Raw genomic sequence first — 144,179 nt, 5'->3', positions numbered from 1 at the left:
GCTCAATTGTGCTTGCAAACAAGCCAAATGACCCCAACAATACGCTCCCTATGGTACAAAAGTTTCAGTGCGGGCAATTGGGCGGCAGTGGACTGGCTGCATTGCAAACACCATTTCAAAGAAGAAGAACAAAGAAATGTACAGCACAGGAACAGGCCCTTCGGCCCTCCGAGCCCGCGCCGACCATGCTGCCCGACTAAACTACAATCTTCTACTCTTCCTGGGTCCGTATCCTTCTATTCCCATCCTATTCATGTATTTGTCAAGATGCCCCTTAAATGTCCCTATCGTCCCTGATTCCACCACCCCCTCCGGTAGCGAGTTCCAGGCCCCCACTACACTCTGCGTAAAAAACTTTCCTCCTACATCTACTCTAAACCTTGGCCTTCTCACCTTAAACCTATGCTCCCTAGTAATTGACCCCTCTACCCTGGGGAAAAGCCTCTGACTATCCACTCTGTCTATGCCCCTCATAATTTTGTATACCTCTATCAGGTCTCCCCTCAACCTCCTTCATAGAATCATAGAATCATAGAAGTTTACAGCATGGAAACAGGCCCTTCGGCCCAACCAGTCCATGCCGCCCAGTTTTTTACCATTAAGCTAGTCCCAGTTGCCCGCACTTGGCCCATAACCCTCTATACCCATCTTACCCATGTAACCATCTAAATGCTTTTTGAAAGACACAATTGTACCCGCTTCTACTACTACCTCTGGCAGCCCATTCCAGACACTCACTACCCTCTGAGTGAAGAAATTGCCCCTCTGGGCCCTTCTGAATCTCTCCCCTCTCACCTTAAACCTATGCCCTCTAGTTTTAGACTCCCCTACCTTCGTTCCAGTGAGAACAAACCGAGTTTATTCAACCACTCCTCATATCTAATGCCCTCCATACCAGGCAACATTCTGGTAAATCTCTTCTGCACCCTCTCTAAAGCCTCCACATCCTTCTGGTAGTGTGGCGACCAGAATTGAACACTATACTCCAAGTGTGGCCTAACTAAAGTTCTATATAGCTGCAACATGACTTGCCAATTCTTATACTCAATGCCCCGGCCAATGAAGGCAAGCATCCTTCTTGACTACCTTCTCTACCTGTGTTGCCCCTTTCAATGACCTGTGGACCTGTACTCCTAGATCTCTTTGACTTTCAATACTCTTGAGGGTTCTACCATTCACTGAATATTCCCTACCTGTGTTAGACCTTCCAAAATGCATTACCTCACATTTGTCCGGATTAAACTCCATCTGCCATCTCTCCGCCCAAGTCTCCAAACAATCTAAATCCTGCTGTATCCTCCGACAGTCCTCATCGCTATCCGCAATTCCACCAACCTTTGTGTCGTCTGCAAACTTACTAATCAGACCAGTTACATTTTCCTCCAAATCATTTATATATACTACAAAGAGCAAGGGTCCCAGCACTGATCCCTGTGGAACACCACTGGTCACAGCCCTCCAATTAGAAAAGCATCCCTCCATTGCTACCCTCTGCCTTCTATGGCCTAGCCAGTTCTGTATCCACCTTGCCAGCTCACCCCTGATCCCGTGTGACTTCACCTTTTGTACTAGTCTACCATGAGGGACCTTGTCAAAGGCCTTACTGAAGTCCATATAGACAACATCCACTGCCCTGCCTGCATCAATCATCTTAGTGACCTCCTCGAAACACTCTATCAAGTTAGTGAGACACGACCTCCCCTTCACAAAACTGTGCTGCTTCTCACTAATACGTCCATTTGCTTCCAAATGGGAGTAGATCCTGTCTCGAAGAATTCTCTCCAGTAATTTCCCTACCACTGAAGTAAGGCTCACCGGCCTGTAGTTCCCGGGATTATCCTTGCTACCCTTCTTAAACAGAGGAACAACATTGGCTATTCTCCAGTCCTCCGGGACATCCCCTGAAGACAGCGAGGATCCAAAGATTTCTGTCAAGGCCTCAGCAATTTCCTCTCCAGCCTCCTTCAGTATTCTGGGGTAGATCCCATCAGGCCCTGGGGACTTATCTACCTTAATATTTTTTAAGACACCCAACACCTCGTCTTTTTGGATCACAATGTGACCCAGACTATCTACACCCCCTTCTCCAGACTCAACATCTACCAATTCCTTCTCTTTGGTGAATACCGATGCAAAGTATTCATTTAGTACCTCGCCCATTTCCTCTGGCTCCACACATAGATTCCCTTGCCTATCCTTCAGTGGGCCAACCCTTTCCCTGGCTACCCTCTTGCTTTTTACGTACGTGTAAAAAGCCTTGGGATTTTCCTTAACCCTATTTGCCAATGACTTTTCATGACCCCTTCTAGCCCTATAGAAGCCCTATATCAAGATTGGAGTGCGGAGGTGGCGAGAAGGAGGGCAAGCTTTAATCGGGCCAAGGCAGTGCTGCACAAAAGGAAGGTTAAATTTGGAATGCTGCAGCCGGCAAGACTGTGGGTCACACATCAAGGGAAACACCACTACCTTGAAACGGCAGAAGAGGCGTGGACATTTATTGTCGAGGAGAAACTGGAATAAGCGGGCTAGAAAAAGAACGTTTGGGACAAAGTGGTGGGGCGAATATGTGGGGTGAAGAGGGGGAAAAGGGGGAAGAGATGATTTCCCAAGTTGTTAATCCTGCGACCCTGTAACTTTTCTCTCTTCCCCATGTCGTGGGGGAGGGAGGATGAGGAGCTGGGGGCGCCGGCCATTGCGGGCGGGGCCAAATGGGAAGCGCGGGCTTTGTTCCCGCGCTATGGTCATCATGGCGGGAACAGGGAAGCAGGAAGGAGGGGGCCTCGCGCAGTGGGAGCCGAGGTCACGGGGGGAAGCCAAGGTCGGCCAGAGTTTGCTGACTTCTGGGAGCAACATGGGGGGTGCAATTACGCTAGTGAGGGATCTAGCGGGGGTGGGTGGGTGGGGGGGTTAACTGGGTTGCTGCTGCTGGGGAGAAGGGGGAGCTGGTATGGGGTGGGGTGGTCGAGGCGGGAGGGCACCGTTGGGGGGAGATACGGCTACGTGGGAACCGGGTGAGGAGCTGGATTGAAAAAGGAGATGGCTAGTCGACAAGGGGGGTGGGTTAAAGAGCCCCCCAACCCGGCTGATCACGTGGAATGTGAGAGGGCTGAACGGGCCGATAAAGAGGGCACGGGTACTTGCACACCTAAAGAAACTTAAGGCAGATGTGGTTATGCTGCAGGAGACGCATCTGAAACTGATAGACCAGGTCAGACTACGCAAAGGATGGGTGGGGCAGGTGTTTCATTCGGGGCTAGACGCAAAAAACAGGGGGAATGGGAACCGGATTAGGGGAATGGGAACCGGATTAGGGGAATGGGAACCGGATTAGGGGAATGGGAACCGGATTTGTAGTCCAGCAACGAAGGTAGCCGATATTCAGGACGCCAAAGCGTGTAATGAGGCAGTGGGGAAGGGAACACTGACAAAGGAGAGTATTTGCAGGCACGGAGATGGGTTGAAGTGTGTATACTTCAACGCAAGAAGCATCAGGAATAAGGTGGGTGAACTTAAGGCATGGATCGGTACTTGGGACTACGATGTGGTGGCCATCACGGAAACTTGGATAGAAGAGGGGCAGAAATGGTTGTTGGAGGTCCCTGGTTACAGATGTTTCAATAAGATTAGGGAGGGTGGTAAAAGAGGTGGGGGGTGGCATTATTAATTAGAGATAGTATAACAGCTGCAGAAAGGAAGTTCGAGGAGTATCACCCTATTGAGGTAGTATGGGTTGAAGTCAGAAATAGGAAAGGAGCAGTCACCTTGTTAGGAGTTTTCTATAGGCCCCCCAATAGTAGCAGAGATGTGGAGGAACAGATTGGGAAACAGATTTTGGAAAGGTGCAGAAGTCACAGGGTAGTAGTCATGGGTGACTTTAACTTCCCAAATATTGAGTGGAAACTCTTTAGATCAAATAGTTTGGATGGGGTGGTGTTTGTGCAGTGTGTCCAGGAAGCTTTTCTAACACAGTATGTAGATTGTCCGACCAGAGGAGGGGCAATATTGGATTTAGTACTTGGTAATGAACCAGGGCAAGTGATAGATTTGTTAGTGGGGGAGCATTTTGGAGATAGTGACCACAATTCTGTGACTTTCACTTTAGTAATGGAGAGGGATAGGTACGTGCAACAGGGCAAGGTTTACAATTGGGGGAAGGGTAAATACGATGTTGTCAGACAAGAATTGAAGTGCATAAGTTGGGAACATAGGCTGGCAGGGAAGGACACAAGTGAAATGTGGAACTTGTTCAAGGAACAGGTGCTACGTGTCCTTGATATGTATGTCCCTGTCAGGCAGGGAAGAGATGGTCGAGTGAGGGAACCATGGTTGACAAGAGAGGTTGAATGTCTTGTTAAGAGGAAAAAGGTGACTTATGTAAGGCTGAGGAAACAAGGTTCAGACAGGGCATTGGAGGGATACAAGATAGCCAGGAGGGAACTGAAGAAAGGGATTAGGAGAGCTAAGAGAGGGCATGAACAATCTTTGGCGGGTAGGATCAAGGAAAACCCCAAGGCCTTTTACACATATGTGAGAAATATGAGAATGACTAGAGCGAGGGTATGTCCAATCAAGGACAGTAGCGGGAGATTGTGTATTGAGTCTGAAGAGATAGGAGAGGTCTTGAATGAGTACTTTTCTTCTGTATTTACAAATGAGAGGGGCGATATTGTTGGAGAGGACAGTGTGAAACAGATTGGTAAGCTCGAGGAAATACTTGTTAGGAAGGAAGATGTGTTGGGCATTTTGAAAAACTTGAGGATAGACAAGTCCCCCGGGCCTGACGGGATATATCCAAGGATTCTATGGGAAGCAAGAGATGAAATTGCAGAGCCGTTGGCAATTATCTTTTCATCCTCACTGTCAACAGGGGTGGTACCAGGGGATTGGAGAGTGGCGAATGTCGTGCCCCTGTTCAAAAAAGGAACTAGGGATAACCCTGGGAATTACAGGCCAGTTAGTCTTACTTCGGTGGTAGGCAAAGTAATGGAAAGGGTACTGAAGGATAGGATTTCTGAGCATCTGGAAAGACACTGCTTGATTAGGGATAGTCAGCACGGATTTGTGAGGGGTAGGTCTTGCCTAACAAATCTCATTGAATTCTTTGAGGAGGTGACCAAGCATGTGGATGAAGGTAAAGCAGTGGATGTAGTGTACATGGATTTTAGTAAGGCATTTGATAAAGTTCCCCATGGTAGGCTTATGCAGAAAGTAAGGAGGCATGGGATAGTGGGAAATTTGGCCAGTTGGATAACAAACTGGCTAACCGATAGAAGTCAGAGAGTGGTGGTGGATGGCAAATATTCAGCCTGGATCCCAGTTACCAGTGGCGTACCGCAGGGATCAGTTCTGGGTCCTCTGCTGTTTGTGATTTTCATTAATGACTTGGATGAGGGAGTTGAAGGGTGGGTCAGTAAATTTGCAGACGATACAAAGATTGGTGGAGTTGTGGATAGTAAGGAGGGCTGTTGTCGGCTGCAAAGAGACATAGATAGGATGCAGAGCTGGGCTGAGAAGTGGCAGATGGAGTTTAACCCTGAAAAGTGTGAGGTTGTCCATTTTGGAAGGACAAATATGAATGCGGAATACAGGGTTAACGGTAGAGTTCTTGGCAATGTGGAGGAGCAGAGAGATCTTGGGGTCTATGTTCATACATCTTTGAAAGTTGCCACTCAAGTGGATAGAGCTGTGAAGAAGGCCTATGGTGTGCTCGCGTTCATTAACAGAGGGATTGAATTTAAGAGCCGTGAGGTTATGATGCAGCTGTACAAAACTTTGGTAAGGCCACATTTGGAGTACTGTGTACAGTTCTGGTCGCCTCATTTTAGGAAGGATGTGGAAGCTCTGGAAAAGGTGCAAAGAAGATTTACCAGGATGTTGCCTGGAATGGAGAGTAGGTCTTACGAGGAAAGGTTGAGGGTGCTAGGCCTTTTCTCATTAGAGCGGAGAAGGATGAGGGGCGACTTGATAGAGGTTTATAAGATGATCAGGGGAATAGATAGAGTAGACAGTCAGAGACTTTTTCCCCGGGTGGAACACACCATTACAAGGGGACATAAATTTAAGGTGAAAGGTGGAAGATATAGGAGGGATATCAGAGGTAGGTTCTTTACCCAGAGAGTAGTGGGGGCATGGAATGCACTGCCTGTGGAAGTAGTTGAGTCGGAAACATTAGGGACCTTCAAGCAGCTATTGGATAGGTACATGGATTACGGTAAAATGATATAGTGTAGATTTATTTGTTCTTAAGGGCAGCACGGTAGCATTGTGCATAGCACAATTGCTTCACAGCTCCATGGTCCCAGGTTCGATTCCGGATTGGGTCATTGTCTGTGCGGAGTCTGCACGTCCTCCCCGTGTCTGCGTGGGTTTCCTCCGGGTGCTCCGGTTTCCTCCCACAGTCCAAAGATGTGCGGGTTAGGTGAATTGGCCAATGATAAATTGCCCTTAATGTCCAAATTGCCCTTGGTGTTGGGTGGAGGTGTTGAGTTTGGGTAGGGTGCTCTTTCCAAGAGCCGGTGCAGACTCAAAGGGCCGAATGGCCTCCTTCTGCACTGTAAATTCAATGATAATCTATGATTAATCTAGGACAAAGGTTCGGCACAACATCGTGGGCCGAAGGGCCTGTTCTGTGCTGTATTTTCTATGTTCTATGTTCTATGTACTAGTGGGGAAGCGGGTAATGTTTGAGGCAAAGGCCATAGTGGCGGATAGTGGGGGCAGATACGTGATGGTGAGTGGCAAATTGCAAGGGGAGGCGGTGGTCTGAGTGAACGTATATGCCCCGAACTGGGATGATGCCAACTTTATGAGGCGTATGTTAGGACGTAGCCCGGACCTAGAGGTGGGGAAGTTGGTAATGGGCGGAGATTTTAATACGGTGCTGGACCCAGGGCTGGACAGATCGAGGTCCAGGACCGGAAGGAGGCCGTTTGCAGCTAGGGTGCTTAAGAACTTTATGGAGCAGATGGGAGGAGTAGACCCCTGGAGATTTAGTAGACCTAGGAGTAAGGAGTTTTCGTTTTTCTCCTATGTCCACAAAGTTTATTCACGGATAGACTTTTATCTTTTGGGAAGGGCACTGATCCCGAAGGTGACGGGGATGGAGTACACGGCTATAGCTATTTCGGATCACGCTCTACATTGGGTGGACCTGGAGATAGGGGAGGAAAAAGAACAGCGTCCACCCTGGAGAATGGACATGGGATTATTGGCAGATGAGGGGGTGTGTTTAAGGGTGAGGGGGTGTAGTGAAAGGTACTTGGAACTCAATGATAATGGAGAGGTCCAGGTGGGAGTGGTCTGGGAGGCGCTGAAGGCAGTGGTTAGAGGGGAGCTGATATCTATTAGGGCACATAAAGGAAAGCAAGAGGGTAGGGAAAGGGAGCGGTTGTTGAAAGAACTTCTGCGGGTGAACAGACAATATGCGGAGGCACCGGAGGAGGGACTGTACAGGGAAAGGCAAAGGCTACATGTAGAATTTGACTTGTTGACTACGGGTAATGCAGAGGCACAATGGAGGAAGGCACAGGGTGTACAGTACGAATATGGGGAGAAGGCGAGCAGGTTGCTGGCCCACCAACTGAGGAAAAGGGGAGCAGCGAGGGAGATAGGGGGGGTGAGAGATGAGGAGGGAGAGATGGAGCGGGGAGCGGAGAGAGTGAATGGAGTGTTCAAGACATTTTATGAAAGTTTATATGGAGCTCGGCCCCCGGATGGGAAGGAGAGAATGATGTGCTTTCTGGATCAGCTGGAATTTCCTAAGGTGGAGGAGCAGGAGAGGGCGGGACTGGGAGCACAGATTGAGACGGAGGAAGTAGTGAAAGGGGTTGGGAGCATGCAGGCGGGGAAGGCCCCGGGACCAGACGGATTCCCAGTTGAATTCTATAGGAAATATATGGACTTGCTGGCCCCGCTACTGATGAGAACCTTTAATGAGGCGAGGGAAAGGGGGCAGCTGCCCCCGACTATGTCAGAGGCAACGATATCGCTCCTCCTAAAGAAGGAAAAAGACCCGCTGCAATGCGGGTCCTATAGGCCTATTTCCCTCCTGAATGTGGACGCTAAGATTCTGGCCAAGGTAATGGCAACGAGGATAGAGGATTGTGTCCCGGGGGTGGTTCATGAGGACCAAACTGGGTTTGTGAAGGGGAGACAGCTGAATCCAAATATACGGAGGCTGCTAGGGGTAATGATGATGCCCCCACCAGAGGGGGAAGCGGAGATAGTGGTGGCGATGGATGCCGAGAAAGCATTTGATAGAGTGGAGTGGGATTATTTGTGGGAGGTGCTGAGGAGATTTGGCTTTGGAGATGGGTATATCAGATGGGTACAGTTGCTGTATAGGGCCCCGATGGCGAGCGTGGTCACGACTGGACGGGGGTCTGATTATTTTCGGCTCCATAGAGGGACGAGGCAGGGATGTCCTCTGTCCCCGTTATTGTTTGCACTGGCGATTGAGCCCCTGGCCATAGCATTGAGGGGTTCCAGGAAGTGGAGGGGAGTACTCAGGGGAGGAGAAGAACACCGGGTATCTCTGTATGCGGATGATTTGTTGCTATATGTGGCGGACCCGGCGGAGGGGATGCCAGAGATAATGCGGATACTTGGGGAGTTTGGGGATTTTTCAGGGTATAAATTGAACATGGGGAAAAGTGAGTTGTTTGTGGTGCATCCAGGGGAGCAGAGCAGAGAAATAGAGGATTTACCTTTGAGGAACGTAACAAGGGACTTTTGGTACTTGGGGATCCAGATAGCCAAGAATTGGGGTACATTACATAGGCTTAATTTAGCGCGGGTGGTGGAACAGATGGAGGAAGACTTTAAGAGATGGGACATGGTGTCCCTGTCACTGGCAGGTAGGGTGCAGGCGGTTAAAATGGTGGTCCTCCCAAGATTCCTTTTTGTGTTTCAGTGCCTCCCTGAGTTGGTCACGAAGGCTTTTTTCAAAAGAATCGAGAAGAGTATTATGAGTTTTGTGTGGGCCGGGAAGACCCCGAGAGTGAGGAGGGGATTTTTGCAGCGTAGTAGGGACAGGGGGGGGCTGGCACTACCGAGCCTAAGTGAGTACTACTGGGCCGCCAATGGTTCAATGGTGTGTAAGTGGATGGGAGAAGAGGAGGGAGCGGCGTGGAAGAGATTGGAGAGGGCGTCCTGCAGGGGGACTAGCCTACAAGCTATGGTGACGGCACCGTTGCTGTTCTCACCGAAGAAATACACCACAAGCCCGGTGGTGGTGGCTACATTGAAAATTTGGGAGCAGTGGAGACGGCATAGGGGAAAGGCGGGAGCCTCGGTGCGGTCCCCGATAAGAAATAACCATAGGTTTGTTCCGGGGAGAATGGATGGGGGGTTTGGAGCATGGCAAAGAGCTGGGGTAGCACAATTGAGAGATCTGTTCGTAGATGGGACGTTTGCGAGTCTGGGAGCGCTGACGGAAAAATATGGGTTGCCCCAAGGGAATGCATTTCGGCATATGCAACTGAGGGCTTTTGCGAGGCAACAGGTGAGGGAATTCCCGCAGCTCCCGACGCAGGAGGTGCAGGATAGAGTGATCTCAGAGACATGGGTGGGGGATGGTAAGGTGTCGGACATATATAGGGAAATGAGGGACAAGGGGGAGATCATGGTAGATGAGCTGAAAGGGAAATGGGAAGAAGAGCTGGGGGAGGAGATTGAGGAGGGGCTGTGGGCTGATGCCCTACGTAGGGTAAACTCATCATCCTCGTGTGCCAGGCTAAGCCTGATACAATTTAAGGTGTTACACAGGGCGCATATGACTGGAGCACGGCTCAGTAAATTTTTTGGGATAGAGGATAGGTGTGCGAGATGCTCGAGAAGCCCAGCGAATCACACCCACATGTTCTGGTCATGCCCGGCACTACAGGGGTTTTGGGTGGGGGTGGCAAAGGTGCTTTCGAAGGTGGTGGGGGTCCAGGTCGAACCAAGCTGGGGGTTGGCTATATTTGGGGTTGTAGAAGAGCCGGGAGTGCAGGAGGCGAGAGAGGCTGATGTTTTGGCCTTTGCGTCCCTAGTAGCCCGGCGCAGGATATTGTTAATGTGGAAGGAAGCCAAACCCCCGGGTATGGAGACCTGGATAAACGACATGGCAGGGTTTATAAAGTTAGAACGGATTAAGTTCGTACTAAGGGGTTTGGCTCAAGGGTTTACCAGGCGGTGGCAACCGTTCGTCGACTACCTCACAGAAAGATAGAGGGAATGGAAAAGAAGAAGACAACAGCAGCAACCCAGGGGGAGGGGGGGATGGGGGGGGGGGGGGGGGGGGGACAGGAATCGGACGGAATCTCAGGGATGTTATTGTATATGTATAGGCACTTGTTTTAGGTCATGTATATTGGACTGTTGGATTGTATCTTTGGAGAGTATTTATTTTTGACAAGGCAGTTGCCATTTAGTTTGTTTTTTGTTTCTGTTCATATATTATTTATTTATTTGTTTAAAACTGGCCACTGTTATTTATATTGCTTTATTGTTGATTAAAAGAAACACTACGTACTGTTATATTTGGCCAAAAAATCTTGAATAAAATATATATATTTTTAAAAACAAGACATTCAACCTCTCTTGTCAACCATGGTTCCCTCACTCGACCATCTCTTCCCTGCCTGACAGGGACATAAATATCAAGGACACGGAGTATCTGTTCCTTGAACAAGTTCCACATTTCAATTGTGTCCTTCCCTGGCAGCCTATGTTCCCAACCTATGCACTTCAGTTCTTGTCTGACAGCATCGTATTTACCCTTCCCCCAATTGTAAACCTTGCCCTGTTGCACGCACCTATCCCTCTCCATTACTAAAGTGAAAGTCACAGAATTGTGGTCACTATCTCCAAAATGCTCCCCCACTAAAAAATCTATCATTTGCCCTGGTTCATTACCAAGTACCAAATCCAATATGGCCTCCCCTCTGGTCGGACAATCTACATACTGTGTTGAAAAGCTTCCTGGACACACTGCACAAACACCATCCCATCCAAACTATTTGATCTAAAGAGTTTCCACTCAATATTTGGGAAGTTGAAGTCACCCATGACTACTGCCCTGTGACTTCTGCACCTTTCCAAAATCTGTTTCCCAAATTGTTCCTCCACATCTCTGCTGCTATTGGGGGGCCTATAGAAAACTCCCAACAGGGTGACTGCTCCTTTCCTATTTCTGACTTCAACCCATACTACCTCAGTAGGCAGATCCTCCTCAAACTGCCTTTCTGCAGCTGTTATACTATCTCTAATTAAAAATGCAACCCCCCCCCCCCCCCCCCCTCCACCTCTTTTACCACCCTCCCTAATCTTATTGAAACATCTATAACCAGGAACCGCCAACAACCATTTCTGCCCCTCTTCTATCCAAGTCTCCGTGATGGCCACCACATCGTAGTCCCAAGTACCGATCCATGCCTTAGGTTCACCCACCATATTCCTGATGCTTCTTGTGTTGAAATATACACACTTCAACCCATCTCCGTGCCTGCAAGTATTCTCCTTTGGCAGTGTTCCCTTCCCCACTGCCTCACTAAACACTTTGACATCCTGAACATCGACTACCTTAGTTGCTGGACTACAAATCCAGTTCCCATTCCCCTGCCAAATTAGTTTAAACAAAATTACCTGGGAAACGGTACTGACAGGCATCTAGTGGCATTCTGCCTGTGCATATTTTTCATTCAATAGTGAGGACTCCTATTTATGAAGTTGAAGTTTTGAGTTTAATTTCCTATCCGAGTTCATGCTAGGTTTTGAACATGTAAACATGACGTTGTTCAAACTGTGCAATACTGAACCCATTAATCTTTCCAGCGCTTGCAAGCAATATGCTAACAAGGGGTGTGAAGAAATAAAATAATCAAATAAGTCTGAGTTACAGCCTTCAGCAAGGTGGCAGGGTGGAACTTTTGTTCAACATGAAACAGCAACTCAATTTACAAATTTACATTTAATTATACAGAAGTGCCAACAATGAGTGAGTCTTGTTAAAAGTAATTTAGGAGAATCTTTTGTGAACGTGGCGTGGGTCGCGATAGGCGGCCATTCTGTAAGCTTGTGGAGGGGGCAAATCGGGACAGTCATCCAAAATGGTTCCCCTGAGCTCGACAGCAGGAAAGCTCTCTAAGTGCGGCCTTGGCGGAGAGAAACTCCCCGAGGCCAAATGTAATAGCAAAGTGCCATTGGACAGCTGGGTGGTTCTCAGCACAGCAGCCACAGAGAAACAGCCCGTTAAACGGGTCGTTCAGCAGACGTGAATTGACGCGAGCAATATCTGTGGTCCATTTAGAGCCTAAACCTAGAAATTCCCTTTTCTCTATCGGAATTTTATTACAGTTTTATGATCGTTTACAAATTACGCAACAAAACTTTCAAAGTACAACGGGTGCAGTATAGAGTAAATATTTCTGCAAACATATGAACATGCAGGGCAGGATAAATTCAGAATAACGGTCCAAAGAACCAGAGCCTCTATTTTTACATTAGAACAATCAGAAATACGGGAGAAAGAGGATAAAGCCATATAACCATGATAGAGTAACATATCAAGGTGCGCACCCTAATGTATAGCGAGATGATGGTCCTGAAGAATGTTCCCAATGAAAGTCAGCCCCTTGGGCTCAGGAGGGTTGTTATGACACTTCTTCCATCTCTTCATGAAGTCAAGGGCCAGGGCAAACACAGTGAAGAACACGGTCAGCACAGTGAATCTGTCAAATACAGTGACCAGGAACCCGGGAAAGCTGAGAGCTCCATCTTTGCCGCAGAGACAAATACACTTGTCCAGCAGCCAACCAGAAGAGGATAAACTACGGGCAGTCTGTCAGCGGACTGTCAGTGAGCTCTGCTGAAGAGTTTTACTGGGATCTGCCGCCCAATCTAATGTAACACTGTAACTTCTGCACTGTAAATTCTATGAAATCTAATGTAACACACAACACCACGGGACTTGTTTATCTGTACAGAAATGTATAGACATATATATAAATATAGAAGCTATATCAATAAAAGCCATACCAGAGATCGATGACTACACCCTGCTCACCATGTATAAATATATAACTCAGGCTCAATTGTGCTTGCAAACAAGCCAAATGACCCCAACAATACGCTCCCTATGGTACAAAAGTGTCAGTGCGGGCAATTGGGTGGCAGTGGACTGGCTGCATTGCAAACACCATTTCAACTGGCAGGATATGGAAGTGGGGTGTGGGGGTTACTAAATTCAGGGACTGCCACTCACACACTGCGTGAACAGCCCCTCAGGATAGACCCCACCCCTTTCTTCCTTCCCTCCTGCTCTTCCAAACCCACCACTGCCACTCTCCCCATCATTCCCAAACTACCCAAAACACTCCCTGACCAAGATCCTAGACCAGTGATGTTCAAAATGGGGGGTTGCAACCCGTGGATAGGTTGCCAGATGGTGCAGCATGGGTCGCCAAAAGGTCTCAAAATAATCTTCAAATATCGCCTGACCATGTGTCCCGGTTTCGCTCGAGGTAAATTCTCACTGCGGTACAGTGTATGACCGCACGAGGCTGATGTATAAGCCGGTGTTGTAGGCCTCCTTGCCTCTCCAGGCAGAGTGTAGTTGGGCAATTTGCAATCAGAGTCCTGTAAAATTCTCTTTGCTTGGTATAATCTGCTACTGTGTTCAGCTTCAAGATCTGTATAATTCCTTGAGTTCAGTGTGGTATTATTTCTTGAGTTCAGTGTGTCACTAACAAAGCATGAGCGCTTTTTATCATTCTCTCAGTTGAGTTAGACACACAGCCTCCTACACCCTAGATGCCCTTATGTCCATTCCTTCCACTTCCGAATTGTCGCTCCACACCTAGGCTCTTGTCCTTCAAGGAGTTTTCTGTTTTTCATCACGTACCCGCCGCTATTCACCCCCACTTCCCAGGTACTTGTCCCCAAGCATCTCTCTCTGCCATGTGGCTACATGGACTCCATCAGCTGGATCGGTTCCGCTACAGCAAAGATTTTTGCATCTACCTTTATAGGGGCTTGAATTGTTCGACAAAGATGGCATTAGCTGGCAAACAAACTACACTCGTGTATCCAGGAGCTGGTAAAATGTTGCAGATGTATGGAATGGAATGTGTCTGCACATTGTGCATATTGGTCAGCTGAGCTGTGCCCAGCATTGTTTTTTTTTGCATGCTTTCAGTCTAATTACCGAGGAAACGGTACTGACAGGCATCCCGTGACATTCTGCCTGAGCGCATTTTTCGTTCAACAGTGAGGGCTCCTGTTTCTGAAGTTGAAGTTTTTAGTTTAATTTCCTATCCGAGTTCATGCTAGGTTTTGAACGCGTGAACATGACGTTGTTCAAACTGTGCAATACTGAACCCGTTAATCTTTCCAGCGCTTGCAAGCAATATGCTAACAAGGGGTGTGAAGAAATAAAATAATCAAATAAGTCTGAGTTACAGCCTTAAGCAAGGTGGCAGGGTGGAGCTTTTGTTCAACATGAAACAGCAACTCAATTTACAAATTTACATTTAATTATACAGAAGTGCCAACAATGAGTGAGTCTTGTTAAAAGTAATTTAGGAGAATCTTTTGTGAATGTGGCGTGGGTCGCGATAGGCGGCCATTCTGTAAGCTTGTGGAGGGGGGAGATCGGGACAGTCATCCAAAATGGTTCCCCGATCGGTGAGGAGTCTTTTCTGCTGAGCTCGCCAGCAGGAAAGCCCTCTAAGTGCGGCCTTGGCGGAGAGAAACTCCCCGAGGCCAAATGTAATAGCAAAGTGCCATTGGACAGCTGGGTGGTTCTCAGCACTGCAGCCACAGAGAAACAGCCCGTTAAACGGGTCATTCAGCAGACGTGAATTGACGCGAGCAATATCTGTGGTCCATTTCGAGCCTAAACCTAGAAATTCCCTTTTCTCTATCGGAATTTTATTACAGTTTTATGATCGTTTACAAATTACGCAACAAAACTTTCAAAGTACAACGGGTGCAGTATAGAGTAAATATTTCTGCAAACGTATGAACATGCAGGGCAGGATAAATTCAGAATAACGGTCCAAAGAACCAGAGCCTCTATTTTTACATTAGAACAATCAGAAATACGGGAGAAAGAGGATAAAGCCATATAACCATGATAGAGTAACATATCAAGGTGCGCACCCTAATGTATAGCGAGATGATGGTCCTGAAGAATGTTCCAATGAAAGTCAGCCCCTTGGGCCCAGGAGGGTTGTTGTTACACTCCTTCCATCTCTTCATGAAGTCAAGGGCCAGGGCAAACACAGTGAAGAACATGGTCAGCACAGTGAATCTGTCAAATACAGTGACCAGGAAACGGGAAAGCTGAGAGCTCCATCTTTGCCGCAGAGACAAATACACTTGTCCAGCAGCCAACCAGAAGAGGATAAACTCCGTGCAGTCTTTCAGCAGACTGTCAGTGAGCTCTGCTGAAGAGTTTTACTGGGATCTGCCGCCCAATCTAATGTAACACACAACACCACGGGACTTGTTTATCTGTACAGAAATGTATAGACATATATATAAATATAGAAGCTATATCAATAAAAGCCATACCAGAGATCGATGACTACACCCTGCTCACCATGTATAAATATATAACTCAGGCTCAATTGTGCTTGCAAACAAGCCAAATGACCCCAACAATACGCTCCCTATGGTACAAAAGTGTCAGTGCGGGCAATTGGGCGGCAGTGGACTGGCTGCATTGCAAACACCATTTCAACTGGCAGGATATGGAAGTGGGGTGTGGGGGTTACTAAATTCAGGGACTGCCACTCACACACTGCGTGAACAGCCCCTCAGGATAGACCCCACCCCTTTCTTCCTTCCCTCCTGCTCTTCCAAACCCACCACTGCCACTCTCCCCATCATTCCCAAACTACCCAAAACACTCCCTGACCAAGATCCTAGACCAGTGATGTTCAAAATGGGGGGTTGCAACCCGTGGATAGGTTGCCAGATGGTGCAGCATGGGTCGCCAAAAGGTCTCAAAATAATCTTCAAATATCGCCTGACCATGTGTCCCGGTTTCGCTCGAGGTAAATTCTCACTGCGGTACAGTGTATGACCGCACGAGGCTGATGTATAAGCCGGTGTTGTAGGCCTCCTTGCCTCTCCAGGCAGAGTGTAGTTGGGCAATTTGCAATCAGAGTCCTGTAAAATTCTCTTTGCTTGGTATAATCTGCTACTGTGTTCAGCTTCAAGATCTGTATAATTCCTTGAGTTCAGTGTGGTATTATTTCTTGAGTTCAGTGTGTCACTAACAAAGCATGAGCGCTTTTTATCATTCTCTCAGTTGAGTTAGACACACAGCCTCCTACACCCTAGATGCCCTTATGTCCATTCCTTCCACTTCCGAATTGTCGCTCCACACCTAGGCTCTTGTCCTTCAAGGAGTTTTCTGTTTTTCATCACGTACCCGCCGCTATTCACCCCCACTTCCCAGGTACTTGTCCCCAAGCATCTCTCTCTGCCATGTGGCTACATGGACTCCATCAGCTGGATCGGTTCCGCTACAGCAAAGATTTTTGCATCTACCTTTATAGGGGCTTGAATTGTTCGACAAAGATGGCATTAGCTGGCAAACAAACTACACTCGTGTATCCAGGAGCTGGTAAAATGTTGCAGATGTATGGAATGGAATGTGTCTGCACATTGTGCATATTGGTCAGCTGAGCTGTGCCCAGCATTGTTTTTTTTTGCATGCTTTCAGTCTAATTACCGAGGAAACGGTACTGACAGGCATCCCGTGACATTCTGCCTGAGCGCATTTTTCGTTCAACAGTGAGGGCTCCTGTTTCTGAAGTTGAAGTTTTTAGTTTAATTTCCTATCCGAGTTCATGCTAGGTTTTGAACGCGTGAACATGACGTTGTTCAAACTGTGCAATACTGAACCCGTTAATCTTTCCAGCGCTTGCAAGCAATATGCTAACAAGGGGTGTGAAGAAATAAAATAATCAAATAAGTCTGAGTTACAGCCTTAAGCAAGGTGGCAGGGTGGAGCTTTTGTTCAACATGAAACAGCAACTCAATTTACAAATTTACATTTAATTATACAGAAGTGCCAACAATGAGTGAGTCTTGTTAAAAGTAATTTAGGAGAATCTTTTGTGAATGTGGCGTGGGTCGCGATAGGCGGCCATTCTGTAAGCTTGTGGAGGGGGGAGATCGGGACAGTCATCCAAAATGGTTCCCCGATCGGTGAGGAGTCTTTTCTGCTGAGCTCGCCAGCAGGAAAGCCCTCTAAGTGCGGCCTTGGCGGAGAGAAACTCCCCGAGGCCAAATGTAATAGCAAAGTGCCATTGGACAGCTGGGTGGTTCTCAGCACTGCAGCCACAGAGAAACAGCCCGTTAAACGGGTCATTCAGCAGACGTGAATTGACGCGAGCAATATCTGTGGTCCATTTCGAGCCTAAACCTAGAAATTCCCTTTTCTCTATCGGAATTTTATTACAGTTTTATGATCGTTTACAAATTACGCAACAAAACTTTCAAAGTACAACGGGTGCAGTATAGAGTAAATATTTCTGCAAACGTATGAACATGCAGGGCAGGATAAATTCAGAATAACGGTCCAAAGAACCAGAGCCTCTATTTTTACATTAGAACAATCAGAAATACGGGAGAAAGAGGATAAAGCCATATAACCATGATAGAGTAACATATCAAGGTGCGCACCCTAATGTATAGCGAGATGATGGTCCTGAAGAATGTTCCAATGAAAGTCAGCCCCTTGGGCCCAGGAGGGTTGTTATGACACTCCTTCCATCTCTTCATGAAGTCAAGGGCCAGGGCAAACACAGTGAAGAACATGGTCAGCACAGTGAATCTGTCAAATACAGTGACCAGGAAACGGGAAAGCTGAGAGCTCCATCTTTGCCGCAGAGACAAATACACTTGTCCAGCAGCCAACCAGAAGAGGATAAACTCCGTGCAGTCTTTCAGCAGACTGTCAGTGAGCTCTGCTGAAGAGTTTTACTGGGATCTGCCGCCCAATCTAATGTAACACACAACACCACGGGACTTGTTTATCTGTACAGAAATGTATAGACATATATATAAATATAGAAGCTATATCAATAAAAGCCATACCAGAGATCGATGACTACACCCTGCTCACCATGTATAAATATATAACTCAGGCTCAATTGTGCTTGCAAACAAGCCAAATTACCCCAACAATACGCTCCCTATGGTACAAAAGTGTCAGTGCGGGCAATTGGGCGGCAGTGGACTGGCTGCATTGCAAACACCATTTCAAATGGCAGGATATGGAAGTGGGGTGTGGGGGTTACTAAATTCAGGGACTGCCACTCACACACTGCGTGAACAGCCCCTCAGGATAGACCCCACCCCTTTCTTCCTTCCCTCCTGCTCTTCCAAACCCACCACTGCCACTCTCACCATCATTCCTAAACTACCCAAAACACTCCCTGACCAAGATCCTAGACCAGTGATGTTCAAAATGGGGGGTTGCAACCCGTGGATAGGTTGCCAGATGGTGCAGCATGGGTCGCCAAAAGGTCTCAAAATAATCTTCAAATATCGCCTGACCATGTGTCCCGGTTTCGCTCGAGGTAAATTCTCACTGCGGTACAGTGTATGACCGCACGAGGCTGATGTGTAAGCCGGTGTTGTAGGCCTCCTTGCCTCTCCAGGCAGAGTGTAGTTGGGCAATTTGCAATCAGAGTCCTGTAAAATTCTCTTTGCTTGGTATAATCTGCTACTGTGTTCAGCTTCAAGATCTGTATAATTCCTTGAGTTCAGTGTGGTATTATTTCTTGAGTTCAGTGTGTCACTAACAAAGCATGAGCGCTTTTTATCATTCTCTCAGTTGAGTTAGACACACAGCCTCCTACACCCTAGATGCCCTTATGTCCATTCCTTCCACTTCCGAATTGTCGCTCCACACCTAGGCTCTTGTCCTTCAAGGAGTTTTCTGTTTTTCATCACGTACCCGCCGCTATTCACCCCCACTTCCCAGGTACTTGTCCCCAAGCATCTCTCTCTGCCATGTGGCTACATGGACTCCATCAGCTGAATCGGTTCCGCTACAGCAAAGATTTTTGCATCTACCTTTATAGGGGCTTGAATTGTTCGACAAAGATGGCATTAGCTGGCGAATAAACTACACTCGTGTATCCAGGAGCTGGTAAAATGTTGCAGATATATGGAATGGAATGTGTCTGCACATTGTGCATATTGGCCAGCTGAGCTGTGCCGAGCATTGTGTTTTTTTGCATGCTTTCAGTCTAATTACCGAGGAAACGGTACTGACAGGCATCCCGTGACATTCTGCCTGAGCGCATTTTTCGTTCAACAGTGAGGGCTCCTGTTTCTGAAGTTGAAGTTTTTAGTTTAATTTCCTATCCGAGTTCATGTTAGGTTTTGAACGCGTGAACATGACGTTGTTCAAACTGTGCAATACTGAACCCGTTAATCTTTCCAGCGCCTGCAAGCAATATGCTAACAAGGGGTGTGAAGAAATAAAATAATCAAATAAGTCTGAGTTACAGCCTTAAGCAAGGTGGCAGGGTGGAGCTTTTGTTCAACATGAAACAGCAACTCAATTTACAAATTTACATTTAATTATACAGAAGTGCCAACAATGAGTGAGTCTTGTTAAAAGTAATTTAGGAGAATCTTTTGTGAATGTGGCGTGGGTCGCGATAGTCGGCCATTCTGTAAGCTTGGGGAGGGGGGGGAAATCGGGACAGTCATCCAAAATGGTTCCCCGATCGGTGAGGAGTCTTTTCTGCTGACCTCGCCAGCAGGAAAGCCCTCTAAGTGCAGCCTTGGCGGAGAGAAACTCCCCGAGGCCAAATGTAATAGCAAAGTGCCATTGGATAGCTGGGTGGTTCTTGTGGTGGTATGTATTAGGGGTAATACGGTACACCACGTGTCGACAGGCTATTGGTGGAGGGATGCCAGGTCCTGATAGGATCTGCCACCTACTGGACTCCACCCAGAAATGCCCGTATAAGAACCCAGTTTTTCCCTCCATTTCCCTCAGCAGCTGCATTCTGTAACCACGCTGCTGGGGATAAAGTTCTGCTTAATAAAGCCTTCAATTGACATTACCTCAACCTGCCTCGCGTCATATTGACGGTGCTACAATTTATGAAGCAGAATTTAAATTGAAGAAAACGACGTGGGAACATGGAGCTCCGAATCACCCCGGAGTGCCTGCGCATCGCACCCCAAGCAGCTAACTCGGCCTCTATCTTCAAGCACTGAATGGCATGCTTTGAGGGCTACCTCCGAACGGCCCCTGGCACACCGACAGACGAACAAAAGATGCAGGTCCTCTATTCCAGGGTGAGTCCTGACGTCTACTCCCTTATCGAGGACGAGGACGGTTTCACCGGTGCCATCGCCGCGCTGAAGGATATCTACATCAGGCCCGCCAACCAGGTTTTTGCTCGCTACCAGCTCGCCACACGATGGCAATTTCCGGGGGAATCGCTGGACGAGTTTTATAACGCCCTGCAGATCCTGGGTCGAAACTGCAACTGCCCGGCGGTAACAGCGAGTGAACACACAGAGCTCCTGGTCCGCGATGCGTATGTGGCAGGTTTGGCCTCTTCCCAGATCCGCCAGAGGCTTCTGGAGAAAGAATCTCTGGGACTTACAGAAGCTCGGGCCCTGGCGGCATCCCTCGACGTGGCCTCGCGTAACGCCCGCGCCTACGCCCCCGACCGCACTACGGCCCCTTGGGCTCCGTGGACCCCCGCTGCGGTCGACTCTCCGACACCCCCCCACCCCGCAAACCTGCGCGGCCAAAACACCAGACCAACCGGGGGGTCCCGCTGCTATTTTTGTGGCCAGCCGAAACACCCTCGGCATCGATGCCCGGCCCGCGCGGCTACCTGCAAAAGCTGCGGGAAGAAGGGCCACTACGCGAAGGTGTGCAAGTCCCGCGGGGTCGACGCTATCTCCGGGGAAGAAACGGGACCACAGAACCAGCGCCCCCAGCGATCCACGTGTGACCAACGGATGCCGCCATTTTGGACCCTGGACGCCACGAGGGAGAGATGGGCGCCGCCATTTTGTCCACCACCGACCGCGCTCGATCCGTGGACGCCGCCATCTTGGCTGAAGGACCCCGATACAGACGGCCACATACTGCCTGATTACGATGCTCAACTTCAACAACCACCCCTGGTTTCGACGACCCTCGACCAGTCGCAACCCCGGACGCTCCAGACTGCAACCACTACAGTCCTAGTGAATGGCTACTAGACGCCGTGTCTTATCGACTCTGGGAGCACGGAGAGCTTCATTCATCCGGACACGGTAAGGCGCTGATCCCTCGTAATTCGGCCAAGCACCCAAAAATTTTCCTGGCGGCGGGATCCCACTCCATTCAGATCACGGGGTTCTGCATTGCTAACCTAACGGTGCAGGGGAGGGAGTTCCGAAATTACCGGCTGTATGTCCTCCCCTATCTCTGTGCGCCCACACTCCTAGGGTTGGACTTCCAATGCAACCTCCAGAGTTTAACATTTAAAATTGGCGGCCCTATACCCCCACTGACTGTCTGCGGCCTCGCGGCCCTCAAGGTTGAACCGCCTTCCTTGTTTGCGAACCTCACCCCGGATTGCAAACTCGTCGCCACAAGGAGCAGACGGTACAGCGCCCAGGACCGAGCATTTATCCGGTCCGAAGTCCAGAGGCTGCTGAAGGAAGGCATCATCCAGGCTAGCAACAGTCCCTGGAGAGTCCAGGTGGTAGTTGTTAAGACCGGGGAGAAACAGAGGATGGTCATCGACTATAGTCAGACCATCAACAGGTACACTCAGCTAGATGCGTACCCTCTCCCCCGCATATCCGACATGGTCAATCGGATAGCACAGTACAAGGTCTTTTCCACCGTGGACCTCAAGTCCGCCTACCACCAGCTCCCCATCCGTCCTGGTGACCGCAACTATACTGCCTTCAAAGCAGACGGGCGGTTATACCACTTTTTAAGGGTTCCATTCGGCGTCACGAACGGAGTCTCGGTCTTCCAACGAGAGATGGACCGAATGGTTGACCAGCACGGTTTACGGGCCACGTTCCCGTATCTTGACAACGTCACCATCTGCGGCCACGACCAGCAGGACCACAATGCCAATCTCCAAAAATTCCTCCAGACCGCTCACGCCCTGAACCTCACTTACAACAAAGAAAAATGCGTGTTCCGCACCGATCGTCTCGCCATCCTGGGCTGCGTAGTGCGTAATGGAGTGATAGGCCCCGACCCTGAACGCATGCGCCACCTCATGGAGTTCCCTCTCCCCCACTGTGCCAAAGCCCTGAAACGTTGCCTGGGCTTCTTTTCTTATTACGCCCAGTGGGACCCCCAGTACGCAGACAAGGCCCGTGCACTAATCCAGTCCACTACTTTTCCCCTGACGACAGAGGCATGCCAGGCCTTTAGCCGCATCAAAACGGATATCGCAAAGGCCACGATGCGTGCCATCGACTAGTCCCTCCCCTTCCAGGTCGAGAGCGACGCATCGGATGTAGCTCTGGCGGCCACCCTCAACCAAGCAGGCAGACCCGTAGCCTTCTTCTCCCGAACCCTCCACGCTTCAGAAATCCACCACTCCTCAGTGGAAAAGGAGGCACAAGCAATAGTGGAAGTTGTGCGACACTGGAGGCATTACCTGGCCGGTAGGAGATTCACTCTCCTCACTGACCAACGGTCGGTTGCCTTCATGTTCGATAATGCACAGAGGGGCAAGATCAAGAACGACAAGATCTTGCGGTGGAGGATCAAACTCTCCACCTTCAATTATGAGATCTTGTATCGTCCCGGAAAGCTGAACGAGCCATCCGATGCCCTATCTCGCGGCACATGTGCCAATGTACAAGTGGACCGTCTACAAGCCCTCCACGAGGACCTCTGCCACCCGGGGGTCACTCATTTCTACCACTTCCTTAAGGCCCGCAATCTCCCTTACTCCGTCGAGGACGTCCGAACAGTCACCAGAAACTGCCAGATCTGCGCTGAGTGCAAACCATACTTTTTCAGGCCAGACAGAGCGCATCTGGTTAAGGCCTCTTGACCCTTTGAACGCCTCAGTTTGGATTTCAAAGGCCCCCTCCCCTCCACCGATCGCAACGCGTACTTCCTGAACGTCGTTGACGAATACTCCCGTTTCCCTTTCGCCATCCCCTGCCCCGACATGACAGCGTCCACGGTCATTAAAGCCCTCGGTACCATTTTTACACTGTTCGGTTTCCCCGACTATATCCATAGCGACAGGGGGTCCTCCTTTATGAGTGACGAACTGCGTCAACTCCTGCTCAGCAGGGGCATAGCCTCGAGCAGGACGACCAGTTACAACCCCCGGGGGAACGGGCAGGTAGAAAGGGCGAATGGAACGGTCTGGAAGGCCGTCCTGCTGGCCCTCCGGTCTAGGAGCCTCCCAATTTCCCGCTGGCAGGAAGTCCTCCCGGATGCCCTTCACTCTATCCGGTCCCGGCTGTGCACCACCACGAATCAAACGCCTCACGAGCGCTTCCTCCTCTTTCCTAGGAAGTCCTCCTCTGGAACGCCACTTCCGACCTGGCTAGCAGCTCCGGGACCCATTCTGCTCTGGAAACATGTGCGGGTGCACAAGTCAGATCCGTTGGTGGAACGGGTGCATCTCATTCACGCCAACCCGCAATACGCCTATGTGGAGTACCCCGATGGCCGACAAGACACGGTCTCCCTGCGACACCCCCCCCCAATGCCAATCACCACCTCCTCACTCCCGCCGGTTCATCCCGCAGCCACCCCCTTCCCGGGGGGTTCGGTTCTCCTCCCAGACCCGCCCAGGAGTAAGGACACAGGGGACAGCGCTACGCTCCCAGAGTCGACGGGACTTGAGCCAGCGCCATCACCACCACGCCCGAGATGATCGGAAAGGACGACCAGGGCGCCCATCCGGCTCACCGAATCACTTTAACTCTCAACGTTTTCAGTTATTGTGTCTTGTTATAGTTATGGCATCATACCGACCCTGTTTGGCCCGTTGGCCCAGTTGAAGCAATAATTTTGTGTTTTGGTCAAAGTTACGGCACAGGACCGACTCTGTAAACCCCTACCACCATGCGAACCACCATCCCGCCGGGTTTTTTTTCAACAAGGGGTGAATGTGGTGGTATGGATTAGGGGTAATACGGTACACCACGTGTCGACAGTCTATTGGTGGAGGGATGCTAGGTCCTGATAGGATCTGCCACCTACTGGACTCCACCCAGAAATGCCAGTATAAGAACCCAGTTTTTCCCTCCATTTCCCTCAGCAGCTGCATTCTGTAACCACGCTGCTGGGGATAAAGTTCTGCTTAATAAAGCCTTCAATTGACATTACCTCAACCTGCCTCGCGTCATATTGACGGTGCTACAGTTCTCAGCACTGCAGCCACAGAGAAACAGCCCGTTAAACGGGTCGGTCAGCAGACGTGAATTAAAGCGAGCAATATCTCTGGTCCATTTAGGGCCGAATCCAGGCACTCTCTGCCTGTGTGAGTTGAAAACCCAGGAACACAGAATTCAAGCCAATTTCTGGTACTCTAGAAATTCCCTTTTCTATATCGGAATTTTGTTGGAGTTTTATGATCTTTTACAAATTATGCAACAAAACTTTCTAAGTACAACGGGTACAATATAGAGCAAATATTTCTGCAAACATATGAACAAGCAGATCAGCATAAATTCAGAACAACTGTCCAAAGAACCAGAGCCTCTATTGTAACATCAGATCAATCAGAAATACGGGAGAAAAGGGGTAAAGCCATATAAACACGATAGGATAACATATCAAGATGCACACCCTAATGTATAGCGAGATTATAGCTCTGGGAAAACTTGCAGGGGCAGGTCAGCAAAGCGGAGCCTAGAAATCTGAGATGGGTTCCCACAATTTACAAAATGTACAGTACGGATCAGAGGCATCGAGAATTAGGAAGAAAGGATCAAATTCTAAGGCCCTGTCAAATATCCTATCCAGCTCCTGAACGCCTACGGATCAGTAGGATTAAATCAAATTCAATTTTGACACAGGTACATGCACAGTGTATATAATCACCCTTAACTACCAGGCACTTCAGGCATATTGGGGATATAGCAGGATCAAGCTTGTGTGTAAGACTCGGTGTGATATGCAAGCAGTGCAGTATCGTGAACTGAGTTTTCTTCATTCTATTGATGCACGATCAATAACTACTAAAACGAGGTTGTAGCACAACTGAAGGCTTTAATAGACTAGAACTGTTCCCCAGCAGCTCAGGTACAGAATTAGGGCTGCTGGGACCGCACTGATTCTTAACCGTGCCTATCAGGGCGGAGCTACATACTATACAGCCAATGGTAAACCCCAGGTGTTTAGAGGATATTTACAGTCATGGCAGATATATACAGTCAGTGTTTATTATTTACAGTTACAGATCGGTTAAAATGAAGCAATCAGTTGGTCGGGTGCCCTGGTCGTCCTCTGGGATCGTCTGAGCATCGGTGGTGATTTCGGTGGGGGTCCGGGCGTCTGCGACTCCGGGAGCGTGGCTTCGGCCTCCATGGCAGCTTCGTCACGCCTAGACGGCGCTGGTGGGGAAAGCGGTTGACCTGGGAGGGGGGCGCCTGTAGGTGGCGTCGGTGGGTGGGGGGACCCATGCTGGGGCGGCGGGAGGACTGACCCTCCTGTGAGGTGCTGTGGAGGGGGGGTGGGGGTGGTGGTTGGGGTGCGCGTGGGGTTCCGGCGGGCGCCAGGTCCCGTAGGGAGACCGTATCTTGTCGGCCGGCAGGGTACGCCACGTAGGCATACTGGGGGTTAGCGTGCAGCAGATAGACCCTCTCGACCAATGGGTCCGACTTGTGCGCCTGCACATGTTTTCGGAGCAGGATGGGTCCGGGTGTTGCTAGCCAGGTCGGGAGCGATGTCCCGGAGGGGGACTTCCTGGGGAAGACAAGGAGACGTTTCGTGAGGTGTCTGATTGGTGGTCGTACAGAGCAGTGACCGGATGGAGTGGAGGGCATCCGGGAGGACTTCCTGCCAGCGGGAGACTGGGAGGTTTCTGGACCGTAGGGCCAGTAGGACGGTCTTCCAAGCCGTTCCGTTCTCCCTCTCTACCTGTCTGTTTCCCCGGGGGTTGTAACTGGTCGTCCTGCTCAAGGCAATGCCCTTGCTGAGCAGGAATTGATGCAGTTCGTTGCTCATAAAGGAGGACCCCCTATCACTGTGTATGTAAGCGGGGAAACCGAACAGTGCAAAGATACTATGGAGGGCCTTGATGACGGTGGTTGCAGTCATGTTTCGGCAGGGGGTGGTGAATGGGAACCGGGAGTACTCATCAACCACGTTCAGGAAATACGTGTTGCGGTCGGTGGAGGGGAGGGGGCCTTTGAAGTCCATGCTGAGGCGTTCAAAGGGACGGGAAGACTTTATCAGGTGCGCCCTCTCTGGCCGGTAGAAGTGCGGTTTGCACTCCGCGCAGATTTGGCAGTCCCTGGTGGCTGTCCTGACCTCCTCGATGGAACCCCCAGCCGGGGGTTCCGACTCATGTAGCTTGCTGTAAAACTCCTTAAACACCCCATTCACCCCTACTGGGTCCAAGACCGCGTTCCCTGTTCTGTCCTTTACTCTCCTTCTCTCCCTGGCCACCTCCCTTTTCCTCAGCTAGCACCCTACTGGCCTTCTCCCCATACTCATATACCACTTCCCTCGCCTTCCTCAATTGCTCCACCGCCTTCCCTGTAGATAACAGCCCAAACTCCACCTGTAGCCTCCGCTGCTCCTTTAGTAACCCCGCCTCCGGGGCCTCCGAATATCTCCCATCCACCTGGAGTATCTCCCCAACAAGCCTATCCATCTCTGCTCATTCTATCTTTTCTCTATAGGCCCGTCTTGAGATTAACTCGACCCTAACCACTGCCTTCAGAGCTTCCCACACAGTTGCTGCCGAGACTTCCCCCGTATCATTTATTTCCAAATAGTTCTGGATGGACTTGCTCATCCGCCCGCACAACCCCACATCTGCTAATAGTCCCACATCCAACCTCCATAGCGGGCGCTGCCCTCTTTCCTTACTCACGCAATGCAGGGCATGGTCTGACACAGCGATCAGTGAATACTCGGTATCAACCACCCCTGCCAGTAACGCCCAGCTCAGGATAAAAAAGTCTATCTAAGAATATACTTTGTGTACATGGGAGAAAAAAAAAGTCCTTCACTCTTGGCGTCCAAACCTCCATGGATCTACCCCCCCCCCCCCCCCCCCCATCTGCTCCATGAACCCCTTTAGTTCCTTTGTGTGGCTGGCACCCTCCCTGTCCTAGATTTTGACCAGTCCAACCCTGGGTTAATGACCGTATTAAATTCCCCCCCTCCCGCCAATCTTCCATCACCCTTCTTAGGCCAGCGTCCAGCTCACGTCCCTCACCATCTCGGGCCCGCCCTCGGGCATCCGCCGTCCTCGACCTCCATTTTGTCCCCTAGCAACAGTTCCTCCCCTGTCAGCAGAGCAGCTCCCCTCCCCCCCCCCCCCCTCATCAGCAGCACCGCAATCCCAACCCCCCAGACCAAGCTTATCACCTGCTCACTCCCCCACTGCGCTTCACTGAACTAGTTCACCGAGGTAGCCTGGTAGCTCCCGCCCATGGCGCCAGACACCCTATCTCCCTATTGTTCTCCCTCCTCTCCCCTGCTCGGACATACATATTCAGAGCATCACAGTCCCCAGTAAACAAACAGTAGGAAAAGAAAACCTCCACCCATCACCCATCAGAACAGAGTTAAATTACATTTCTGAGCAACCGCTCGACCATCTTAACAAAACAAAAACCAAAGAAAAAGGAAGGGGCAAAAAAACAAGAATAATCCCTTATTGCAGAGAGCACTACATATCCAGAACCTCACATAAATAATTTGAGCCAAAATGACCCCACAGTGCCCTCCCCCAAGGTTCAGTGTCCTTAGACCCCTGCCAGCCTTTTGTCCTTGATAAAGTTCATTGCTTCGTCCGGCGATTCAAAGTAAAGTTCCTGGCCCTCAAAAGTGACCCACAGTTGCGCTGGATATAACATTCCGAACTTCAACCCCTTCTTGAAGAGGGCCGATTTTGCCCTGTTAAATCCAGCTCGCCTTTTGGTTTTCCTCCTTATCAGGGACGCTGCCTCGTATGAGGAGGCGATAATGCTGCTGAAGGGGCAGTATGTAAAGGCAGTAAATGAGGTGTACGCTAGGCATCTCCTTGCCACGAGCCATCAACGCCTCGGAGAATCGCAGGCCGAATTCCTGCGCGCCTTGCGGGTACTCGACCGAAACTGTAGTTGTCAGGTAGTATCGGCTGTCCAGCACACGGAGCTGCTGATCAGGGACGCCGATGTCGCTGGCATAAAATCTAACTACATCCACCAGCGCCTGCTAGAAGGGGGTACACTCGGCCTCCAAGAGAGAGTGCAGCTCTCGAATTCGCTGGATGTGACCTTCCATAACATGGATGCCTTCACCTCCGACCACACGGCACCCTCGAGGACGTCGTGGGTGCCGCCATCACCCGACCTGGGTGCATCACAAGCCTGTGCCGCACATCAATCCGCCAACTCCGGAGGCCTGAGATGCTACTTCTGTGGCCACGGAGGGCGATCTGTAATGGGTGCGGAAAGAAGGGCCACTTCACCAAAGTCTGCCAGGCCCGACCTGTTCATAAAGTTTCCAGACCCAGCAGCAGCAGCGCTGCCTGTTGCCTGTCGGGACTGCCCCCATCTGCCACGACATCCGCCACGTGCGACCTGTGGGGCCGCCATCTTCGACGCCACCCGCCATGTGCGACCCGTGAGGGCCGCCATCTTCGACGCCACCCACCACGTGCGACCCGTGGGGACCGCCATCTTCGACGCTACCCGCCACGTGCGACCCGTGGAGACCGCCATCTTCAACGCCACGTGCCCCGTGCGACTCGTGGAGACCGCCATCTTTGAATCACCCTGCCGCATCCTGGAACCCCAGCCCACCCAGTCGTACGCTGGCCTCCGCTACTCTCGACCAGCCCACCCACCTTCCGAAGCTCGCCTCCATCACCCTCGACCAGTCTCGACCTCATCGCCTCACTGAATCCATGATGGCCGTCCGGATCAACGGGCACGTGACGACCTGCCTCTTCGACTCCGGGAGCACTGACAGCTCCATCCACCCAGATACGGTAAGGCGCTGCTCCCTCCCAATTTTACCCGTGACCCAGAAAATCTCCCTGGCTTCCGGATCACATTCCATGGAGATCCAGGGGTACTGTGTCGCAACCCTTTCGGTACAGGGCGCAGAGTACGCTAATTTCAAGCTCTACGTCCTCCCTCATCTCTGCGCTGCCCTATTACTGGGTCTTGATTTTCAGTGCCACCTCCGAAGCCTTCCCTTGAAGTTCGGTGGACAACTGCCCCCCCTCACTGTCTGTAGCTTCGCGACCCTTAAGGTCGCTCCACCCTCGTTCTTCGCTAACCTCACCCCGGACTGTAAGCCCGTCGCCACTAGGGGCAGACGATACAGTGCCCGGGACAAGACCATTATGAAAAAAGAAAATCGCTTATTGTCACAAGCAGGCTTCAATGAAGTTACTGTGAAAAGCCCCTCGTCGCCACATTCCGGCGCCTGTTCGGGGAGGCTGGTACGGGAATTGAACCGTGCTGCTGGCCTGCCTTGGTCTGCTTTAAAAGCCAGCTCTTTAGCCCTGTGCTAAACCAGCCCCAGGTCAGAGGTCCAGCGACTCCTGCAGTAAGGAATCATAGAGGCCAGTACCAGCCTCTGGAGAGCCCAAGTGGTGGTCGTCAAGACTGGGGAGAAGCACCGGATGGTCATCGACTACAGTCAGACGATCAACCGGGACACACAGCTCGATGCGTACCTCCTTTCCCGCATATCTGATATGGTCAATCAGATTGCGCAGTATCGAGTCTTCTCCACTGTTGACTTGAGGTCCGCGTACCACCAGCTCCCTATCCGCCCGGAGGATCGCCAATACACTGCCTTCGAGGCAGAAGGCCGCCTCTACCACTTCTTCAGGGTCCCCTTCGGCGTCACCAATGGGGCCTCGGTCTTCCAACAGGAGATGGACCGAATGGTTGACTAGTAATGGCTGCATGCCATGTTCCCGTATTTGGATAATGTCACCATCTGCGGCCATGACCAGCAGGACCATGACGCTAACTTCCGACACTTCCTCCACACCGCTAAGCTCCTTAACCTCACATATAATAAGGAGAAATGCATTTTCCGCACAACACGCCTAGCCATCCTTGGCTACGTGGTGGTAAACCACGCCCCCTCCTGGAACTTCCCCTCCCCCACTGTCCCAAGGCCCTGAAGAGGTGCCTGGGGTTCTTCTCCTATTATGCCCAGTGGGTCCCCAATTATGAAGACAAGGCAGCCCACTCATTAAATCTACCATTTTTCCCCTGACGGCTGAGGCCCGCCTGGCCTTCAACCGCATCAAGGCTGATATTGCCAAAGCTGCGATGCACGCAGTAGACGAGTCCATCCCGTTCCAGGTGGAGAGCGATGCGTCTGACTTTGCCCTGGCCGCTACCCTCGACCAGGCGGGCAGGCCCGTGGCTTTCTTATCCCGTACCCTTCAGGCCTCCGAAATTCGACACTCCTCCGTCGGAAAGGAAGCCCAGGCCATTGTGGAAGCTGTGCGACATTGGAGGCATTACCTGGCCGGCAGGCGATTCACTCTCCTCACTGACCAACGGTCGGTTGCCTTCATTTTTAATAACACGCAGTGGGGCAAGATCAAGAATGACATGATCCTGAGCTGGAGGATCGAACTCTCCACCTACAAATACGATATCTTGTACCGACCGGGGAAGCTCAATGAGCCCCCAGATGCCCTGTCCCGCGGTACATGTGCCAGCGCACAAGTAGACCGACTTCGGGCCCTCCACAATGACCTCTGTCACCTGGGGGTCACCCGTTTTTTTCATTTCGTCAAGACCTGCAACCTGTCTTATTCCATCGAGGAGGTCAGGACCATGACCAGGAACTGCCAAATCTGCGTGGAGTGCAAACCACACTTCTATCGGCCAGACAGAGCGCACCCGGTGAAGGCTTCACGCCCCTTTGAGCGCCTTAGCATCGACTTCAAAGGGCCCCTCCCCTCCACTGACCGTAACGTGTACTTCCTCAACATTATTGACGTGTACTCACATTTCCCTTTCACCATCCCATGCCCTGACATGACCTCGGCCACTGTCATCAAGGCCCGGCACAGTCTCTTCACCTTGTTCAGTTTCCCCACCTGCATCCATACCGATCGGGGTTCCTCCTTCATGAGTGATGAGTTGCGTCAGTTCCTGCTTAGCAAGGGCATCGCCTCCAGCAGGACGACCAGCTACAACCCCTGGGGAAACGGACAGGTGGAGAGGGAGAACGTGACGGTCTGGAAGGCCGTCCTTCTTGCCCTACGGTCTAGAGGTCTCCCAGTCTCCCGCTGGCTGGAGGTCCTTCCCGATGCGCTCCACTCCATCCGGTCGCTCCTGTGCACTGCCAGCAATGAGACCCCTCACGAACGAATGTTTGTCTTCCCCAGGACGTCCACCTCAGGGGTCTCGCTCCCATCCTGGCTGACAGTCCCAGGGCCCGTCCTCCTCCGGAAGCATGCGAGGAGTCATAAATCGGATCCGCTGATCGAAAGGGTTCTTCTCCTCCATGCCAGCCTACGTGGCACACCATAACAGACAGCAGGACACAGTCTCCCTTCGGGATTTGGCACCCGCAGGTTCCCCAGTGACCATCACCTCCACACCCGGCCCTACACCGTCTTCCTCCACCGCTACTCGGCTACTTCGGAACTTGGCACCCGTAGGCCCCCCAGCGACCATCACCACCACCCCCGCCCCTACACCATCTCTCTCTCCACCGACTCAACTACTGGATGAAGAAGAAGACGACACGCAGGTCTCGACACCAGTGCCCACACCACAGCCAGGACTGAGACGTTCACGGCGGCTGGTCAAAGCCCCCGACAGACTTGATCTTTAAGTACACTTCACCCCCGCCAGACTCTTTTTTATCACAGAGGGCGAATGTGGTTGATGCACGATCAATGACCACTAAAGTGAGGTTGTAGTCCAACTGAAGGCTTTAATAAGCTAGATGTTTCCCCCAGCAGCTCAGGTACAGAATGAGGGCTGCTGGGGTGGCACGGGTTCTTATACCCTGCCTATCAGGGCGGAGCTATCATACACGGTAACCAATAGAAAGCATACAGTTTCCACCGATGGTGCTTTAGCCTATCAGGTAACGTAATACCGATAATACCACATTCACCCCCTGTTCAAAAAAGAGTCTGGCGGGGATGGTGGCCAGAAACTACAAAACATCACAACATGGTATAATTAGTTATGGAGGTACCGTAATACCTACGTACAGTGTTTAGTAACTATTTACAAGTCTGGTAGCGATGTACATTTGATGGTTTATATTTACAGATTACAGTTAAAATGAAGCAATCAGTCGATCAGGGGCCCTGGACATCCTCTGTGATCGTCGGAGCTTCGGTGGTAACTCCGGTGGAGGCTCGGGCGTTTGTGAGTCCGGGAGCGTGGCTTCGATCTCCATGGCAGCTTCGTCACCCCTAAATGGCGCTGGTGGGGAAAACGGCTGACCTGCGAAGGGAGCGCCTGCGGGGGGCGTCGGTGGGTGGGGGTGGGGCCTAGATGGGGGCGGCAGGACCGATCCTCCTGTAAGGTGCTGCGGTGGATGGGTCCGACTTGTGTGCCCGCGTGTGTTTTCGGAGCAGGATGGGTCCGGGTGCTGCCAGCCAGGTCGGGAACGAGGTCCCAGAGGAGGACTTCCTAGGGAAGACAAGGAGGCGTTCGTGAGGTGTCTGACTGGTGGTCATAAAAAGCAGTGACCAGATGGAGTGGAGGGCATCCGGGAGGACTTCCTGCCAGCGGGAGACTGGGAGGTTCCTGGCCCGTAGGGACAGTAGGACGGTCTTCCAGACCGTTCCGTTCTCCCTCTCTACCTGTCCGTTACCCCGGGGGTTGTAACTGGTCGTCCTGCTCGAGGCGATGCCCTTGCTGAGCAGGAATTGACGCAGTTCGTTGCTCATAAAGGAGGACCCCCTATCACTTTGTATGTAAGCGGGGAACCCAAACTGTGCAAAGATACCCTGGAGGGCCTTGATGACGGTGGTTGCGGTCATTTCGGGGCTGGGGATGGCTAATGGGAACCGGGAGTACTCGTTAATCACATTCAGGAAGTACGCTTTGTGGTCGGTGGAGGGGAGGGGGCCTTTGAAGTCCGTGCTGAGGTGTTCAAAGGGACGGGAAGCTTTTATCAGGTGCGCTTTCTCTGGCCGGTAGAAGTGCAGTTTGCACTCCGCGCAGATTTGGCAGTCCCTGGTGGCTGCCCTGACTTCCTCGATGGAGTAGGGCAGGTTGCAGGTCTTGACAAAATGGAAAAAGCGAGTGACCCCCCGGGTGGCAGAGGTCCTCGTGGAGAGCTCGGAGGCGGTCCACTTGTGCGGTGGCACATGTGCCGTGGGATAGGGCATCAGGAGGCTCGTTTAGCTTCCCGGGACGATACAAGATCTCGTAGTTGTAGGTGGAGAGTTCGATCCTCTACTGCATGACCTTGTCGTTTTTTATCTTGCCCCGCTGTGCATTATCGAACATGAAAGCAAGCAACCATTGGTCAGTGAGGAGAGTGAATCTCCTGCCGGCCAGGTAATGCCTCCAATGTCGCACAGCTTCTACTATGGCCTGGGCCTCCTTTTCGTCTGAGGAGTGGCGGATTTCGGAAGCATGCCGGGTACGGGAGAAGAAGGCCACTGGTCTGCCCGCTTGGTTGAGGGTGGCCGCCAGAGCTACGTTGATGGCGTGCATCGTGGCCTTTGCAATGTCTGCTTTGATGCGGCTGAAGGCCTCGCGGGCCTCTATCACCAGGGGAAAAACTGTGGATTGGATCAGGGGAGGGGCCTTGCCCACGTAGTTGGGGACCCACTGAGCGTAGTAGCTAAAAAACCCTAGGCAGCGTTTCAGGGCCTTGGAGCAGTGAGGGAGGGGAACTCCATAAGGGGGCGCATGCGTTCAGGGTCGGGGCCTATAACTCCATTTCGCACTACGGAGCCGAGGATGGCTAGACGGTCGGTGCTAAACACGCATTTATCCTTGTTGCATGTAAGGTTAAGGATTTTTGCGGTCTGGAGGAATTTTCGGAGGTTTGTGACGTGGTCCTGCTGGTCGTGGCCACAGATGGTGACATTATCGAGATACGGGAATGTTGCCCGTAATCCGTACCGGTCAACCATTCGGTCCATCTCGCGCTGAAAGACCGAAACCCCGTTGGTGACACCGAAGGGAACCCTTAAGGAGTGATAGAGCCGCCATCTGCCTCGAAGGCAGTGTCCTTTTCTAGCAGGCGCCGGTGGATTTGTGAGGATAGCATACCTGCCACGAAAACATCCCGGACTAAGAGTTCCATGTGTTCGCTCGCCGAAACTTGCGGGCAGTCGCAGCTTCTGCCCAACACCAGGAGTGCCCGGTAAAATTCCTCCAGCGATTCCCCAGGGGTTTGTCGCCTTGTTGCAAGCAGGTGCCGGGCGTAGACCTGGTTTACCGGGCGAATATAGTGCCCTTTAGCAGCTCTATTGCTGCATCAAAGTCTTCCGCTTCCTTGATGAGGGTGTAAATCTCCGGGCTCACCCTTGAGTGCAGGACGTGCAGTTTCTGCTCTCCCGTGGGTGTATTTTCGGCCGTCTCGAGATACCCTTTAAAGCACGCCAGCCAGTGCTTAAAGATTGCCGCTGAGTTTGCCGCGTGGGGGCTAAGTTGCAGACACTCCGGCTTGATTCGGAGCTCCATCCTTTCTTCTTAAAAAAACTAGCTTATTAAATTGATGCACGATCAATGACCACTAAAGTGAGGTTGTAGTCCAACTGAAGGCTTTAATAAGCTAGGTGTTCCCCCAGCAGCTCAGGTACAGAATGAGTTCTTAAACGGCATGCGTTCTTAAACCCCACCTATGTGGGCGGAGCTATCATGCACTCTAACCAATAGAACGCATACAGTTTCCACCAATGGTGCTTTAGCCTAACCCGGTACAGTAATACCTATAGCAGTGGTAAACCACTGTTACTGTGTAGCGCACAATGACTTACGAGAGAGACGAGAAGTGATGAAGTCGATTGAGGCTTTATTAAGCGAGACTTGTCCCCAGCAGTTCAGCAACAGAATGAAGCGGCGGGGAGAAGCTCGGGTTCTTATACTCCGCCTTCAGGGCGGAGCCAGGAGTCAGCAGCCAACCAGGACCCGGGATCTGTCAGCCAATAGCATCACGGCTTCACAGTCCCACATGACCCCTAATACATACCAGCACATACTGTATTATATATATTGTGGTAAACCACTGTTACTATATTGTATATATTGTGGCAAACCACTGTTACTGTATTGTATATATTGTTTGTTGTCTCTGCTGGCTCCGCCTGTGGCTCCTCCCCTCAGGCTCTGTATAAATGTGGCCGACCTCTGGCCCTGCCCCAGTTCGGGATCAGTTGCCAGCAGGTTCTCGTTTAGTTTCTTAAAGCCACAGTTTTGTTCCACAACTTGTCTTTGTATAATTAATGGCACATCAAAATTGTCACAAAATAATCTTCAAATATCGCCTGACCATGTTTCCTCGTTTCGCTTGGGATAAATTCCCACTGCGTTACAGTGTATGACCGCACGAGGCAGATGTCTAAGCCGGTGTTATGGGCTTCCTTGCCTCTCCGGGCTGAGTGTAGTTGGGCAATTTACAGTCAGAGACCTGTAAAATTCTCGTTGGGTGGTATATTCTGCTACTGTGTTCAGCTTCAAGATCTGTATAATTTCTTGAGTTCAGTGTGTCACCAACAAACCATGTGCGTCTTTTATCATTCCCTCAGTTGAATTAGACACACAGCCTCTTACAGCCCTTGATGCCCTTATGTCCACTCCTTCCACTTCCGAATTGTCTCTCCACACCTAGACTCTTGTCCTTCAAGGACGTTTCTTTTTTCATCACGTACCCACCGCTGTTCACCCCCTCTTCCCAGGTACTCGTCCCCAAGCATCTCTCTCTGCCGTGTGGCTACATTGACTCTGTGGTGAATGTATTACTTCTACCATTCACCATTGTATTACATTACATTGTATTATCTTGGTGCCCTTGTGGACTCCGCCTATGGCTCCGCCCCCTCGGGGGAGGTATATAGATCTGCAGCCTGTAAGCGGCACTCAGTACAGGGCAGTCCCAGGCAGGCACAGTTTTAGCTGATTAAAATCACTGTTCACTTCAACTCTCCGTCTCGTGTGAATTAATGGTCGCATCAGACTCCATCAGCTGAATCGGTTCCTCCACAGCAAGGACTTTTGCAACAACCTTTAAGGGGGCTTGAATTGTTTGCCAAAGATGGCATTAGCTGGCCATCTTTATACAGGAGCTGGTAAAATGTTGCAGATGTATGGAATGGAATGTGTCTGCACGTTTTGCATATTGGTCAGCTGAGCTGTGCCCAGCATTGTTTTTTTTTGCATGCTTTCAGTCTAATTACCTGGGAAACGGTACTGACAGGCATCCAGTGACATTCTGCCTGAGCGCATTTTTCGTTCAACAGTGAGGGCTCCTGTTTCTGAAGTTGAAGTTTTTAGTTTAATTTCCTATCCGAGTTCATGTTAGGTTATGAATGCGTGAACATGGCGTTATTTAAACTGAGCCTGTTAATCTTACCAGCGCTTGCAAGCAATATGCTAACAAGGGGTGTGAAGAAATAAAATAATCAAATAAGCCTGAGTTACAGCCTTAAGCAAGGTGGCAGGGTGGAACTTTTGTTCAACGTGAAACAGCAACTCAATTTACAGATTTACATTTAATTATACAGAAGTGCCAACAATGAGTGCGACTTTTTAAAAGTAATTTAGGAGAGTCTTTTGTGAATGTGGCGTGGGTCACAATAGTCGGCCATTCTGTAAGCTTGTGGAGGAGGGGAGGTCGGGACAGTCATCCAAAATGGTTCCCCGATCGGTGAGGAGTCTTTTCTGCTGAGCTCGCCAGCAGGAAAGCCCTCTAAGTGCGGCTTTGGCGGAGAGAAACTCCCCGAGGCCAAATGTAATAGCAAAGTGCCATTGGACAGCTGGGTGGTTCTCAGCACTGCAGCCACAGAGAAACAGCCCGTTAAATGGGTCGTTCAGCAGACGTGAATTGACGTGCCCAAAATCGCTTATTGTCACAAGCAGGCTTCAATGAAGTTACTGTGAAAAGCCCCTCGTCGCCACATTCCGGCGCCTGTTCGGGGAGGCTGGTACGGGAATTGAACCGTGCTGCTGGCCTGCCTTGCTCTGCTTTAAAAGCCAGCTCTTTAGCCCTGTGCTAAACCAGCCCCAGATCAGAGGTCCAGTGGCTCCTGCAGTAAGGAATCATAGAGGCCAGTACCAGCCTCTGGAGAGACCAAGTGGTGGTCGTCAAGACTGGGGAGAAGCACCGGATGGTCATCGACTACAGTCAGACGATCAACCGGTACACACAGCTCGATGCGTACCTCCTTCCCTGCATATCTGATATGGTCAATCAGATTGCGCAGTATCGAGTCTTCTCCACTGTTGACTTGAAGTCCGCGTACCACCAGCTCCCTATCCGCCCGGAGGATCGCCAATACACTGCCTTCGAGGCAGAAGGCCGCCTCTACCACTTCTTCAGGGTCCCCTTCGGCGTCACCAATGGGGCCTCGGTCTTCCAACAGGAGATGGACCGAATGGTTGACTAGTAATGGCTGCATGCCATGTTCCCGTATTTGGATAATGTCACCATCTGCGGCCATGACCAGCAGGACCATGACGCTAACTTCCGACACTTCCTCCACACCGCTAAGCTCCTTAACCTCACATATAATAAGGAGAAATGCATTTTCCGCACAACCCGCCTAGCCATCCTTGGCTACATGGTGGTAAACCACGCCCCCACCTGGAACTTCCCCTCCCCCACTGTCCCAAGGCCCTGAAGAGGTGCCTGGGGTTCTTCTCCTATTATGCCCAGTGGGTCCCCAATTATGAAGACAAGGCAGCCCACTCATTAAATCTACCATTTTTCCCCTGACGGCTGAGGCCCACCTGGCCTTCAACCGCATCAAGGCTGATATTGCCAAAGCTGCGATGCACGCAGTAGACGAGTCCATCCCGTTCCAGGTGGAGAGCGATGCGTCTGACTTTGCCCTGGCCGCTACCCTCAACCAGGCGGGCAGGCCCGTGGCTTTCTTATCCCGTACCCTTCAGGCCTCCGAAATTCGACACTCCTCCGTCGGAAAGGAAGCCCAGGCCATTGTGGAAGCTGTGCGACATTGGAGGCATTACCTGACCGGCAGGCGATTCACTCTCCTCACTGACCAACGGTCGGTTGCCTTCATTTTTAATAACACGCAGTGGGGCAAGATCAAGAATGACATGATCCTGAGCTGGAGGATCGAACTCTCCACCTACAAATACGATATCTTGTCTCGCCCTGGGAAGCTCAATGAGCCCCCAGATGCCCTGTCCCGCGGTACATGTACCAGCGCACAAGTAGACCGACTTTGGGCCCTCCACAATGACCTCTGTCACCTGGGGGTCACCCGTTTTTTTCATTTCGTCAAGACCTGCAACCTGTCTTACTCCATCGAGGAGGTCAGGACTGTGACCAGGGACTGCCAGGTCTGCGCGGAGTGCAAACCGCACTTCTATCGGCCAGACAGAGCGCACCTGCTAAAGGCCTCCCTCCCTTTTGAGCGCCTCAGCATCGACTTCAAAGGGCCCCTCCCCTCCACTGACCGTAATGTGTACTTCCTCAACATTATTGACGTGTACTCACATTTCCCTTTCACCATCCCATGCCCTGACATGACCTCGGCCACTGTCATCAAGGCCCTGCACAGTCTCTTCACCTTATTCAGTTTCTCCACCTACATCCATACCGATCGGGGTTCCTCCTTCATGAGTGACGAGTTGCGTCAGTTCCTGCTTAGCAAGGGCATCGCCTCCAGCAGGACTACCAGCTGCAACCCCCAGGGAAACGGACAGGTGGAGAGGGAGAACGTGATGGTCTGGAAGGCCGTCCTTCTTGCCCTACGGTCTAGAGGTCTCCCAGTCTCCCGCTGGCTGGAGGTCCTTCCCAATGCGCTCCACTCCATCCGGTCGCTCCTGTGCACTGCCAGCAATGAGACCCCTCACGAACGAATGTTTGTCTTCCCCAGGACGTCCACCTCAGGAGTCTCGCTCCCATCCTGGCTGACAGTCCCAGGGCGCGTCCTCCTCCGGAAGCATGCGAGGAGTCATAAATCGGATCCGCTGATCGAAAGGGTTCTTCTCCTCCATGCCAGCCTACGTGGCACACCATAACAGACAGCAGGACACAGTCTCCCTTCGGGATTTGGCACCCGCAGGTTCCCCAGTGACCATCACCTCCACACCCGGCCCTACACCGTCTTCCTCCACCGCTACTCGGCTACTTCGGAACTTGGCACCCGTAGGCCCCCCAGCGACCATCACCACCACCCCCGCCCCTACACCATCTCTCTCTCCACCGACTCAACTACTGGATGAAGAAGAAGACGACACGCAGGTCTCGACACCAGTGCCCACACCACAGCCAGGACTGAGACGTTCACGGCGGCTGGTCAAAGCCCCCGACAGACTTGATCTTTAAGTACACTTCACCCCCGCCAGACTCTTTTTTTTCACAGAGGGCGAATGTGGTTGATGCACGATCAATGACCACTAAAGTGAGGTTGTAGTCCAACTGAAGGCTTTAATAAGCTAGATGTTTCCCCCAGCAGCTCAGGTACAGAATGAGGGCTGCTGGGGTGGCACGGGTTCTTATACCCTGCCTATCAGGGCGGAGCTATCATACACGGTAACCAATAGAAAGCATACAGTTTCCACCGATGGTGCTTTAGCCTATCAGGTAACGTAATACCGATAATACCACATTCACCCCCTGTTCAAAAAAGAGTCTGGCGGGGATGGTGGCCAGAAACTACAAAACATCACAACATGGTATAATTAGTTATGGAGGTACCGTAATACCTACGTACAGTGTTTAGTAACTATTTACAAGTCTGGTAGCTATGTACATTTGATGGTTTATATTTACAGATTACAGTTAAAATTAAGCAATCAGTCGATCAGGGGCCCTGGACATCCTCTGTGATCGTCGGAGCTTCGGTGGTAACTCCGGTGGAGGCTCGGGCGTTTGTGAGTCCGGGAGCGTGGCTTCGATCTCCATGGCAGCTTCGTCACACCTAAATGGCGCTGGTGGGGAAAACGGCTGACCTGCGAAGGGAGCGCCTGCGGGGGGCATCGGTGGGTGGGGGTGGGGCCTAGATGGGGGCGGCAGGACCGATCCTCCTGTAAGGTGCTGCGGTGGATGGGTCCGACTTGTGTGCCCGCGTGTGTTTTCGGAGCAGGATGGGTCCGGGTGCTGCCAGCCAGGTCGGGAGCGAGGTCCCAGAGGACTTCCCAGGGAAGACAAGGAGGCGTTCGTGAGGTGTCTGATTGGTGGTCATAAAAAGCAGTGACCAGATGGAGTGGAGGGCATCCGGGAGGACTTCCTGCCAGCGTGAGACTGGGAGGTTCCTGGACCGTAAGGGACAGTAGGACGGTCTTCCAGACCGTTCCGTTCTCCCTCTCTACCTGTCCGTTACCCCGGGGGTTGTAACTGGTCGTCCTGCTCGAGGCGATGCCCTTGCTGAGCAGGAATTGACGCAGTTCGTTGCTCATAAAGGAGGACCCCCTATCACTTTGTATGTAAGCGGGGAACCCAAACTGTGCAAAGATACCCTGGAGGGCCTTGATGACGGTGGTTGCGGTCATTTCGGGGCTGGGGATGGCTAATGGGAACCGGGAGTACTCGTTAATCACATTCAGGAAGTACGCTTTGTGGTCGGTGGAGGGGAGGGGGCCTTTGAAGTCCATGCTGAGGTGTTCAAAGGGACGGGAAGCTTTTATCAGGTGCGCTTTCTCTGGCCGGTAGAAGTGCAGTTTGCACTCCGCGCAGATTTGGCAGTCCCTGGTGGCTGCCCTGACTTCCTCGATGGAGTAGGGCAGGTTGCAGGTCTTGACAAAATGGAAAAAGCGAGTGACCCCCCGGGTGGCAGAGGTCCTCGTGGAGAGCTCGGAGGCGGTCCACTTGTGCGGTGGCACATGTGCCGCGGGATAGGGCATCAGGAGGCTCGTTTAGCTTCCCGGGACGATACAAGATCTCGTGGTTGTAGGTGGAGAGTTCGATCCTCTACTGCATGACCTTGTCGTTTTTTATCTTGCCCCGCTGTGCATTATCGAACATGAAAGCAAGCAACCATTGGTCAGTGAGGAGAGTGAATCTCCTGCCGGCCAGGTAGTGCCTCCAATGTCGCACAGCTTCTACTATGGCCTGGGCCTCCTTTTCGTCTGAGGAGTGGCGGATTTCGGAAGCATGCCGGGTACGGGAGAAGAAGGCCACTGGTCTGCCCGCTTGGTTGAGGGTGGCCGCCAGAGCTACGTTGATGGCGTGCATCGTGGCCTTTGCAATGTCTGCTTTGATGCGGCTGAAGGCCTCGCGGGCCTCTATCACCAGGGGAAAAACTGTGGATTGGATCAGGGGAGGGGCCTTGCCCACGTAGTTGGGGACCCACTGAGCGTAGTAGCTAAAAAACCCTAGGCAGCGTTTCAGGGCCTTGGAGCAGTGAGGGAGGGGAACTCCATAAGGGGGCGCATGCGTTCAGGGTCGGGGCCTATAACTCCATTTCGCACTACGGAGCCGAGGATGGCTAGACGGTCGGTGCTAAACACGCATTTATCCTTGTTGCATGTAAGGTTAAGGATTTTTGCGGTCTGGAGGAATTTTCGGAGGTTTGTGACGTGGTCCTGCTGGTCGTGGCCACAGATGGTGACATTATCGAGATACGGGAATGTTGCCCGTAATCCGTACCGGTCAACCATTCGGTCCATCTCGCGCTGAAAGACCGAAACCCCGTTGGTGACACCGAAGGGAACCCTTAAGGAGTGATAGAGCCGCCATCTGCCTCGAAGGCAGTGTCCTTTTCTAGCAGGCGCCGGTGGATTTGTGAGGATAGCATACCTGCCACGAAAACATCCCGGACTAAGAGTTCCATGTGTTCGCTCGCCGAAACTTGCGGGCAGTCGCAGCTTCTGCCCAACACCAGGAGTGCCCGGTAAAATTCCTCCAGCGATTCCCCAGGGGTTTGTCGCCTTGTTGCAAGCAGGTGCCGGGCGTAGACCTGGTTTACCGGGCGAATATAGTGCCCTTTAGCAGCTCTATTGCTGCATCAAAGTCTTCCGCTTCCTTGATGAGGGTGTAAATCTCCGGGCTCACCCTTGAGTGCAGGACGTGCAGTTTCTGCTCTCCCGTGGGTGTATTTTCGGCCGTCTCGAGATACCCTTTAAAGCACGCCAGCCAGTGCTTAAAGATTGCCGCTGAGTTTGCCGCGTGGGGGCTAAGTTGCAGACACTCCGGCTTGATTCGGAGCTCCATCCTTTCTTCTTAAAAAAACTAGCTTATTAAATTGATGCACGATCAATGACCACTAAAGTGAGGTTGTAGTCCAACTGAAGGCTTTAATAAGCTAGGTGTTCCCCCAGCAGCTCAGGTACAGAATGAGTTCTTAAACGGCATGCGTTCTTAAACCCCACCTATGTGGGCGGAGCTATCATGCACTCTAACCAATAGAACGCATACAGTTTCCACCAATGGTGCTTTAGCCTAACCCGGTACAGTAATACCTATAGCAGTGGTAAACCACTGTTACTGTGTAGCGCACAATGACTTACGAGAGAGACGAGAAGTGATGAAGTCGATTGAGGCTTTATTAAGCGAGACTTGTCCCCAGCAGTTCAGCAACAGAATGAAGCGGCGGGGAGAAGCTCGGGTTCTTATACTCCGCCTTCAGGGCGGAGCCAGGAGTCAGCAGCCAACCAGGACCCGGGATCTGTCAGCCAATAGCATCACGGCTTCACAGTCCCACATGACCCCTAATACATACCAGCACATACTGTATTATATATATTGTGGTAAACCACTGTTACTATATTGTATATATTGTGGCAAACCACTGTTACTGTATTGTATATATTGTTTGTTGTCTCTGCTGGCTCCGCCTGTGGCTCCTCCCCTCAGGCTCTGTATAAATGTGGCCGACCTCTGGCCCTGCCCCAGTTCGGGATCAGTTGCCAGCAGGTTCTCGTTTAGTTTCTTAAAGCCACAGTTTTGTTCCACAACTTGTCTTTGTATAATTAATGGCACATCAAAATTGTCACAAAATAATCTTCAAATATCGCCTGACCATGTTTCCTCGTTTCGCTTGGGATAAATTCCCACTGCGTTACAGTGTATGACCGCACGAGGCAGATGTCTAAGCCGGTGTTATGGGCTTCCTTGCCTCTCCGGGCTGAGTGTAGTTGGGCAATTTACAGTCAGAGACCTGTAAAATTCTCGTTGGGTGGTATATTCTGCTACTGTGTTCAGCTTCAAGATCTGTATAATTTCTTGAGTTCAGTGTGTCACCAACAAACCATGTGCGTCTTTTATCATTCCCTCAGTTGAATTAGACACACAGCCTCTTACAGCCCTTGATGCCCTTATGTCCACTCCTTCCACTTCCGAATTGTCTCTCCACACCTAGACTCTTGTCCTTCAAGGACGTTTCTTTTTTCATCACGTACCCACCGCTGTTCACCCCCTCTTCCCAGGTACTCGTCCCCAAGCATCTCTCTCTGCCGTGTGGCTACATTGACTCTGTGGTGAATGTATTACTTCTACCATTCACCATTGTATTACATTACATTGTATTATCTTGGTGCCCTTGTGGACTCCGCCTATGGCTCCGCCCCCTCGGGGGAGGTATATAGATCTGCAGCCTGTAAGCGGCACTCAGTACAGGGCAGTCCCAGGCAGGCACAGTTTTAGCTGATTAAAATCACTGTTCACTTCAACTCTCCGTCTCGTGTGAATTAATGGTCGCATCAGACTCCATCAGCTGAATCGGTTCCTCCACAGCAAGGACTTTTGCAACAACCTTTAAGGGGGCTTGAATTGTTTGCCAAAGATGGCATTAGCTGGCCATCTTTATACAGGAGCTGGTAAAATGTTGCAGATGTATGGAATGGAATGTGTCTGCACGTTTTGCATATTGGTCAGCTGAGCTGTGCCCAGCATTGGTTTTTTTTGCATGCTTTCAGTCTAATTACCTGGGAAACGGTACTGACAGGCATCCAGTGACATTCTGCCTGAGCGCATTTTTCGTTCAACAGTGAGGGCTCCTGTTTCTGAAGTTGAAGTTTTTAGTTTAATTTCCTATCCGAGTTCATGTTAGGTTATGAATGCGTGAACATGGCGTTATTTAAACTGAGCCTGTTAATCTTTCCAGCGCTTGCAAGCAATATGCTAACAAGGGGTGTGAAGAAATAAAATAATCAAATAAGCCTGAGTTACAGCCTTAAGCAAGGTGGCAGGGTGGAACTTTTGTTCAACGTGAAACAGCAACTCAATTTACAGATTTACATTTAATTATACAGAAGTGCCAACAATGAGTGCGACTTTTTAAAAGTAATTTAGGAGAGTCTTTTGTGAATGTGGCGTGGGTCACAATAGTCGGCCATTCTGTAAGCTTGTGGAGGAGGGGAGGTCGGGACAGTCATCCAAAATGGTTCCCCGATCGGTGAGGAGTCTTTTCTGCTGAGCTCGCCAGCAGGAAAGCCCTCTAAGTGCGGCTTTGGCGGAGAGAAACTCCCCGAGGCCAAATGTAATAGCAAAGTGCCATTGGACAGCTGGGTGGTTCTCAGCACTGCAGCCACAGAGAAACAGCCCGTTAAATGGGTCGTTCAGCAGACGTGAATTGACGTGCCCAAAATCGCTTATTGTCACAAGCAGGCTTCAATGAAGTTACTGTGAAAAGCCCCTCGTCGCCACATTCCGGCGCCTGTTCGGGGAGGCTGGTACGGGAATTGAACCGTGCTGCTGGCCTGCCTTGCTCTGCTTTAAAAGCCAGCTCTTTAGCCCTGTGCTAAACCAGCCCCAGATCAGAGGTCCAGTGGCTCCTGCAGTAAGGAATCATAGAGGCCAGTACCAGCCTCTGGAGAGACCAAGTGGTGGTCGTCAAGACTGGGGAGAAGCACCGGATGGTCACCGACTACAGTCAGACGATCAACCGGTACACACAGCTCGATGCGTACCTCCTTCCCTGCATATCTGATATGGTCAATCAGATTGCGCAGTATCGAGTCTTCTCCACTGTTGACTTGAAGTCCGCGTACCACCAGCTCCCTATCCGCCCGGAGGATCGCCAATACACTGCCTTCGAGGCAGAAGGCCGCCTCTACCACTTCTTCAGGGTCCCCTTCGGCGTCACCAATGGGGCCTCGGTCTTCCAACAGGAGATGGACCGAATGGTTGACTAGTAATGGCTGCATGCCATGTTCCCGTATTTGGATAATGTCACCATCTGCGGCCATGACCAGCAGGACCATGACGCTAACTTCCGACACTTCCTCCACACCGCTAAGCTCCTTAACCTCACATATAATAAGGAGAAATGCATTTTCCGCACAACCCGCCTAGCCATCCTTGGCTACATGGTGGTAAACCACGCCCCCACCTGGAACTTCCCCTCCCCCACTGTCCCAAGGCCCTGAAGAGGTGCCTGGGGTTCTTCTCCTATTATGCCCAGTGGGTCCCCAATTATGAAGACAAGGCAGCCCACTCATTAAATCTACCATTTTTCCCCTGACGGCTGAGGCCCACCTGGCCTTCAACCGCATCAAGGCTGATATTGCCAAAGCTGCGATGCACGCAGTAGACGAGTCCATCCCGTTCCAGGTGGAGAGCGATGCGTCTGACTTTGCCCTGGCCGCTACCCTCAACCAGGCGGGCAGGCCCGTGGCTTTCTTATCCCGTACCCTTCAGGCCTCCGAAATTCGACACTCCTCCGTCGGAAAGGAAGCCCAGGCCATTGTGGAAGCTGTGCGACATTGGAGGCATTACCTGACCGGCAGGCGATTCACTCTCCTCACTGACCAACGGTCGGTTGCCTTCATTTTTAATAACACGCAGTGGGGCAAGATCAAGAATGACATGATCCTGAGCTGGAGGATCGAACTCTCCACCTACAAATACGATATCTTGTCTCGCCCTGGGAAGCTCAATGAGCCCCCAGATGCCCTGTCCCGCGGTACATGTACCAGCGCACAAGTAGACCGACTTTGGGCCCTCCACAATGACCTCTGTCACCTGGGGGTCACCCGTTTTTTTCATTTCGTCAAGACCTGCAACCTGTCTTACTCCATCGAGGAGGTCAGGACTGTGACCAGGGACTGCCAGGTCTGCGCGGAGTGCAAACCGCACTTCTATCGGCCAGACAGAGCGCACCTGCTAAAGGCCTCCCTCCCTTTTGAGCGCCTCAGCATCGACTTCAAAGGGCCCCTCCCCTCCACTGACCGTAATATGTACTTCCTCAACATTATTGACGTGTACTCACATTTCCCTTTCACCATCCCATGCCCTGACATGACCTCGGCCACTGTCATCAAGGCCCTGCACAGTCTCTTCACCTTATTCAGTTTCTCCACCTACATCCATACCGATCGGGGTTCCTCCTTCATGAGTGACGAGTTGCGTCAGTTCCTGCTTAGCAAGGGCATCGCCTCCAGCAGGACTACCAGCTGCAACCCCCAGGGAAACGGACAGGTGGAGAGGGAGAACGTGATGGTCTGGAAGGCCGTCCTTCTTGCCCTACGGTCTAGAGGTCTCCCAGTCTCCCGCTGGCTGGAGGTCCTTCCCAATGCGCGCCACTCCATCCGGTCGCTCCTGTGCACTGCCAGCAATGAGACCCCTCACGAACGAATGTTTGTCTTCCCCAGGACGTCCACCTCAGGGGTCTCGCTCCCATCCTGGCTGACAGTCCCAGGGCGCGTCCTCCTCCGGAAGCATGCGAGGAGTCATAAATCGGATCCGCTGATCGAAAGGGTTCTTCTCCTCCATGCCAGCCTACGTGGCACACCATAACAGACAGCAGGACACAGTCTCCCTTCGGGATTTGGCACCCGCAGGTTCCCCAGTGACCATCACCTCCACACCCGGCCCTACACCGTCTTCCTCCACCGCTACTCGGCTACTTCGGAACTTGGCACCCGTAGGCCCCCCAGCGACCATCACCACCACCCCCGCCCCTACACCATCTCTCTCTCCACCGACTCAACTACTGGATGAAGAAGAAGACGACACGCAGGTCTCGACACCAGTGCCCACACCACAGCCAGGACTGAGACGTTCACGGCGGCTGGTCAAAGCCCCCGACAGACTTGATCTTTAAGTACACTTCACCCCCGCCAGACTCTTTTTTTTCACAGAGGGCGAATGTGGTTGATGCACGATCAATGACCACTAAAGTGAGGTTGTAGTCCAACTGAAGGCTTTAATAAGCTAGATGTTTCCCCCAGCAGCTCAGGTACAGAATGAGGGCTGCTGGGGTGGCACGGGTTCTTATACCCTGCCTATCAGGGCGGAGCTATCATACACGGTAACCAATAGAAAGCATACAGTTTCCACCGATGGTGCTTTAGCCTATCAGGTAACGTAATACCGATAATACCACATTCACCCCCTGTTCAAAAAAGAGTCTGGCGGGGATGGTGGCCAGAAACTACAAAACATCACAACATGGTATAATTAGTTATGGAGGTACCGTAATACCTACGTACAGTGTTTAGTAACTATTTACAAGTCTGGTAGCTATGTACATTTGATGGTTTATATTTACAGATTACAGTTAAAATTAAGCAATCAGTCGATCAGGGGCCCTGGACATCCTCTGTGATCGTCGGAGCTTCGGTGGTAACTCCGGTGGAGGCTCGGGCGTTTGTGAGTCCGGGAGCGTGGCTTCGATCTCCATGGCAGCTTCGTCACACCTAAATGGCGCTGGTGGGGAAAACGGCTGACCTGCGAAGGGAGCGCCTGCGGGGGGCATCGGTGGGTGGGGGTGGGGCCTAGATGGGGGCGGCAGGACCGATCCTCCTGTAAGGTGCTGCGGTGGATGGGTCCGACTTGTGTGCCCGCGTGTGTTTTCGGAGCAGGATGGGTCCGGGTGCTGCCAGCCAGGTCGGGAGCGAGGTCCCAGAGGACTTCCCAGGGAAGACAAGGAGGCGTTCGTGAGGTGTCTGATTGGTGGTCATAAAAAGCAGTGACCAGATGGAGTGGAGGGCATCCGGGAGGACTTCCTGCCAGCGTGAGACTGGGAGGTTCCTGGACCGTAAGGGACAGTAGGACGGTCTTCTAGACCGTTCCGTTCTCCCTCTCTACCTGTCCGTTACCCCGGGGGTTGTAACTGGTCGTCCTGCTCGAGGCGATGCCCTTGCTGAGCAGGAATTGACGCAGTTCGTTGCTCATAAAGGAGGACCCCCTATCACTTTGTATGTAAGCGGGGAACCCAAACTGTGCAAAGATACCCTGGAGGGCCTTGATGACGGTGGTTGCGGTCATTTCGGGGCTGGGGATGGCTAATGGGAACCGGGAGTACTCGTTAATCACATTCAGGAAGTACGCTTTGTGGTCGGTGGAGGGGAGGGGGCCTTTGAAGTCCATGCTGAGGTGTTCAAAGGGACGGGAAGCTTTTATCAGGTGCGCTTTCTCTGGCCGGTAGAAGTGCAGTTTGCACTCCGCGCAGATTTGGCAGTCCCTGGTGGCTGCCCTGACTTCCTCGATGGAGTAGGGCAGGTTGCAGGTCTTGACAAAATGGAAAAAGCGAGTGACCCCCCGGGTGGCAGAGGTCCTCGTGGAGAGCTCGGAGGCGGTCCACTTGTGCGGTGGCACATGTGCCGCGGGATAGGGCATCAGGAGGCTCGTTTAGCTTCCCGGGACGATACAAGGTCTCGTGGTTGTAGGTGGAGAGTTCGATCCTCTACTGCATGACCTTGTCGTTTTTTATCTTGCCCCGCTGTGCATTATCGAACATGAAAGCAAGCAACCATTGGTCAGTGAGGAGAGTGAATCTCCTGCCGGCCAGGTAGTGCCTCCAATGTCGCACAGCTTCTACTATGGCCTGGGCCTCCTTTTCGTCTGAGGAGTGGCGGATTTCGGAAGCATGCCGGGTACGGGAGAAGAAGGCCACTGGTCTGCCCGCTTGGTTGAGGGTGGCCGCCAGAGCTACGTTGATGGCGTGCATCGTGGCCTTTGCAATGTCTGCTTTGATGCGGCTGAAGGCCTCGCGGGCCTCTATCACCAGGGGAAAAACTGTGGATTGGATCAGGGGAGGGGCCTTGCCCACGTAGTTGGGGACCCACTGAGCGTAGTAGCTAAAAAACCCTCGGCAGCGTTTCAGGGCCTTGGAGCAGTGAGGGAGGGGGAACTCCATAAGGGGGCGCATGCGTTCAGGGTCGGGGCCTATAACTCCATTTCGCACTACGGAGCCGAGGATGGCTAGACGGTCGGTGCTCAACACGCATTTATCCTTGTTGCATGTAAGGCTAAGGATTTTTGCGGTCTGGAGGAATTTTCGGAGGTTTGTGACGTGGTCCTGCTGGTCGTGGCCGCAGATGGTGACATTATCGAGATACGGGAATGTTGCCCGTAATCCGTAGCGGTCAACCATTCGGTCCATCTCGCGCTGAAAGACCGAAACCCCGTTGGTGACACCGAAGGGAACCCTTAAGGAGTGATAGAGCCGCCATCTGCCTCGAAGGCAGTGTCCTTTTCTAGCAGGCGCCGGTGGATTTGTGAGGATAGCATACCTGCCACGAAAACATCCCGGACTAAGAGTTCCATGTGTTCGCTCGCCGAAACTTGCGGGCAGTCGCAGCTTCTGCCCAACACCAGGAGTGCCCGGTAAAATTCCTCCAGCGATTCCCCAGGGGTTTGTCGCCTTGTTGCAAGCAGGTGCCGGGCGTAGACCTGGTTTACCGGGCGAATATAGTGCCCTTTTAGCAGCTCTATTGCTGCATCAAAGTCTTCTGCTTCCTCGATGAGCGTGTAAATCTCCGGGCTCACCCTTGAGTGCAGGACGTGCAGTTTCTGCTCTCCCGTGGGTGTATTTTCGGCCGTCTCGAGATACCCTTTAAAGCACGCCAGCCAGTGCTTAAAGATTGCCGCTGAGTTTGCCGCGTGGGGGCTAAGTTGCAGACACTCCGGCTTGATTCGGAGCTCCATCCTTTCTTCTTAAAAAAACTAGCTTATTAAATTGATGCACGATCAATGACCACTAAAGTGAGGTTGTAGTCCAACTGAAGGCTTTAATAAGCTAGGTGTTCCCCCAGCAGCTCAGGTACAGAATGAGTTCTTAAACAGCATGCGTTCTTAAACCCCACCTATGTGGGCGGAGCTATCATGCACTCTAACCAATAGAACGCATACAGTTTCCACCAATGGTGCTTTAGCCTAACCCGGTACAGTAATACCTATAGCAGTGGTAAACCACTGTTACTGTGTAGCGCACAATGACTTACGAGAGAGACGAGAAGTGATGAAGTCGATTGAGGCTTTATTAAGCGAGACTTGTCCCCAGCAGTTCAGCAACAGAATGAAGCGGCGGGGAGAAGCTCGGGTTCTTATACTCCGCCTTCAGGGCGGAGCCAGGAGTCAGCAGCCAACCAGGACCCGGGATCTGTCAGCCAATAGCATCACGGCTTCACAGTCCCACATGACCCCTAATACATACCAGCACATACTGTATTATATATATTGTGGTAAACCACTGTTACTATATTGTATATATTGTGGCAAACCACTGTTACTGTATTGTATATATTGTTTGTTGTCTCTGCTGGCTCCGCCTGTGGCTCCTCCCCTCAGGCTCTGTATAAATGTGGCCGACCTCTGGCCCTGCCCCAGTTCGGGATCAGTTGCCAGCAGGTTCTCGTTTAGTTTCTTAAAGCCACAGTTTTGTTCCACAACTTGTCTTTGTATAATTAATGGCACATCAAAATTGTCACAAAATAATCTTCAAATATCGCCTGACCATGTTTCCTGGTTTCGCTTGGGATAAATTCCCACTGCGTTACAGTGTATGACCGCACGAGGCAGATGTCTAAGCCGGTGTTATGGGCTTCCTTGCCTCTCCGGGCTGAGTGTAGTTGGGCAATTTGCAGTCAGAGACCTGTAAAATTCTCGTTGGGTGGTATATTCTGCTACTGTGTTCAGCTTCAAGATCTGTATAATTTCTTGAGTTCAGTGTGTCACCAACAAACCATGTGCGTCTTTTATCATTCCCTCAGTTGAATTAGACACACAGCCTCTTACAGCCCTTGATGCCCTTATGTCCACTCCTTCCACTTCCGAATTGTCTCTCCACACCTAGACTCTTGTCCTTCAAGGACGTTTCTTTTTTCATCACGTACCCACCGCTGTTCACCCCCTCTTCCCAGGTACTCGTCCCCAAGCATCTCTCTCTGCCGTGTGGCTACATTGACTCTGTGGTGAATGTATTACTTCTACCATTCACCATTGTATTACATTACACTGTATTATGTTGGTGCCCTTGTGGACTCCGCCTATGGCTCCGCCCCCTCGGGGGAGGTATATAGATCTGCAGCCTGTAAGCGGCACTCAGTACAGGGCAGTCCCAGGCAGGCACAGTTTTAGCTGATTAAAATCACTGTTCACTTCAACTCTCCGTCTCGTGTGAATTAATGGTCGCATCAGACTCCATCAGCTGAATCGGTTCCTCCACAGCAAGGACTTTTGCAACAACCTTTAAGGGGGCTTGAATTGTTTGCCAAAGATGGCATTAGCTGGCCATCTTTATACAGGAGCTGGTAAAATGTTGCAGATATATGGAATGGAATGTGTCTGCACGTTTTGCATATTGATCAGCTGAGCTGTGCCCAGCATTGGTTTTTTTTGCATGCTTTCAGTCTAATTACCTGGGAAACGGTACTGACAGGCATCCAGTGACATTCTGCCTGAGCGCATTTTTCGTTCAACAGTGAGGGCTCCTGTTTCTGAAGTTGAAGTTTTTAGTTTAATTTCCTATCCGAGTTCATTTTAGGTTATGAATGCGTGAACATGGCGTTATTTAAACTGAGCCTGTTAATCTTTCCATCGCTTGCAAGCAATATGCTAACAAGGGGTGTGAAGAAATAAAATAATCAAATAAGCCTGAGTTACAGCCTTAAGCAAGGTGGCAGGGTGGAGCTTTTGTTCAACATGAAACAGCAACTCAATTTACAGATTTACATTTAATTATACAGAAGTGCCAACAATGAGTGCGACTTTTTAAAAGTAATTTTGGAGAGTCTTTTGTGAATGTGGCGTGGGTCACAATAGGCGGCCATTCTGTAAGCTTGTGGAGGAGGGGAGATCGGGACAGTCATCCAAAATGGTTCCCCGATCGGTGAGGAGTCTTTTCTGCTGAGCTCGCCAGCAGGAAAGCCCTCTAAGTGCGGCTTTGGCGGAGAGAAACTCCCCGAGGCCAAATGTAATAGCAAAGTGCCATTGGACAGCTGGGTGGTTCTCAGCACTGCAGCCACAGAGAAACAGCCCGTTAAATGGGTCGTTCAGCAGACGTGAATTGACGTGCCCAATATCTCTGTTCCATTTAGGGCCCAATCCAGGCTCTCTCTGCCTGTGTGAGTTCAGAATCCAGGAACATAGAATTCAAGTCAATTTCTAGAAATTACCTTTTTATATCTATATTTTTGTTAGAGTTTTATGATCTTTTACAAGTTACTCAACAAAATTTTCCAAGTACAACGGGTACATAATAGAGCAAATATTTCCGCAAACATATGAACAAGCAGATCAGGATAAATTCAGAACAATGGTCCAAAGAACCAGAGCCTCTATTGTAACATCAGATCAATCAGAAATACGGGAGAAAGAGGATAAAGCCATATAAACACGATAGGATATCATATCAAGATGCACACCCTAATGTATAGCGAGATTATGGCTCTGGGAAACCTTGCAGGGGCAGGTCAGTCAAAGCGCAGCCTAGAAATCTGAGATGGGTTCCCACAATTTACAAAATGTACAGTACGGATCAGAGGCATCAAGAATTAGGAATAAAGGATCAAATTCTAAGGCCCTGTCAAACATCCTCTCCAGCTCCTAAACTACAGCAGATCAATAGGATTAAATAGAATTCAAACTTGACACAGTTCCATGCAAAGTGTATATAATCACCCTTGACTACCAGGCACTTTCGGCAGAATGGAGGTAGAGCAGGATCAAGTCTGTGTCTAAGACCCGGTGTGATATGCAAGCAGTGCAGTATCGTGAACCGAGTCTCCTTCATTCTATTGCAAACCGGAATTTCATTGGCATAATCCCATATTCTCCCATCTCAAGTCACACTGGAGGCATCTTAATGCTCTTTTCTCAAATAAAAGATCAGTCTGTACCATTACGTGATTTAGTCAACAACACACAAAACCCAACACAACGAAAATACTAAAGAATGATGACCTCATTAGTTCTAAGTGGACATTCCTCAGCACAAGTGAGAACTCTCAGGCAACCCGATGGGTCTACCATCAGTACCATCAGGAGACATACTCCTTGAGGCACAATCAATTGAACAAAGACTAGAGTTGGATACAACTGAGGCTTTATTGCTCTAAGATGTGTGGCCTCCCACAGCAGCTGGCGAAATGGCTGCTGAATGGAGGACACGCATATTTATACTCCGCTTACTGGGTGGAGCCAGCAGGCAGGGACTACCGACGAACCTGTAGTACAGGTCCTACCTTACATCACCTAATACAGGTGCAACAGTGGTTTACCACATTCACCCCCTGTTAAAATTGAGTCCGTCTTTTGAAGTCCGGTGCCAGTTAGAGGTTTAACCGGTCTGGTGCCTGTATGTTCCGTTGGGGGCGACGTAGCGGTGGCGGCGATGTCGATGCTGGCCTGATGTTAGGTGACTCCGGGAGCGTGCCAAAATCGGGCGTGGGCAGGGGAAGGACGGATGGGATTAATGCTGGGAGCGCCGGCGAAGTGGAGGGTGGCGCCGTGCCGGAGGGTGTGTGTGTGGGGAACCTGCTAGTGCCAGGTCCCTGAGGGAGACAGTATCTTAGCGGCCGTCGGGGTATGCCACGTAGGCATACTGGGGGTTGGCATGGAGCAATTGCACTCTTTCCACCAACGGGTCCACCTTGTGGAGGCGGACGTGCCTCCGGAGCAGGACTGGTCCTGGAGCTGCGAGCCAAGTTGGGAGCGACACCCCGGATGTGGACTTCCTGGGGAAGGCAAAAAGACGTTCATGGGGTGTGTTGTTAGTAGCGGTGCACAGCAGTGACCGAATGGAGTGGAGTGCATCAGGGAGGACCTCCTGCCAGCGAGAGGCTGGGAGGTTCCTGGAACGTAGGGCCAGTTGGACGGCCCTCCATACCGTCCCGTTCTCCCTCTCTACCTGTCCATTTTCCTGGGGGTTATAGCTGGTCGTCCTGCTGGAGGCGATACCCCTGCTGAGCAGGAACTGACGCAGCTCATCGCTCATGAATGAGGATCCCCTGTCACTGGATATAGGCGGGGAAACCGAACAGAGCAAAGATAGTGTTTAGGGCTTTGATGACGGTGGCAGACGTCATGTCGGGGCATGGGATGGCGAAGGGGAACCTGGAGTACTTATCGACCACACTGAGAATATACGTGTTTCAGTCGGTGGATGGGAGGGGCACTTTGAAATCCACGCTGAGGCGTTCAAAGGGGCAGGAGGCCTTCACCAGGCACGCACGGTCCAGCCGGTAGAAGTGCGGCTTGCACTCCGCACAGACCTGGCAGTCCCTGGTGATTATCCGTACTTAAGAACATAAGAACATAAGAACTATGAACAGGAGTAGGGCATCTGGCCCCTCGAGCCTGCTCCGCCATTTAATGAGATCATGGCTGATCTTTGTGGACTCAGCTCCACTCTCCGGCCCGTACACCATATCCCCAAATCCCTTTATTCTTTAGAAAGGCATCTATCTTTTTCTTAAAAACATTTAAAGAAGGAGCCTCAACTGCTTCACTGGGCAAGGAATTCCAGAGATTCATAACCCTTTGGGTGAAGAAGTTCCTCCTACACTCCGTCCTAAATCTACCTCCCCTTATTTTGAGGCTATGCCCCCTAGTTCTGCTTTCCCCGACCAGTGGAAACAACCTGCCCGCATCTATCCTATCTATTCCCTTCATAATTTTATATGTCTCAATAAGATCCCCCCCCGCATCCTTCTAAACTCCAATGAGTACAATCCCAGTCTACTCAACCTTTCGTCATAGTCTAATCCCCTCAACTCTGGGATCAACCTAGTGAATCTCCTCTGCATCCCTCCAGTGCCAATATGTCCTTTCTCAGGTAAGGAGACCAAAACTGAACACAATACTCCAGATGCGGCCTCACCAACACCCTATACAATTGCAGCATAACCTCACTAGTCTTGAACTCCAACCCTCTAGCAATGAAAGACAAAACTCGATTAGCCTTCTTCATCACCTGTTGCACCTGCACACCAACTTTTTGCGACTCGTGCACCAGCACACCCAGGTCCCTCTGCACAGCAGCATGTTTTAACATCTTACCGTTTAAATAATAATCCATTCTGCTGTTATTCCTCCCAAAATGGATAGCCTCACACATGGCAACATTGAATTCCATCTGCCAGACCCTAGCCCATTCACCTAACCTATCAAAATCCTTCTGCAGACTTCCGGTATCCTCTGCACTTTTTGCTTTACCGTTCATCTTAGTGTCGTCTGCAAACTTTGACACATTGCACTTGGTCCCCAACTCCAAATCGTCTATGTAAATTGTGAACAACTGCGGGCCTAACATTGATCCTTGAGGGACCCCACTAGTTACAGGTTGACAACCAGAGGAACACCCATTTATCCCCACTCTCTGCTTTCTGTTAGTTAACCAATCCTCCACCCATGCTACCACTTTACCCTCAATGCCATGCATCTTTAGTTTATGCAGCAACCTTTTGTGTGGCACCTTCCTCGATGGAGTAGGGCAGGTTGCGGGCCTTTATGACATGGTACAACCGTGTGACTCCCGAGTGACAAAGGCTGTTGTTCAGGGTCCGGAGTCGGTCTACTTGTGCGCTGGCACATGTACTCGGGATAGGGCGTCTGGGGGCTCGTTGAGTTTGCTGGGGCGATACAAAATCTCGGAATTATAGGTGGAGAGCTCGATCCTCCACCTCAAGATCTTGTCATTTTTTATCTTGCCCCGCTGCGTATTGTTAAACATGAAGGCTACCGACCGTTGGTCAGTGAGGAGAGTGAATCTCCTGCCGGCCAGGTAATGCCTACAATGCTGCACAGCTTCAACGATAGCTTGAGCCTCTTTTTCGACAGATGAGTGCCGAATTTCTGAGGCATGAAGGGTGCGGGAAAAGAATGCCACGGGTCTGCCTGCCTGATTGAGGATGGCGGCTAGGGCGACGTCCGATGTGTCGCTCTCTACTTGAAAGGGCAGCGTCTCGCCTACTGCGTGCATCCCGGCCTTGGTGATATCAGCTCTGATACGGGCAAAGGCCTGCTGTGACTCGGCCGTCAGGGGAAAATGGGTGGACTGAATGAGTGGGCGGGCCTTGTCCGCATAGTTTGGGACCCACTGGGCGTAGTATGAGATGAACCCCAGGCAGTGTTTGTGGGCGTTGGGGCAGTGGGGGAGGGGAAGCTCCATGAGGGGGCGCATGCGGTCAGGATCGGGTCCAGAACGGAGGGTCGTGCTAAACACTCACTTCTCCTTGTTGTAGGTGAGGTTGAGGAGAGTGGCGGTGCGGAGAAATTTGGCACAGTTGGCATCGCGGTCCTGCTGGTCATGGCCGCAGATGGTGACGTTGTCTAGGTACGGGAAGGTGGCCCGCAAACCGTACCGGTCGACCATTCGGTCCGTCTCCCTTTGGAAGACCGAGACCCCGTTAATGACGCTGAAGGGGACCCTGAGGAAGTGATAGAGACGACCGTCCGCCTCGAAAGCGGTGTATGGACGGTCTGATTTACGAATGGGGAGCTGGTGGTAGGCGGATTTGAGGTCTACCGTTGAGAAGACCCGGTATTGTGCAATCTCATTGACCATATCAGATATGCGTGGGAGGGGGTACGTGTCGAGCTGCGTGTACCGATTGATGGTCTAGCTGTAGTCCACGACCATTCTGTGTTTCTCCCCAGTTTTAACGACTACCACGTGGGCTCTCCAGGGGCTGTTGCTGGCCTCGATGATGCCCTCCCGAAGCAACCGCTGGACCGCGGACCTGATGAAGGTCCTGTCCTGGGTGCTGTACCGTCTGCTCCTGGTTTGCAATCCAGGGTTAGATTGGTGAAGAGGGAAGGCGGATTGACCTTTAGGGTCGCGAGGCCGCACACAGTGAGGGGTGGTAGGGGCCCGCCGAATTTGAGGGTTAGGCTCTGGAGGTTACACTGGAAGTCCAGGCCGAGTAGTAGGGCAGCGCAGAGATTAGGGAGAATGTAGAGGCGTAAGCCACTGAATTCTACGCCTTGGACCGTGAGTGTGACTGTGCAGAACCCCCGGATTGCGACGGAATGGGATCCGGAGGCCAGGGAAATTCTTTGGTTGGCGGTGTGTATCGCGAGGGAGCAGCGCCTTACCATATCCAGGTGTATGAAGCTTTCGGTGCACCTGGAGTCCAACAGGCAAGAGGTCATGTGGCCGTTGATTTTCACACTGGTCTATGCGGTGGCCAGGTTGTGCGGACGAGACTGGTCAATCGTCACTGAGGCGAGTTGTGGTCGGTCGTCGCTGTCGTCGGCTGATGGGGAGCCTGGGGGGCCCAGGTCCTGGAATGCTGTCGGTGTCCATATCCCGTGGGGGAGACAAGATGGCGGTGCCTGAAGGTACTGTGGGGGACAAAATGGCGGCGCCCATGGACCGCGCGTTGTGGGGGTTGGACAAGGTGGCGGCGCCCATGGGCCTCACGTGGACTGAGGGGGAGAAGATGGCGGCGCCCGCTGGCCGCGCGTGGCCCTGGGAGGTGAAGATGGCGGCGCCCATTGGCCGCGTGTGGGCCGGGGAGATGAAGATGGTGGCGCCCATTGTGTGTAGGCTAGCAGGGTGGGGGCATCTGCGCGGGCCTGGCACACCGCGACAAAGTGCCCCTTTTTGCCGCAAGCCTTGCAAAGAGCAGCGCGGGCCGGGCAGCGTTGGCGTGGGTGCTTCTGCTGGCCGCAGAATTAACATCGGGGACCCCCAGGGGTGTGCGGGCTGGCATGTGGCGCAGGCATACTGGCTGGGTAAGGCCCCCAGCTGGGGCGGCCGTCTGTGGGTCCACGAGGGGTAGGAGGGGTGGGCCGTGCAGATGGTGGGGTAGGCCTGAATGTTACGTGAGGCAACCGTCAAGGAGAGCGCTAGCTTCTTTGTTTCAGCTAGGTCGAGCGTGGCCCCTTCTAACAGTCTTTGGCGTATTAGGTCCGACCCAATCCCCAGGCGATCTGGTTTGATTCGGAGGCCCATCTATTAGAAAATCTTAGAGCAATAAATTGAGGCACGATCAATTGAACAAAGACTAGAGTTGGATACAACTGAGGCTTTATTGCTCTAAGATGTGTGGCCTCCCACAGCAGCTGGCGAAATGGCTGCTGAATGGCGGACACGCATATTTATACTCCGCCTACTGGGCGGAGCCAGCAGGCAGGGACTACCGACGAACCTGTAGTACAGGTCCTACCTTACATCACCTACTACTGGTGCAACAGTGGTTTACCACACTCCTCAACAGAGAGGAGAAGAAAAAAAAGCTAATAAGTGAATGGGAGACAAATGTCCCTCCCACATTTTGAACCCACCCATGAAGACCTAAACCCTCCAGCCACCTCCTGGCAATGACACCATGCAATTCTATATGCTTAAAGAGAGGACACCAAACAACCAGTATTACCATCTTAAAGACACAGAAAGACAAAAATGTGATGGATAATTAGCATATGGCACAGCTTCCACGAGTAAATGTCACTGAGATTCTTAAGAATAAGACAATCATTTCAATACTCAAATATTAGCATCTGCCAATAAACAAGATATATGACAATATAAAATCATGATGTGGAGATGCCGGCGTTGGACTGGGGTGGGCACAGAAAGAAGCCTTACAACACCAGGTTAAAGTCCAACAGGTTTATCTGGAATCACGAGCTTTCAGAGCGTAGCTCCTTCTTCTGTTGAGGCTCACCTGATGAAGGAGCTAAGGTCCGAAAGCTAGTGATTCCAGATAAACCTGTTGGACTTAATCCTGGTGTTGTTAGACTTCTTAATATAAAACCAGACAAGGAAACATTATGGCTGGGAGGAAGTCCAATTTTTAATTTCAACAAGCCTGCAATTGTCAGTCTAATTCCTCGCCTTTGACGAACGTCATTAAAGGTATATCTGCTTTTCAAAACATATATTACTTCAAAGAGTGAACAGATTGGGTAAGCTAAAGTCACATGGTGTTGAGTGTTACATAAAGATGGATGGCTCCACCCGGTAAAGATCTGCAGCAGAGCTCACTGACAGTCAGGTGATAAACTGGATACGGTTCATTAGCTGCTGGAAAGTATTTGTCTCTGTGGCAAAGATGGAGCTCTCAGCTTTCCCCGGGCTACTGTTCACTGTATTTGACAGATTCACTCTGCTGACCATGTTCTTCACTGTGTTTGCTCTGACCCTTGACTTCATGAAGAGACGGAAGAAGTGTCAGAACTACCCTCCTGGACCCTGGGGTTTGCCTTTCATTGGGAACATTCATCAGGTAGACTTCAACAGCCCTCACCTATCGTTTGCAAAGGTAAATTCAAACAATGAGATAACAGAGTGAATGCGGCTGGCTGGAGGTGAGGAATGCAGTTCTATGGGTCTCATTTAACCCTTTCACTCTCTTTCCCACTGTTATTGGGGCTTATTGTTTCTACCCTATAAATTGTATATAACTTCATTCCCTCTTTGACTCCAACTTTCTTGACCCACTTGTGTTCTTGTTTATTTATTTTTTAAAACCCAGGTTCAATTCTGGCCTTGGGCGACTGTCTGTGTGGAGTTTGCACTTTCTCCCCGTGTCTGCGTGGGTTTTCTCCGGGCGCCCCGGTTTCCTCCCTGTAGCGCACAATGACTTACGAGAGAGACGAATAGAGATGAAGTCGATGAGGCTTTATTTTTTTTTTTTTAAATAATATTTTATTGAAAATTTTTGGTCAACCAACACAGTACATTGTGCATCCTTTACAGAACATTGTAACAATACAGATAATAATGACCTTTTTTATTTAAACAAGAACAAAAAAACAACAAATAAATAAATATTAAATAACAAAAATAAAAACTAGCCCTAATTGGCAACTGCCTTGTCTCAGGCCACACCCCCCCCCCCCCACACACCCCCATCCCGCCCCCCCCCCCCAAGTCCTGGGCTGCTGCTGCTGCCTTCTTTTTTCCCCCATCTATCTTTCCGCAAGATATTCGACGAACGGTTGCCACCGCCTGGTAAACCCTTGAGCCGACCCCCTTAGGACGAACTTAATCCGCTCTAACTTTATGAACCCCGCCATATCATTTATCCAGGTCTCCACCCCCGGGGGCTTGGCTTCTTTCCACATTAGCAATATCCTGCGCCGGGCTACTAGGGACGCCAAGGCCAAAACATCGGCCTCTCTCGCCTCCTGCACTCCCGGCTCTTGTGCAACCCCAAATATAGCCAACCCCCAGCTTGGTTCGACCCGGACTCCTACTACTTTCGAAAGCACCTTTGTCACCCCCATCCAAAACCCCTGTAGTGCCGGGCATGACCAAAACATATGGGTATGATTCGCTGGGCTTCTCGAGCACCTCGCACACCTATCCTCCACCCCAAAAAAATTACTGAGCCGTGTTCCAGTCATATGTGCCCTGTGTAATACCTTAAACTGAATCAGGCTTAGCCTGGCGCACGAGGATGACGAGTTTACCTTGTTTAGGGCATCTGCCCACCGCCCCTCCTCGATCTCCTCCCCTAGCTCTTCTTCCCATTTCCCTTTTAGTTCGTCCACCATAGTCTCCCCTTCATCCCTCATTTCCCTATATATATCCGACACCTTACCGTCCCCCACCCATTTCTTTGAGATGACTCTGTCCTGCACCTCTTGTGTCGGGAGCTGCGGGAATTCCCTCACCTGTTGCCTCGCAAAAGCCCTCAATTGCATGTACCTGAATGCATTCCCTTGGGGCAACCCATATTTCTCGGTCAGCGCTCCCAGACTCGCGAACTTCCCATCCACAAATAGATCTTTCAATTGCGTTATACCTGCTCTTTGCCACATTCCATATCCCCCATCCATTCCCCCCGGGGCAAACCTATGGTTGTTTCTTATCGGGGACCCCCCCAATGCTCCGGTCTTTCCCCTATGTCGTCTCCACTGTCCCCAAATCTTCAGTGTAGCTACCACCACCGGACTCGTGGTATAGTTCCTTGGTGAGAACGGCAATGGGGCTGTCACCATAGCCTGCAGGCTGGTCCCCCTACAGGACGCCCTCTCTAATCTCTTCCACGCCGCTCCTTCCTCCTCTCCCATCCACTTACTCACCATTGAAATATTAGCGGCCCAATAATACTCACTTAGGCTCGGTAGTGCCAGCCCCCCCCTATCCCTACTACGCTGTAAGAATCCCTTCCTCACTCTCGGAGTCTTCCCGGCCCAAACAAAACCCATGATACTCTTTTCTATCCTTTTGAAAAAAGCCTTCGTGATCACCACCGGGAGGCACTGAAACACAAAGAGGAATCTCGGGAGGACCACCATCTTAACCGCCTGCACCCTCCCTGCCATTGACAATGCTACCATATCCCATCTCTTGAAATCTTCCTCCATCTGTTCCACCAACCGCGTCAAATTTAGCCTGTGCAATGTGCCCCAATTCTTAGCTATCTGGATCCCCAGGTAACGAAAGTCTCTTGTTACCTTCCTCAACGGTAGGTCTTCTATTTCTCTACTCTGCTCCCCTGGATGCACCACAAACAGCTCACTCTTCCCCATGTTCAATTTATACCCTGAAAAATCCCCAAACTCCCCAAGTATCCGCATTATTTCTGGCATCCCCTCCGCTGGATCCGCCACATATAGTAGCAGATCATCCGCATATAAAGATACCCGGTGTTCTTCTCCTCCCCTAAGTATTCCCCTCCATCTCTTGGAACCTCTCAGCACTATCGCCAGGGGCTCAATCGCCAGTGCAAACAGTAATGGGGACAGAGGACATCCCTGCCTTGTCCCTCTATGGAGCCGAAAATATGCCGATCCCCGTCCATTCGTGACCACACTCGCCACTGGGGCCCTATACAACAGCTGCACCCATCTAACATACCCCTCTCCAAACCCAAATCTCCTCAACACCTCCCACAGATAATCCCATTCCACTCTATCAAATGCTTTCTCGGCATCCATCGCCACTACTATCTCCGTTTCACCCTCTGGTGGGGCCATCATCATTACCCCTAACAGCCTCCGTATATTCGTGTTCAGCTGTCTCCCCTTCACAAACCCAGTTTGGTCCTCATGAACCACCCCCGGGACACATTCCTCTATTCTCATTGCCATTACCTTGGCCAGCACCTTGGCATCCACATTGAGGAGGGAAATTGGTCTGTAGGACCCGCATTGTAGCGGATCCTTTTCCTTCTTTAAGAGAAGCGATATCGTTGCTTCTGACATAGTCGGGGGCAGTTGTCCCCTTTCCTTTGCCTCGTTAAAGGTCCTCGTCAGTAGCGGGGCGAGCAAGTCCAAATATTTTCTGTAAAATTCAACTGGGAATCCGTCCGGTCCCGGGGCCTTTCCGGTCTGCATGTTCCTAATTCCTTTCACCACTTCTTCTACCGTGATCTGTGCTCCCAGTCCCACCCTTTCCTGCTCTTCCACCTTGGGAATTTCCAGCCGATCCAAAAAATCCATCATTCTCTCCCTCCCATCCGGGGGTTGAGCTTCATACAATTTTTTATAAAATGTCTTGAACACTTCATTCACTCTCTCCGCTCCCCGCTCCGTCTCTCCTTCCTCGTCCCTCACCCCCCCTATTTCCCTCGCTGCTCCCCTTTTCCTCAATTGGTGTGCCAGCAATCTGCTCGCCTTCTCTCCATATTCATACTGTACACCCTGCGCCTTCCTCCATTGTGCCTCTGCAGTGCCTGTAGTCAGCAAGTCAAATTCCACATGCAGCCTTTGCCTTTCCGTGTACAGTCCCTCCTCCGGTGCTTCCGCATATTGTCTGTCCACCCTCAAAAGTTCTTGCAGCAACCGCTCCCGTTCCTTACTCTCCTGCTTCCCTTTATGTGTCCTTATTGATATCAGCTCCCCCCTAACCACCGCCTTCAACGCCTCCCAGACCACTCCCACCTGAACCTCCCCATTGTCATTGAGTTCCAAGTACTTTTTAATGCATCCCCTCACCCTTAGGCACACCCCCTCATCCGCCATTAGTCCCATGTCCATTCTCCAGGGTGGGCGCCCTCTTGTTTCCTCCCCTATCTCCAAGTCTACCCAGTGTGGGGCATGATCCGAAATGGCTATAGCCGTATATTCCGTTCCCCTCACCCTCGGGATCAATGCCCTACCCAACACAAAAAAGTCTATGCGCGAATAGACTTTATGGACATAGGAGAAAAACGAGAACTCCTTACTCCTAGGTCTACTGAATCTCCACGGGTCCACCCCTCCCATCTGCTCCATAAAATCCTTAAGCACCTTGGCTGCTGCCGGCCTCCTACCAGTCCTGGACTTCGACCTATCCAGCCTTGGTTCCAACACCGTGTTAAAGTCTCCCCCCATTATCAGCTTTCCGGTCTCTAGGTCTGGGATGCGTCCTAGCATTCGCCTCATAAAGTTGGCATCGTCCCAGTTCGGGGCATACACGTTTACCAAAACCACTATCTCTCCCTGTAATTTGCCACTCACCATCACGTATCTGCCCCCGTTATCCGCCACTATAGTCTTTGCCTCGAACATTACCCGCTTCCCCACTAATATAGCCACCCCCCTGTTTTTCGCATCCAGCCCCGAATGGAACACCTGCCCCACCCATCCTTTGCGCAACCTAACCTGGTCTATCAGTTTCAGGTGCGTTTCCTGTAACATAACCACATCTGCTTTAAGTTTCTTAAGGTGTGCGAGTACTCGTGCCCTCTTTATCGGCCCGTTAAGCCCCCTCACGTTCCACGTGATCAGCCGAGTTGGGGGGCTTCCCACCCCCCCCCCTTGCCGATTAGCCATCATCTTTTTCCAGCTTCTCACCCACTTCCCACGCAGCTGTATCTCTCCCAGACGGCGCCCCCCCGCCCATCCTTTCCCGTACCCACTCCCCCTTTCCCCAGCAGCAGCAACCCAGTAATTCCCCCCTCCCCCCCCCCCCCCGCTAGACCCCCCGCTAGCGTAATTACTCCCCCCATGTTGCTCCCAGAAGTCAGCAAACTCTGGCTGACCTCGGCTTCCCCCCGTGATCGCGGCTCGCACCGTGCGACGCCCCCTCCTTCCTGCTTCTCTATTCCCGCCATAATTATCATAGCGCGGGAATCAAGCCCGCGCCTCTCCCTCGGCCCCGCCTCCCATGGCCAACGCCCCATCTCCTCTCCCTCCCCACCTCCCCCCATCACCACCTGTGGGAGAAAGAAAAGTTACCATACCGCAGGATTAAAACATAAAACCCCTCTTCGCCCCCCCCCATTCGCCCCACCACTTTGTCCAAACGTTCATTTTCATAATCCAATCATTCCAATTTTTCTTCTACAATAAAAGTCCACGCTTCATCCGCCGTCTCAAAGTAGAGGTGCCTCCCTTGATATGTGACCCACAGTCTTGCCGGTTGCAGCATTCCAAATTTTATCTTCTTTTTGTGAAGTACCGCTTTGGCCCGATTAAAGCTCGCCCTCCTTCTCGCCACCTCCGCACTCCAATCTTGATAAACGCGGATCACCGCGTTCTCCCATTTACTACACCGAGTTTTCTTCGCCCATCTAAGGACCATTTCTCTATCCTTAAAACGGAGGAATCTCACCACTATGGCTCTGGGAGTTTCTCCTGCTCTCGATCCTCGCACCATAACTCGGTATGCTCCCTCCACCTCCAACGGACCCGTCGGGGCCTCCGCTCCCATTAACGAGTGCAGCATCGTGCTCACATATGCCCCGACGTCCGCCCCCTCCACACCTTCAGGAAGGCCAAGAATCCTCAAGTTGTTCCTCCTTGCGTTGTTTTCCAGTGCCTCCAACCTCTCCACAGATCGTTTCTGGTGTGCCTCCTGTATCTCCGACTTCACCACCAGGCCCTGTATATCGTTCTCATTCTCTGCTGCTTTCGCCTTCACAACCCGAAGCTCCTGCTCCTGGGTCTTTTGTTCCTCTTTCAGCCCTTCAATCGCCTGTAATATCGGGGCCAACAACTCTTTCTTCATTTCCTTTTTTATCTCCTCCACGCAGCGTTTCAAGAACTCTTGTTGTTCAGGGCCCCATATGAAACTGCCACCTTCCAACGCCATCTTGGTTTCTGCTTGCCTTCCTTGCCGTTGTTCCAAAGGATCCGCTGCAATCCGGCCACTTTCCTCTCCTTTTTCCATCCGTGTCCAGGGGGAACACCCTTCTGGTTTACCGCACGGTGTTTTTAGCCGTTAAAATTGCCGTTGGGGCTCCTATCAAGAGCCCAAAAGTCCGTTCCACCGGGAGCTGCCGAAACGTGCGACTTAGCTGGTCATCGCCGCACCCGGAACCGTCGATGAGGCTTTATTAAGCGTGACTTGTTCCCCGCAGTTCAGCAACAGACTGGAGCGGCGGGTAGAAGCCCGGGTTCTTATACTCCGCCTTCAGGGCGGAGCTAGGGGTCAACAGCCAACCAGGACCCGGGATCTGTCAGCCAATAGCATCACGGCTTCATAGCCCCACATGACCCCTAATACATACTACCACATTCACCCCTTGTTAAAAATGAACCCGGCAGGGTGGTGGTTCGCATGGGGTAGGGGTTTACAAGGCTGGTCCTGGGAGGAAAATATTTTTGGCATGTCATTACAATCTTAGCCCTACACTGGGCTATGTACAGGGTTTGTGAACTATTTACAAGATTCGTAAGAGGAAAGGAACATTCTCGTTACAGTCCAACAACATTCTTGTGTTACACCGATGCCACGAGTCGAGCGGGCGGTCTGGTCTTCCTTGTCGATCGCCTCAGCCCCGGTGGTGGTGCAGGTGCTTGTTCCAGCGTTGTCGCCTCCGGGAGCTTTTCGGTGTCTGTTTCTGTTTTACTCCTGGTCGGACATGGGAGGAGGACCGATCCTCCCGGGAAGGGGGCAGTCGCGAGGTGCGCCGGTGGCAGGGAGGGGGTGATCGGTGTCGGGGGGGTGTGCGTGTTGCTGGCGGACGCAAGGTCTCGCAGGGAGACCGTGTCCTGTCGGCCATCGGGGTACGCCACGTAGGCGTACTGCGGGTTCGCGTGGAGGGGGTGAACCCTCTCGACCAACGGGTCCGACTTGTGCGCCTGCAAATGTTTCCGGAGCAAAATGGGTCCTGGGGCCGCCAGCCAGGTCGGCAGCGACGTTCCAGAGGAGGACTTCCTGGGGAAGACAAGGAGGCGCAAGGAAGATGGGTGGGACAGGTGTTCCACTCGGGGCTGGACGCAAAGAATAGAGGGGTGGCCATATTGGTGGGTAAACGGGTGTCGTTCGAGGCTAGGAATATTGTAGCGGACAGCGGGGGCAGATACGTGATGGTGAGTGGCAGACTGCAGGGAATGGAGGTCGTGCTGGTCAACGTATATGCCCCGAACTGGGATGATGCAGGATTTATGAAGCGGATGCTGGGACGTATCCCGGACCTGGAGGTAGGAAACCTGGTAATGGGGGGGAACTTCAACACCGTGCTAGACCCAGGGTTAGATAGATCTAGATCCAGGACCGGAAGAAGGCCGGCAGCGGCCAAGGTGCTTAGGGGGTTCATGGACCAAATGGGGGGAGTAGATCTGTGGCGATTTGCTAGGCCGCTGGCCAAAGAGTTCTCCTTTTTCTCCCATGTCCATAAGGTATACTCCCGGATAGATTTCTTCGTTTTGGGAAGGTCACTGATTTCGAGGGTGGAAGGAACGGAGTACTCGGCCATAGCTGTTTCAGACCATGCCCCACATTGGGTGGATCTGGAACTAGGAGAGGAGAGGGAGCAGCGTCCACTCTGGCGACTGGATGTGGGATTATTGGCGGATGAGGGAGTCTGCGGAAGAGTGCGGGGATGTATCGAAAGGTACCTGGAGGCCAACGATGATGGGGAGGTCCGAGTGGGGGTAGTATGGGAAGCGCTGAAGGCGGTGGTCAGGGGGGAGTTGATCTCCATCAGGGCTCACAAGGGGAAAACAGAGGCCAAAGAAAGGGAAAGATTACTGGGGGAGATTTTGAGTGTGGATAAAAAATATGCGGAGGCCCCGTACGAAGGACTATACAGGGAGAGGCGACGACTCCAGACGGAGTTCGACCTGCTGACCACAGGGAGGGCAGAGGCACAGTGGAGGAAGGCACAGGGGATGAGATATGAATATGAAAAGGCGAGTCGCCTGTTGGCCCACCAGCTTCGAAAGAGGACAGCGACGAGGGAAATAGGGGGAGTTAGGGATGAAACGGGAACCACGGTGCGGAGAGCAGGGAAGGTAAATGAGGTGTTCAAGACCTTTTATGAGAGGTTATATAGGTCCCAACCCCCGGAGGGAAAAGAGGGGATGCAGCAGTTTCTGGACCAACTAAGGTTCCCGAGGGTGGAGGAGCAGGAGGTGGCAGGCCTGGGGGCGCCAATTGGGGTGGACGAGGTGACCAAAGGGCTGGGGAACATGCAGGCAGGGAAGGCCCGGGGAACATGCAGGCAGGGAAGGCCCCGGGACCTGACGGGTTCCCGGTGGAATTTTATAGGAAATATGTGGACTTGTTGGCCCCGCTGCTGGTAAGAACCTTTAACGAGGCCAGAGAAGGGGGGACCCTACCCCCGACAATGTCGGAGGCGACGATATCACTAATCCTGAAGCGAGATAAAGACCCGCTGCAATGCGGGTCTTATAGGCCTATCTCACTCCTAAATGTGGACGCCAAGTTGCTGGCAAAAGTGCTGGCAATGAGGATAGAGGATTGTGTCCCGGGGGTGGTGCACGAAGATCAGACAGGGTTCGTAAAGGGGAGACAATTGAATGCCAACGTGCGATGGCTATTGGGGGTGATAATGATGCCCCCAGCAGAGGGGGAGGCAGAGATAGTGGCGGCAATGGATGCAGAGAAGGCATTTGATAGGGTAAAGTGGGAGTATCTATGGGAGGTGCTGAGGAGGTTCGGGTTCGGGGAGTGGTTTATCAGCTGGGTGAAACTCCTCTATGGGTATTTTTGACTACATAGGGGAACAAGACAGGGATGCCCGCTGTCCCCATTACTGTTCGCGCTGGCAATTGAACCACTGGCCATAGCGCTGAGAGACTTCAGGAAATGGAGAGGGGTGGTTAGAGGGGGAGAGGAAAACCGAATGTCACTCTACGCGGATGACCTACTGCGTGTGGTGGATCCAGTGGGGGGGATGACAGAGGTAATGCAGATATTGAGGAAGTTTGGAGATTTCTCGGGATATAGGCTTAACATGGGAAAGAGTGAGCTTTTCGTGTACACCCTGGGGACCAGAGTAGAGGGATAGATGGCCTGCCGCTAAGGAGATTGGAAAGAAACTTCCGATACCTGGGGATTCAGATAGCCAGGAGCTGAGGAACCTTACACAGACTCAACCTGACTCGGCTGGTGGAACAAATGGAAGAGGATTTCAAAAGGTGGGACATGCAGCCGCTGTCACTGGCGGGCAGAGTGCAGGCGATTAAGATGATGGTCCTCCCGAGGTTCCTATTTGTGTTCCAATGTCTCCCTATATTGATCACTAAGGCCTTTTTCAAAAAAATAGGAGCATCATGAGCTTCGTGTGGGCAGGGAAGGCCCCGAGGGTAAGGAGGGGGTTCCTGCAACGTAGCAGGGACAGAGGGGGACTGGCGTTGCCGAATTTGGGCGACTACTACTGGGCCGCCAACATGGCGATGATCCGTAAGTGGATGATAGAGGGAGAGGGAGCGGCGTGGAAAAGGCTGTAGATGGCGTCCTGCAAAGGAACGAGCTTAAAAGCGCTCGTGACGGCGCCACTACCGCTCTCCCCAAAAAAGTTTGCCACGAACCCAGTGGTGGCGGCAACATTAAGTATCTGGGGGCAATGGAGGTGACAGAGGGGTGTGTTGGGAGCCTCGGTGTGGTCCCCGATCAGGAACAACCATAGGTTTGCCCCAGGGAGGTTGGACGGAGGTTTCCAGAGCTGGCACCGGGCAGGAATTAGGAGAGTGGGAGACTTATTTATAGATGGGACGTTTGCGAGCTTGGGAGCGCTAGAGGAAAAGTATGAGCTGCCCCCGAGGAATATTTTTAGGTATATGCAGGTGAGAGCGTTCACGAGACAACAGGTGAGGGAATTTCCGCTGCTCCCGACACAAGGGATCCAGGACAGGGTGCTTTCGGGCGGGTGGGTCGGGGAGGGTAAAGTGTCCGAAATGTACCGGGAGATGAGAGAAGAGGGGGAGGAGCTGGTAGAAGAACTGAAGGGAAAATGGGAAGAAGAGCTTGGGGAGGAGATTGAGGAGCGTTTGTGGGCTGATGCCCTAAGTAGGGTAAATTCCTCTTCCTCGTGTGCCATTTGTCCAATTTAAGGTGCTACATAGAGCACACATAACGGGAGAGAGGTCGAGCAGGTTCTTCGGAGTGGAGGACAAATGCGGGAGGTGCGGGGGAAGCCCGGCGAACCATACACATATGTTTTGGTCGTGTCCGGCACTGGAGGGGTATTGGAGGGGAGTGGCGGGAGTGATCTCGAAGGTGGTGAAGGTCCGGGTCAAGCCAAGCTGGGGTTAGCTATATTTGGGGTAGCGGATGAGCCGGGAGTGCAGGAGGTGAAAGAGGCCGATATTGTGGCCTTTGCGTCCCTAGTAGCCCGGCGTAGGATTTTACTCATGTGGAAGGAAGCGAAACCCCCCGGTGTGGAGGCCTGGATAAACGATATGGCGGGGTTCATAAAACTGGAGCGGATGAAGTTTGCGCTGAGAGGATCGGCTCAAGGGTTCACCAGGCGGTGGCAACCGTTCCTCGACTATCTAGCGGAACGTTAGGGGGAAAATAGATAGCCAGCAGCAGCAGCCCGGGGGGGGGGGGGGGGGGGGGGAGGGAGGGAGGGAAGGGGGGGGGGGTAAATTGTTTGTGTTCTAGATGGGGTGAGGGGGTGGGGGGGGAGCACTATTTCATGTTATTTTGTTAGTTCACTATTTTATTTTAACAATGTTATCTATCAGTTATCATGTTACCATTTTTGTTAATTTGTAAGGGGGGGAAATTGTGTTCGAAAACTTTAATAAAAACATATATTTTTTAAAAGAATGGCCTCCTTCCGCATTGTAAATTCTATGATTTTGCAGCACTAACAGTAATTGTGGGGTGTGGGGATGGGGTTGGGGGGGTGGTGTTAATGTGGGAGCACAGCTGGTTGTTTGGAACCAGGGAGTTTGAAATGCTTTTCATTCCTTTGACTTTTCTCGGCTAACTATTCTGCTAAGAGAGCTGGGACTATTTGAAGTCTCCGATTTAAATCAGAGTTCCGGATGGTTCGAGGTGCAGGATAATTGCTCAGTGGAAGTTTGAACTTACCGACTGATTCCCGGGCAGTTCTTGCTCTGGGATTCCAGAGGAATTTCCCCCAGAGGAATTTCCCCAGTGTATCTTCTGGGCCATCTCCAGGGTACAACCCCACCCTCCCCCGGCCACTGGAGATTGGAAGTTCCTCCTGGACAGGAGCAATATTGAATGACAGAAGATTAGTCCTCCAGGGTCAAAGGCAATGGAGGTGGGGCAAGATGCGTCTCGAGCAGGTGTGCTACTGTCGGAAAGCAAAGATAATGAGAAGATTGAAACATGCAAAGGCAAGGAAACAAAATGGTGCTGCTGGTGGGGAGTGGTGCCGGGGGGGGGGAGGGGAGGGGGCTGGGGGTGGGGGATGATGTGCCTGTGTGGTGGCATCAGAGTTCATCATGATCTGAAATTGTTAACTCTGTGTTGAGTCCAAAAAGCTGTAAAGTGTCTAATCAAAAGATAAGGGGAGCGATTGAACCAAATGGGAACTATGTCCCATAGCAAGCACATTTAGCCGGGTGTTTCCCGGTACTCACAGCGAGGAGAAACACAATGGTATTGAACGTGACTCCAGTTAGATACGGGGCTTCAGTGGGGAACGAGCAGCCAAAGCAGCACTTAGTCCTGTTTCCTGCACTGAGCAGCTCTGCTCACCGAAACTTCGCAGTGCAGGGAGAGCTGGGGACGCCAATTTTAAATGGTGTTGTAGCCATCTGGGATGGACACTTACAACTAGGAACACAGAAACTCACAAAGCCTAGTGGGTAAAATGGACAAGGAAAAACTCGGGCAGGCTCCGAGCCTGAAATGCATATTTGCAAGCAAAGTGCCAGACTGTATCAAAATTCAGACCAATTAGCATTTTAATGGGTCCGATTAGCATTTGATGGCCCATCTTCACCAAAACAAAGCACTGGTACTCGAGCAACCGGTACAGTCCCAGACATTTCGGCGCCACTCCCTGTTCAAGGGAAACGTAAACAACGGGGTCAGTGACCGCTTGGGACACGCCCAGCCATCCAGACCCCTGCCCATTTATTGGTTAGGAATCGAACATAGTGATCGGGGATCACCCAATTAGTGGGATCCAAACTGAAGGGCCGCCCAAAAGAGGGCGAAAACCCTCAAGTATAAGAAAAAGAGTTTGCCATATGTTCGTCCTCTCTTGGACCTGGCGCCCGGGCCATGACCATTTCCAACTGCAGCAACACCAGAAGCGAGTCCAAGTTCAACGTCCGCTACCAGACGGATGAGCCCAGCTGAGCAGCAGTTACTCGATAGATCCAGAATCGAACAGCGGCCACTGTTCCTCTGACCTAAGCCGGGTGCCTGAAATTAAGTACAGGTTGTCTTAGTCGATAGGTATAGTTAACTAGTAGTATTTATGTTGCATGACTAATTGTGTGTAAATAAAGTACCCTTGACCTTGAACAAACTAACTGGTGTTTGGCTCTTTGATCGATAGCCGGTTGAACCTGGCGACTCTGAGCATTAGAACATAGATATCAAAAGAAAGGAGGGCAAACTCACTGATTGTCATAATTGGAACAGAGCCATAGAAAAGACAGAGGAAAAGAAAGCACAACAGTGTCCAGAAATCTGGAGCCACCGTTGCGACCCCCGAACCCCCACCCCCCCCGCCTCAACTCACTGTAAGGGGAACACTGGTCCACACCAGCACAGGGCACCTCCAGTGCCAGGCTGCTAGTGCCAGGCTGGCATCCAGGTGGCGCTATCAGGGTGCTCAGCTGGCATATCCAGGATGCTAGGCTGGCACTGCCAAGGTGCCCAGGTGGCACCGTCAGTGACAGGGTACTGTCGTGTTAGGTACACTGGTCTAACACTGGCTGTAACTGGATGCAGCTTAGATCAGAAAGATACTCCGGACCTTGAAGTTAGTTCAATCAGGTTTATTGAACTAATAGCACAGTTCTCTGTGAGTTCGACTCTCTGCTAACTTAAGTGTGGTTCTGTCTGACTGAACCAGACTAGCTCTTAGCCACGTGGTGGAGGTGTGAGATTGTAACAACACCCTTGACTGACTCTCTAGATGTTCATCAGTGGAAAGAGGCGGAGTGTGAGTGCCTCGTGTCTTTTATAGTCAGATCCCACCCCTGAATGTCCTGCCTGCTTATTGGTCATGTCCTGTTCTCTGTGTCCATTAGCTGCTTGTCTGTATATCATTATGTGTGTGTGTGTGTGTGTGCCTGCATATCATGACAGGTACCACCCTGCCCAGAGGGCATGCACCTTGGACCTTCCAATCCCCTGGGAGACCCCCACAAGTGCTGTTCCATCCGGCCCCATTTATGGAGACAAGCACTGAATGGCACTTGCCCAAGTTCTCCAAGGTGAAGGGGATAGTTCCCAATGCCTTGGTTACCTCAGGGAACTGCATATTAGAGTGAGACTAGCTGTCTTGCTCTAATATGCAGATTTGTCAAAAGATAATCCCACCCATCGTGGGTGGACTTCACTTTGCGACATCTTGCGAGATCATGTTAGATGTTGCGAGGCATGGTGAGCTGGTTAGGTCCCAGGAGTGGAGTCTCCCAGCAGTTACAGGCCATATTGCACCGCGGTGTGCTGATTTTCAGGCATGGCGTCGCTGGTAGATCACGCCCGAGATGTCCCTCAAGCTTAAATTGAGTCGCATTTTGTCGTGATGTGATTGAACAATAAATATTGGTCAGGACACCAGTGATAGTCCCCATCATCATTGTGCCGTGACATCTTTTATAGCCACCAAGCCCCAAGCAGACATTTGAGCCTCACTTTATAATCTCGCCCAAAAGACACTCCGTCAGTGAAGTTCTGGAGAGTCAGCATAGATTAATGTGCTCAGGTGCTGCAGTCAGAGTTTAATCTGGAACCTTGTGACTCAGAGACCAGAGTGAACGTAACAGAGGCTCGGCTGATACTCATTGTGTCAACGGCAAAGCCGCACCTGCACACTTCGTGGGCCAGGCCTGTTACCTCGAGGACCTGGAAGATCAATCCCAATGTATAAATTAACAGTAAAATGTTTCTTTTCATTCAAACTCTGATCAATGCTGTTTTTGACCTATAAGTGATCAATGTTTTCTATGTGTTGATCTCTGTTTTGCTTTACCTGGATGTCTTCAATGGATAGCGTTGAACAAAGAACAACAAGCTTTGTTAACTAACAAAACTAATTTATTATCACTACTAAATAAGATTTGTACGTATTCCGAAAGTATACCCGTACTAAATTAAATTATGCTATCTGGAACTGCAGAATTCTCAAATACACAACTGATTTAACTCGGTGGCATGGTAGCACAGTGGTTAGCACTGTTGCTTCACAGCGCCAGGGTCCCAGGTTTGACTTCCGGCTTGGGTCACTGTCTGTGCGGAGTCTGCACGTTCTCCCCGTGTCTGCGTGGGTTTCCTCCGGGTGCTCCGGTTTCCCCGCACAAGTCCCGAAAGACATGCTGTTAGGTAATTTGGACATTCTGAATTCTCTCTGTGTGTACCCGAACAGGCACCGGAATGTGGTGAACAAGGGCTTTTCACAGTAACTTCATTGCAGTGTTAATGTAATGCAACTTGTGACAATGAAGACTATTAAAAGATCATTAACTCACACCTAACAACCTTCAACCCAGAATCCCAGAAATATTTATGTCACTGCTCCTTATCTCCATTTGGTGGTGGGAAGTATTAACATCAAATTGTTAACCCTTTGTATTCCTTACAATATACATATTGTTCCTTTGAAGATGTTTGGAGATTACTACAAACATATGTACAATAAGAGCATTGTATGTTCTGTACATGGGATTGATTATTGATATTGTGCAGTCGTTTTTTTAAACTTTTTCCAGTTCATTAATTGAGTCTGTACTCAGTCTTCACTGTGGCGATGTAGTACATAACCAACAAGTCATCAGTTCAATCGATCAGGTTTTCGACTGATGCCGCTGGTAAACCGCCTTAGTTGCCTCATGTGGCCTTTTTCTTGTGCTTGTGGCATCGATTTCTTATCTCATTTGCATGAAGAACTGGTTTGATTTCTGGTCTTTGAGCAAGTACCAACTCTTCCAGATTGTTGGAAAGATGTTTTTTCTTCCTCCATTTCTGCCTGGCATTAGCGTCATCACACGTGAACTTGGTATGGTTTATGCACACATCTGTCTGTGCTATCACGAACGGTAGAGTTTCTTCACACAATGTCCTGTAGTCCCTTGCTCGTCTGCTATCTGGATTGCTTTCCATACTGCATGGTTTGTCAAGTGTGACTGCAAGTCTTAACACTTTGTTGTCATTAAATTGCAATGCGTTGGTTAGTTGTTCTTTGGTTTCAAAGTCACCTTTGTGTGAATTCTGTTGTTCTGTGGTTAGTCTTTGTGTTCTGAAGATCAGTTCATTTTGGCTTATCTGATTCATCTTTGAGTTTTATAATATCAGTTCCCTTTGGCTTATCCAATGTATCTTTGAGCTTTTTAATATCAGTTCCCTTTGGATTATCTGACGTCTCTTTGAGCTCTTTGTGCTTCTCATCTGGAATCAACTTCTCCAAGATGTCTTCATTTTCTTGCTGACTGTTCACAATTGATGTGCTCTCAACTGATTTGTTCACTGTTGCATTCACAGTCCAGCAGAGAACTGTCACTCTCGCCATTGTCCTGCACGGCTTGTATTCTACTTGTGATCACCTCGTCACTCCTGCCAAATAAAGTAAATAGACTTATAGGGTCGCCATCTTCTTCTTCTGGTTCATTGTCTGATTCTTCACTGATATCCAATGTCGCACCGATGTGCAATTCCATCTGGTTATCGGTTCAGCCAATCTTTTTTGGAATTGTCCCCTCACCCTGATTTTGACCAATAGTGATTGGTTTTATTTTTTCAGCTTCAGAAATTTCCTGTGGATCTTTATCTACACTTTCAATTGTGTTCATACAGAACGAATCATCTAATCCGAATATATCTTCCGAATCTACTTCACGTTCTCTAATGTCGGGTTTATCCGCTTTATTTTTAGATTTACTTAAATTCACTTTTTGTTTGATGCTGCTGATGGCTTGTTCAGTTGTTCGGTGAAATTTCAACCATGTTCTGCATTGCGAGGCAAAATAGTTTAACTTGCTGCACTTCGCACACTTTCTTTCCAAAGACTGGGTATTTTTCTTGGGTGGGCATGGCCACAACGCGTGCATGTCACGACGCTCGTGACATCATACGCAAACTTGTCATGCGCATGTGCAGAACGATTTCTGGACCGCACTGCTTTTTCAAGTGCACATGTGCAAACCAGTCTCCGTCCAGAAAACGCTGTCTTTTTAAGTGTGCTGCTCAAATGGCCTTCTTCTGTATCGTTTATTTTTTAGCTGCACCAAAGCTTCAATGGCATTAACCATGTTGTGCACTTTCGTGCCACATTCCCACATTAATATTTTGGGACATCTTGAGATGTTTTTGTCGCAAGTTTTTTTCTCCGAACGGAGATTTTTTCTTTCTCCCTCTTATTTTACTTTAGGAACCTCACCTGGTACCATGTGTTGATCTCTGTTTTGCTTTACTTGGATGGCTTGGATGTGCAGTGTTGAACAAAAGAACAACAAGCTTTGTGAACTAACAAAATGAATTTATTAACACGACTAAATAAGATTTGTATGTATTCCTAAAGTATACACTTATTAAATTAAACTATGCTATTTTTAACTGCAGAATTCTCAAATACACAAATGATTTAACTCACGCCTAACAACCTTCTACCCAGAATCCCAGAAGTCACATGATATCACTGCTCCTCATCTCCATCTGGTGGTGAAAAGGCCACAATCAGTAAGGATAGGCAACAACACCTCCTCCACGATCATCCCCAACACTGGTGCCCCACAAGGCTGTGTCCTCAGCCCCCTACTATGCTCTTTGTACACCTATGACAGTGTGGCCAAATTCCCCTCCAACTCGATTTTCAAATTTGCTGATGACACCACCGTAGTGGGTCGGATTTCAAACAATGATGAGACACAGTACAGGAATGCAATAGAGAATCTGATGAACTGGTGCGATGACAATAATCTCTCCCTCAATGTCAACAAAACAAAGGAGATTGTCATCGACATCAGGAAGCGTAGCGGAGAACATGACTTTTGAATGGACCTACCTCGTATTAAGTTGATCTTTTCTCTACACCTTGCTATAACTGTAACATTATATTCTGCAGTCTCTCCTTCCTTCCCTATGTACGGTATGTGTTGTCTGTATAGCATGCAAGAAACAATACTTTTCACTGTATACCAATACATGTGACAATAATAAATCAATAATAAATCAAATCAGCATTAACATCAAATTGTTAACCCTTTGTATTGCTTACAATATACATATTGTTACACCCTAGTTCATATTTTTTTCATTTTTAAGCTGCAGAAGAAATATGGCGATGTGGTCAGTATGCAGTTTGGATGGACAAACAACGTGATACTGAGTGGTTATGAAACTATAAAAGAGGCACTCGTGAAGAAGTCTGAGGATTTTGCTGACCGGCCAGACTTACCCATATACGATTATATGAATGAGAAGTCGGGGGAAGGTAACTGGGTACCTGACTTCAGAGACAAGTTCGTGAAATTGGGGGGTGGGGGGGGGGGGGGGCTATTATTATTTGGTTTGAATTGGGCATGTGGGCAGTATCCAGCACTGCCACACTCCACTGAGAGCCTTTCCACTGGCCGAGGGGCTTCAGCCAGGGTTGGAGGGAGTAGTGGGGGATGGGCAGAAGTGGGCTGTGGGGTCGGGGTGGACAGGTAGGCGGTCCAGCACAACTGGCACCATCTTTTCCGGCATCATTGGTGTGTGTGTGGGGGCTGTAGGGTTGCGCCTGGCTGCAGCTAGTCAGCCCTGCGCATATCCAGCACGGACCCAGCGATTCTCAAACATTTTCTGCGTGTTATATGGGTGTTTCACGCGGCGCCGGTGCTAGCCCCTCACCAGTAGTGGTACAGGTGTGGCACCGAGTTTTCTGGAGGGAAACAACACGGGTCCTCCGTCAGCACTTCGATGCAGGAACGGAGAATCCAGCCCAATGTCTTTCCGGAGTTCAAGTTTTTGTTTCGGTACTTCTTCTTTCTGGCTTGAGGTAGTTTTCTCTGGCAAGGTTGTCTACTTTCTCTGCCCATTCAGGATTAGTTCAAGTTTAAAGCAAAGATATACCCAGCACACTCTGGGTTTAGAACAATAAAGTTTGTTACTTCATAGCAGGAGAGAGAGACAGTCCCTTTCACTTCCAAGGTTTAAACACTTCTGCCAAGCTATTTAATAATCATCCTGCAGGAAACAATCACTGCTGCCAGGCATAACACTGTCCCTGGCCAACTCACCAATTGCCACTTAGGCAATCAAATCGACTTCCGCCAAAATGAGTCCAATGAGTCTGTTGCTCCTCTCCAAAACCTAGGGACACAATGTCTTGAAAAGCAGGCTACTTCAGCTTGAGTCCTCTGCTTAAAGGTATCCGGCATCGCATTCAAAACCTGGGAACACCCTCTCTTGCCTATTTCCCTACTTGCTGAATGCAGCAGCTTCTGGTGAGTTGCCTTTTAGAGGTCCAGATGAACCATGAATCGTGTTAGCCAGGCACGCTTTTGGGTCCACAAGTTTAGTACATCAGCAGCACATTCCACACTGGTCAGCATGTTGAAATCATTTAACTGAGCAAGCAGTACAAAATTCACCTTCTGCCTGTCTGAAAGGGACTGAGGGAGCAGTCTAATTGTTCATCATGATCCCTTCACCTGAATACGGCCCTGGTGAATATGTCTCTCTGTCTCTGTAGGTATCGTCTTTGCAAAATATGGTCAATGGTGGAAAGAGCAGAGAAGGTTTTCAAATTTAACATTGAGAAACCTTGGACTTGGGAAGAAATCTTCAGAGATGCGAATTATAGAAGAGGTTGCATTTTTAAACAAAGAACTTGAGGATCAAAAAGGTGAGCAGATTCCAAAGTTATCCCTGTCCTCTCTTGTTTTGAGACCAGTTTAACTGATTTAACTCTTCAATGCGCCCTGTGTGCACCAGTTTTTGGACAGTTGACAGGATGGAATTTGGGAGCTTTTCCTCCTTTGCTCTTGAGAGGCATCTCATTGAACACGCAACTGTTTGAGATAGAGGGTCATTTCAATTCAGACCAGCTCCAGTGTAATTCAACAACATTCTCCCCATTGCCTGACAGAAAATAAATATCCCCAAGGAGCCTCGGAGCCTGAAGTGGCCAACGTGTCTCTTCAGTTTGGAGGGTCTGTAAAGGAGCTGCTGGCAACCTGCTAGCACATCCAGAAAGTTTTCTATTTTCCATCAAGGTCCTTACAGGTCTGGTGACCACCTGGCAGCTGGGGGATTTCGCATTTGATCGATTGGGCAAAACCTCTTTACAGTAGTAATGTGAAGGATGAGTTCATACATTCAAGGCAGTTTTCTAAATCAGTTAACAAGGGATCAACAAAGAGCAGGCAATTTTTAGATCTAGCAGTGTGCAATGAGCCAGTGTTAATTTTATTGTAGTAAAGGAGCCTCCAGGGAAGAGTGATCATAAAATGATAGAATTTTATATTAACTTTGAAAGTTGTTATAACTTGCCTGGATCCTATTGGCTGGGGACAATTGTTTATCCCATGATTCTTGGGGATCATGGGTTCCGCCAATGAGGGGGGGGTGCAATCATTAGTACTTGCAGCTGTATAAATAGAGCTGGCCAGTATGGTATCAATAGAGAAAGAAGCAATAGTGAACTATTGTTGCTGTGTCCATATTGTTGTAAATAATGTTACTTTCTATTTGACTCTACAAACTCATGCTGGATTCTTTGTGGCCCTCACAAAAGAAGTAATCTGGTAAAACTGAAACTAGTATCTTAAATATCTCTGGAACAAATGCTGTTGATTCAAAATGAGGAGCCCACCATGTGTGCAGGAGGGTTTCCTGACACAGTATGTAGATAGGCCAATGAGAGGCGAGGCCATATTGGATTTGGTACTGGGTAATGAACCAAGACAGGTGTTAGATTTGGAGGTACTTTGGTGATAGTGACCACAATTCAATTACGTTTACTTTAGTGATGGAAAGGGATAGGTATATACCGCAGGGCAAGAGCTATAGCTGGGGGAAAGGCAATTGTGATGCGATGAGGCAAGACTTAGGATGCATCGGATGGAGAGGAAAACTGCAGGGGATGGGCACAATGGAAATGTGGATCTTGTTCAAGGAGCAGCTACTGCATGTCCTTGATAAGTATGTACCTGTCAGGCAGGGAGGAAGTGGTTGAGTAAGGGAACCGTGGTTTACTAAAGCAGTCGAAACACTTGTCAAGAGGAAGAAGGAGGCTTACGTGAAGATGAGACATGAAGGTTCAGTTAGGGCGCACGAGAGTTACAAGTTAGCTAGGAAGGACCTAAAGAGAGAGCTAAGAAGAGCCAGGAGGGGACATGAGAAGTCTTTGGCAAGTAGGATCAAGGATAACCCTAAAGCTTTCTATAGATATGTCAGGAATAAAAGAATGACGAGGGTAAGAGTAGGGCCAGTCAAGAACAGTAGTGGGAAGTTGTGCGTGGAGTCCGAGGAGATAGGAGAGGTGCGAAATGAATATTTTTCGTCAGTATTCACACAGGAAAAAGACAATATTGTCGAGGAGAATACTGAGATTCAGGCCACTAGACTAGAAGGGCTTGAGGTTCATTTTTTAAAAAATATATATATTTATTAAAGTTTTTTAACACAATGTTTCACCCTTACAAACAAACCCCCCCCCCCCCCCCCCCCGTAACAAAATAGAAAGAAAACGCACATAGCAAGATATAAACATGGTAAAACGATATGTTAGAGCTTTGTACACTGGATTCCTCCCGTACATGCCAGTTTTCCAGATCTTTCATGTGTTCTCTTGCTCAAATACCCTCTAGGCAGACCCCCCTTCCCCCCTCTCTCCCTCCCCCCCCCCCTTCACAAGACATCCCCCCCTCCCCCCCCCCCCCCTGTGTTGCTGTTGCTGCTGACCGACCTTCATCTAACGCTCCGCGAGATAATCTAGGAACGGTTGCCACCGCCTGTAGAACCCCTGCGCAGACCCTCTCAAGGCAAACTTTATCCTCTCCAGCTTAATGAACCCAGCCATGTCATTTATCCAGGCCTCCACGCTGGGGGGCTTCGCCTCCTTCCACATTAGCAAGATCCTTCAGGGCTTGAGGTTCATAAGGAGGAGGTGTTAGCAATTCTGGAAAGTGTGAAAATAGATAAGTCCCCTGGGCCGGATGGGATTTATCCTCGGATTCTCTGGAAAGCAAGGGAGGAGATTGCTGAGCCTTTGGCTTTGATCTTTAAGTCATCTTTGTCTACAGGAATAGTGCCAGAAGACTGGAGGATAGCAAATGTTGTCCCCTTGTTCAAGAAGGAGAGTAGAGACAACCCCGGTAACTATAGACCAGTGAGCTTTACTTCTGTTGTGGGCAAAATCTTGGAAAGGTTTATAAGAGATAGGATGTATAATCATCTGGAAAGGAATAATTTGATTAGAGATAGTCAACACGGTTTTGTGAAGGGTGCTTGTGGTGCTCAACTGCATACGAGGGAAGAAAGAAGAAGGGAAGAACAATAGTGATAGTAAAAAGGCTCAATAGTTAGGGGCACAGACAGGCATTTCTGTGGTTGTAGCCGTGACTACAGGATGGTACGTTGCCTCCTGATGCCAGGTTCAGGATGCCACTGAATGGCTGCAGGGCATTCTTCTGGCGGTGGGAGAACAGCAAGTGGTCATGGTCCACATTGATACCAATCACTTAAGTAGGAAGGATGATGTTGTCCTGCAATCTTAATTTAGGGAGCTAGGTAGAAAATTAGCAAGCAGACTTCAAATGTAATAATTTCTGGATTATTTCCAATGCCACTTGCAGGACAGTACAGAAATAGGATGATAAGGTGGATTAACACATGGCTGGAAGGAAGTTGCGGGAGAGAGGACCTTAGATTATTGGGAGTGGCTCTGGGGAAGAGGGCACTTGTACAAGTCGGGTGGTTTGCACCTGAACAGTGCTGATGCGGGGCTGATTTCCTTCCAGGGTGTTTTGCTAGTTCTTTTGGGAGGAATTTAAACTAACTCAGCAGAGGTGTGGGAATCAAGAGGGAATTTAGAGAGGAATACCAGGGTGCACAAAATACTGGGAGAGACAGGTCGTGCCAGTGTAGAGAATAGTAAATTAATAGGCGGTGTTGGAGAAAGTAATGACTTCTAAATTAGGGTTACCGTGTGTGAATGCATGAGCTATAGGGTGAGATCTACCAGTCGTGTTGTTTCCAAAAAGCAGTGCAGTCCGACACAACCCGACTGGTAGATGCCGGGAAATCCCACTTCCGGGATCTACCTGGCTCGCCACGCCTCTAGGGATTTCGTGAGACATTGCGATGTGAATCCCACCCAAATATTGAGTGGAAACTCTTTAGATCAAATAGTTTGGATGGGGTGGTGTTTGTGCAGTGTGTCCAGGAAGCTTTTCTAACACAGTATGTAGATTGTCCAACCAGAGGAGGGGCAATATTGGATTTAGTACTGGGTAATGAACCAGGGCAAGTGATAGATTTGTTAGTGGGGGAGCATTTTGGAGATAGTGACCACAATTCTGTGACTTTCACTTTAGTAATGGAGAGGGATAGGTACGTGCAACAGGGCAAGGTTTACAATTGGGGGAAGGGTAAATACGATGTTGTCAGACAAGAATTGAAGTGCATAAGTTGGGAACATAGGCTGGCAGGGAAGGACACAAGTGAAATGTGGAACTTGTTCAAGGAACAGGTGCTACGTGTCCTTGATATGTATGTCCCTGTCAGGCAGGGAAGAGATGGTCGAGTGAGGGAACCATGGTTGACAAGAGAGGTTGAATGTCTTGTTAAGAGGAAAAAGGTGACTTATGTAAGGCTGAGGAAACAAGGTTCAGACAGGGCATTGGAGGGATACAAGATAGCCAGGAGGGAACTGAAGAAAGGGATTAGGAGAGCTAAGAGAGGGCATGAACAATCTTTGGCGGGTAGGATCAAGGAAAACCCCAAGGCCTTTTACACATATGTGAGAAATATGAGAATGACTAGAGCGAGGGTAGGTCCGATCAAGGACAGTAGCGGGAGATTGTGTATTGAGTCTGAAGAGATAGGCGAGGTCTTGAATGAGTACTTTTCTTCTGTATTTACAAATGAGAGGGGCGATATTGTTGGAGAGGACAGTGTGAAACAGATTGGTAAGCTCGAGGAAATACTTGTTAGGAAGGAAGATGTGTTGGGCATTTTGAAAAACTTGAGGATAGACAAGTCCCCCGGGCCTGACGGGATATATCCAAGGATTCTATGGGAAGCAAGAGATGAAATTCCAGAGCCGTTGGCAATTATCTTTTCGTCCTCACTGTCAACAGGGGTGGTACCAGGGGATTGGAGAGTGGCGAATGTCGTGCCCCTGTTCAAAAAAGGAACTAGGGATAACCCTGGGAATTACAGGCCAGTTAGTCTTACTTCGGTGGTAGGCAAAGTAATGGAAAGGGTACTGAAGGATAGGATTTCTGAGCATCTGGAAAGACACTGCTTGATTAGGGATAGTCAGCACGGATTTGTGAGGGGTAGGTCTTGCCTTACAAATCTTATTGAATTCTTTGAGGAGGTGACCAAGCATGTGGATGAAGGTAAAGCAGTGGATGTAGTGTACATGGATTTTAGTAAGGCATTTGATAAAGTTCCCCATGGTAGGCTTCTGCACAAAGTAAGGAGGCATGGGGTAGTGGGAAATTTGGCCAGTTGGATAACGAACTGGCTAACCGATAGAAGTCAGAGAGTGGTGGTGGATGGCAAATATTCAGCCTGGATCCCAGTTACCAGTGGTGTACCGCAGGGATCAGTTCTGGGTCCTCTGCTGTTTGTGATTTTCATTAATGACTTGGATGAGGGAGTTGAAGGGTGGGTCAGTAAATTTGCAGACGATACGAAGATTGGTGGAGTTGTGGATAGTAAGGAGGGCTGTTGTCGGCTGCAAAGAGACATAGATAGGATGCAGAGCTGGGCTGAGAAGTGGCAGATGGAGTTTAACCCTGAAAAGTGTGAGGTTGTCCATTTTGGAAGGACAAATATGAATGCGGAATACAGGGTTAACGGTAGAGTTCTTGGCATTGTGGAGGAGCAGAGAGACCTTGGGGTCTATGTTCATACATCTTTGAAAGTTGCCACTCAAGTGGATAGAGCTGTGAAGAAGGCCTATGGTGTGCTCGCGTTCATTAACAGAGGGATTGAATTTAAGAGCCGTGAGGTGATGATGCAGCTGTACAAAACTTTGGTAAGGCCACATTTGGAGTACTGTGTACAGTTCTGGTCGCCTCATTTTAGGAAGGATGTGGAAGCTCTGGAAAAGGTGCAAAGAAGATTTACCAGGATGTTGCCTGGAATGGAGAGTAGGTCTTACGAGGAAAGGTTGAGGGTGCTAGGCCTTTTCTCATTAGAGCGGAGAAGGATGAGGGGCGACTTGATAGAGGTTTATAAGATGATCAGGAGAATAGATAGAGTAGACAGTCAGATACTTTTTCCCCAGGTGGAACACACCATTACAAGGGGACATAAATTTAAGGTGAAAGGTGGAAGATATAGGAGGGATATCAGAGGTAGGTTCTTTACCCAGAGAGTAGTGGGGGCATGGAATGCACTGCCTGTGGAAGTAGTTGAGTCGGAAACATTAGTGACCTTCAAGCAGCTGTTGGATAGGTACATGGATTACGGGAAAATGATATAGTGTAGATTTATTTGTTCTTAAGGGCAGCACGGTAGCATTGTGGATAGCACAATTGCTTCACAGATCCATGGTCCCAGGTTCGATTTCGGCCTGGGTCATTGTCTGTGCGGAGTCTGCACGTTCTCCCCGTGTCTGCGTGGGTTTCCTCCGGGTGCTCCGGTTTCCTCCCACAGTCCAAAGATGTGCGGGTTAGGTGAATTGGCCAATGATAAATTGCCCTTAATGTCCAAATTGCCCTTGGTGTTGGGTGGAGGTGTTGAGTTTGGGTAGGGTGCTCTTTCCAAGAGCTGGTGCAGACTCAGGGGGCCGAATGGCCTCCTTCTGCACTGTAGATTCAATGATAATCTATGATTAATCTAGGACAAAGGTTCGGCACAACATCGTGGGCCGAAGGGCCTGTTCTGTGCTGTATTTTCTATGTTCTATGTTCATTGTGGGCAGGATAGCTTTCAGGCAAATCTACATATTAGGGTGAAACAGCTAGTCTCATTCTAATATGTGTACCTGAGATAGAACCAAGGCATGGGATCTAACCGCCTCACTTTGGAGACCTTAGGCGAGCGCCGTTCAGTACTGATCCTTACAAACAGGGAGCAGACGGAACTCGTGGGGTTCCCCAGGCAATTGGAAGCCCCCTGCTGCTTTCCCTCTGGGAAGGGTGGCACACTGGCAATGCTGGTGCGATCCAGGTATCCTGACACTGCTAGCCTGGCAGTGCCACCTGGGTTCCAGCTTGGCACTACCAAGACACCCAGGTGGCACTGCCAGCTGGCAAGGCACATCCAGGCTGGCACTGCAAAGGTGCGACGCTAGCATTTTCCAAGCGGTGTGCATTGGGTCAGGGTGCACAGCACGGGTACAGGGGTGACTGAGGACCCCATCCTATGTGGGTTGGGACTTGGCGGGGGGGGGGGGGGGGGGGGGGCTGGTCTGGGGATCACGTCGGTTGCTCGAGAGATTGGGCAGCCATTTAAAAATGGTGTTCCCATCTCTCCCTGTACCGAGGAGTTCCAGTGAGCGGTACTCCTCAGTGCATGGAACGGGGCTAAGTGTGGCCTTAGCTGTGCATTCCCCGCTGAGGCCACTGATCTACCCGAATGAGCGTTAGATAGCGGGGTCTTTCTCAGCGCTCCGAGTGCCAGGAAACACCTGGCTAATCATCCATTCGGAGAGATCACATCCATAGTAAATAATAAATAAGATTGGGGAGTTATAGGCGCAGATTGTCACATGGAAGTATGATTTTGTGGAGACAACAGAGACCTGGCTGAAGGAATGGCAAGACTGGGTGTTAAATATTCCTGGCTACAAGGTGTTCATAACAGATAGGAAGGGAAGGAAAGGAGGAGGAGTGCCTGTAACGGTTGCATTGCGATGCTGGAGAAAGAGGATGTCCCAGAGGATTCAAGGGCAGAATCAATTTGGCTACAGCCAAGGAACAAGGAGCAAAATTCTCCATCCCGCCCCGCCACATATCTGCCCCGACCCGCCGGCGGGATGCTCCGTTACACCGGCCGGTCAATGGGGTTTCCCATTGTGGGGCAGCCCCACGCCGTCGGGAAACCCCCGGGCGCCGGCAAAACGGAGACTCCCGCCGGCGGAGAATGACGCCCAAGATGCAATTACATTGCCCGGTGTAGTCTATAGTTCATCAACTAGTTGTAAGGATGGAGAAGAAAAAATCTACAGGGAAATTACAGAGAGATGTTAACATTATTGAATAGTTATAATGGGGAACATTCGTTCGTGGAATGTATACTGGGACAGTGGAAGGAGTGGAGAGGGGCAACAGCTCCGAGTTTGTGTTCTGGAAAATTTTCTATTGCTTTGTGTCCAGTCCAACAAGATAGGATGCACTGTCGGACCTGGTTCTTGGAAATGTGGTGGGCTAAGTAGCTCAAGTATCATTCGATCATTCAGTCATTCAAAGACAGTGAACATTGTACTCTAAGGTTTAGGATGATAATAGAAAAGTAGAATAGACAATCCAGAGTAAGAATAATTAAATGGTGAGATGTGGATTTCAATGGGCCAAAAAAAGATCTGGGATAAATAGACTGGAACATAAGGTTGGCGGGAAAAACTGTAGCTGAATAATGAACTGCCTTCATAAAATACATGGTTCAGGTACAGTCAAGGTGCACTCCCTCAAAAGGGAAAGATAGGGCAAATAAATCCAGAGCTCCCTGGATAAAAAGGAAGTAGAAATTAATATAGAAGAAAAAATATGCTTCTGACAGGTACCAGATGGGAAACACAGTTGAGAGCCAAGAGGAAAACCATAGGTTCAGAGAGGAGGTGAAAAGGCATATTAGAGAAGCAAAGAGGGATTGCGAGAAAATACTGCCAGCCAACGCAAAGGGGAATCCAAAAATCTTCTATCGGCATATAAATTGTTAAAGGGTGGTGAAAAAAAGTAAGGCCAATTAGGGAACTTAAGGGAATTTACACATGGAGGCAGGGTGCATGGCTGAGGTGTTAAATGAATACTTTACATCTGTCTTTATTCGGGATAGAATTAATAGTCACGTGGAAAAACATGGGATGATTAGGAAGATCCAGAACTTGGCGTGCAGGGGAAAATGTCAAAGTTTGCGGATGACATAAGACTTGGAAGTATTGTAAAACAGGAAGAGATCAGTTTAGAACTTCAAAAGGACATAGACAAGTTGTTGGAATGGGCAGAAAGGTGGCAGATGCAGTTCAATGTAGAGAAATGTGAGGTGTATTTTGGCAGGAAGAACATTGAGTGACAATATAATGTAAGGGATACAATTCTGAAGATGGTGCAGGAGCAAAGGGACCTGGGTTCATAGATCACTGAAGGTAGCTGGACAGGTGGAGAAAGCATACATATTCTGGAATGTATTAATGGGGATATAGAATACAAGAGCAAGGAGGTTATACTGCGTCCTCACCAGCCTACACGATGACACACTCCTCAAAGGGAATGAGGATCGTGATGTTGGAATTTAACCGTCTCCCAAGTCGGAATGGTGAGGTTGATGAAACTGTGGCTGGAGCGGGCCAGAGGACATTGCGGTGGACCCTCAACAACGTCCATCAGCCGCTCCAGGGGATGTAGCTGAATTTGGGCGCAGCAGTCTTCTTTGGTTCCTGGGTCACCTCCTTGCTGTGCATCAGTCCTGCTGTGCACGGCTGTGTTTTAAATTTGGAGACTGAGGCAAGGTGGTAGAGAGGTCACGGCATGATGGGCAAATCGCAGGCGGCCCTCTCTGAGTGGATGATACGGCTTGAAGCCCTGCCATTGGGGTTGGCGGGAAACTACCGTTTTTCACTCCCACCATGGCACTTTAGTGTGAAAATTGGAAAATTCCACATAAAGAGGTTTGTAAAGGAAATCCAGAGTTCAGGGCCACGGCAGCTGAAGAGAAGACCACCAATGGTGGGGCAAGTATAGTGAAGGGGTGCATAAGAGATCATAGTTTGCGAAAGACAGAGGCATCAAGGGGTATGGTGAGAGAGTGTGTGTGTGGTACTGTGATAGAGGAACAGTCATGGTCATATTGAATGATGGGGCCAGCTCTAAGGACCAAATGGCCTCCTCCTGTTCCGACTTTCAATGTTACAATGTTTTAGTGCTTGGGGGAGATTTTGCAGATAGAGGGCTGAGGCCAAGAAGGGATTCAAACACTGCTATTACATTTTTAAAAATTAATTTGCGGTTTGTGGGCATCACTGGCTCAGCAAACATTTGTAATCTTTCCATAATTGCCCTTGTGAAGGTTGTGATCAGCTGTCTTCTTGAACCACTGCAGTCCCTGAAGTGTAGGTACACCCACGGTACTGTTAGAGAGGGAATTCCTGGATTTTGACCCAATGATAGTGAAGGATTGGCGATGTAGTTCCAAGTCAGGATGGTGAGGGACTTGGAGGGGGCCCTTCAATGGCGATGTTCCCAGATATCTGCTCGATGATAGTAGTCGTGGGTTTGGAAGGTGCTGCCGAAGGCACCTTGGTGATTTCCCACAGTGCATCTTGCAGATGGTACAGCCGGCGATAAATGTGCATCGGTGGTGGAAGGATTGAACCAATCAAGTGGGTTGATTTGGCTTGGTTGTTGTTGAGCTTCTTGAGTGTTGTAGGAATGAATGAATGAATGAAATGAAAATGAATGAAAATCGCTTATTGTCACAAGTAGGCTTCAAATGAAGTTACTGTGAAAAGCCCCTAGTCGCCACATTCCGGCGCCTGTTCGGGGAGGCTGGTACGGGAGCTGCTCACATCCAGACAAGAGGGGAGTATTCCATCACACTCCTGACTCATGCCTTGTCGATGATGGACAAGTTTGTGAGGGGTCAGGAGGTGAGCTATTTGCCAAAAGATTCTTAGTCTTTGACCTGCATTTGTAGCCATAACATTTATATGGTCAGTTCAGTTCAGTTTCTCGTCAATGGTAAGTTGACGTGTTGGTGGTCTGGGATCCAATGTAGGTCAAAGAGCACAGAGGGGAGAGGTGAGTTGCACTTGGTGTGCAGTAGGATATGCACAGCAGAGTTTGTGTGTGCTGAAATGAATAGATGGTGAATAAAGGAAAATCAGCCAGGACAGTATTCCAAAACTCCGTGGACATGGGAAAGGTTCCAGTGGATTAGTAAAATGCTAATGTAATGCCCTTTTCCGAAATGGGAGGGAGGCAGAATGTGGGAAATTACAGACCAGATAGTTTAACACCTGAGCCGGGATTCTCCCTTCTGGGGTCTAAGTCCCCCCGCCAGAGGGAGAACCGGTGCCAAACACGCTGGTGTCAACAGCCCCCGAAAGTGCGGAATTCTCCGCACTGTCGGGGGATAGGTGGACACCAGAGGGGTTAGCGCCACTCCAGCTGGCGCCGAAGGGACTGCGTGGGTTCGCTCATGCGCCAAAGGCATGACCTCGTGCATACGCGGAACCGCCAGCGTGTTTTGGCACATGCTCGTCTCCGCGCCGGCCATGGCGGAGCCCAAAGGGGCCGTCGCGGAAGGAAGGAGTGACCCCACGGCACAGGCCCGCCTGCAGATGGGTGGCCATCGATCGCAGGCCAGTCCACCGTGGACCCCCCCCCCCCCCCCCGCACCCCCCACCCCGAGGACCGTCCCAGCCGACTTACCGACCAGATCCCGCCGTGTGGGACCATGCTTAACCAATGCCGGCAGGACTGGCCAAAAACGGGTGGCCGCTCGGCCAACTGGGGCCCGGAGAATTGCCGGGGGGGCCGCTGCCAACGGTCCCCCACCGGTGTGGCGTGAACCCCGCCGCCGCCCGAAAAACGGCGCCGGAAAATTTGTTGGAGAATTGTTGGAATCAATTATCAAGAACACAATATCAGGACATTTGGAAAGTTATCCATCAGAGTCAGCATGGTTTTGTGAAGGGCAAATCATGTTTGACTAACTTGCTAAAGTTCTTTGAAGATGTAACAAGCAAAGTGGATAATGGGGATGTAGTAGATCTGGACTTCCGGAAGGCGTTTGATAAGGTGTCGCACAGAAGATTGATTCATAAGGTAAGATCACATGGGATTAGGGGTAATTTGTTACCTTAGATAGATAGAAGGCTGGCTAACGGACAGAATACAGATAGTCAGGATAAATGGGTATTTTTCTGAATGGCAAGATGTAACTAGTGGGGTGCCACCGGGTTAGGTCCTTGGGCCCCAGCTATTTACAATCTATATTAGTGACTTGGATACACGGATAGAAGGTTCTATAGCCAAATTTGTCGATGACACAAAAATAAGCGGGACAGCAAGTTTCAATGAGGAAATAAGAACTTTACAAATGGATATAGATAGGTTAGGAGAGTGGGCCAAAATGTGGAAGATGGAGTTTTCCTCATATGGATAACTATGAGGTCATGCATTCTGGCTGAAAAAATGGAAAGGCAACTTATTGGGAGAGACTTCGGGGGCTCCGATGCAGAGGGATCTGGGTATCCTTGTGCAAGAGTCACAGAAAATGAGCAAGCAGGTGCAGCAGATAATAAGGAAAGCAAATAGAATGTTGGCATTTATAGCAAAAGGAATTGAGTATAAAGGTAAGGAAGTGTTGTTACAATTATACAAGATATTGGTGATCAGTTTTGATCCCCTTATTTGAGGAATGATGTTGTGGCATTGGAGGCAGTTTAGAGGAGGTTCACGAGATTGATTCCAGAGATGAGGGGCTTTGTCGTATGAGGAGAGATTGAACAGTTTAGGCCTACAGTCTCTAGAGTTTAGAAGAATGAGAGGAGATCTAATTGAGGTATACAAGATGCTAAAAGGTATGGACAAAGTAGACATGTAGCTGATGCTTCCTCTCATGGGGCATTCTAATATGAGAGGTCATAATCTCAGAATAAGAGAAAGCCAGTTTAAAATGATTTGAGGGAAATCTACTTCTCCCAAAGGGTTGTGAATGGGTTGAATTTGCTACCCAAGAGTGCAGTGGATGCCAGCACAGTGAGTAAATTTAAGGGGGAGTTAGACAGATTTTTAATTTGTAATGGGTTGAAGGGTTATGGACAATGGGCAGGATGGTGAAGCTGAGGCTAGGATGGGATCAGCCATGATCCCATTGTGGTGAACCACTGTAATAGGAGATGTAAGGTAGGACCTGCACTACAGGTTCGCCGGTAGCTCCTGCTGGCTGGCTCCGCCCAGGGAGAACTGTATAAATATGCATGACCTCCAGTGCCCTGCCATTTCGCCAGCTGCAGCAGGAGGCCTCGCATCTGACTGTAATAAAGCCACAGTTGTACCCAACTTTAGTCTTTGTGCAATTGATCGTGCATCAATTTATTACAGTCAGATTTTCCACAGAATGGATATCCAAATTAAGACCGATCGCCAGCAGCTCGATCCTCACACGCCCGATGCCAGGAAAGACTTTACTCACTGGCTAGCATGTTTTGAGTCCTACATCAACGCGGCGGACCCCGCGCCAACAGAGGTTCAGAAGATAAACGTCCTGTACTCCAGACTGAGCTCCAGTGTGTTCCCGTTGATCCAAGACTCCACGAATTACACAAAAGAGATGGAACTCCTCAAAGAACACTACACACAGAAGGCGAACACGCTCTTCGCTAGGCATGTACTTGCCACCCGCTCACAACTACTTGGTGAGTCCATCGAAGACTTCTGGTGGGCCCTAATTCCACTCGACCGGGACTGGGACTGTCAGTTCGTCATGGCCGCCGAACATGCGAATCTCCTCATGCGCGATGCTTTCATGACGGGGATTGCGTTGAACCACATCCGAGAACGATTGCTGGAAGGGGCCACGCTCGAACTGGCGGAGACGAAAACTTTGGCGCTATCCCGTAACGTACAATCGTATCTCTCCCGCCACGCTGCCCACCCTTCTACCCCTTCCTACCCCTCCTGGACCCCGCCGACGACCACCTCAGCCAGGGCCCTGCCTTCGCAATACGCCTGCGCCGCACGCCGATCCGCGCACCCCGGGGGTCCCCGCTGCTACTTCTGCGGTCAGCAGAAGCACCCCCGCCAATACTGCCCGGCCCGCACTGCAGTTTGTAAAGCCTGCAGTAAAAAGGGCCACTTCGCGGCGGCTGTGTGCCAGGCCCGCGCAGGCGCTGCAATCGCGCCTGCTATCGCCCCCTCCCCCTCGCCAGACGCACAATGGGAGCCGCCATCTTCTCCTCCCGGGTCCATGTGCGACCAATGGGCGCCGCCATCTTGTCCCGACCTCACAATGTGCGCACCTAGGGCGCCGCCATCTTGTCCCGACCCTGCAATGTGCGCACCATGGGCGCCGCCATCTCGTTCCCCACAGGGTCCCCGGACATCTCGACATCGGAACCGCACCCGCTCGCCACCCGAAGCATCCGATGGCTACCCGCTGCTCGCTTCGATGACGCTGGACCGATCTCGCCCACACAACCTGGCCACCGCGTCGACGACTGTTAAAATCAACGGCCACACGACCTCGTGCCTGCTGGACTCCGGGAGCACCGAAAGCTTCGTTCACCCAGATACGGTAAGGCGCTGCTCCCTCACGGTCCACCCGGCCAATCAAAGGATCTCCCTAGCCTCCGGATCCCACTCCGTCCTGATCCGAGGCTTTTGTACAGTCACCCTCACGGTCCAGGGCATAGAATTTAGTAACTTCCGCCTCTATGTCCTTCCTAATCTCTGCGCTGCACTCCTGTTGGGCCTGGACTTCCAGTGCAACCTCCAGAGCCTCACCCTCAAATTCAGCGGGCCCTTACCCCCCTTTACCGTTTGGGGCCTCACGACCCTCAAGGTCGATCCCCCCTCCCTTTTTGCAAATCTAACTGCGGATTGCAAGCTCATTGCCCCTAGGAGCAGACGGTACAGCACCCAGGACACGACCTTTATCAGGTCCGAAGTCCAGCGGCTGCTTAAGGAGTGTATTATCGAGGCCAGCAACAGCCCCTGGAGAGCCCAAGTAGTAGTGGTTAAAACTGGGGAGAAACACAGGATGGTCATGGACTACAGCCAGACCATCAATCGGTACACGCAGCTCGACGCGTACCCCCTCCCACGCATATCTGATATGGTCAATCAGATTGCGCAGTACCGGGTCTTCTCAACAATTGACCTGAAATCCGCCTACCACCAGCTGCCCATCCGGAAGTCGGACCGGCCATACACTGCCTTCGAGGCGGACGGTCGCCTCTACTACTTCCTTAAGGGCCCCTTTCGGTGTCACAAATGGGGTGTCGGTCTTCCAAAGAGAGACGGACCGAATGGTCGACCAGTACGGTTTGCGGGCCACCTTTCCGTACTTAGATAATGTCACCATCTGCGGCCATGACCAGCAGAACCACGATGCCAACCTCGATAAATTCCTCCGTACTGCCACCCTTCTCAACCTGACCTACAACAAAGAGAAGTGTGTGTTCAGCACGACCAGGTTAGCCATTCTCGGCTATGTAGTCCAAAATGGTCTTCTCGGGCCCGACCCCGAGCACATGCGCCCCCTCATGGAACTTCCCCTCCCCCACTGCCCCAAGGCCCTCAAACGCTGCCTGGGGTTCTTTTCCTACTATGCTCAGTGGGTCCCAAACTATGCGGACAAGGCCCGCCCACTCATTCAGTCCACCCAATTCTCCCTTGCAGCCGACGCACAACATGTTTTCGCCCGCATCAGAGCAGACATCGCCAAGGCCGGGATGCGCGCAGTGGACGAGTCAAAGCCTTTCCAAGTAGAAAGCGACACTTCAGACGTCGCCCTTGCCGCCACTCTAAACCAGGCAGGCAGACCCGTGGCATTCTTTTCCCGCACCCTTCATGCCTCTGAACTTCGACACTCATCCGTCAAGAAGGAGGCTCAAGCTATCGTTGAGCTGTGCGGCATTGAAGGCATTACCTGGCCGGTAAGAGATTCATTCTCCTTACGGACCAACGGTCGGTAGCCTTCATGTTCAATAACACACAGCAGGGCAAAATCAAAAATGATAAAATCTTGCAGTGGAGAATCGAGCTCTCCAGCTATAATAACGAGATCTTGTATCGCCCTGGTAAACTCAACGAGCCCCCAGACGCCCTCTCCCGAGGTACATGTTCCAGCGCACAAGTGGACCATTTCCGGGCCTTTGTCGCCTGGGGGTCACCCGATTGTACCATCTGGTCAAAGCTCGCAATCTGCCCTATTCCGTCGAGGAAGTAAGGACAGTCACCAGGGACTGCCAGGTCTGTGCGGAGTGCAAGCCGCACTTCTACCGGCCAGACCGTGCGCGTCTGGTGAAGGCTTCCCACCCCTTTGAACGCCTCAGCGTGGATTTCAAAGGGCCCCTCCTCTCCACCGACCATAACACGTACATTTTCAGTGTGGTCGATGAGTACTCCAGATTCCCCTTCGCCATCCCATGCCCCGATATGATGTCTGCCACCGTTATCAAGGCCCTCAGCACCATCTTCGCTCTGTTCGGTTTCCCCACCTACATCCACAGTGACAGGGGATCCTCATTCATGAGCGATGAGCTGTGTCAGTTCCTGCTCAGCAGGGGTATAGTCTCCAGCAGAACGACCAGCTACAACCCCCGGGGAAACGGGCAAGTAGAACGGGAGAATTGGACGGTTTGGAGGGCCGTCCAGCTGGCCCTATGGTCCAGGAGCCTCCCAGCCTCTTGCTGGCAGGAGGTCCTCCCTGACGCTCTGCACTCCATCCGGTCACTATTGTGCACCGCCACTAATAACACACCCCATGAACGTGTTTCTACTTTCCCCAGGAAGTCCACATCCGGTGTGCCGCTCACGACTTGGCTCGCTGCTCCAGGACCGGTCCTTCTCCGGAGGCACGTCCGGCTCCCCAAGGCAGACCCCTTGGTGGACAGGGTCCACCTGCTCCACGCCAACCCTCAATATGCCTACGTTGAGTTCCCCGGCGGCCGCCAAGATACTGTCTCACTCAGGGACCTGGCACCGTCAGGTTCCACCCCAACACACCCCCCCACCAATGTGCCCCCCCCCACCGCGCCGCCAATATTGACCCCACCAGACCACCCCCCCCATCCCCTTTTCCACACAAGAGGACAAAGAGGACTTCTGCACGCTCCCGGAGTTCCCCGATGACTGGCCAGCATCAGCGCCACCTCCACCAGCGCCAGCACCGACTTCGCCGCCACCGTTACGCCAATCCCAACAAAGCACCAAAGCACTGGACCGGCTGAACCTTTGACGGACTCCGGACTGTCAACATGGACTTTTCTTTCCCTACCACTGAACATAATTCCACTAATTGTATATAGTTTCACGTCACCCCCGCCGGACTCATTTTTAACAGGGGTGAATGTGGTGATCCACTGTAATAGATGTAAGGTAGGACCTGCACTACAGGTTCGCCGGTAGCTCCTGCCGGCTGGCTCCGCCCACGGAGAACTGTATAAATATGCATGACCTCCCGTGCCCTGCCATTTCGCCAGCTGCAGCAGGAGGCCTCGCATCTGACTGTAATAAAGCCACAGTTGTACCCAACTTTAGTCTTTGTGCAATTGATCGTGCATCACACATTTCTGGTGTTAGGCTCAGGAGGCTAAATTGTCTACACCCGCTCTTAGGTCATGTGCTCTAGTTAGGAGATACTCTTGCTGATTTTGCATTCCAGCTCTTGGTCTGTAACATTGTAGGTAGCAGATGAAGAACATATCAGCCATGATAGAATGGCGGAGCAGACTCGAATGGCCTAATGGCTTAATTGTGCTCCTATATGTTATGAACTTATGAACAGGAGAGTTTACACAGCTGAGACTCTGGTTTGCGGTGATAATCGGCGTTCTGCATTGACTGGAGACCAAGATTCCGGGTTCCCAAAAAGGGGAAGCATTGGCCCCAGATTTGAACAGATCAGAATGGAGGGATTTAAATGTGGAATGAGCAGCCAACCTTCAGTCAGCTGCTAAATCCGTCACGAAAATCTGTTCATGTAAGTTTCAAAATGTCTATTATTACCAGGGTCATCTCTTAGAAAAATATTATAATTCATTATCTTTTATACAGGACTTCCTTTTGATCCAAATTTCATTCTAACCTGTGCAACTTCGAATATTATCTGTTCAACTGTCTTTGGAGAACGTTTTGAATATAAAGATAAAAAATTCCTCGCTCTTTTACACATGCTTGATGAAAGCTTTGTATTGGAAGCTACATTTTGGGGTCAGGTAAGACAGATTCATTGGATAATTAATAAATGTGGGTTTTATAGGGTTCTGAACATCAGTGCCAATCTCAAATGATTCAAAGATAAAGTTGGGTTACATTTGTCAATGATAGGAGGGAAAGGTTTGATGAAACATTGTCATTACCTGGATTGAAGGTGATGAACGATCTTGCCTAACTCAATAAAATTGCTTGTGATTACATTTCCTATGTCCTCACCTGACTTTATTCTCACAGTTTTTCATCAGTACCTCAACCCTACCATCCTCTCGCTCAGGCTTCTTACTGCTCCCAGATACCTTGATCATCTTTCGTTACCTCAGCAAAGTGACCAAGATGTGAGCATTGACAGAATATCATGGATTTTCCTGGTTGAGAATTGCCTTGGCATTTTTGCTGGTTCCATTACACATCATTTAGGATTGTAGCCCTGGGAATCATTGGTGGTTCAATTGGATCTAAACGCAATGTAGATGAGAGTGTGTTAGAGAACACTGGTGAGGTTGTATGGAGAACAGTCAAAGTAATTGGATACTTTGAAGGAAGTCTCACCAATGATACAGCTCCTGCAATTGGCAAATGCACAGCTTTTCCTTCAGACTTTACCATCACCATCCATGGCTATGTCCTATCCACCGGCCGGGTGGACTGTTAATACTATGTTAATCATATTGTTGGGGCACACAGGTAAAGGACATTGTTTAATTCAGTACTTTGAGCACATATAATAAAGGACATCCTCTATGATAGCAGTCTTCCTCGAGCGGTGAGAGCCACAGGAGAGGGTGTGCATCATCACGCCCAGGAATTATATTTTAGTTTGATTAGCTAAGTTTCCTTTGAAGTTATGGGTCCAGGCAGCAGGTGGTCGAAGGGGTTATCCAGCCTGTCCCTTCAACACGGCAATGTTCACAGCCGGGTGGCCCTGGTGAGGGAGCACTCCGTATTCACTGGTACGCTTGAGGCCTTCTGTGACCAGCAGGCATTGTAGGGGCTGGGATGAACCATCACCCCCGGAAATAATATTTTGGTTTAATTTTTGTTTTATTTTCAGGGGCAGCCCCCCCCCCTCTTATTTTCTGATTTTTGTTTATTGATTTTTTTCTTATAAATAGGGAATAATTAGTTTAATTAGCTCAGATCCTTTAAAAATTTCCTTTTTGTTACAGTATCCCTTTGAGGGGCTGCCACCCCATTAATTTGTTTATTTTTTAATATTCATCCCTGACTCTTTGCTCATTGACCAACATTGATTGCTGCTCTGGCAAGGCCTCCATTTTAAAATTTTCACCTTGGTTTTCTCATTACTTTAATGGTCTTTGACCTCCCTATAATGCTCTCCCAATTCTGACCTCTTGCTGTGTCTCAGCTGCCTGGTCCCTTAGCTCAGAAATTCCCTCCTAAACTTCTCCGCCTCTCTATCCTCCATATAGACATTTGATGCTTTTTAAATAATTCATTCGTGGGATATGGGTATCACTGCTTTTAATCTGGGTGGCTTGCTATGTGATTTAAGTGTCAACCACACCGTATTTTATCAGCAATTATCATATTGAATGATAGAACCAGGTCGATGGGCTGAATGTTTCTATGTTCCCATTGCTGGACCGTGGAGTCACATGTAGGCCAGACCAGGTAAGGACAGCAGGTTTCCTTCTCTTAGGGACATTGGTGAACCAGATGGGTTCTTACAACAATCAGCAATGGTTTAACGGCCATCATTGGACTTTTAATTCCAGATTTTGACTGAATTCAAATTTCACCATCTGTGGATTTGAACCAGGGACCTGTCCAGCGACAATACACCATTGCTCCTTCCTGGCCCTATCTTCATGCTATTTTGTTCTGAGGGAGCATGAAGCTCTCAGGGAGAGCTGGCATGCATTTGTGAAGGGAAGGTCATGCCTGACAAATCTCATTGAATTTTTTGAACAGATGACCAAGGTAGTGGTTCGGGGAATATCTATGGATGAGTATTCACCTGGACTTCCAAAAGACATTTGACAAAGTTCCATTTAAGAGAGTATTAACTAAGGTGGCAGCCCACGGAGATGAGGGTAAATTATTGATATGGTTGGGAAATTGGTTGAGTGGCAGGCGACAGAGAGTGGGGATAATGGGTAAATACTCTAATTTGCAGGTTGCGACTAGCGGTGTACCACAGGGATCTAAGTTGGGGCCTCAATTATTCACATTATTCATTGACAGCTTGGATGATGGCATAGAAAGTCACATATCCAAATTTGCTGATGATACAAAGGTTAGGCGGCATTGTAGATAGTCTAGATGATAGCACAAAATTGCAAGGAGATATTGACAGACTAGGTGAAGGGGTACAATTGTGACAGATGGAATTCAATGTAAACAAGTGTGAGGTTATACATTTTTGACCAAAAAGGTGCAGAGCAGAGTACTTTCTGAATAGGAAGAGGTTAAGTACAGTGGATGTCCAAAGAGACTTGGGGGTTCAGGTACATAGATCTTTAAAATGCCCCAAACAAGTACAGAAAATAATCAAAAAGGTTAATGGAATGCTAGCCTTTATTTCTGAAGGATTGGAGTATAAAGACACAGAAGTAATGCTGCAGCTATACAAAACCCTGGTTAGACCCCACTTGGAGCACAGTGAGCAGTTCTGGGCAGCACACCTTAGGAAGTATATTTTGGCCTTGGAGGGCGTGCAATGTAATTTTACAAAAATGATACCTGGACTAAAGGGGTACGAGGGGACATTACACAAAACCTTGTGAAAACTTACTTTGCAGCAGCAGAGGCCAGTGTTGGGCTGGCTAGTTTAACTGCTGTGCCAACTGGTTGAAAGAGATAAAGGAAGTGTTCACTCCTGCTCCATCAAACTGAGGGATTAAATGGCCAAACTTCAATGTCTCAGCCCTGAAGCCTGAGCTCGGGGTATCTTCAAGGGACTCAGTGAAATCCCTCGGCCCCCTTTTGTGAAATTAAAACTCCCTTTTCTTTTCTCTTTCCCTTTCTAGGAATTATCCCTCTTCTCTCCATTTCCTTTCCTGCTTCTCTCTCTGTTTACCTTTCCTGAAATTCTCACTCTTTCCCTCTGTTATTCCAATTCCAATTACCGCCACTTCCATCTTAATTTCGCTGCCGCTAATTGATCCGTTTCGGTGCTTTCAATTTTCACCTCTAGATATTTGGTCACTCTTTTTAAAATTCTGCACTCTCTAGCTTTTGGGCAAAATTCTAGAAATGTGTGCTTTTTAACTCTGCAAGAGGCAGGCATTTTAAATCCTCAAAAGTAACTTCCCTCTCTTCTAGAATGGCACTGGCATTAAATGTGGACATTTTTTCCACGTTGGGATTTATAGGCCCCAAAAAACCCTTTGAAGTTTTGGATTGCTTTGAAGGAACAATTTACTATCCCCACTCTAATTAAAGACACTGTGACATTCACAGATCTCAGAAGAAAGAAAGGTTAGAGTCCGAATAACAGATAAAAGTATATACAATTACGTCCTTTGTTTGCCCTTGAAGCTTAGTTTAGTAGGCCACAAAAGAATCCGAACCAAGTTGGTCAAAAGAAAACTTGGTTTGTTGCAAAGCAATTATATTTACCATATAAATCAGATCCCAGCCGGATCTGCTCTGTTGCTTCCATGCCTGGCCGATTTTATACAGATCTTCAATCATGAATATCCTTGGGCTCCCCATCCCCCCAGTGGGGGATCTCATATTCTGTGAGACTCATGGTGAGACTGATTACTCCAATCACCTAAGTCTCATGCGGCTTAATACACATAGATTGTTGAACATTGTGGCCATTTGCAGTTAGCTTTTTCCTTTAAAATATTGGAGTTGAATTGAAGTTTAGGTAACTGCACTTAGTTGGAGTCAAGATTAGCTTCTGAGAGAGAGTGAAAGAGATTCCTTACTGCCTCGTCTAGTACTTTTTTCCAGATGACTTTGATGACTTCTCTCCGTTTCTGGCTTGGCAAAACCAGTTCTAAAACCTTCTGTCTGGACATTCCATTAATGAATTTGATCATCATGTCTTGCAGTCACTGTCATAGCGCAAGTTTGATCTTTTATCTCTGAAACCTTTAACACATTTCAATATAGTAGAAACTAACAGAAGATGGGGCTACTTTGTCCCCCACACAGGGTTTTGTGTATCTGGTTAGTTAGCAGCGCCATTATCTTCAAGAATTACCATTATTAAAGTCCAGAGCTTTGCATTTCAAGGGTTTGTTTTGAAGTGGACCTTGACAAATCCTAGTTTAAAAATACAATCCATCAGGTCAGCGCAGGTCTGCAGTGCAATCCATATGGGAATTTTCCATAAAAGTGGTTAACTTAAACCACCAGATATCAGGTGACTGGTAGTAGCCATCTTTTGTAGTTGTCTCTTCTTGTGCTTTTTTTAAAGAAAACAGGTCCTCTTTAAACGGTTTACCAAGTTTTTGGCTAGATGGGGAAGTTATAGGTGGCTCTTGTTGTAGTGTTATCCTGTTATAGTGACAGTATCTTATCCTGTTGTAGTGACGATTATTATTTGTTAAGATATAAGTTTGGACCTGGGGGAAATAATTCCACTTTGTGTTGCTTTCATGGTAAATATAATCATAGAATCTACAGTGCAGAAGGAGGCTATTCGGCCCATCGAGGGACGAATTTTTGTGCTCACTATTTTCAACAATATCATATATGTTTTGTAAAAGGATGTATTTAATTTCAAACCCTACATTATTTTGCAGCTGTTGAATACGTTCCCCTTTATTCGTCACCTCCCGGGTCCACAAAATAAGATACCTGAAAATCAAAAGAAAGCCATTGATTTTGTTCAGGAAATTGTCACGGAGCATAAAAAATCATGGGACCCAAATGAGCCCAGAGACTTCATTGATGCTTTTTTGGCAGAGCAGGAGAAGGTATGTTATGCATATATTCTAGTGTTGTGGGAATGTGTTTTAAGTTTACTTTCTGAAAATGTTGAATAAAAATATTTTTCAAAAACAAAAATCACTTTCTATGCACTATAAGAAGTTTTACTTACAACACCAGGTTAAAGCCCAACAGGTTTGTTTCAAATCACTAGCTTTCGGAGCACTGCTCCTTCCTCAGGTGAATGAAGAGGTATGTTCCAGAAACATATGCAGAGACAAAGTCAAAGCTGCAAGACAATGCTTGGAATGCGAGCATTGTAGGTAATTAAGTCTTTACAGATCCAGAGATAGGGGTAACTCCAGGTTCAAGAGGTGTGAATTGTCTCAAGCCAGGACAGTTGGTAGGATTTTGCAAGCCCAGGCCAGATGGTGGGGGGTGAATGTAATGCGACATGAATCCAAGCTCCTGGTTGAGGCGGTACTCATGTGTGCGGAACTTGGCTATAAGTTTCTGCCCGGCGATTTTGCGTTGTCGCGCATCCTGAAGGCCGCCTTGGAGAACGCTTATCTGGAGATCGGAGGCTGAATGCCCTTGACTGCTGAAGTGTTCCCCGACTGGAAGGGAACATTCCTGCTTGGCGATTGTCGCGCAATGTCCGTTCATCCATTGTCGCAACGTCTGCATGGTCTCACCAATGTACCACGCTTCGGGACATCCTTTCCTGCTGCATATGAGGTAGACAACGTTGCCGAGTCGCACGAGTATGTACCGCTTACCTGGTGGGTCTGTAGAGCTCCTGACGGCTCCTCACGACTCCTTACGGCTTGAGCATACATGTCGAGTCTAGGGCAGCGGCCTTCCGGAGGGGTCTAATTCAACTCTTTCCTCTTCGGCTGCCGCTCCGCAGATCTCTCGGTCTGCTGTTCGGGTTCATTGGTGTTCCGCAGCTGGTCTGCTACATCCTGAGCGCTAGTTGAGAATATGGCCTCTATCTTGGTTTCCAGGTTGCGGCATCTGGTGTACGAGATGGTTGAGGAGTGTGAGAGAGGTGCGATGGCAGAGTCTCTCAGCGTAGTCTGTGTTGTAGATCGATTTGAGTGGGTTTGTGATCTATAGCCCTTTCGGGATCTTGTCTGCTTTCTTGCATCTTTGTAGAAACTTAATGTCAGTGTCTATATGCGCGATCTTGGAGTTCCTCTCCACTATGAGCTGGCAGTTTTTAGTGTCGATGGTAGCCATGATGTGGAGATGCCGGCGTTGGACTGGGGTGAGCACTGTGCTCACCCCAGTCCAACGCCGGCATCTCCACATCTATGCACTATGTAATGGATGCATGATTAATTCATCCACTTGATCATGAATGCTCCATGCATCAAGGCACAAAACCTTAAGAGGTTTTTTTTCAAGATTCCTTGTCCCATTATTTTTTTACTGTGGCCCTGTTTGATTCTGACCCCTGATCTCTCTGCCTCTCACTTTTCTGTACCCATCTGATATACCCATCTCCAAAGCCAAATCTCCTCAGCACCTCCCACAAATAATCCCACTCCACTCTATCAAATGCTTTCTCGGCATCCATCGCCACCACTATCTCCGCTTCCCCCTCTGGTGGGGGCATCATCATTACCCCTTGCAGCCTCTGTATATTTGTATTCAGCTGTCTCCCCTTCACAAACCCAGTTTGGTCCTCATGAACCACCCCCGGGACACAATCCTCTATCCTCGTTGCCATTACCTTGACCAGAATCTTAGCGTCCACATTCAGGAGGGAAATAGGCCTATAGGACCCGCATTGCAGCGGGTCTTTTTCCTTCTTTAGGAGGAGCGATATCGTTGCCTCTGACATAGTCGGGGGCAGCTGCCCCCTTTCCCTCGCCTCATTAAAGGTTCTCATCAGTAGCGGGGCCAGCAAGTCCATATATTTCCTATAGAATTCAACTGGGAATCCGTCTGGTCCCGGGGCCTTCCCCGCCTGCATGCTCCCAATCCCTTTCACTACTTCCTCCGTCTCAATCTGTGCTCCCAGTCCCGCCCTCTCCTGCTCCTCCACCTTAGGGAATTCCAGCTGATCCAGAAAGCACATCATTCTCTCCTTCCCATCCGGGGGCTGAGCTTCATATAATCTTTCATAAAATGCCTTGAACACTCCATTCACTCTCTCCGCTCCCCGCTCCATCTCTCCCTCCTCATCTCTCACCCCCACTATCTCCCTCGCTGCTCCCCTTTTCCTCAGTTGGTGGGCCAGCAACCTGCTCGCCTTCTCCCCATATTCGTACTGTACACCCTGTGCCTTCCTCCATTGTGCCTCTGCATTACCCGTAGTCAACAAGTCAAATTCTACATGTAACCTTTGCCTTTCCCTGTACAGTCCCTCCTCCGGTGCCTCCGCATATTGTCTGTCCACCCTCAGAAGTTCTTTCAACAACCGCTCCCGTTCCCTACTCTCCTGCTTTCCTTTATGTGCCCTGATAGATATCAGCTACCCTCTAACCACTGCCTTCAGTGCCCCTCAGACCACTCCCACCTGGACCTCCCCATTATCATTGAGTTCCAAGTACCTTTCAATACACCCCCTCACCCTTAAACACACCCCCTCATCTGCCAATAATCCCATGTCCATTCTCCAGGGTGGACGCTGTTCTTTTTCCTCTCTCGCGCCATTCTCAACCAACCCATCGATTTAGGGGTCGACCTACCCTCGGCTCCAGTACACAATTAAAATACGCCCCCCCATAATCAGCTGGTGAGAGTCCAAGTCCAGAATCATTCCTAATAGCCTCTTCATGAATCCAGTGTCATCCCAATTAGGTCGATATATACTCACCAATACCACTGGAATCCCCACGCGCACCCCACTCACAAACCTCTCCCCCCGCCCCCCCCAGGTGCCGGACCTCCCCAACCCCCAAAGCCCCATTTTCCTATTTAACAGTATGGCGACTCCCCTCAACTTGAGTCAAATCCTGAGTGGAACACTTGCACCACACACCTTTTCCTCAGCCTCATCTGACCTTTCACCCAGGGATGCATATCTTGCAGGAAAATCACCTCTGCTCTCAAACTTTTTAAGTGCGCGAACACCCTGCACCGCTTAACCGGCCCATTCAGCCCACGGACATTCCATAACACGACTCTAACTGGAGCTTTCCGTCTACCCTCCACTCTAGAGTCCGCCATCGTCACCCTTGGACTTCGGCCCCCCAAGCCCCTCTCTTAATTGGACCCACCCAAGATGGTCCCTCCTCCCCATCATTGCTGAATCTCACCCTACATATTGGCCGCATCGCCTCCTCTCCTCCCTCAACCCCTTTTCAAAAAACTCCCCTGTCCTCTCCCCTCTCAATTCCCGACCCCCTTCCCCTCTCAATTCCCGACCCCCTTCCCCTCATCCAGGCTAACCACAGTCGCCCCCCACTTCACTTCCATTCACTAGCATTTTCTGCTAGTGTGGCGACTCCCACCTGAAGGCCCTAATCCAAAGACCCACCTTCACCAACCCCTCTACCCATCCCCCCTCTCTCCTACACCCCCTATTGCTTCTCTCTAGCCTTCCTCCTTGGCCCCTCCCCCAGTAACCCGCACCCAACACAGTGCAAGAAACATCACCCCAAAATGGCCCCCATGCAGAACCTACCTGCCCTGCCACCCCACCCTGACACCTTAAAACCCCTCATGAACTGTACAGAGCATAACAAACAGAGTGCAATACAATTAAACATGAAACCCGAACACCGGAGGACCCCCAGAACAAAAAAATCAGCAGTTTGACTTCAATACAAAATTACAAAAAAACGGGGGTGCAACCATCCCCATAACAGCCTTTCCCAATCGGCAAACAAAAACAGGTGACAACATTTCACAGAAACAGAACTTCCACCCATGTTCCCCCTTCAGCCCTCCCCAGCTTATGTTCCTTAATAAAGTCATTTGCCTCCACCAGTGCCCCAAAATAATATTCCCGGCCCTCAAAAGTGACCCAAAGGTTGGCTGGGTACAACACCCTAAACCAAATATGGAAGCTGTACAACACAGCCTTGGCCTTGTTGAACCCTGCCTGTCTCTTGGCTAGGCCAGCACCAATGTCCTGATAAATCCGGATTCAGTGTCTTTCCGAATCGCAATCCCGCTGTGCTCTGGACACCTCAGAATCTTTTTAGAAAATATTTTATGAAGGCATTTATAAATTAAACAATTTTAATCACCAGGTATCAAAAGGAACAAAACTAGATGGACAACACACCCACACAATAACAAACCCCAGCCAACATGGCTTACATAAAGAGGACCTCCTTTAAAGAACCTGCTCATCCAGGCCACCGTCATGTGCACCCTGTGAACCACCTTGAATTGTATCGTGCTGAGCCTGGCACACAAAGAGGATGCATTGACTCACCTCAGGGCCTCCTGCCATAATCCGGCCTCCAACTCCACACCCAGCTCTTCTTCCCACTTTTGATTCACCTTCCCTATCGGGGCTCCTTCCCACTCCATCAGTTCCATTAAGATCTCTGAAACCTTCCCCTCCCCTACTCCTCCTCTCAACACCACCTTATCCTGTAGCCCCAAGGGCAGCAGGTGCTGGAGGGTCAAAACCTGCCTCCACACAAAGTCTCTCATCTGCAGATACCAGAGCCCATTCCCACCTGGCAGCTGAAACTCCTCCAACTCCTCCAAGCTCGGGAAGCCTTCATCAATAAAGTGATCTCCAAATCTCTCGATCCTCGCCCGCTGCAACCTCCAGAACTCCCCATCCAGCTCACCCGGAGCAACCCGGTGGTTACCACATATCGGTGCCCACATCCATGTGCTGCCGCCACTGTCCCCACACCCTCAGGGCAGCCACGACTACCGGGCTTGTGGAGCACCTGGCCAGCGAAAGCAGGAGAGGTGTCGTTAACAGTGCCCCTAAACCCGTGCCCCTACATAAGGCTGCCTCCACCCGCTCCCAAACTGAACCTTCCTCCACTACCCACTCCTGACCATCGCTATATTTGCTGCCCAATAATAATTTATAAAGTTCGGAAGGGCCAGCCCCCCCCCCCTCACCTGCCCCCCCTTGACCCCACTCAAGCAGCACCTTCTTCACCCACGGGGTTTTACCCGCACACACAAACCCAAAGATCATCGCAATCACTTTTCTAAAGAACGCCTTGGGAATAAAAATTGGCAGACTCTAAAAGATGAACAGGAACCTTGGGATCACTGTCATCTTCACTGTCTGCACCCTCCCTGCCAATGACAGCGGGAGCGCATCCCACCTCCGAACGTCCCCCTCGACTGCGGGAGCGCATCCCACCTCCGAACGTCCCCCTCAGCTGTTCTACTAACCGAGCCAGATTCAGCTTGTGCAGCTGCTCCCACTCCCACGCCACCGGATACCCAGATCCCGAAAGCTCCCCCCTACCACCTTGAACGGCATCTCCCCCAATCACTTCTCCTGTCCCCTTGCCTGAATCGAAGACATTGTTCTTGCCCACATTGAATTTATACCCCAAAAACTGACCCAATTCCTCTAATACCCCCATAATTCATCCAATCCCCCCCGCGGGTCTGAAATATACAGAGGTAGATCATCCGCGTATAGTGAGACTCTGTGCTCTCCCCCTCCCCCCCCACAACTATCCCCCGCCAGACTCCCGACGTTCTCATGCCATCGCCAATGGCTCTATAGCCAGGGCAAACAGCAGTGGGGAAAGTGGGCACCCCTGCCATATTCCCCGGTGCAGCTTGAAATAATCTGAACTCACCCGGTTCGTCCGCACACTCGCCACCGGTGCCATATAACACCCGGACCCAGTCCACAACCTGCCCAAATCCAAACGGCCCCAGGACCTCCCACAAAGATTCCCACTCCACCCGATCAAAGGCCTTCTCTGCGTCCATGGCGACCACTACCTCTACCTCTCGTCCCTCTGGAGGCATCATGATCACATTGAGTAGCCACCTGATGTTAGTCATCAGATACCACCCCTTCACGGATCCGTCTGGTCCTCCCCTATCACCCCTGGCACACAATTCTCTATTCTCGGGGCCAAGATCTTGGCCAATGGTCTGACATCTACATTTAGCAGGAAACTCAGTCTGTATGATACACATTGTTCCGGGTCCTTTTCCTGCTTCAAAACGAGGGAGATCGAAGCCTGCTACAACATCGGGGGGAGCACTCCCAGCTCCCTTGCCTTGTTAAAAGACCTTACCAGCAGCGGCACCAGTACCCCAGAAACTTCTTATAAAATTCCACCAGGTGCCTCTCTGGACCCGGGGACTAGCCCGTTTGCATCACCCCCAGCTTTGCACCACTTTTGCCAGCCCAATTGGGGCCCCCAAGCTCTCCACCAGCTCCTCATCCACCTTCAGGAACTCCAACCCCTCTAGAAACCACTTTTCATCGCCTCCGCCCTGGCTGGGGGTTACGACTAATACAATTTGCTGTAAAAGTCCCTAACCACCCCATTCCCACCCGCGTCCTTCACTTTCCCGATCTCCCTCGCAGCCTCCTGCTTCCTCAACTGGTGCGCTAGCCTCCTGCTTGCCTTCTCCCCATACTCATACACCGTCCCTCTCACCCTTCTCAACTGTTCCACCGCCTTTCCTGTAGATAGTAGCCCAAACTCCATCTGCAGCTTCTGCTGCTCCTTTAGCAGCCCTGCCTCTGGGGCATCCACATACCTCCTATCCACCAGCAGGATTTCTTCCACTAGCCTTTCTATCTCCTCCCACTCCGCCTTCTCCCTATGTGCCCGAATCAATATAAACTCCCCCCTGACCACTGCCTTCAGTGCCTCCCATATCGTAACTGCCAAGACCTCCCCCATGTCATTAATCTCCACATATCCCCGGGTAGCTTTCCTCACCCGCTCACACACTTCTTCCTTCGCCAAAAAACCCAAGTCCAATCTCCATTGCGAGCGCTGCCCCCGCCATGTGCTCCATGAACTCCCTTAGCTCCTTCGCTGCTGTCGACACCCTCCCCGACCTCAAACTCAGCCGATCCAGTCTCGGATCCACAACCGTATTAAAATTCCGCACCCTCCGATAACTAGCCGATGCGGGACCAAATTGAGGATCCTGCCCAATAACCGCCTCATAAATTTGACATCATCCCAGTTCGGGCCATGGATATTCACTAATACCACCTGCATCCCCTCCAATTTCCCACTCACCATAATATACGTCCCTCCAGAGTCAGCCACTATACTTCCTACTTAAACGCCACTCACTTGTTGATCAAAATTGCCCCCCCTCATGTTTTAGAATCCAATCCCAAGTGAAATACTCAGGCGCCCACAGTCATTGGTCCTCCTCCTACCACTTTTTCGAAGCCCTTCCCCTGTCAGTAGTTCACCCCCTTCCCCCCCACCTGCCAAGCCCCCAGCACAACCCCGATCCCCATCCCCCCACGAGCCACCTGCTCGCTCCACACTGTGTTTCCGTGAACTAGCCCACCCAGCTAGCATGGAAGCCCCCGCCCATTGCGCCTCACATCCTACCCCTCACTGATTCTCCCCCCCGCTCGACCATCCTGCTAGTACAAACAAAACAACCCCACCCAAGGCCAATCGAAGAGAACAACCCCCACATCCCCCACCAAATAACAGAAACAAACACAGAGCAAAACAATGACCCCAAACACAGTATAACAGTGACTCACCCCAGCCCCAGAAACACAGCACAAAAGCATCTCCACCAAAGTTCAATGTCCTTCTTCTCCTGCCAGTCCATTGTCTCTGACAAACTCCGTCGCCTCCTCCGGCATCCCAAAGAACAGATCCCGGCCTTCATAGGTTACCCACAAATGCGCCAGGTAGAGCATCCTGAACTTCACCCCTTCTTGAAGAAGGCCGTCTTGTCCTTATTAAAGCTCTCTCTCCTCTTGGCCAGCTCTGCACTCAGGTCCTGGTACACGCAAATTTCACTGCCCTCCCAAATGCAGTGCCTCGTCTGCCTGGCGCACCTCAAGATCCGCTCCCTGTCCAGGAATCGGTGCAATCACACCACCATCGCTCTCGGCAACCCGTTCCCCTGTGGCTTCCTAATTAGCACCCTGTGCCTCGATCCACTTCCAGAGGTCGTGCGAATGCTCCCTCTCCCATCAGCTTCTCGAACATCATTCCCACATACGCGCCGGTGTCTGCTCCCTCGCTTCCCTCTGGCAGGACCACAATTTTAAGATCTGCCTGCGCGACCAGTTCTCCAGGTCCTCAACTTTCTCTTGCAGCCACATCTGCTGATCCCGCATCAACCCAATTTCCGCTGTCACTGAGGCGAGCTGCTCCTCCTATACCCCGCCACCTCCTCCATCTTCTGGATAACCTGACCCTGGGCCCCCAGCCTCGTCTTCACGCAGCCGATCACCACCTTAATCGAGTCCACCGTGCTAGCCAGGTCCTCAGATTCTCCTTTCGTTGCTGGGTGAACTTCCCATTCAGGAAGCCCACCAGCTGCTCCGTTGACCACAGAGCCGGCAGGGTCGCTCCCTGACGCTCCGCCAACTCCATGTGTGTTGCAGGCACCGCACCAGCTTTTGCTATCTGTTCCCCTCTTTTGCGACGTCCTCGACTCCATGCACTGGTGGGTCACTCTTTCCTACCAGCACTCCTGCACCTTTTTTCCTCCACACATCTACCCCTTAACCGAGGAAAAGTCCAAAAAAACCGCCACGAGAGGGAGCTACCAAATGTGCGACCACTCACACCATGGCCGCCACCGGAAGTCCACCTCAGGATCTTTTCCTTGTCTTGGAACTTGTGCATCCGCACAATCACTGCCTGTGATGGCCCACCCTCTGCCTCAGGAACCTATGTGCCCGATCTACCTCTGGGGCTTTATCCAGCACCTTCTCGTCCACCAACCTCATCAGCATGTTCACGACGTAGCCCGTTGCACTGGTTCCCTCCACTCCCTTCGTTAGGCCCACAATCCGAAGATTTTGCTGTTGGGACCTGTTTTCCTGGTCCTCCACCTTTGCTTGCAGCATTTTGCACATGTCCCCCAGGATTGCCATCTCTGATTCCAGCTACATAATATGGTCACTCTGGTCGGACATCACCTTCTCCACCTCTTGGATTGTTGTCCCCTGCACTTACGGGCGCTTCGCCCCCCGCTCCAAGGTCCCACGGAGAGATGCCATGTCCCCTCAATCACCTTCAACCAGGTCCTCAATGAAGCTCATCAGCTGCTCCATTGGCAGCTTTCTAGTCGACGATGAACCTTACCCCTCTGTCATTTTCCAATTGATACTACGCCATGAGTCTCCTCCAACCCTTTAGTCAGGGCTCTCACTGTCTTCTGTTGAGTTTGATGCCCCATAGACATGCCCATCCAGGGAGAACTGAATCCTCCTACACTCTCCGGACAACTTTTCCACCACAATCCACTGAAATTCGGGTAAATGGGACCAAAACCAATGCCTCCAGGCAGAAGCCACCCTCTATGCAACTACTCACTCCATGGCTGCCAGCGGAAGTCCATTTCTTCTCCTCTTTGTCTTAAATGAGTGAGACCTTATTTTTAAACAATGATCCCTTGTTCTAGATTCTTCGACATGAGGAAACTTCCTCTCCACATCCACTCGTCAATACCCCTCAGGATTTTAAAGTTTGTGATCAAGTCGCCTCTTACTCAATTCCTCCAACCTTTCCTCAAAAGAAAACCTGCCCATTCTGTATTAGTGTAGTAAACCTCTGAACTGCTTCTCATATATTTACATCTATGCTTAAATAAGGAGACCAATGCTGTACACAGTACTCTGGATGTGGTCCCACCAATGCCCTCTATACCTGAAGCAAAACCTCCCTACCTTTGTAATCAATTCCCCTCACAATAAATTAAAACATTCTATTAGCTTTCCTTTTATACTAGCCTTTTGGGATTCATGCACTCAGGCACCCAGATCCCTCTGCACCTCAGAGCTCTGCAATCTCTTCCATTTAGATAATAAGCTTCTATTTTATTCTTCATGCAGCAGAGGGAATGTTTTCACCCCTGTGAGTTGTGAACAATATAATCTCAAAAACTAATGGATGGATGTCACCCAAACTTGACACACATATCGGGTATGATCCAAGGAAAAATAATTAGTGAAGATGATGAAGATGCAGATTCAAATCCTGGAATTTTTGAATGAATTAACATTGGGAGGAAGGGCGTCTTGACTCTATTTAAAATAATTTTGTGGGTCTTTTGACTGAAAATGTGTAGATTGTTTTAGAATTTTCTGAATCATCTCAGGTGCTCTGGTGGAATTTGCAACATCGATCAACACGTGAGCAATGTTTTCAGAGCAGGTTGTTGGATGTGGATTGGCCTGAAATCTCCTTTGCAAAGTGAAAGCTCTGAATTTTTTAAAAATTCATTTATGGGATGTGCGTATCACTGGTTAAATCAGCATTTGTTGCTCATTCCTAGTTGCCCTTCAGAAGGTTGTGGTGAGTTGCCTTCTTGAACCGCTGCAGTCCTTGAGGTGTAGGTACACCCAATGTGCTGTTCGGGAGGGAGTTCCAGGATGTTGCCCCAGTGACAGTAAAGGAGCGGCATATATTTCCAAGTCAGGGTGGTGAGTGACTTGGAGGAAAACTCTAGCTGGTGGGGTTCCCAGGTATCTGCAGCTCTTGTCCTTCTGGATGGTAGTGGTCGGGGGTTTGGAAGGTATTGTCGAAGGAACCTTGGTGTGTTATTGCAGTGCATCGGATTTGATTTGATTTGATTTTGTTTATTGTCAACGTGTACTGAGGTACAGTCAAAAGTATTTTTCTGCGAGCAGCTCATCAGATCATTAAGTACATGAAAATAAAAGGAAATAAAAGAAAATACATAATACGGCAACACAAGGTATACAATGTAACGCCATAAACACCACATCGGGTGAAGCTTACAGAGGTGTAGTGTTAATGAGGTCAGTCCATAAGAGGGTCATTTAGGAGTCTGGTAACAGCGGGGAGGAAGCTGTTTTTGAGTCTGTTCGTGCGTGTTCTCAGACTTTTGTCTCTCCTGCCCGATGGAAGAAGTTGGAAGAGTGAGTAAGCCGGGTGGGAGGGGTCTCTGATTATGCTGCCCGCTTTCCCCAGGCAGCGGGAGGTATAGATGGAGTCAATGGATGGGAGGCAGGTTTGTGTGATGGACTGGGCTGTGTTCACGACTCTCTGAAGTTTCTTGCGGCCCTGGGCCGCGCAGTTGCCATACCAGGCTGTGATGCAGCCTGATAGGATACTTTCTATGGTGCATCTGTAAAAGTTGTTAAGAGTTAATGTGGACATGCCGAATTTCCTTCGTTTCCTGAGGAAGTATAGGCGCTGTTGTGCTTTCTTGGTGGTAGCGTCGACGTGGGTGGACCAGGACAGATTTTTGGAGATGTGCATCCCTAGGAATTTGAAACTGCTAACCATCTCCACCTCGGCCCCATTGATGCTGACAGGGGTGAGTACAGTATTTTGCTTTCTGAAGTCAGTGACCAGCTCTTTACTTTTGCTGGCATTGAGGGAGAGATTGTTGTTGCTGCACCACTCCACTCGGCTCAAATTTTCAGCGGGAGCAGTGTCCAGGGGCCTGTCGGGAAGGTAAGTGTAACTTTCAAAACTTATCTTTACAGCTGCAGGAAGTCGGCCGTGGGGATTTCTGGGAAGATTTGTTACTACCTGTATATAAGTTGGGCGGTTGCTAAACCTGAGACACTACACTTGTAGTTTCACCCACCCTTCCACCTCCTCTAACCTAAGGGGATGAGTGAATGTCAGGTAAGCTCTTCCTTTCTTTTTCTTGTTTTATCTAGAGGGGATGGCAGGGAAGGCAGTACAATGTTCCTCCTGCAGAATGTTTGATGTGAGGGACGCCGCCTGTGACCCTGCTGATTTCATCTGTGGGAAGTGCACCCATCTCCAGCTCCTCAAAAACCGTGTTAGGGAACTGGAGCTGGAGCTGGATGAACTTCGGATCATTGGGGAGGCAGAGGTGGTCATAGATAGAAGCTTCAGGGATGTAGTAACTCCGAAGAATAAAGATAGATGGGTGACGGTGAGAGGGGCTGGGAGGAAGCAGTCAGTACAGGGATCCCCTGTGGTCGTTCCCCTTAATAACAAGTATACCCCTTTGGATACTGTTGGGGGGGGGACTTACCAGGGGTAAGCCATGGGGTACAGGTCTCTGGCACAGAGTCTGTCCCTGGTGCTCAGAAGGGAAGGGGGGAGAGGAGTACAGCATTAACCATTGGAGACTCCATAGTTAGGGGGATAGATAGGAGATTCTGTGGGAACGAGAGAGACTCGCGGTTGGTGTTGCCTCCCAGGTGCCAGGGTCCGCGATGTCTCGGATCGTGTTTTCGGGATCCTTATGGGGGAGGGGGAGCACCCCCAAGTCGTGGTCCACATAGGTACCAACGACATAGGATGGAAAGGGGATAGGGATGTAAGGCAGGAATTCAGGGAGCTAGGGCAGAAACTTAGATCTGGGACAAACAGAGTTATTATCTCTGGGTTGTTACCCGTGCCACGTGCTAGCGAGGCGAGGAATAGGGAGAGAGAGCAGTTGAACACGTAGCTACAGGAATGGTGCAGGAGGGAGGGTTTCAGATTCCTGGATAATTGGGGCTCATTCTGTGGTAGGTGGGACCTCTACAAACGAGATGGTCTACACCTGGACCAGAGGGGTACCAATATCCTGGGGGGAAAATTTGCTAATGCTCTTCGGGAGGGTTTTAACTAGTTCAGCAGGGGATTTGGAACCTGAAATGTAGCTCCAGTATACAGGAGGTTGAGAGTAGTGAGGTCATGAGTAAGGTTTCAAAGTTGCAGGAGTGTACCGGCTGGCAGGAAAGTGGTTTAAAGTGTGTCTCCTTCAATGCCAGGAGCATCCGGAATAAGGTGGGTGAACTTGCAGCATGGGTTGGTACCTGGGACTTCGATGTTGTGGCCATTTCGGAGACATGGATAGAGCAGGGGCAGGAATGGTTGTTGCAGGTGCCGGGGTTTTGATATTTCAGTAAGCTCAGGGAAGGTGGTAAAAGAGGGGGAGGGGTGGCATTGTTAGTCAAGGATAGTATTACGGTGGCAGAAAGGACGTTTGATGAGGACTCGTCTACTGAGGTAGTATGGGCTGAGGTTAGAAACAGGAAAGGAGAGGTCACCCTGTTAGGGATTTTCTATAGGCCTCTGAAAAGTTCCAGACATGTAGAGGAAAGGATTGTAAAGATGATTGTGGATAGGAGCGAAAGTAACAGGGTAGTTGTTATGGGGGACTTAAACTTTCCAAATATTGACTGGAAACGCTATAGTTCGAGTACTTTAGATGGGTCCGTTTTTTGTCCAATGTGTGCAGGAGGGTTTCCTGACACAGTATGTAGATAGGCCAACGAGAGGCGAAGCCATATTGGATTTGGTACTGGGTAATGAACCAGGACAGGTGTTAGATTTGGAGGTAGGTGAGCACTTTGGTGATAGTGACCACAATTCGATTACGTTTACTTTAGTGATGGAAAGGGATAGGTATATACCGCAAGGCAAGAGTTATATCTGGGGGAAAGGCAATTATGATGCGTTGAGGCAAGACTTAGGATGCATCTGATGGAGAGGAAAACTGCAGGGGATGGGCGCAATGGAAATGTGCAGCTTGTTCAAGGAACAGCTACTGCGAGTCTGTTCCTGTCAGGCAGGGAGGAAGTGGTCGAGCGAGGGAACCGTGATTTACTAAAACAGTTGAAACACTTGTCAAGAGGAAGAAGGAGGCTTCGGTGAAGATGAGACGTGAAGGTTCAGTTAGGGCGCGCGAGAGTTACAAGTTAGCTAGGAAGGACCTAAAGAGAGAGCTAAGAAGAGCCAGGAGGGGACATGAGAAGTCTTTGGCAGGTAGGATCAAGGATAACCCTAAAGCTTTCTATAGATATGTCAGGAATAAAAGAATGACGAGGGTAAGAGTAGGGCCAGTCAAGGACAGTAGTGGGAAGTTGTGCGTGGAGTCCGAGGAGATAGGAGAGGTGCTAAATGAATATTTTTCGTCAGTATTCACACAGGAAAAAGTCAGTGTTGTCGAGGAGTACACTGAGATACAGGCTACTAGACTAGAAGGGCTTGAGATTCATAAGGAGGAGGTGTCAGCAATTCTAGAAAGTGTGAAAATAGATAAGTCCCCTGGGCCAGATGGGATTTATCCTAGGATTCTCTGGGAAGCTAGGGAGGAGATTGCTGAGCCTTTGGCTCTGATCTTTAAGTCATCTTTGTCTACAGGAATAGTGCCAGAAGACTGGAGGATAGCAAATGTTGTCCCCTTGTTCAAGAAGGGGAGTAGAGACAACTCTGGTAACGATAGACCAGTGAGCCTTACTTCTGTTGTGGGCAAAGTCTTGGAAAGGTTTATAAGAGATAGGATGTATAATCATCTGGAAAGGGATAATTTGATTAGAGATAGTCAACACGGTTTTGTGAAGGGTAGGTCGTGCCTCACAAACCTTATTGAGTTCTTTGAGAAGGTGACCAAGCAGCTGGATGAGGGTAAAGCAGTTGATGTGGTGCATATGGATTTCAATAAAGCGTTTGATAAGGTTCCCCATGGTAGACTATTACAGAAAATACGGAGGCATGGGATTCAGGGTGATTTAGCAGTTTGGATCAGAAATTGGCTAGCTGGAAGAAGACAAAGGGTGGTAGTTGATGGGAAATGTTCAGACTGGAGTCCAGTTACTAGTGGTGTACCACAAGGATCTGTTTTGGGGCCACTGCTGTTTGTGATTTTTATAAATGACCTGGAGGAGGGCGTAGAAGGATGGGTGAGTAAATTTACAGATGACACTAAAGTCGGTGGAGTTGTGGACAGTGCGGAAGGATGTTACAAGTTACAGAGAGACATATATAAGCTGCAGAGCTGGGCTGAGAGGTGGCAAATGGAGTTTAATGCAGAAAAGTGTGAGGTGATTCATTATGGAAGGAATAACAGGAAGACAGAGTACTGAGCTAATGGTAAGATTCTTGGTAGTGTGGATGAGCAGAGAGATCTCGGTGTCCATGTACATAGATCTCTGAAAGTTGCCACCCAGGTTGAGAGGGTTGTTAAGAAGGCGTACGGTGTGTTAGCTTTTATTGGTAGAGGGATCGAGTTTCGGAGCCATGAGGTCATGTTGCAGCTGTACAAAACTCTGGTGCGGCCGCATTTGGAGTATTGTGTGCAATTCTGGTCGCCACATATATAGGAAGGATGTGGAAGCATTGGAAAGGTTGCAGAGGAGATTTACCAGAATGTTGCCTGGTATGGAGGGAAGATCTTTTGAGGGAAGGCTGAGGGACTTGAGGCTGTTTTCGTTAGAGAGAAGAAGGTTTAATTTAAGAGGTGACTTAATTGAGGCATACAAGATGATCAGAGGATTAGATAGGGTGGACAGTGAGAGCCTTTTTCCTCGGATGGTGATGTCCAGCACGAGGGGACATAGCTTTAAATTGAGGGGAGATAGATATAAGACAGACGTCAGAGGTAGGTTCTTTACTCAGAGAGTGGTAAGGGCATGGAATGCCCTGCCTGCAACAGTAGTGGACTCGCCAACACTAAGGCCATTCAAATGGTCATTGGATAGGCATATGGACGATAAGGGAATAGTGTAGATGGGCTGTAGAGTGGTTTCACAGGTCGGCGCAACATCGAGAGCCGAAGGGCCTGTACTGTACTGTAATGTTCTATATTCTATGTTCTATGTTCTCTATCTCCCTCCTATATTTTGACTCGTCGTTATTTGAGATCCGGCCCACTATGGTTGTATCGTCAGCAAACTTGCAGATGGGGTTGGAACCAAATTTTGCCACGCAGTCGTGTGTGTACAGGGAGTATAGTAGGGGGCTAAGTACACAGCCTTGTGGGGCCCCGGTATTGAGGACTATTGTGGAGGAGGTGTTGTTGTTTATTCTTACTGATTGTGGTCTGTGGGTCAGAAAGTCGAGGATCCAGTTGCAGAGTGAGGAGCCAAGTCCACGGTTTTGGAGCTTTGATATGCGATTGGCTGGGATTATGGTATAGAAGGTGGAGCTGAGTCAATAAATAGGAGTCTGATGTAGGAGTCTTTGTTGTCGAGATGCTCTAGGGATGAGTGTAGGGCCAGGGAGATGGCGCCTGCTGTGGACCGGTTGCGGCGGTATGCGAATTGCAGTGGATCAAGGCGTTCTGGCAGTTGTTGTGCATCATGACCAACCTCTCGAAGCACTTCATTACGACTGAAGTCAGGGCCACCAGACGGGAGTCATTGAGGCACATTTCCTGGTTCTTCTTTGGCAGCGGTACGGTGGTGGTCTTCTTGAAGCAGGTGGGGACCTCGGAGCGAACACATCTGCCAGCTGGTCCATGCAGGCTCTGAGTGCATGACCAGGGTTCCCGTCCGGACCCGTCGCCTTCCGAGCATTCACTTTCAGGAAGGCTGATCTGACTTTGGAAGCTGCGACTGTGGGTATGGGTGTGTTATGGGCTGCTGGGGCACTCGACAGCGGATCATTGGTTTCCTTCTCAAACTGAGCATAGAATGCATTGAGTTCATTGGGGAGGGGTGTGCTGCTGCTGGAGATGTTGCTCGGGTTTGCTTTGTAGCCCGTTATGTTATTTGAAATGAAATGAAAATTGCTTATTGTCACAAGTAGGCTTCAAATGAAGTTACTGTGAAAAGCCCCTAGTCGCCACATTCCGGCGCCTGTTCGGGGAGGCTGTTACGGGAATCGAACCATGCTGCTGGCCTGCCTTGGTCTGCTTTCAAAGCCAGCGATTTAGCTCTGTGCTAAACAGCCCCATTTAGGCATTGCCACAACCGTCGAGAGTCTGTAACAATAGTCTGTGGCTCTAGCTTGGTCTGATATTCTCTCTTGGCATCTCGGATGGCTTTGCGGAGGTCGTACCTGGATTTCTTGTACAGGTTAGGGGCGCCTGACCTGAAAGCCTCAGATCTGTCCTTCAGTACGGAGTCAATCTCACGATCGAGCTATGTTTTCCGGTTGGGGAATGTACGCATTGCTTTCTTTGGCACGCAGTCGTCCACACATTTGCTGATGAAGTCTGTGACGGTGGTGGCATACTCATTTAAGTTGGTCGCTGAGTTCTTAAATATGGAACAGTCCACTGTCTCTAAGCAGTCATGTAAGAGCTCTTCTGTTTCCTCGGACTAGCACTGCACGGCCTTCTTAGCTGGATTCTCCCGCTTGAGTTTCTGCTTGTATGCTGGCAGAAGGAGCACCGTCTTGTGGTCTGATTTCCCAAAGTGCGGTCGGCGGATGGAACGGTAGACGCCCTTGATTTTTGAGTAGCAGTGGTCACGAGTGTTGTCGCCCCAGGTGGGACAGGAGATGTGCTGGTGGAATTTTGGCAGTACACTCTTGAGGTTGGCTTTGTTGAAGTCCCCGGCTATGATGAACAAGGCCTCCGGGTGTTCTGTTTCGTAGTTGTTTATTACTGTGTACAGTTCGTCCAGCGCCTTCCTCACTTCTGCCTTGGGTGGGATGTAGACCGTTGTGATAATGGCTGAGGTAAACTCACGTGGAAGATATTATGGGCAGCACTTTACGGTCAGGTATCCCAGGTCCGTCGTGCAGTGGGTCGCCAGGGTCACCACATCCAAGCACCAGGAGGAGTTGATGAGGTGTTGATGAGGAGGCAAACCCCTCCACCCTTCGCTTTGCCTGATGACACGGTGCGTCCACCCGATGTATTGAGAAGCCTTCAGGTTGTATGGCACAGTCCGGTGAGGCAGGGGTGAGCCATGTCTCTATGAAACAGAGCACACAGCAATGTTCTTACTTCCCTCTGAGAGGTAAGTCTGGCGTTAAGTTCATCCAGCTTGTTTTTGATCGCTTGGACGTTTGCCAGGAGTATGCTGGGCAGAGGAGTCTTGAAACCGCGTTCCTTCAATCTCACCTGCAGACCGCCACCTTTCCCTTGCTTCCTCGGTCCGCGGCTGCGGCTGGATGGTCCCGGCATCTGATGGGAGAAGTCAGCCCTCGTGGAAGGTAGGTGGTTGTGTCTGGCAGGGGCCAGGGCCCTGGCGGGGACCAGGATGCTGGTTGAGCTGGTGGGGTTCTGGGGGGGGCATGTTTGCGCTCTGGACGGGTCCCGGCATTCTGCGAGCACGAGAATACCTTGTGGCGCGTTTGGGTCCTCACATGGGGTCCTGTTTCGGGGCTCCTGGTTCACGGGCAGGGGCTTCCTGAGGCAGGTTGGGTTGGGTCCCGTGTTCTGTTCCCTCCTTAGGCGCTCCTGGGGTCGGGTTTTGGAGTAGGCCCAATCGGGCCTCCACGTGGATTTTTCTTTCCTCCGTCGCTAGATAGGTCGGGTTGCTGGGCGGGCCTCTCCGGGTCGGATCGCTGGGCGAGTCTCTCCGGGTTGAGTTGTGCTGGGTCTCGTGGTCGTGGGCCAGGGTCGGGAGCTCCAGGGACTGGGCCAGGCGGTCCGAGGCTGGCATCGGTTCTTAGGCTGGATCGGGCACTCCGAGGTCCGTGTCGAGTCCAAATCGAGGTAGGGGCCTCCCTTCGGATTTGGGACACATCTGCTTCCAGGTCGTGGAGGTCAGGTTGGGTCGGGTCAAAAGATCTCCACAGGCCTCGGAGGATATTCAAGCCTGCAAGAAAAGATAAAAGAGAGCGTTTAGTAATAATGTTAGCCTTAGAATTAAATTTTAAAAGATTAGAACGATTGTAAGATAAGTAAAAAGAGGATCTGTTAGGGAGAGCTCGCAGAGTGTCGCTACGCTCCGGTGCCATCTTCTGACATCTTGTGAATGAGACACATGGCTGCCACTGTCCATCAGTGGTGGAGGGTTTGAATGTTTGTGAAAGGGGGAGGAATCAAGCGGGCTACTTTGTTCTGGATGATGTCGAGCTTCTTGAGTGTTGTTGGAGTTGCACTCATCCAGGCAAGTGGAGAGTATTTCATTACACTCCTGATGACTTGTGCCTTGTAGATGCTGGACAGGCTCTGGGGTTGGGTGAGGGGGTAGGGGAGGGGGTTCAGGGGATGAGTTACTCAGTGTAAAATTCCTTGTCTTTGACCTTCCCTGGTAGCCACAGTATTAATATGGCTAGTCCAGTTCAGTTTCTGATCAATGGTAACCCCCAGGATGTTAATTCTGAGGGATTCAGCGATGGTGATGCCATTGAATGCCAAGGGACAGTGGTTAGACCCTCTCTTGTAGGACATGATTATTTCCTGGTACTTGTATGACGCGAATATAACTTGCTACTTGTCAGCCCAAGCCTGGATATTGTCCAGGTCTTGCTGCATTTGGACATGGACTGCTTCATTATCTGAGGAGTTGCGAATGGTGCTGAACATTGTGCAGTCATCTGCAAACATTCCCACTTCTGACTTATAATGGAAGGGATGTCATTGATGAAGCAGCTGAAGATGGTTGGGCCGAGGACTCTACCCTGAGGAACTGCTGCAGTGATGTCCTGGAGTTGAGATTATTGACCTCCAACCACCACAACCATTTTCCTTTGTGCCAAGTATGACTCCAACCAGCGGAGAGATTTCCCCTGATGCCTATTGACTCCAGTTTTGCTTCAGGGCTCCTTGATGCCATACTCTGGCAAATACTGCCTTGATGTCAAGGGCAATCGCTCTCACGTCACCTTTGCTTTTTCATGGTGTACAGAGCTACAACCAGACAGGGAAATGCCTCCGGGAAGAGCTGCAGAATTCTAAAATGTTGAGTTAACACTGGGTGGCGGAGATATGCAGTCTACTGAGTGTCCCCTTCACTTGTCTACTTGATTTTACTTGTCTATAGTGGTCTGATAGAACCGAGTGGTTTGCAAGGGAATTTCACAGGGCTGTTCAGATTCACCCACAGTGCTGTGCATCTGGTATCACTTTAGGCCAAGCCTAATGGGGAGATCATCGTCCCTGAAGGACCTTAATGAACAAAGTGTTTTTTACAACAGTCCATGGTTAATTATTATTCCAGGTTTAATAAAATCATTGAATTCAAACTCCCCTGGGTGGTATTGAAAAATGTGTTTCTGAAGTATTAAGTCTATCTCAGAAGTCCACTTATATTAACACCAAGCTATCACTCCCCACTAATTAAATTTCCATCTTCAGTGCCACACTGGACAGTGTATTAAGACATGGAGGCACTGGAGGGACCTGTCAGACCTCTTAAACCACCAAAGCTCAGGGCAATCTCACAGAAAATGTTGAATAAATTTGGGGGAAATCTGGATCATCAGCACACCTGACACGTGACACGTGTGAGACCTTCGTACTCTCTGTGGGTAGTCTCAAACCCACACCCCAATGTGATAGAACACATTGGGCGGGATTCTTTGTCAGCCAACGGCAAAATCAGCAAAGGCGATTGGGCGGAAAATCGGTTCCGACACCAAAATCGCGGCAGGTGCCGATCTGATGGCAAATCGGTAGCCTTGTGGATAGCACAATTGCTTCACAGCTCCAGGGTCCCAGGTTCGATTCCGGCTTGGGTCACTGTCTGTGCGGAGTCTGCACATCCTCCCCGTGTGTGCGTGGGTTTCCTCCGGGTGCTCCGGTTTCCTCCCACGGTCCAAAGATGTGCAGGTTGGGTGGATTGGCCATGGTGGATAGCCCTTAGTGTCCAGAATTGCCCTTAGTGTTGGGCGGGGTTACTGGGTTATGGGGATAGGATGGAGGTGTTGACCTTGGGTAGGGTGCTCTTTCCAAGAGCCGGTGCAGACTCGATGGGCCGAATGGCCTCCTTCTGCATTGTAAATTCTATGATATAAATCGAAATGCTCCAGTATCTCGACAGGGGCATCAGTGTATTTCAGAACGCATGTCCAGCAGACACTGTTTGTATTCTCCGGGGCTTCCAGGATTCTCCACCTCCGATGGGTCGTGTTCACGACGGTGGGGTTCACTTTTGCTTTTAAAAATCGTTAAAGCAGCTACTGAGGGAGAGAGAGGGGATATGGAAAGTGTCCAACATCGCCATAGTTTGCTGACAGTTGCTCCGCTGGCCGGGGACTTCTGCCAGGACCAGGGGAGTAGCCGGGGGTGGCCAGCGGGTGGGCTGTGGGGACGGGGTGGATGGGCATTGAACGCCATTGCCACAGCTGGCATGACAGTCAAGCAGCTGTGCATGCCATGAACAGCCCACTTTGAACTTAGTGCCACGGATCATATAGGGGTCCCCCCAGGGCAACCTCCCTAGGTTCCCTCTGGCCCCAGCCGACCCATCAGCTGTATGGGTGCGCTCCAGCACAACCAGTGCCATCTTGTTGGCTGGGATGAGTGTGTGTGGGGATTGAAGTGTGTATATGCGGCTGCAGCTTGTCAGCCTCCTGAGTGTGAATCATGGACCCGGCGGATCCTGCACCGTTTTTCACTGGAATCGATTGTGTTCCATGCGGCACCCATGCTAGCCCCATAATAGTAGCTGAATTGGTCCAGGTGTGGCGCCAGTTTTTCTGACGTGAAAGTCCACGAATTCTGCATTGACGTCAATACTTAAGTCTCAGAAACTGAGAATCCCACCTATTACGTTTTCAAAGCTGCAATGCAAATGCCGAATGGATTAGCTTTGGAGCTTTGGAAAGGGATAAAATTCCTTTAAAATCCTTTAATATTTTGACAATGTTCACATGGCAGATATTGTTATCACGGGCAGCAGGGTTGCTAACAAGAGGACACTGATCTAAAATTGGCACAAGTCCAGGGCAGAGATGACGGGAATAGTTTTTTAGGCAGAGCCTCGTTATGATTTGGAAATAACATCGGAACACAGGAGTCAGCCATTCAGCCATCGAGCCTATTCCGCTATTCTATATGACTATGGCTAAACATTTGAGTCCATGCCTTTTTCCAAAACTATCCCCATATCCCTTTATGTCATTTACATTTGGAAATCTGTCCATCTCTGCTTTAAACATACTCAATAACCAAGCTTCCACAGGCCTCAGGTGTAGAGAAAAAAAAATTCCCCTTGTGCATTGCCTGAAACAGATTCATTGAGCAGAATCTAACGGGTGACAGGGTTTCCTGCCCTTCTCAAGAGCAACTAAGGATGGGCAACAAATGCTGGCCAACCAGCGATGCCTACTCCCCATGAAAGAATAAACATAAAAAAACAAAGAGTCGGTGCAGAACACACCCTCACCAATGCCGGCTGCCCCTCAGCCCATAATTGACCACTTAAGGGCCTCAAATGGGACAAGGGTGAGCAGACCACCCAAGGTTTCAGTCACCACAGCACCCCCACAACCCCAAAATTGGGGTCGGGAGGGTGTTGGGAAGGCCACTGGGTTATTTAATGGCCCCGTTCCACCACCCACCACCAGCAAACCTACCGTTGGGGGATGTAGCCACCTGGGTTGGCCAACTCCCGATGTAAAATGGAGAACAGCAAAGGTTGCAGGGAAATTCAGCCAACACAGGCAGAAACCAGCAGGTGCAAGTTTACTGTGTATTAAACTCTGCAAAAGCCCAGATAGCATCGATACAAGCAGCCATCTGCATAATAATGTAGCAGCCATCTACATACTAATAAGCGATCCCCGGGAACAATCGCAACATTTAGGACAAACAAAGCTAAGCCAGACTCCCCGGCGCCAGCAGGAGTCAACACAAAAGAGGTTAACGGGCACCTCAAGATCGCCCATCGATCAGGGAACCGCTCCAGTATTGGAGAAATCGAACCAAGCGATTGGAACAAAGTCCAATCACCTAGAACCAGGTACAGGGTCCGCCCCGAAAGGCGGGAAGCCCCTGGGGACTATAAAGTTAAGCCCCCAAGTTCAAATCGTTCTTCTTGACTGGGTCACTCAGCAACGGGAACCAACCTTGACCGTGACCGGTTCAACTGCCGCCGAGATCCAGTAAGTCTAAAGTCACCGCTCGCTACGAGATAGGCGCTCCTAACTACCAATCCGTACCAACTTCGAATCCCGCAGACTCAGAACCCGAACAAAAGGCCATTTGTTCCCCTGACCTGGTGGGCCAGTCCGAAGCTAAGTATAGGCCTGTTAGAACCAGAAGTAGCTTAGACGTAGAATTTGTGCATGAGTAGCGATTACTGTGTATAATAAAAGTGCTTTGATTTGAATCTTACTAATCGGTGTATTGAGTTATTGATCATTACTTGGACTTGAACCTCGTGGCGGTATCCTAAAGATACCTGGCGACTCGAGAGCAAAGGTAATCAAACAGAGCCAATTGAACCAACCAAAAGTTAACAACAGGGACTATTAAATTCTGCCAAGTGGTTACTTTCAAAGGGGAATTCGATAAGTAGCTGAAGGGAAATTATTTTCAGAGCTCTGGGCAAAGAGTAGGTATGTGACTAGTTTGAGTGCGCAACAAACTGCTGGCAACATACAATGGCCTTGTTCACTGTGGTCTCATTCTATATTGTATAAACTATCACTGATGTCCTTTTTAATTTAGATGAAGCACATCCCCAACACAAGTTTCCAGGAATCCAAAATGATCGGGTCAGTTTTGAACATTGTTACCGCTGGTACAGACACCATCGCCATCACCCTACGGTGGGCCCTGCTCTACATGGTGCTACATCCAAATCTACTGTGTAAGTATAAATTGGACTCAAAAATCTGCCGGGGTACGGGGGACATTAAGGACCATGGGAGAGGGGAGGAGGGACCTGCCAATGTGAGCTGAGATGGAGGTTTTGGGAAGGAGAGCACCTGTAATAGTTGCAGGAAAGACGAGAATAACATTATGAAGTGCATTTGGAAGCAGTGGAGTAATTGTTCATTTCCTTTATTCAGCACTGACTGGAATGATCTAATGATCAGTAAGGCAGGTTTGGAATTCTCCATTTGCTATTCATTAAGGCAGATTATCTGATATTTATCTCATTGATGTTTGTAGGAGGTTGCTGTGCACAAGCTGGTTGTTGGGTTTCCTGCATGACAACAATGATTACACATCAAAAAGTACTTATTGGTTGGGTGTCTCTTGGAGACATCTCCAGGTTGCAAAAGATGTTAAGAATGTGCATATTCTCCACTTGGATTTTAGGATGGCACAGTTGTTAGCACTGCTGCCTCACGGCGCCAGGGACCCAGTTTGGATTCCGACCTCGGGTAACTGTCTGTGTGGAGTTTGCACGTTCTCTCCATGTCTGCGTAGGTTTCCTCTGGGTGCTCTGGTTTCCTCCCACAGTCCAAAGATGTGCAGGTTAGGTGGATTGGCCATGCCAAATTGCCCCAGCCAAATTGCCCCTTCGGGTGGAGTTGCAGGAATAAGGTGGGAATTGGGCCTAAGTAGGGTGGTCTTTTGAAGGGTCAGTGTAGACTCGATGGATCAAATGACCTCTTTCTGCGATGTAGGGATTCGATGATAAATATAATTTAATTATTCCAATAAATACTCAAAATTTGTCCCTCTTTTGTTTCTGTAGCTAAAGTCCATGAAGAGATCGACAGAGTAGTTGGGAAGGAGAGAAAACCAACGTTGGACGACCGTGAGGAAATGCCGTACACCAATGCTGTTATGCATGAATCCCAACGCTTTGGAAATGTTGCTCCACTTTCACTTCCTCATCAAACATACAGAGATACGGAGGTTATGGGATACAGAATCCCTAAGGTGAGGTCAGGAATTGACCTTGGATATGTAGTTAGCTCCCCCACCCTGAAGACCTGTCCCTGTCTGAAATATCAACTCCTCCCCAATTGTAATTGTTATTTCTACACATTGACTGTTGTGCTGAGAGTTTAATAACAGGAAAGATGGAGATTCGGAGTTCGCAGTACTACCCACTATTGTTTAACGGTCTGAGTTTCCTGAACGCAATGCTGTTACTGGGGTAGATGGCCAGCTCCTGTCACAAGGATGCCTCAACCTCTTCTAGTTATCCTAATAGATCTCCCATGGTTTTGGTCAAGGTCTGCAGGCAACAGGGTAGATGTGATGGTGATAAGAGGCCTCTCGGTGTATCTGTGGTTTCTGAAAGCACTTCTGAGCTGGAAACACACAACTTAATGTTCAGGGATCTGAGGTGTCAGCAGTGGTCTTGATCTTGAAGTGGGTTCCAGGGCTAGTGTGGAAGTGTGTACTCTTTCCAAAGGCTGGTGCAGACTCGATGGGCCGAATGGCCTCCTTCCGCACTGTAGATTCTATTTCTATGAACTATGATTCTAAGTACAAAGGTCCTGATAACACAACTAATCTCTACCTTGACAAACAACCTTCTCTCCAAATCAAGAATATCACGTGATCCATGTGTATACGCTTGTTCACCATCTAGTGGTTGGTTGGATGTTGTTACAATAAATTGTTAACCCTTCATTATACCTACAATATACGTATTGTCACATGCCCCTTTCTTTTGAAGTTGTTTGAATATGCAGGCAAACATGTTTACAGTACATGATGCTTGTTAAGACTATACATGGTTTCACTGTTATTGTCCATAATTTAACAATTTTTTGTTCTTTTTTCAGAAAGTTTGTCTGGTTTTTTTCTGATACGTGTAGATCTTCTCAGTTGTGTTTGTTCCAATGCTGCTGTTGTTGTGTTCGCTGCTGGAACAACATCTTCCTGACATACTGTTGGAGTTGCTTTGAGTATCACTGTGTCTAGTGTGATGTTTGGAAATGTCAGTTGAGTCGTCTTTACCTTAAGAAGTGCTCTGCGGGTTCTCCTTAAGATAGAAGCCGTTAATATTACATAGGAGTGTGTAGCTGCCTAGTGTATTACATGTGCCATTCTCGACCATTCATTCGGACGTTACACTCTGACAGTATCTCCTTGTTCTTGCGGTGATAGATTTTTTGCAGTTCTATCATAGTACTGTTGTTTGTGTCTGTTCTGTTTGATGTTTTGGATTGAGTCTTCGTTGTCAGGATTTACTGTAGTAAGACACGGTAATGTGGTACATATCTTTCGATTCATCAGCAACTATGCTGGTGAGTATCCTGTCGTAAGTGATGTCGCTCTGGAGCTTAACAAAGCTACAGAGTATGGGTCGCTGTTGGAATCCCAAGCTTTCTTCAGTAACTTCTTGGCAATATGTACTCCCATCTCAGCCATTCCATTCGACTGTGGATGAAGTGGTCTGGAGCTTACATGCTTGAAGTCGTACTGTTTGGGAAACTCAGTCCATTCGCTGCTACCAAAACAAGGAGCATTGTCACTCATTACGGTGAATGGGATGCCATGCCTAGCAAATATTTCCTTTGTAGCCTTGATGAGTCCGGTAAACTTGAATTTAGTAGCTTGATTACCTCAGGATAATTCGTAAAATAGTCAATGACTAACAAATATTCATTGCCTTGAAAGAAAAATAGATCAGTGCCTACTTTTGACCCTGGAGTTGTGACGATTTCGTGCATAGTCAGTGCTTCCTTCTGCTGATGGGATTGGTTCTTTTGACACGTTTCACATTCTGCAACTACGTTGCTCATGTCATTGTTGATTCCTGGCCAATAGACCGACTCAAGAGCCTTTATTTCACATTTTTCCATCCGCAGATAGCCTTCATGCACCTTGCTGAGGATCATTTGTCGTAATGAAGTCAATATTACAATATGATATTGCCTGAGCAGGAACCCATTGACACTGCTTAATTCTGTTTGTCTGTTTCGGTCGTTGGAACCAGTTCCTTTGGGTCAACCTGTATTTTGGCATGTATTTTATCACTCATTGGATAGTTTTGTCTTTACTTGTTTCTTCTTTAATCAATTTCGACTTGTCATCAGACACAGGTAGGTTTTCTTCAATAAGGGTTGCTTGAGCTTCAATGATCTGTACAATATCTGTCATCCCTGGATCAACTACAACTATCTGTTTCCTGGTGTAGACTAACTGAAGTTGCATGACCATTCTTTGTAGACGAGGAGACATGTTGTTCACTTTCTTTTCTATAATTGAAACGAGAGGACGATGATCAATTTCAACTGTGAATGTGGGTAACCCATACACGTAGTTATGGAATTTGTACATAACCATGAGTAGATCCAAACGCTCCTTTTCAATCTGCACATAGCGTTGCTTGGTTGGCGTCATCACTCTCGAGCCAAATGCAACTGGTTGCCATAGCCCTTCACTTGTCTGTTGTAACAGCACAGCACCTATGCTGTCTTTGCTGGCATCTGTTGAGATCTTTATATTGCTTTTGTGATCGAAGAATGACAGAACAGGTGCTCTAGTTCTGTTCTGATCATTCAGACCGCTCTCTGTTGTGTTCATCAGACCAATTGAACATCACATTCTTTTGGATAAGCTGTGTTAGTGCCGTGGTGCATGATGCCAAGTTTGGTATGAATTTCCCCCCAAAATTGACAACACTAAGCATCCGTAGGACTGCCTTTTTCTCTTTTTCGGTGTCTGGCTGGACTCCTTGAGTTGATAGTTGATCACCCGCGAAAATTAGTCTGGAGATGCCAAATTGGCATTTGGCTCTGTTCAGTTTGAGACCAAACTTTTCAATACACTTCATGGCTTGCAGAATATGTTCCTCTTCATTTGGTGACCAAATGATCACGTCATCCACCTACACTTGTACGCTTGTGATACCTTCGACTATCTGTTCCATAGCCCAATGAAAAATTTCGGAAGCGGAAATAATCGCAAAAGGCATTCTGTTGAAACAGTATCTCCCGAATGGTGTGTTAAACGTGCAGAGTTTTCTACTTGCATCATCTAACTTTAGTTGCCAGAAACCCCTGGATGCGTCGAGCTTGATACAGAACCTGGCACCTGACATTTCACTAGTAATTTCCTCCCTTTTAGGAATTGGGTAGTGTTCCCGCTTAATATTCTGATTCAGATCCTTGGGATCAATACAGATTCTCAGGTCACCGTTGGTTTTCTTCACACAAACCATAGAACTGACCCAGTCAGTTGGTTCTTCCACTTTGGTGATTATCCCCAACTGCTGCATGCGCCCAAGTTCCACTTTTAAACGTTCCCTCAAAGGAGCTGGTACCCTCCTAGGTGGATGAATTACTGGTTTGGCATTTCCTTTTAACTGGATTTTATATTCAAATGGTAGAATTCCTAAACCATGAAAGACGTGAGCAAATATCTGGATAATTGCCTCAATATGTTCATGGCATTCGATGAAATCCTGTCCGAGCTGCAAATGTGTTTCACGAGCTGCAGAATCTCACATGCCTGAACACCAAGTAATGATGGTCTCTTTAGTTCAACGATCTCAAATTTAATCGGAATATTTTTCTCTTTGACCTCGACAATTAAATAGCATGTACCTAGGGCGGCATATGGTGCAGTGGTTAGGACTGCGGCACTGAGGACCCGGGTTCCAATCCCGGCCCTGGGTCACTGTTCATGTGAAGCTTGCACATTCTCTCCATGCCTGCGTGGGTTTCACCCCACAACCCAAAGATGTGCAGGTTAGGTGGATTGGCCACGCTAAATTGCCCCTTAATTGGAAAAAGTATAATAATTTTGTACTCTAAATTTATATTAAAAAAATAGCATGTACCTGCTATGGTTATCATGTTGCCATTATAATCTCACAGTTGGGCAGCACGGTGGCACAGTGGGTTAGCCCTGCTGCCTCACGGCGCCGAGGTCCCAGGTTTGATCCTGGCTCTGGGTCACTGTCTGTGTGGAGTTTGCACATTCTCCCCGTGTTTGCGTGTGTTTCACCCCCACAACCCAAAGATGTGCAAGGTAGGTGGATTGGCCACACTAAGTTGCCCCTTAATTGGAAAAAATGAATTGGGTACTCTAAATGTTTTTTAAAATAATAATAATCTCACAGTTGACAATCATTTTCATAATCACTGGTTGTATCTTTAATCTGACTATCTGTCTGATTAATAAGATTAGCTTGTGCTCCGGTATCCAATTTCATCTTTATGTTGGTTCCATTTATTATTGAAGGAATTGCCCAATCATCAATATTTTGAACGATGGAAATGTGTTTTAAAGTTTCCGAGTTGGTAATGTTTTGATGTGCGTTTTCTATGCTTTTCACTGTTTCAACAAAGAAGGAATCCTCTAAGTCAAATACATCCTCCTCCGAGTCAGGTTTAATCGCTTTTTTAACATTTTTTTTAATGCTTACTTCTTGCACAGCTCTTCCTTTGTTCACTGTACTAAGCTTTTTAAACTGCTGCAAAATTGTTCCTGATCTACATTGAGATGCATAGTAGTTTAGCTTGTGACATTTCTCACAGGTTTTACCATATGCAGGGTATTTTTTGATCTGATGTGCGTTGCCACACCTTTTACACATCATGACGCACATGACATCATGCGTAAAATGACTGCCTTCATTTTTAAATTGGCTGCCAGCTGGAGCACGTTTCTTTTTTCGGTGCGCCATTGCATTAATGGTATCGGCCACATTGTTAGTTTTTGCGCCGCTTTCTCCGACCAACATTTCTGAAAATTTCTGGCAAGGTCGCTTGCTCTGCACATACTAATTGTGCCTTCTAACATCAAATCAGACTGTCCCAATAACCTTTAGCAGTTTGTCACTTTTTACTCCGTACACTATCTGATCTCACAAAAGTGAGTCGAGGAGAATCTAAAAATTCCGGGCTGGATTCTCCAGAAATGAGGCTTTGTCTCTACGCCGCGTAAAAACGCTGGCATTTCACTCTTGACTTACCTTAAAAAGGTTGAACGATTCACTTACCTGCAGGGGGAAAGCAGGGCCCCGGAGTGCTTCTCGCAGCTCTGGCTGCGGTTACAGGCTCCTGCACTTCCGCTCGGTAGTCCGCGCAAGCGCACAGTGGCGGCATGCAGTGGCCGCGCAATAGACCAACATCGACAATGTAGGCCTCCGCGGAGATGACGTGCGCCCGTGGATCCAAGCCGCCCAATTGCTGCCCCGGCCGCCCATGGGGCCCCACCCCCCGGTGCTCGATTCCCCCTCCCCCCCACCAGCGCGGCCGCAGACTGGGTCTGCAGCCGCCACCTGAGGTTCCCAGCCGGCAATACGTGGTTAGAACCATGCCATTGGGAACGCAGCCAGTTTTGCCCAGAGAATCGCTGTCAATGGCCCCCCAGCTGCACCGTGTAATCCGTACGCAAGAATCGCAAATATCGATTCTCTGCCCCTGCGCCAAGCGTGATTTCGGCATAGGGCTGTGGAGAATCCCACCCTACAGGTCTGCGCTTTTAGTCACAGATCCGTTATGAAACAGTCAAATGTTTCACTTCCTTCATGCACTCTTTGCCTGAACACATACTGTTCAAATGTTTCATTTTGTTGCAACCGGCAACGATTTGTAATGCCCCCCTGTGGTCGTGTCACCTCCTTGTGTATCGTGAATGTCTATTGGTCGTGTCCTATCTAACTGATCTATTGGTTCAGTGTGTGTGTGTGTGATGTCTCTGGTGCTCCCTCTAGTGTCTAGCTAGCCTACAGGTATTTACATCAACCCCCCGTGTACCCACAGTGATGCACATCACCACAGGCAGTGCTTGTCAAATTTGTCGTAACTTTGTTGTACTTTTTTTATCTGCCTCATCCTCAAACCGGAACGAGTTAAAGATTTCAAGAGCTTGCGAGTCAGCCACTGTCAGAAACAGTTCTATTTTGCACTGGTCGCTGGCTGCTTCTAGGCCTAGGACAGAGATATACAATTCAAATTGCTGCTTGAAATTGCACCAGTTAACATCTACTTTACCCGAAGTATGAAATTGCCGTGGTGTTGCAGACCTTCCATCTCGCTTTGACTGGGATTTGCTTTGATGTCGTCGTTGATGTGAGACTATGGTTAGAAATTTTATTCAAGTTTTGTTTCACGGAAATTTCTTGCAAACTTCTCGTTTCTTTCTAACTTCTCGACTTATCTTAGCTTGCACACCTGGTACCCTAAGATTTCCACCCTGGTATCATCTGATGTTCTTTGCTTTCCGAATGAGGATGGCTTCGAAGTGTAGTGTCTCACAAAGAACGCCAAGTTATGTTTTGAACAAAACTAATATTACAACTAAATAGATTTGACTTGCTTGCTAAGATATAAAAGGTAACAGATTAACTAAAACTATGATTCTAACTACAGAGCTCCTGATAACACGACTAATCTCTACCTCGCCTAACAACCTTCTCTCCAAATCAAGAGTATCGCATGATCCACGTGTATGTGCTCAATCGCCATCTAGTGGATGGAAGTTGTTACTGCAAATTGTTAACCCTTCATTATACGTACAACATACATATTGTCACAGCGTCCACGGTGAATGCCTTGGGGATGAAGGTTTCGGCCATGGGTCAAGATGTCCAAGGCTTGGGGCACTCTGTGTGGGCGGTGGCCGAGGCCCAGGACAGGACTGCCCTTTCACAGGCAGCCATTTCCCAGGGCATGGCCCAGTCACAGTGGGCCATGTCTGAGGGCTTCAGTGGCTTTGCCCAGGTGCTGGCCGACTTGGTGCAGACCCAAAGGGAGGTGGCGCAGTCACTGCCTGATGTGGCACAGACCCATAAGGTGGTGTCACAATCGCAGCATGATGTAGCGCAGTCCCAGACAGACGTAGTCCATCCCTCTGCTCCATGGCAGGGAGTGTGAATTTTCATTTCCCTTCAGTCCAGATGAAATGATAAATCGAACATCGAGTTACTTCAATGTACGTTTATTCACAGCCGGGACTTGAGCACTGTACATCAGAAGTGTCTACAGTAGCAAGTCGAAGTTAATACAGCAGGCAATTACTTATACAATTAAATGACAATGTTTCCTTCCTAAGGACAGCCCCTTTAGAGGAGGCCTGAGAATTACAACATTCTGTGGCTCTCAGCTAAAATATAGTTATCTGTAGAATTAGAAACGATTCCCAAGGCCGTGTTTTGTTACTGCAACTGTCTAGCGCAAAAACATAAGCGATAACAAAATGCCTTGAAATTCCATTAGACTCATGTGGAAAAACAGAGGGTTAAAACTGCGAGATTAGCAGCGGAAATGGCAGATGATTATGAATTAGTTCATAAATCAAAGATTGGTTTCCGCCGGTGAGGGATAGAAACTGGGAACATGAGAAATACTCAAGTGGTAACGGTAAAGGTGATCTGATGGGAGATAATAAAGAGAGTGTCCCTCAGGTTAAAAAAGAAATCCAGGAGGGTGGAAAAGAAATGAAAAGTTTCAAATGTTTTCACTGTAATAAACTAGGTCATGTAAAGTCACAGTTTTTGGTGGTTGAAGAAAAGCACTGGGAAGGCTGATGTGGTAAAACAGGATAAGATGGTGGGATTTGTTAGAGTGGTAAAGGAAAGCCCAAGGGAAGTGAAGAAGGTGCAAATGATTGTACAGCGTGTTCAAGAAGTAATTGTTAAGAAGGTGCCAGGTGTCTTTAAAGAATTTACTTGTGTGGTAAAGTTTACTTATGTGTATCAGGAGGAGCAGGTAAAGGAGTCACAATTTTAAGAGATACAGGGGCGAGTCAATCTTTAATGGTAAGAGATGAGGAATTATGTAGTTTGGGAAGAATGTTGCCAGAAACGGTGGTGATATGTGGAATTCAGGGTGAGAGGAGTAGTGTTCCATTATATAAGGTAAGGTTGGAAAGTCCAGTGAAGAGTGGTGAAGTGGTAGTAGGAGTAATCGAGAAACTATCTTGTCCAGGAATACAGTTTATCTTGGGTAATGATATAGTTGGATCGCAGGTGGGAATGATGCTTACTGTGGTTGATAAGCCAGTGGAAAATCAGACAACTGAAGGGTTGAATGACAAATATCTAGGGATTTTTCCGGATTGTGTAGTAACAAGGTCGCAAAGTCACAGGTTAAGACAAGAGCCACCACCCGCCTGCAACTCCCTCCGTGAGACATACTTGCCGCACTATGGGATGGGGGCCCTCGATTGGCAGTAACACCAGATCTGGTCCATGGGATGGAGGATGCTGATAACCCTCTTTGCAATGAGATTAGGTGCTCCGCATCATTTGACAATGTCTGACTCCTGCCCACAGTAGCACTTTCCACCATCCACCTGGGTGATTCCCTGTATGCGAGCTGGCCATTCCATCACACGGTCCCATTGGATCCCTGGGGTGCAGTGGTTGGAGACAGCTGTGTTGGAAAATCGCTGTCATTCTCCAGCCCGAGCTCTGAGGTCTCCTGGGTCTCGGGTGTAGGGCTGGTATCCGAGCTGCTCCCATCGCTGCTCGGCTCACAGGGGGGCTTCGGCGGTGGCACTGGCTGGGGGCGGGGTTGCCTAATGGACCCACCCCATCTCCAGCAGGGTCTGACAGAAGACAAGCGCATGATTGGACAGACAGCCGTGGGGGTGGTGGTGGTGGTGCCGTGAGGGTGGTATGTGGAGTGAGGATGAGGGTGGTATGGGGGTGAGGGTGGCATGTGGAGTGAGGATGGGGGTAGTGTGCAGGTGAGGGTGGGGGGGGGTGTTTGACACGTGTCACAGGGAACCACAACTCAGCAAGGACTCACTTCCCCGCTCGCGGCGGAGCTCCACCTCGGTGACCTCCCATTTCTCTGGGCCGCCGATCATGTCTGGGGCTCTCTACTTGGCCCCGGTCAGGGGCCACAGGTCTGGCGGTCCCCCGCCTGTCTTCTCCCGCTCCAAGCGGTTGTGCACAGCCTTCCCCTGGGGGAGGTGGGCGGGGGGAACAGAAAACGTCAGTGTTAGACAGTCCGACACATGCAGCCTAGGTAGCTGGTGGCCTCAGTGGCCAGGGCACCCAGTGCAGGGTGGGGGTTCGCCCAGCCTCTGGTTGGGGAGGGGTCTGGTTACGGAAGTGTGGGATGGGGTTGGTGCTGGGCCACACTGCTGCCGACTCACCTGGCCGTCCTGAGGAGGCCATGCAGTTTTTTCCGGCACTGTTGGCCCGTCCGGATGGTGTTGCCCGCGGCGCCCACGGCTTCTGCCACCTGCGTCCAGCAAGGCAGCCTTCTTCCTGGGGCGGGGTACAGGGTCACCCTCCTCTCCTCCACGGCGTCCAAGAGGGTCTTGAGCTCTGCATCCCTTGGTGCCGCTCTCCTTGTCAGCTTTTTGAGTGTGAATCGCAAACTGGTGAATCCGGCACCGTTTCTCATTCGGATCAATTGTGCGCCACGTGGCACCATGCCAGCCCCTTAACAGCAGCAGAATCGGCGCAGGTGCGGCACAGTTTTTCTGTCGTGAAAGTCCACGAATTCTGAGCTGGCATCAACACTTAGTCTCATAATGGGAGAATCCCGCCCATTGGCTAGGGCACACACCTCTATATATTTGTTCACATTAAACACCTGTGCATAATGTTACAACCTGCCTTGCTCCTGTGTCAGAAGGGTGTGAGGGATGGGATGGTCTGGGCTGGTCGCAGAGGGGGGGGGGGAGGGGGGGGTGGAGGCGAGGATGGGCATAATTTGTGGGTGAGCTTGGCCCAGGGACCACAGTTTAGCCATAGCTCACTGCACTGTTGTCCCACCCCCATCCCACTAACCCCCCCTGACCCCCAGCAGCCACCTCCGCCACCCTTGGGATTCGATGGGACCGTGTGATGGAATGGCCAGCTCACATACAGGGATCACCCAGGTGGATGGTGGAAAGTGCAACGGTGGGCAGGAGTCAGGCATTGTCGAACAATGCGGAGCGCCAGAGTTCATCAAGAGCTGGTTGTCATCATGCTCCACCCCATGGGCCAAACCCGCTGTTCCTGCCAACCCAGGGCCCTCATCCTGTAGGGAGGCAGGTAGATATCACAAAGGGGGTTGCAAGGTTTTCAAGGACTGAGTATTGAGCTGGCTTTTATGTGATGTTCCTCCCTCTTAGTACAGCTCAGCTGAACACAAAGACCTGCAGACACATCAATTCTGGTTAAGACGGCTTTATTTTTTCCAAGCTTGGTCAATGTACGAGGGAGAGTGATTTGGATAAATGCCAAAACCACTCGACTTTACACTGGTTCTGACCTTCCAAATATACAAATTTGCCAAAAATCAATAGCCCCCACCCCCCAGTTGGGCTTGATCCAATCCTTGGAGCTGTCAATTTCATGTTCACCAATGAAGTTTACTTTAAACAGCTTGATGACTGTGATCAGCTCATGATTTAACCTCATCTGACCATCTATTGTTTACCAGGACATTTTATCCGTTATGTTTTGTTTTGCTCCCATTCCCATGTTACTTGGCCGGGATTCTCCCCTACCCGGCGGAGCGGGAGGTCCCGGCGGGATGGAGTGGCGGGAACCACTCCGGTGCCGGGCCGCCCCAAATGTGCGGATTTCTCCGCACCTTTGGGGCCAAGCCCTCACCTTGAGGGGCTAGCACCACACCGGAGTGGTTGGCACGCCGCCGGCTGGCGGGAAAGGCCTTTGGCACCACGCCAGCCGGGGCCGTAGGGACCACGCCGGTCGGCGGAAGGCCGAGCATGCGTGGGAGTGTCAGCGGCTGCTGACGTCATCCCCGCGCGTGCGCGGGGAGGGGGCCACTTCCGCATCGGCCATCGCGGAGGCAATGGCCAAGGCGGAAGGAAAAGAGTGCCCCCATGGCACAGGCCCGCCCGCAGATCGGTGGGCCCCAATCGTGGGCCAGGCCACCGTGGGGGCACCAGCTGGGGCCAGATCGCCCCGCGCCCCCCCAGGACCCCGGAGCCCGCCCGTGCCGCCAGTCCCACCGGGAAGGGAGGTGGTTTGATTCACCCCGGCGGGACAGGCATGACAGCAGCGGAACTTCGGCCCATCGCGACCCGGAGAATCGCCGGGGGGGGGGGGCCCGCCGACCGACGCGGTGCGATTCTCGCCCCCGCCGAATTTTCGGTGCCGGAGAATTTGGCGGTCGGCGGGGGCAGGATTCACGCCGTCCCCCCCTGGCGATTCTCCGACCCGGCGGGGGGGGTCAGAGAATCCTGCCCCTTATCTCAGCCAGTTCCTGCCCACCTCAATGTTCATCTGGGTGCAGGATGTTGAAGTTGTTTCCTCTTTACACCGTGGATTGTCTGAGACAGGATGTTGGGGTCACTGATAAGAACTACATACTGGGCTGACTGTGTTATTGCTGACCACACGATTTCTGTCTAATTCTGTTTGTCTCAAAAACATGGGCAAGTTAGTTAGCTTAAATCCCATCATGCATTACAGCCAGTGCTTTGAGCAAGGGTTTAAATGCGTGTTACTGTAATGTCCTAAAAATATATGCTCAATGGTTATTAATGGGGGGGATATTGAATTTTGGAAATTTGTATATGTGGGAGGTCAGAACCAGTGCAGAGCGGTTTGGGCATTTATCCTTTGGTATACTTTCTTTGATTAGTCTCAATCCTCAATAAATAACTTATATAAAACTATTCTAGTGTTATCCTAGCTCTCTGGTTTTAAGGGGTGTCATCTCAGAACACCCCCCTCGCAAGGATGGGTGAGGGGGCGTTGCTGTGCAGGGAGTGTGTTCATGGGAGCAGTTGGGAGTGGGGTGGGATGTCTGTGCCGCTGGCCAGGCCCCTAAGTCGGTGAAACTGGAGGCGTTTGAAGCGTCCTGTGTGTGTTAGGTGGCTTCCCGTGCCTACCCGGGCACCATGTCCTGCCCATCTTTGATCTCCACCGCACTCCCCTCGTCGGATGAGGACTGCCGTTCATCCTCCTCCGGCAGCACGCCGCCCCTCTGCTGCGCAAAGTTATGGTGGATGCTGCAGGCCACCATGATGTGGGAGGCCCTCCTAATGCTACACTGGAGGGCCCCACCAGAGCGGTCCAGGTATCCGAAGTGCAACTTCGTGATGCTGAAGCACCACTCAATCACACCCCTGGTCGCTGCATCAATGTAGAAGGTCTCCGCGTCGGTCTGTAGCCTCCGGATGGGCGGCATCAGCCATGACTGCAGTGCATACCCCTGTCACCCAGGAGGCAAGCCCCGAGCCGGGGCGGATGGGGCGGGGGGGGGGGGGGGGGGGGCGGGGCAGGAGGGGGCCTCGATGAGGTCAGCAACCATCGAGTGTGCCAGGATTAAGGCGTTGTGCACACTGCCTGGGGATGCGCAACTCATGGTCACACACCAGCTATATGTTCATCGAGTGGAACCCCTTTCAGTTTGTGAAGACTGGCCTGTCATGGGCCGGTGCTCGTGGGCAACATGCATCTCGTCGATCACCCCCTGGACCCGGGGCATCCCGGCGATGGTGTGGAACCGCACTGCCCAGCAATCACGATGGGCTCAGTCCACGTCGAATTTGATGGATTGCTCCGACCAGGCACAGGGGGGTCTCCGTGAAGTCGCGAATGCACCTGTGTACCGAGGTCTGTGAGATTCTGGACAATTCCACACTGGGCGCCTGGAAGGACCCTGAATGACAGGTGCTACCGGTACACACATGGCCTCGTGCGGCATCACCTTTGCATCTCCTCCTCCTCGACCTGTTGAGCGGCCAGTTCTCCACCCTCACCAGCTGCCCTCTGTCCCTCTGGGGCAGGCTCCGTTGCGGCAGCGTCCTCCTCGAGTAGCTCCAGCTTGTAGAGCCTCAGTGTATCCCCCACAACCCATCCCCTCCTCACCCTCGTCACCCCACGCTGCCGCACCGCCTCCCCACCCCCCTCCCCCACACACACACACACCCCCGGGCTTGGAAGGGCCCCTCCAGTCCTTCCTGACCAGCAGGATTGGCAGCCTCTGCGTGTCCTACCTGCTCTCATTCCCTCATCAGCCATGACGCCTGTTTCACAATTTTTAAAAGCTGAAGTGACACTTGCCATCGGGAATTACCCCCCGCGGTGGCGGAGGCCGCGGAAAATACCGGGTCGTGCCCGCCAATGATATGCAAACGGAGTTTACTCTACACGAGGAGTAGAACGCATTAACGTCGCTGTCGAGGCACCAGAACATTGAAAATTGGCGTGCGCTTGGCACTTGCCATGACTTTGGTTTCTCGGCCGATTCTCTACCCAATCATCTTTCCTGATATCTGCGTCGGCCCTGGGAGAATCCCGTCCTGCATGTTTTCAAGAAACAGTTAGATATAGCACTTGGGGGGGAAGGGGATCAAAGGAAGGTAGGATTAATCTATTGAGTTCGATGATCAGCCATGATGATAATGAATGCAGAGCAGGGTCGAAGGACTGAATGGCCTCCTCCTGCTCCTATTTTCTATGTTTCTAACGCGCCTTATTATTCAAATGCCTTACAGGGAACAACGATCATTCCAAACCTTACCTCCATCATGTTTGATGAGAACATTTGGTCGACTCCACAACAGTTTAATCCGGGTCACTTCCTCAACTCGGAGGGGAAGTTTGTGAAACCGGAAGCCTTCATCGCATTCTCTGCAGGTAATGTAGGATTTGAGGAATCATAAAATGTACTGGAATATGCAACCCTGCATTAATAATCGATGTCCAGCCACATCTGTGTACCTCAAAGAGGATGTGTAACATTCCTGAAATTACAATTTAAATTAATGTCTACTTGCAAAGCCCCTATGGTCAACCCAATTTCTAAAGAGTTAATTTTGCCTTTGTCAAAGTGACATGTTGAGTGACGTGAGTGACCGTCGTCTACCAAATGTTCCGATAATAGCAGCAGAGGATAACCTGGTTGTTGGTGTCCCAGGTTATGATACGGCCCCCTGGCTAGTGCGCGGCCAATTCCACCCCCACTTGACCCAGAGTCAAAACACAGTAGAATTAACCAACAATTCTTTGAAAAATGCCTGAAGTCTTTGGCCCTTGGCTGCAAAATAACTACAGTCACCAGGTTTGTAAGTTTAAACACAATTACTTTTTATTTCTCTTGTGAAATACACACCAAATACAACTGGTTAACAATTATCTAATTCCTAATCCCCCACTTTAACTTTTCCCCACCCCTTAACACACATAGACAAGGTGACAGGAGGGGAGGGGAGAGGTATAAAATAAAGGAAAAAGAGTCTTTGTTTCAGATGGTTGTCTTTAAGACATAGACATAGAATTTACAGTGCAGAAGGAGGCCATTTGCCCCATCGAGTCTGCACCAGCCCTTGGAAAGAGCACCCTACCTAAGCCCACACCTCCACCCCATTCCCATAACCCAGCAACCCCACCCAACCCCTTTGGACACTAAGGGCAATTTAGAATGGCCAATCCACCTAACCTGCACATCTTTGTATTGTGGGAGGAAACCAGAGCACCCGGAGGAAACCCACGCAGACAAGAGGAGAACGTGCAGACTCCGAACAGACAGTGACCCAAGCCGGGAATCGAATCTGGGATGCTGGAGCTGTGAAATAGGGGCTACAGTGGGTGTGGCCCTTGATAGGGTCATGTAAAGGCCTGCCAGTGGGTGGCAGCCGGTTGGGTGGTGGGGGGTATGGTGGAAGGTGGGGAGCGGGATGGGAGCTGGGGTGCGGGGGTGGGGAGGGTGCACCCATACTGCCGGTGTCACTCTGCAGAACCAGGGGTCAAGGTGGACGGTCAGTCGGGTGCACAGCAAGATGGCTGCCTTGCAGGCTGCGGCAGTAGAGGTCCATTCCTGGACACTCCGGTCCTGTACGGGGGTCTCCCCCGGCCACGCGGCCTGTTCCCCCCATCACTTCCCCGGCCCGGCAGCCCACAGTCGTGCCTTTCTGTGTCCTATCTCTTCTCTTTCCCTCATCAGCCACAAAGCCGATTTCATGATTTTTAAAAGCACAAGTGCACCGCGCCATCAGGAATTTGGCCGATCGGAGGTGAGGAATTGCGGAGGCCCCGGAGAATACCGGGCCCGTTAATGATGTGTAAATGGTGTCCTGGAACACATTGGCGCCACTGTTAAGGTGACGGAGAATTGCAATTTGGCGTCAAATCGGTGCCCGCAGCACTTTCGCTGTCAGAACTGATTCTCCGTCCAATCGCGTTTCCCGATTCCAGTGTCGGCCGACGGAGAATCCCGCCTAAGCAGTCTCAATTTTAATACTTAGATGAGGAAAAGTTTCCTGTCTCAGAGGGTTGAGAGTCTTTGGAACTCTCGCTCCCAGGGAGCGGTGGAGCAGGGGCATTGAATATTTTCAAGGTCGAGGTACTTAGATTCTCGGTGGGCAAGTGAACCAAAGGTCACTGGGGGTAGTCGGGAATTTGGAGCTGAGGCCAGATTCAGATTAGCCATCATGTTGTTGAATGGCGGAGTAGGTTCCATGGGCCAATGGGCCTACCCCTGCTCCTAATTCATATATTACATATTGTGGGGTGCTGTCAGAGTGAGATTTAGTATTTAAGACTGTGAGAGAACCAGCCGCTGTACAATCAGTTTGACCCCAGAAGGAACATCCAGCCTCTCTCCTGCAGTATCTAACTACTCTCGTTCCTCACCCGACAGGTCTTCGTGTATGTCCGGGGGAGCAGCTGGCTAAGGCCGAACTCTTCCTGCTCTTCACGTGCATGCTCCAACGCTTCACATTCCACCTCCCGGAAAATGAACCAAGACCCAGCTACACAGAAGGCATATATGCAACTTCCCTGAGCCCTCTTCCTTATCGACTGTGTGCTAAACTCAGATAAGGTATATGGGGGATGCTCAGGAGCAGTGAGGAGAGGTATACCCTCTTCAATTTGAAACTAATCCACGACTAATTGTTTTACTGTTCTCTTACGTGTGAAATTCTAACAGATGGTGTAGGGAGTTAGGAAAAGCTCCAATCTACTGGGGGAAACTGATCTATTGGGGGAAAACTGACAGCTGGGAAAGCACAAAAGAATAGACTAATATGACAATACAGAGTACTTTAGTGAGAACAGGGTTAATTACTGAATGAAACTCTACAGCAATCATAGAAAATATAATCATAGCCTAAATTGCAGCACCTATATGCACTGTAATTAGATAGAAATGCATTTTTAAGTCAGAATAATACTGAAATATATATATAGTCACTTCTAAAAGGTTCACAGGGCATAATGGGATACTTGACCACATTATTGAGTGATGGGAAAATACAAAATGCACATACATAGCGAAACACTGAAAACAGCCAGGCAAGCAGGAATTCTTATCACTGAAACAGCCTTAGTGTGGACAATAGAACCAGTTAATAATAATAATAATCTTTGTCACAAATAGGCTTTCATTAACACTGCAATGAAGTTACTGTGAAAAGCCCCTAGTCGCCACATTCCAGCGCCTGTTCGGGTACGCGGCGGAAGAATTCAGAATATCCAAATTACCTAAAAGCACGTCTTTCGAGACTTGTGGGAGGAAACCGTCGCACCCGGAGGAACCCCACGCGGGCGCAGGCAGAATGTGCAAACTGCGCCTAGACAGTGACCCAAGCCAGAAATCGCACCTGGGACCCTGGTGCTGTGAGGCAACAGTGCTAACCACTGTGCTGCCTTGCCGCCTGATAGACTAGAATGTATACAGCGCATCAAAGATGCACAGATAAGAAAGGTCTGGAAACCATCTGTGAACCATGAATAAGACACTAGAAAATCATGAGGTGATTATACTGGCAGAAAAATGCATTTTATTGGTTAAATGATGTGGTTGGAACCCAGCCAACTTGGGGTGGACTACTAACTTTTCGAAACTGTATAATTACTGTACCGAAACTCTGTAAATTCAGAGAGATTTTGAGACTGCCTCAAATCTCTCTCCCTTGTATGTTATTCAAGCTTGAAAATAAAGAATGTCTTCTTACCAGAGTAGCATTCTAGGAGTCTTTGTGCTGACTGAGCTGTAAACAAAGGGAAAGTCTCCCACATGATAACCAGTCCAATACATAGTCTCTGAAAAATATCCCCTTCAGATGGTATTATGTTACAGAGCGTACTTCTCACAGGAACATGTCTAGTGTGTATGCGGCTTGGCCCACTTTACTTCTTGGAATTTCTTGGCCGTGCACCGTTCGCTGGTGGCGAAATTCTTTTCTTGCACCGCTTGTCAATGTGATTTCCAATTGAAACCTTCCCGCACCGCCGCAAAACTCACTGGTGAGGGTGTGCTGCCATCGGGAAAAGTGAATCTTGAAGATCAGAGTACTCTGATCCATTTCTTCTCAGTCTCTCTGTCAAAGTGTTCATTTATTTACAGATTTAAACCTGCACAAACATCAGGCACAAGTCACGTCCCCTATTGTTTTAAAGGTATTAGACAGTTAAGAGAAAAATTAAATTAATTGATTCACTTGGGCATTGTTTATTTTGGAACAATCGTTCTCCAGGTCACATTAATCAGTCTCCCTCTACACTTTGTCGTGAGAGTGCGGTATGTATCATAGAATTTACAGTGCAGAAGGAGGCCATTCGGCCCATCGAGTCTGCACCAGCTCTTGGAAAGAGCACCCTACCCAAGGTCAACACTTCCACCCTATCCCCATAACCCAGTAACCCCACCCAACACTAAGGGCAATTTTGCACACTAAGGGCAATTTATCATGGCCAACCCACCTAACCTGCACATCTTTGGACTGTGGGAGGAAACCGGAGCACCCGGAGGAAACCCACACACACACGGGGAGAATGTGCAGACTCCACACAGACAGTGACCCAAGCCGGAATCGAACCTGGGACCCTGGAGCTGTGAAGCAATTGTGCTATCCACAATTCTACCGTGCTGCCCCAAAGCTGCCTAAAGATACAATGTATCAGTGTAGCAATGTTGTAACGATGTCTCAAACATTTTTAAAATTAAGAATAGAAAATTCTTGAAATTTGAAGCAGTTCTGCCAGCGTCTAAACTTTCAGAGTGCAACCCAAGACCTGTTCAAATTGCAACCTCGCTCAAAACAAATCTCCACACAAACACATTACAGAATGGAATGGTAAATGAGTTCCTGATCCTAGCCCTATTGTCAGGAAGGAGGACAAAAATCAGCATTTGAAAGCAGCAATGTGTGCAGTGATAGCAACTAATGCAGTACGTATGTTCCCCAACCGGAAGCCATGGCTTAATCGCGAGATTTTTGTTTTTCTAAATTTAATGTACCCAATTAATGTTTTCCAATTAAGACAACCCTGACCTATACAAGAAATCCAGGCACGACCTCCGCAAAGCCATCCGAGATGCCAAGAGAGAATATCAAACCAAGCTAGAGTCACATACAGACTCTCGGCGGTTGTGGCAAGGACTAAACAACATAATGGGCTCCAAATCGAAGCCGAGCAGTATCTCCGGCAGCAGCGCACCCCTCCCCGATGAACTCAATGCATTCTATGCTTGATTCGAGCAGGATGATGCACGATCAATTGCACAAAGACTAAAGTTGGGTACAACTGTGGCTTTATTACAGTCAGATGCGTGGCCTCCTGCTGCAGCTGGCGAAATGGCAGGGCACTGGAGGTCATGCATATTTATACAGTTCTCCGTGGGCGGAGTCAGACGGCAAGAGCTACCGGCGAACCTGTAGTGCAGGTCCTACCTTACATCTCCTATTACAGTGGTTCACCAGATTCACCCCCTGTTAAAAATGAGTCCGGCGGGGGTGACGTGAAACTATATACAATTAGTGGAATTATGTACAGTGGTAGGGAAAGAAAAGTCCATGTTGACGGTCCGGAGTCCGTCAAAGGTTCAGCCGGTCCGGT

General features: G+C 49.9%; 1 protein-coding gene across 2 annotated transcripts; it reads left to right on the top strand.

Moving 5' to 3' along the window:
• Nucleotides 1-59,425: 59,425 nt before the first annotated feature.
• Nucleotides 59,426-142,298, top strand: LOC140386679 (cytochrome P450 2D17-like). 2 transcript variants are annotated; one of them, XM_072469229.1, is made up of 9 exons: nt 59,426-59,712; nt 77,001-77,163; nt 78,406-78,558; nt 95,840-96,000; nt 100,723-100,896; nt 124,217-124,358; nt 125,196-125,383; nt 138,833-138,974; nt 140,977-142,298. In XM_072469229.1, exons 1-9 carry the CDS (start codon nt 59,503-59,505, stop codon nt 141,156-141,158), a joined length of 1,515 nt encoding a protein of 504 aa, XP_072325330.1. In that variant the 5' UTR covers nt 59,426-59,502; the 3' UTR covers nt 141,159-142,298. The 2 variants fall into 2 exon arrangements, with proteins under 2 accessions (XP_072325330.1, XP_072325329.1); XM_072469228.1 differs by having other exon boundaries at nt 76,995-77,163.
• The last annotated feature ends 1,881 nt before the right edge of the window (nt 142,299-144,179 follow it).

Source organism: Scyliorhinus torazame, chromosome 12 (assembly GCF_047496885.1).
Source record: "Scyliorhinus torazame isolate Kashiwa2021f chromosome 12, sScyTor2.1, whole genome shotgun sequence".
Lineage (NCBI taxonomy): Eukaryota > Metazoa > Chordata > Chondrichthyes > Carcharhiniformes > Scyliorhinidae > Scyliorhinus > Scyliorhinus torazame.
Note: the sequence above shows the minus strand (reverse complement) of the source record. Positions and strands in the feature narration are given on the sequence as shown.

Excerpts from the sequence above, each read along its gene's own strand:
- LOC140386679 (XM_072469228.1), top strand. The coding sequence starts at position 59,503 with ATGGAGCTCTCAGCTTTCCCCGGGCTACTGTTCACTGTATTTGACAGA. Across the intron at positions 59,713-76,994 it reads CTCACCTATCGTTTGCAAAG|CTGCAGAAGAAATATGGCGA; the intron begins GTAAATTCAAAC and ends TTCATTTTTAAG. Across the intron at positions 138,975-140,976 it reads CTTCATCGCATTCTCTGCAG|GTCTTCGTGTATGTCCGGGG; the intron begins GTAATGTAGGAT and ends CTCACCCGACAG.